This window comes from Centropristis striata, chromosome 15 (genome assembly GCF_030273125.1).
Source record: "Centropristis striata isolate RG_2023a ecotype Rhode Island chromosome 15, C.striata_1.0, whole genome shotgun sequence".
Lineage (NCBI taxonomy): Eukaryota > Metazoa > Chordata > Actinopteri > Perciformes > Serranidae > Centropristis > Centropristis striata.
Window position 1 is genome coordinate 14,430,374 of NC_081531.1, and position 144,179 is coordinate 14,574,552.

Consider the following 144,179-nt stretch of genomic DNA (forward strand, 5'->3'; position numbering starts at 1 on the left):
TTTAAGAACATAAAGAAAAAAAATAAATGTAAAAAAAAGTAAAGAAGTAAAAAAGACAGTTGTGGAAGAAGTGTTCAGATCCTTTACTTCAGTAAAAGTACTAATACCACACTGTGAAATGACTCCACTCCGCTCATTTTAACTACCTAATAAACGTTAAAGCGGTTTAATTTATAAAAATGGGTAATCATTTTAAATGTATCATGTTTTTCATTTTAAATCTTGACCTGAAAAGTAACTAAAGCTGTCAGCTAAATGTAGAGGAATATAAAGTACAATATATGTCTCAAAATATAGTGGAGTAGAAGTATAAAGTTACATAAAATGTACATAAAAGTACCTCAAAATTTTACTTTAAGTCCAGTACTTGAGTAAATGTAAATAGTTACTTTCCACCATTGCTACCTGCCTCTTCTAACTTATACATATCAGTTAAGAGTTAATTCGTTCTTATGACACAACCCCCTTTGTCCTCTTTAGTTAAAATAATATTTTTATTCTATGCAGGAAATGTAATACTGTATATCGCCTCTCAGGAATCTAACTGACAAAAAATAACAAAATATTCACGAACAAAAATTAAAGGTTAGGTCTTCTGATGAAAATGTTTGGTTAAAAGCTTGACTATTTAATTACATACATCAAACCAGTCTTCCATTACATGTAGAGTTTATGTGCCAGCCTCCCATTATATAGCAATTAAGATAAATGTATAATCCCCTAAAGCAAGTTTTGGTTATATTACTGGAGTTAATATATTTTATATTTTCTTGGTATTTCAGTTAACCAGTTAAGAAAACAGTTATAACTTCGACATCTTCTGCTAGTTTTTGCTCGGTAGTTATTACCTCGTGGGATGTAGTTTGCTGATGGTACCTAAAACATTTAATTGATCCAATTCTTTCCATTTTTCAGTCACTTTTTTAAAAAAAGTAAATGAGTTGTTCACTTTAAATGCTACTTTAGACATATTCCACATTGTTGGCTTGGATTTTCAAAGTGCCCCTTTTCATTTACCTTGCTAGTTTTTTGTTTGTTTTTAATTCATACAATATATGGCAAGTCATACAATAAACTGTAGCAGGCTCTCTTCAAGATAAGTGCACAATGTAAACAGAATAAAAACCTTAGCAAAGACTAAATTAATAAATAGAAATTAAAATGCAATAAATAAAATAGCAAAGTGGTCTTCTAATATCTTTAAGGCAGCTAACTCACCACATTGCACATTTTATTTGTCAAATTAATTAGGAACAATTTTTGTGTTTATCTGCATTTGCATGGTTAATGCAACCTGAGCAAAAAAATCCTTTTATTCCTGTTAATTTCCATAAATCCCTATTAAGTTTGAACCTTGAATATTACTGCCAGTTTGTTTCCCAAATCAGCATGAAGCAGACTCTGGGTTTAATATGAACACTTTTATTAAAGGGATCACAGGTAGAAAAGGTCATCAGCAGTGCCAGAGACATCATTTCTCCTTTATATCACCAAACTACCGCTGAGAGCCGCTCACAGCCTTGCTGAGGGAGATACAGTTTCTCAATCGGGCAAGAGACGTAAAACCAAGTACTCAAAAACCATAATTGTTTAAAATAATGTGCATAATATGAGACCATGATACTTTGCACACTGCAGAATGAAGCACACCATTGAATACCCAGCGCTGCTTTGCTGCTTCGTACTGCGACAGAGCCAACAGCACAAAAACACAAAAGCCAAGAGGGATGCAGAGTGGCTTAAAACTGCCAAACGATGACCACAAAAAGAGATTCAATGTGTTTTTTTAACAATATATTCATTCTACTGAATTAGCTGCGTGCAGTTCAGAATATCATAGTTAGCAATATAAACGCAGTGGGGAATCAGTTTGATGGAAGCTTCTGCTCATAGTGTTACGGTTAAGAGAATTAAACCCATCCACTGAAACATCTTCATTTTGATACTGTCTGGAACTGAATTGCAGCAGGAGATAACAGCCTGCATCACATCCCGGCATCAAACGTTAAAATACGCACTGAACTGCAAACATTAAAAACACAAGAGATTCAAATTTGAGTCAACTTTAAAGCCAAAAGTTTCTTCCATTTTTTTTTAACTTTACTGAAAAAAAGCTTCTTCTGCACTGCTTTGCATTAATGCAGATGAAGAAACCAAGGCAAATAACCTCTAATGTGGCTTATTTAGCGTCCACACAGTATTTTTCAGATCAAATAAGAGTCGACAATACAATAAAGGCTATCTACAATCAGCTGATCATAATACAGCATGTGGTGGAGACAGACAACGAGCAGGAACTGAGCCTTTAATTAATTTTGTATATCAGCCTCACACTCTGCATATGTGTGTATGTTTGTTTTGACAGAGCCGAGGCTTGAGGTTCAAACAGAAAGAAAAAAAAGTCTTTATTCATTCTGACGCATTCCATACAAAAATTAAATTTCCTGATTGGCTTGGCAAAGCGCTCTTTTGGCAACTGCACGCAAAGAATCCACCAACCATAAAAGGAGTAGAAGTGGAAACTTAAACTGTGCCCTGCTGTCAAAACCATTCATGGATCAAACTAAAAGCAAAGAGTTAAGATAGTGGGACAGCATGTCTATATAGGTCCATATCCTAGAATGTAACTGCTGTCTGATATTTCAAGTTTCTTATTCTTTTCTTTTTTTGTTGCCATTGTACTGACTTTCTGCATGACATATACAGTGTGAATGTGACTGTACAGAATACTGTGCAGCCTGAGGTCAGGAGGTGAAGCATCTGGAATGAGACGGGTGGAGAGGGAGACAGGAGGGAGGGAGGAAGCGGATGAGATGAGAGCAGACAGATAAACTGCAGCTACAGCATCAGGAGGTGAACGTGTGAGCTGGATGGACTGCGGGGTGAAAGGGGCTCAGAGACATAAAGGTGGAGGGTTATCCAGATGAAGAGGCAGTACAAAGGATGGAGTTGGGTAGGGGGGGTGTAGCGACGCCCCCCTGCGTGTCCTATCGGTCCATTTCGTCCAGCAGCGGTGTGGCGTCTCCGGCAATGGACATGGGCGTGCTCTCGATCATGGGGCTGGGCGACGGCCGCGGCGTCATCCTCTGGGCTTTCTTCCGCCCCTCTGCCTCTTTCTCCTTCAGCCACTGCTCCGCCATCTTGCCCCAGTCCACGGCGGAGGCGTTGCTGCTGCTCGGCCTGCACGGAGAGGGGGGACAGAGAGGGGGGAGGGGTTTCAGTCAGACACAATATGATGCTCAGCCTTAAAATGATGCAGAGAGTGGCTTTAGCACCATCCAGTGGCAGAAAAACAACTCACTGATTGAAGTCTATTTTGTAGTAAACAGATCAACACATATTGTGACTGAGAGATGAAAGAAAATCTAACAATGCAGATGACGGCAACTCAGGTACTTAAGAACATTTTTGTGCTACTTATACAAGAGTTCCTTTTTATACTACTTTGTACTTCTACTCCAGTACATTACTCCAATGGTAAGTTCGAGTTATATATTATATTTATTTCGGACAGGACAATATGCTTTTCTCCCCATACGATACTGTCAAGTTAGTTGGCTGACGAGTTAATGTGTAATGATTTTTAAAGTTCTGATATTCAACTTCATGATTTATTGTGATTATTATAATTCTTATGGTTTTTGTTTACTTTTCAAACATAAATAACAAATCTAGACCATGGGAAAAAGTTGCATCACACACTTCTAAAGACTGCTTGAGGCAAATTTGCAAAAGCAATGCACATCAAGACAGTCAGACTTTGTGACATATTTCAGCAGCATCAAACATTTACTGCATAGGAAAGTGGAAAATAAAATGAATTAAATCCATGAATACTTTCTGAAGTAAACCTTGTAAAATTTGTAGCTAGTGACATAATATCAACTAGACCCCCACATATCAATTACTAAAATTACAATTGCTTTTACAGTTATAACAGTAAGCTGATTAATTATATTAAGTGCATTTTTAGAACATAAAACAGCAAACTTAAACTACTCAGCCCATTCTGCCTATGTTATATATATATATATGTTAAACGGTAATTTTACATGTACATATGCTTTATATACATGTAACATAATTCTTTCCCCTCCGTATCCCCCGTGTTCTTACTTTGGCGGCTGCTGCGGCGGCTGCTGTGGTTGCTGCTGCTGTTGCTGTGGCGTCCTTCCTCTGGACGAGGTGGAGGACGATGGCGTGCTGGACGAGTGGCCGTGGTGACTGCTGTGATGGCCATGGTGGCTGTGGTGAGACATGTGGCTGCTGTGCGGGGGGCCGTGGGCATGAGAGTGTGACGACTGCGGGGTGGAGCCAGGGTACTGCGGCGTGCCCAGCGCCTGCTGGCTCGGGGTGGTGTAGGAGTAGCTGGGCGTCATCATGGGCGTCGCCATGGGCTGCTGAGGCGTGGCAAACACCTGCAGAGGAGGAAGGACTGGTTATCAATGTGGCTCAAACAAGCATGAATTATAGAACCGGATACAGAGCTGCTCCTTGTTATTGCAACAAAAAATCTCCCAGACCACAATTACAGAAGACACATATTGAAAACTGTTGGCAGGACACCTCAAACTGCAAACAAGGCTATTATAACTTTCTAATGTACATTTTTTATCCATGGAAGTTTTATATCTCTAAAGTATCCCTCAAGTCCACAAAAGTCTATTCTAGTATTGCTTATTCAGTGCGCTGCAGGCAGTTAACCCAGAGGCTAGAAAACTTTTTTGGTGTAAGTATAAGGCAAGAAATTCTCATTTGAATAAAAAGGCACCATCTCTGGATCCGGTATCCAGTTCTTAAAATGCAGCCAGGGACTCAACAAGTGCATTGACAAAAAATGTAATATATATACCACTAGTATAAGTTTGGTCTCATGAAACTGACCTCTAAATACCAGAGCGAAAAATAACTCACATTTATTTAAACATGCTATTTACTTCAAGTGTGACTTAATATTTTCTTAAGCTTAAATGTTCGGAAATTAATAGTTGAGCTTCTTTCTACTTGCACTCCCATATTGTCATTAAATATGTAGAATGATTTAACTTCATGAACTGAAGCAATTATGTCATGAATACGTATGATTAAATTCTATAACTGTACAGTGACAAACCTTTTTTGAAAAGTGCATTTCTCTTTAATCACATCAAGCTATTAAGTTTAATTGTTTTACGTATTTAATGACAATAAGAGCCCAAGAAAGAAAATTAAAAAATAAAAAAAAGCTTTCGGACGAAACACAAAGATCTCTTTTAAAATACAAAAAAACACTTATATTATGTTTCACCTGTATCATTAAGAAGAGTGACGAAGCACTATTATTAAAATGTCACAATAATATGAGGCTCATGAACCTGCAGGACACCAGATCAGTTGTTTGATGGTTTGTGAACTGCATCTTTATAAAACCTCCTGTTTAACATTATCACAAGATTTGATGTGTCCGTGTTTTCTATCTACAGTTTAAAAAGACTTTATAAAAGGAACGTTTGTCTGTTTGCCACTTTGTTCCCACAGCAATTAAACATTTAAATGTGCACTTACATGATAAGCAGACGAGCTGCCTCCTCCTCCTCCTGTGCTGCCTCCGTAGCCGTACTGGCTGGAGCCCCACTGTGCGGGGGTGGTGTTGGGGTTCTGGCCCTGGCCTGTGACTGCGGCGATGGCGCTGAACATCTGAGAGGTCATGTTGCGTGGGAGGGCGTTGACAGCTCGTGTCAAGTCTGGTGAGAAACGAATACATTAGGAAATAGGAAAAAGTATGAAAACTGCACTAATGCTGAAAGCTTAGACGTGTGTGTGTGTGTGTGTGTGTGTGTGTGTGTGTGGGTGTCAGAAAGTGGGACTCACCTGCGATGTTGATGTTGGCTGGAGTGGCGTTCAGGGATGCAGGCGTCCTGGTTCGACTGCTGTTGCTCGGGGTGATGCCTTTAATTATGGAGAAAGTGTTAAATAATACACAATGAATATCTTTACAAAGTTGGAATTTACACAATAAACATTATAGTGCTTCCGTACCTGGCACAGGCTCCTGGTAATGGTCCTTAAACCAACGGAATAATCCGTTCACGGTAGGAAATATCTGGGAACGGTAGCGGAAGCCATCCGGGGTGATGGTCACATACTCAACTCTGAACACAAAAAAAAGGATGAGAGGGGGTAAGTATGACATGACTCAGATTTGGAAATGTGATCCTCTGTAGTAGCTCTGCATCTTCGCATGTCACCATATGTCACTGTTATTCATAATAATATTTACAGCATTGTGTGGCATCGTTGTTTATTCAATATTTTCTATTCAAAAGGCTACACAGTGCGGCTGAACAAGAGCAAGAGATGATCTGGCTGAAATGAATACAAAAAGACGGACGCAAAATCAACCCTATTTATCAGGAAATAAATAAATCTGCATAAACAAACAAAATTATAAATAGGTAGAATATTGACAGTCTAAATCAGTGTTGAACTGCCATAATTATTGCCGTAAACACAGTTCGGCCGCTGCTTTTTTGTCACCACGATAGAAATGTTACAAACACACACACACACACACACACACACACACACAGGACATATCATTTCTGCTCACCGTGGTTTTCCGCGAGGCTGGTAGCCCAGGATGAATTTTCCCGGCAGATCTTTACAAGCCGAAATAAAGTATGGAATAAAAGTAGGTTTTTCTCTCTTTGTCTTGACCAGCAACTCCTCCATTTTCTATGAGAGAGAACAAGACAAATGGAGATATAAGAGGTAAAACTTGTGACCTGCAATCTGAACCTTAACATCCTGTGTCTGCCCCCAGTCCCATTTCTCTATAAAAGGAGGTGAAATGTTTAGGGCTTAAAGTGAATCAGTTTATACCTCCTTGCTCCCCCAGTTGCACTCCTGGAAGTACTTGTGTCCCAGCAGATCTCGGGCAAATGACGCCATGGGCTGAATGTAACGAGCTGTGATTTCATCAAGATCCTCAAACTCCTGCAGAGATTGTGAGAGATACTTTAAAAACATGCATCAACCACGACAACACTGATATTTCTGCAGGTGTCATTATGAAGCACAGCAGCAGCAAACAGCTTACCTCATTATTGATCCAGAGCGTGTGCCCCAGGCTGAACGCGTTCTCTTTGCCTTCCTCTCTCACGTCCACATGCTGGTAAATCCCATCAGCCACCTGATGACCACAAAACATCACACAGTCAGACTGGAATAGGCCATGTTAGTGTGTTACTGTTTTCTCTTGCATCACTCTGTCTCTATGTTACTTACCTTCCAGGTGACTGTGAGGTGGTTCTCTCCCTTGCTGCTGGGTCTGATGATCAGGTCTCCCTGGTCCAGGGTCTCCATCATTTTCTCTGCCTGGTTGAAACTGATGTTGTGGAAGTTGGGGTGGGCGATAACACGCTTTATATACGCTGGAGAGACAGAGGGTGAGCAGAGAAACAGCATAAGGTGATGATGTATTATAAGCAAACAATCACCAGAAGTCATGCAGTCATATTGCTGTTTCCACTGAAACAACCTCTATTAATCTATAGACTGTATAAAAGAAGTGGATGTAGCCACTGTAAGGTTATCTGCTGATCTGTGGGATTTTAAGCATCACATTTGGCATTTTTTACCATCACAATCTCGTTGTTTTTGGAGCCAAAAGTGACTTTCTTTGGAAAAGACGGTGGCTTGCTGCTGGCAAAGTTTGCTTCTACAATTCAAAGTATAGTACAGCTATTTAAATGTACACTGTCTAATGAATATGGTCGTCTTCGTAGCAACAACATCCTGAAGCAATAGCCTGTTTTATTGTCTATTTTACTCTAAATGGGACCATAATTTACAAAATAAACATAATTCTGTATTGCTGAAACTCATTATGAGAATGCGTACTGAGGTCAGAAATCAAGTATCAGAAGTATTGAACTTCTTTTTGCAACCAGTGGAGTCTCCCCGTGTTGGCCATTAGAAATAATGCAGGTTTAAAGGATTCTGTGATCGCTCTATGATCCTGTTATTATACTAACGTGTTCGCTGTTGCTTCTTCTTGAGCTCCTCCTCCAGTTTTTGGTCTTCAGACTCTGTGTCGAAGTCGTAGTAGCTGTCCTTGGGGAGCTTCCACTCGTTGGCCTTGTCCATCAAATCTGACGTGCGGCACGTGAGGTCGACGCTGAATTTCTCGATGTCGATTTTCATGATGCGGCAGTGAACTGTCATGCCCACCTGAAAAATGAGGGTATAGAGGAACAATCAGGTGCCACGATAGAAGGAAATGTGACAAAAAGGTCAGAATTAGGAAACAATTAATCAACTTCAAACTCCTAACAGTCACATCTTTACAAGTGACATACAGGACAAGAAGAAAAATGAAAGGCATCTGCAAATGACAACAAACAATGCCTCACCTTGACCCTCTCCTCAGGGTGTTTGACCACTTTGTCACTGAGGAACTTGGTGGGAATGAATCCCTGGACGCCGTTATCTAATCTGGACCGCACACCAATGGCCTGACCCGGACACGACCCGCTGTCAAAGTGATTCCACACCTGGAACAGGGACACAAAACAAACAAAAAGATGTTTAGGTGTCACAATCTCAGCTGTGTTCTACCAAAAGAAGAAGAGTCAGGAGTGTGGTACCTCGCTAAGTTCGGGGAAGTTGTCCTGCTGGCAGAAGGGACACTGCCACAGCCCTGTGGAGTCGTTACGGATGGCCTGGTCGTAGCTCTCGCCCTGAGGCCGCCGGTGAGCAATACCAGTTACGATACTAGTGATCAGCTTACCTGGAAGAAAAGGAGAAAAAAATTCTACTGTGACTGGTACTACACCACTATATATCTTAGGTCGAGTGCTGATGGTTAGATCTTTGGGGAACTTTTATTTAAGAGATAAGTAGTATTTCAGTGCTGTGTGTTTTACCGATATAAAAGGTCTCTGGAGTCTCCTTAGTGAGCAGGTTGAAGACCTCCTCAGTGTTGGGGACTCTGTAAGCGACTCTCAGGTCTTTGTACCTGCAGCTCAGCTCCGCACGGATATCATACAGAGTAATCCCCTTGTTGCCGTAACCCTGCAGGGACAAAACAGAGAAGAAAACAAGATTGATGATGTGAAGCATGGCTGAAGCTTGACTCTTTGTCTAAACTAAATATAAAAAGTATTCTGTGCTGTTCAGGAATGTAACTTTGGCAACAGAATGCAGACACTCAGACACACACTGACCTGTCTCTCAAGCTCCTCAGCAAAGGCATCCAGGTCCAGATCTTTCAGACGTTCTGGGTTTTCCAGGATCTCCTCCAGAGCTCCTGCTGGGTTGGCATCTTCTGCCGACTCATCGTATTCCAGAGCGTCCACAGCCATCTTTCGAGCCCACTCGTATGTCTCGGGGTGAACTCGAGAGCCATCGAGGACCTCGATGTAGGAGTCCGTACTGTGTGTGAGGTTTGAGAGAAGAAAAATCAATGCTGATTGAAAATAACAGTAGATCTGAGCATATAACTATTAAAGCCAGTAAATTGACAATGAATATTCTCAGTTAATTAATGGCAAAAAAGGAGTAAGTATTTCAATTTTAACAGCCACTAAATACTTAATATTGAAACTTAACACTTCATAGCATTAAATTATTTCAATTTGAAAACCCTTTATCTCAATTCATTTGCTATTAATTTGTCTCTTTAAAATCAAAATATGACATTTTCAGTGTTCACAAATGTCATATTTTAATTTTAAAGGGGTTAATTTATACTTAATAAATATGTCTCTTATTTGTTTACACATACTTGTTGTTTCAACATGTTAGCAGCCTAACAATGCATTCGTTCACTGCTTATTGTAGGGACACACTGCTGCAGAAATGGTGACTATTACAGGATTATATACGGTACTTCCCCAGATTTGTCTACAAAAAAGGTACTAACCTGTCCCCGAGCGATGCCGTGTCAATCTTGATGAAACCGGCACAGTTGATAAAAACTTTGGGTCCCATGTGACACATTGTGACCAGCTGGGTTCTATTTTCCAGACGTGTGTTGTTCTGCTTCAGAATCTGCACAAATGCAAGGACCATGAGGATTATGAGGTCAGCAGAAAAGGAGCTGTACTATTATTGTCGAGAGCAAGAATAAATGGCAGGAGCACAGAAACATACCTTGAGCAGGTGGGAGCCCTTCCTTGGTCCTAGGCCACAGACGTACTGGACCAGGCTCTGAGTGTGAGGATGGGCGATGGCCCTGTTCACATCCACTCCAACCTCATTCACACGGTTGATGAATTCACAGTAAAGAGCACAGAGCAAATCCTCCTTCACCACATGTTCCTGAGGGAAAAAAAGACATCAGTGGTTTCAAAAGATTGTAACTGCAGAATAAGGCTTCTTTTTATGTCTAAAGCATCTGATTTCATTGTCGTAATGACGTTTGGAGGAGCAACACCTCACATTATTATCCTTATATTCAGTGATTGGTTGACAGGTTACAAATCACTGGTTGGATACATTATGTGTCAGTGTGATCATACAGGAGAATAAAAGGTGTAAAAAACAAGGTAGGAACTGTTATCACCTCTTAACAAATGTCCATAAAGCAAATAATCAACCAACCAACAACCAACTAAAACAACTCAATTAGTCTGTTAGTGATGTCCCAGGAAATGAAATAAATCTGGCATTGATACCTTGATACTTTTTAAAGAAAACATACTTCAACATTATACAGCATAAAATATGTAGCTGGAGATAAAACAGCACAGTGTCTCACCTGTAGCGGGTGGAGTTTGAGGCAGAGAATATCGTCATCAGTGCTGCAAACCTGAGCATACTCCATCAGAGGATCCTGGATCTTCCTGGCTATGGACACGGCCTGACGCAGCAGAGGAGGGTAATCCCTGAAATCCACCTGCACAGAGAGAAAGCAGAGTGTCAGGAGAAAGGGAGCAGCAAAGGGAACATTGGGTCTGGATCCACGTGCCTGAGAATGATAAATACAAAGTGAGGTGTTCAGTATATACCTCAGACTTCTTGCTGTTCATGTACAGTGTGGCCAACTCATTGTCGACCAGTTCCACTCCCACTGCGGGCAGAGAGGACTCCTGCTCCAGCTCGCTCACAGTCCTCTTGATGTCCTCCATGATCATCTGAGCATCTCTGCACACACGACATGTTTTCATTTCAACCTCATCTCCGTTATAACATGTGAATGCTGTTCAAAATATCCACATGTAGCTTTACAACAGAAATAAAGCAGCTGTTTACCGGTTTTCCCCAGCGACAGCAACCACATGAGGTTTCTTGCCTGACAGAAACTTCTTGAGATTTTCAATGTCATTGGCCTGAAGAGAACAAATGAGTGATCATTTCAAAGATGCATTTCTTAACAAAAGCATCTGTTGACTGCACAGAAGCACATTATTGTTCTCTGTTTGTACCTTCTTCTCTCTCTCATCCTCCCTGAAGGCGTTCCTCCTCTTCATGAAGTGCGGCAGCCGCAGGAAGTCCACCACCTCCCCTTCACCGTTGATTAGAGCGCAGAAAACTGGTGTGTCTCTGTTGGAGCAAAGTTTGTGACTAAGAAACTGTCTTGTCACATTTGTGTCTTTTACGCAGCAAAAATTGCTTGATAGGTTAGATATTTTGATAGGATAGATATTTTCATAGGTTTTGGGGGATTAGGCAAAAATGACTTCATGCACATTCATATTTGCATATATTGATGTCATCATCTCACAATAATCTGCATAAAACTTAGTTGCTGTGCCATTGGAGTGAGGGACAGATGAGCTAAATCCATGTAAAATGAAGAAATAAACAAATAAAACAAAGCGAGGGAGACAACTTGGGCTGGGCTATAATACTATGTAATTATTTATCCTCTTGATCATAACAAGCAGTAGGGTTAGGCAATATGTTGATATATATCAACCAAACCATATAATGTATATTGTATTTATTTTTCTATATTATTTTTTTCTGCCATTATGAAAAACAGTGACCATACTGTGTTACAGCAATATTTACAATATTTGGACGACACTTTTCATTCTGATCGTTGAATCAGAGCAAAGCTGGAACGGACCATAGAGGCTCACATGAAGGATGAAGTCTATAGACTATTTCTTTATTGCATAACCAGAAAATATTGTGATGTATGTCATTATCAAGATATTAAATTACCTATTTCAGGATCAAAGATTTTGGTCGTATTGTCCAGCCAAGACAACTTCACTGTATTAAATTCAATAGAAAAATCCTCAATAAAACTTTTGAATAGAATCAGAGCAATGGCGCTTATAGTAGCCAACTGAAATGCACCACTTTCTCAGTGAGTAGCCTCCTCCTGCCTGCCCCACACCTACTGACAGCCTGCTCACAGCACAAGAACAGAGAGAGAGAGCAGGCACTGCTGGCAGAAGATAAAGAGCAGATGCTGGCCGTGCTCATCCACATTTTTTACGTCTAATGCCAGGTGCAAAAAACGCTAAGGTGCTACCCCTAAGCCGTATGATGGCAGGGAAAAACCCTGGTTACCATTCATAGTGCACTACTGTCTTTCTCCCATAGGCTTTGGCGCTATTACCGAATACCGGGGTATTTTCAATACCATCAAAAATGGAGATGCTGCTTTTTCAGTCTATTTTGACTGGTTTTGGTCATACTGTTTATGTGTAGCACAGCAGTCACCACCAGAGGACAGCCTATATACAGTTTACACACAGACGTGAAATTGTCATATAGCTGCTGATACATTGGAGGAGAAAAATAAAAATACTGTGGGGCTCATACCTGCTGGGTGCATAGGCGACACCGAGCACGCGAATGCCTTTACCCTGACTCTCATCCATCAGATCATCGTCCTCCTCCACTTGCTGGTCTGGTCTGTAAGGAGCTACCTTCAGCCAGTTATACAACCGACGACAGCACGACTACAAGAACAAATGGAGAACAGCAGAGGTGTTAAAACACTAATCAGAGACACAATGCATGCTGCAATAAATGTATTCAGATATCATGAGTAATTACCCTGACAATGCTCTCTTTGGCCTCTGAGATCAGTTTGCTCTTGAGCTCCTTCGCCATCTGAGGGTACAGGAACTGAGTGAGAGACCTCTCGATGGCTAAAGTTCGCTGCCTGTTCCACTCCTGCACCTGGTGACTGAACTCGTCCCTGTAGTAGAACTGTTTAATCTCATCAAAGTAAGTCTGGTCCCCAGCATACCTTAGGACAAGCAGAGGGAAGACAGAGACAGAGAGCAGAGCCTTAATATTAACACAATCATAATTCAAGCATCGCTTTCTCTACTGACAAACATGTGGATGAAAATATAAGCCGTAGCTTAAAAAGAAACTCAGGGGGACCTATCCTACTTATCAACTTCTTTACAACACCAAAGCTCTGTTGCTATACAGCTATATAAGACATTGCGTGCATAAAAATCTATTATAAAAACATTCATAAGACATTATAAAAGTATAAAAGTGTCATGCAGGTTGTCCTAATTGCAGTCAGAAGATACTATATCATATATCACACACTTAATAAAAACTACCTAAAACTAAACTCTACTCTCTATCCTACACTACATCATAAAATTTAATTCAGACATTTTAGTTGTGTCTCCAGGTTTTCATTTAATCCGTATACCACCTTTGTGTTTTCTTGCTATTAGCACTGATGTCATGTGCGTGCATGTCATGTTTTTGGGGATGCTTTGCTTAAACTCAGTCCTGTTACTTAAATTAACCACCTTACATTAAGAAAACCATATCAATTTTATTTTTTAAGCAAAACATTGCCCTAAACCTGACCTGATGCCTTTACCCTGGGTCTTCCAGTCATCATAAATTACCATATAACTAGATTGAGGAGGCTAATCGTGTGCAGATCAGTGTCACTGACAAGATGTTCTCCATTTTAGTTTTGATGATCAGTTTTGTCACTGTGCTTACCCTTTGACTCCGATAAGGTCTATGCAGATGTCAATGGAGAGCAGCCCCTCCTCCTCAGCTAGGCACATCTTCAGGAACTGATCCCCGTTCAGCTCTTTCACAGGCTTGTTCTTGAGATACTTGAAGGAATAAGCAAAGTGAGCCTCGTCTACCTCCTACAGGAAGAAAGCAAACAGAAAAACAGGTTTAGAATCTCAGAAATATTTCTGTTTTGCATCAGATGTTCAGAAGATTTTTCCAGGTCTCCATACCTTTTTGCCCTTCTTTGTAGGTTTAATGTTGATCTTGGCCCGCTCCTGAAAGGTCTGTCGCAGAACGTGTCTGACCAGAGGTTCACGAGCGATTTGCATGGCCACCATATACCTGGTTCCTTCCAGTACGGCCTCAGGAGTGCTGAACTGGCTGCACACATAATCTTTGGCCAGCTCCACAGGCTCTGCAGGGAACTGCTCTGTCTCGTGGCGCTGGTAACTGTCTCTCAGATTCTCTCCAAACTGCTCTGGAGTTAGACCAAACTTTTTGGCCAAGCCATCTGCAGTGAGGAAGACACGGGAAAAGAAGTTGAAGTGCTACCAATAAACACAAAATGGTAGTGATAATTGAACAGTGAGACAAAAGGAGACTAACCAAGTCCTACGCTCTGACAGATGCTGTACATATCTCTGCGAGACGCCAGCTTGAGGTCGGGTCCTTTCTGCTCCTCTTCTTCTTCTTCTACCTCCAATTCCTCTTCTTCACCTAAAGAGGAAGACCATCAAAATCAGCCACGTAGGCAACAACTCTTTAAACCGTTTCAATTAGAAGTGAACAATTCTGCAGTATCCTTCCATCGTCATCTAATGAAATCCATCTCACCATCCTCAGACACTTCTTTGATTTTTTTGAGCCTCTTCTTTGTGGCCTTGGCAGCATTCTGCATCTTGGGGATGTCTCGGCCGTAGTAGAGCAGAAAGTGGTTGTACACATCACCCAGCTCCTCAAGACTTTGCACATCTTTCAGCCTACAGAAAATAATCAAATAGGTTTCAACAGGCAGAAAAGGGAGTGTCGATCACCATCTGAACTTTATTACTTCATTTACCTGCAATAATTTGTTGCTTAGTGCAGCTACAACCAACCATAAGACATAACCGACGTACCTCTCCATGTCAGCGGTGTCCAGAGGGCGGATGCCGTCAGCCAGAGGTTTGTCAGGGTCGGCTGAGATCTGCTCAAACTGATAGGACTGCATCTTCCGAAACAGACGAGTCAGGTTCTGTTTCCGGGTCTTCAGTTGAGTCCACTGGTGGATGAAAAATGTACAAAGTCAAGAGACGAGAAATGGCCAACAAGTTCATGAAAGCAAGTGATTGCAAACGATTTTGAAACATGCCAACGAATATCAGATGTGATTATTATAGGTAACAACAGTTCCCAACAACGGCTTTCTGTTAGACTGTAATTTATCCTTTCTACAAAAAAGCATAACCAACCATACCTTTTCATCCCACTGCCACACCTTCCACAGGTCGTTGATGTTTAGCTCTGGCTCCACATATTCTTTTCTGTAGAAGGCTATGAATGGAACCTGGAAAAACAACAACAATAAATTGGTTCTTTTTGACAATGTCACATTTTGCATCCTTATATCTTTAAAGACAAAATTTGTTTTCAAGAGAAGATTAACCTCAAACAAAGGAAATTCATCACGAGTAAGGTAAGCTCACTGTACCTCAAACTGTTGGTTCCTCATGAAGTTGAGGGCCTCTTTGATCTTCGCAATTGTGCTGGGGCCTTTCCTGCTAAAGTTTGTGGTTGTCCCCCTGTCCAGATAATCTGTGCTCTCCTGTTCAGGGCACAGGAAGCAGCTACATTAGATCTAGATCTAAGGAAAATATAATGATTTATCCCGCAGGAGGGGAATCTAACCAGGTGTCATGACTCCAAGAGAGTTCCTTGAAATTTTTGTGCCTGCATTTGTGTGTTGAAAAGGCAAAGGCTGTACCTGCATGGAGATAGTAAGAGTGGAGAAGCCGTGTCTGAAGATCCACTCTGCTTCTTCTTCCAGTTCTTCATCCTCAGCAGGTTTCACAGGGATGGATCGTAACTACAGGACAGAGACCAGAGTCAGAAGACAGGCACACAACATCAGCCAAAGACAGAATAAATAAGATTTCAGAGCTTTAAATTGAGGTTACATGACAAATCCCTTTTCAAAACTGTAACATCACATCCCTGTAAATATTCTGCACATATTTAACTACTTTTGCCAAAAAAATCAAAATCACATCCTTATTTCCCTGTCCAGCAAAATATGAGTTGGGCTTATGTTAGCTGGTACCAACCAGTTTCAATTAACAATATTATGACAGATAGGACATAGCTCAGATTCAATAGCTACTAACTTGCAACTGCATTGACAATAGCTGTGTTTCCTTTAGGGGGAAGAGTGGCCGCTGGGAAAGTCTCAGGCCATGCCCTCTCAAATATCCGCTCACTCAGCACGTCTACATTACAAAAAAGTAATCGCTTAGCGTCAGTTTCGACAGTGATCCGTGATCACATACGCGACTGATTAAACATAGGAGACGTAACTGTGGCCGCCATCGTTAACTGTGCACAACGTCCGCTGATGATCATAAACAAACCAGCATAGCTAATTGTGCACGCGTCTCCATGGTCACGATCATAAACATTGTGATCGTTAAATTACCAGCATCACTAATTGTGCACAGAGTGCTTGTGCTGTTGTAAACTAACAGAGATCGCTAAGTGAACACCTCCTGCAACAGCAGCACATACACACTGTACTGCTACAGATCTAAGTGTTAGCCTATTAGCACTGTGCGACTGTCTACCTCGTTCCGCGACACCGGACTGCACTATGAAAGGGGAGAAAATCAAGAATTTTCGGGATCACTATGAACGCTCTAAGGCAAAGAGCCAGCACAGATCTTTTCAGCAATATAGCGGGGATTTGCGGGACCACACTATAAAAAGGGGCTTATGTTTATTGTCGCTTGTGCTTCTACTACTACTACTACACAGAGTGAGTTAAAGGTCTCTACCTCCTCCTCCTCCTCCTGAGCGAACAGGTGAAGGAGGTGTGTGTGTGGCTGATTGAGTTCTGATTAGTAGTTACTCCACTCAACTCTGCACCTGCCCAGTTTCCACAGTAGCTATTCATAAAACTGAGGAAACTGCCATTGCAATTCGATACGTTCCATAAACACACACCTGGAACCTCTCGGGCATGTCCGTGGAGCGGATCTCATTGTCTTGGTCGGTCATGTGACTGCTCTCAAGCTCGCTGGGCTCGTAGATCTCAAAGATGCTCTTCCTCCCTTGCCTCCTCTTTGTCTGCTTCTTGGGTCGGTCCCAACCCTCTTCATCCTGGTCCTCCTCCTCCTCCTCACCCTGGTCGTACGCGTCTGCGTCAAAGTCGGCAAAGTCAAAGTCTCCGCCAAAGATTTCCTGGGCCTCCTGGAGGGCTCTGTGGGAGGAAGAACAGAAAGGTAGAGAAGAAACAGTGATTATGTGCTTCACTTGAGTCATGTTTTAATGCAGCCTGCCCTATCATGCCAACTGTCTTGTTGTTTCCAAATATATAGTTTTAATTAAATGAAAAATAATGCTATTTAAGCCTGACTAGTTCATATAATTTAGCATGGGAATGGAAGCTAAAACAAGCTTCTTGTCCTAGAAATAATTAATCTTTTAAAGTAGAGATTAAATACAATACTCACGCGTCTGTGTATCCTGAGAACTTCTTGCCCCTCTTTTTGGTGATGGGTTGGCCATCATCATCCACAATAAAATCATCTATATCTGTGGGACAAAAGAACAAATTTAAAAACACTTTTCTACCACATCATTTAGAAACATAGTCAACTTTTTAGATTCTCAAAGAAAGATGTAAAAAATATTTTAATTATGGCCGACCTGACTCTAGATCCTCTTCTTCTTCGTCGTCATCAGCATGGTGGAGAGGCTCATCAACAGCCTCACCTTCCTCCAACTCGCCCTCTGCATCACCGTGAAAGATCTCGTCTGCAATCAGGTCCTTCTCATCGTCATCTTCTTCATCATCATCGAGCGTTTTTACACGGTCATATTTCTTCTTCTGTGACAGTAGACAGGTTTAAAAATGTGAGAGGGTAAAGGGAAAATTGGACACCGCTGCAACGTAGAAAGTAGTAATTAAAACTGTTTCTTACCCTTCTTTTCACTTTAACACCCAAGTTTTCCTCAATCAAGTCCAGATCATCGTCATCCAGGTAGTCATCATAATCTGCAAAGAGGAGAATTCTCAGTCAGAAAACAATATTTTGAGTAAAAGGCACTTTTGGTGCAAATATGCCAAATTGAAACGGAATAATTTTCCTCCCAATGAGTCAGAATCCAGAGCTGCATCCACTCTGCCTAGGTAAATGATAATGAGACAGCAAAAAATGTGAAGGGAGCTGATATACTACGTCGGCAGAGAAGAAACATCAAGCACCACCTGTTGATATTAACGTTACCAACATGTGGGTGCATCTGGCTCCACAGTATATGGAACTGAAAGCAAAAGAAAAAAGGGAGGCAACCTATTGTTTTATCTGCCCAAAAAACAGATGCCAGAAATATGTTCATTCTAATTATTCTGAAATTAACTTTATATCACTTTAAAATCTGCTGTTCAGCACAGCCCAGTACAAAAAAAGAAACACACATCGTTAAAAAAAGCATAAAATGTTGAGAATGTGAATGGAAACAGCAAAAAAGAAGCAGAGCTCCAGTACATCCTTTTTACCCATAACTTTCTTTCATGAATCACAACCTGCAACAACACTGTAACCATTTAAAAACTTACTGCGCTTTTTACGCCGATGCCTCACTTCTTCTTCTGAGTCGCTGGCTCCTCCACTTGCGCGTTGTTCTTCCTCCTCCTCAGGCTCCTCCTCGTCTCCATCGTCAATGAGTCCGCGTAAATTTCCTCGCTCATCCTGGTCCTCTGTGTTCTCTTCTTCTTCTTCATCTGTTGGGAAATTAAGAGGTAAGTGGTCCGCATGTCATGCAAACCACACCCGTGAAACAAAAACCAAGAACTGAAAATCTTAATTCTTACCATCCTCTTCCATAAACCTCTGGGTCTTTTTTGGTTTTAGGTCTTTCTCTTGAAACTCCTCCTCTGACTCCTCTGCCTCGCTCTCAATAAAGTCTGACATGACTGCTGTTCCTGAGAAGAGCAGCAAGAGGATGTTAGTAAACTTTCTCAACATCATCCAAGCATTTTTCTCCCAGGCTTGACATAAAAACAAAAGCCAAACACACAAAATAACTCATTCAACATGCTCTACAGCGTTAACATCCAATTTCCTTTAACATTCCTTAGAAAAATCATCTTCTTTCACACTGTCTGACAGCATTTCATGTATATTATTCATCGGCTCTTTAACATAATGTTATTACATTGAGTGAAGTATTAAAACAAAGACATGTACCTTCTTTATGGCTGCACTATTTTACCAATAGAAATATTCTAAATATAATAATTTTGCTTGACTTTGAAAAAAACTCATCAACTTAAATTACTACCGCTCGAGTGAGAAAATGAATCAAAGATCACGTCGAAGTTCCTTGTAGTTTTTTTTATTATCAGACCTCAAATTACACTGCCTAGGTACAGCGGGGAGAATCACTTTGTCAATCTTAAGGGCTGCTGAAAAAAGGTGTCCCTAACTCCAATAAAAGCCCTGAGTTCTCTCAGCTTTTTCTGTCTGTGTCAGGGCATTTAAACAATTCTGTAACGCTACTAGGTCTACCTTTAACCTTAAAAGGATACAACTTCTACTGTTTATATTCTGCCCCCAAACGCCTCTAATATCTGACAAATCCCAGATCCTACAGTACGTTATTTCCGGCTGTTACATGATCAGGAGGTCATACTGGGGCCTTGTAGTAAAGCAGAGGATTTATGATTAAAAGTAACAGAAAATATACCACAAAGTGTTGTGGATTTTAACAATGTTTGATTGCAAAGCCTTTTTTTAACAGACTGAATAGGTATGTTTTCAGCAGTTCCCTATACATAAACTTTATACTATTTACTGCACATGTGATTATTATTTTGTTCATGATATTTTAGCGGTAAACGCAGAATCACACATGGAGGTAACTCTAATGCTCTCTGTTACACCATATTGTGTTAATGACAAAGTTAAAGCAATTACTAATAAATAACCACACTGCATGTACATATTTCCATTTGACCTAGTGGTGGTTATCTTTCGACCTCTGTGTTAAAATAATCGTAATAACAAGAAAACAAGATTAAGCAGGCGAATTTAGAAAAAAGAAAAAGCTACACCCAGCAATGTCGCATTGCGCACATACACATAGAGCACGGACCGAGATGAGTCGATAATTTGCTTTAAATCTCACTAACATTTATCCAGATTATATCTTAAATGTATTTTGTAAGCGGTCAATCAACAAATATTAACATTATGTACAGAATCCTGGTCAATAACGTAACTTGCGAGCTAGCAACAAGCAAGCTATGCTAGTTAGCCAGCTAGCGAGTAACCTTTTAGCAAGTAGCTGGCAGTTTTATAATCCCAATAAAGAACTATATCGTACGCGAGAATACATAAACAGACACTATGACAAAACCCGAACCTTTTCCTGCGTTGTAGAAACAAACCAAGGCCTCTGAGCCAACTTCGCAGTCTAACGTTGGTTAATACTTTAGCATGTTAGCTTAGCATTCCCTGGAACGACAACAACAGCCAGCTAGCGGCTGTTAGCTACGCAGCAAGAGCGGAAACATCGCGGTAGACCACAGCTAAAATGGACTTACACGTCTCACTGCGGTGGGAAACTCCGTGATTATGTGCAGTGATAACGGGATTATTTTGTGTTTTGTGTGTTCGGGGAGCTTGCACTAATAGAAATGGCCGACAACGAACGGCGTGATGGCAATTCCGGGAGGCAGTGAGGAGACTTTACCGTCTTCAGCAGCGAGGTGACGCCCCCTGCTGGCGGTACCTCTGGACCCCAGCAAGCAGGTTCAGGGGGTCTCTTTTACATTTAACTATTTAACCCATTAGAACCCAGACCCAGTAATTCTTAAAGCAAGTTAATTTATACGTAGATGCAAAAAGGACATTGACGTGAACTGCTCATTCTGCTAACAGTGTGAAGGAGATCTTTGTGATTTGTTCTGGTCCTGTCCATTTGTCTGTTTTCTGGCAAGATGTCTGTACATTCATTTCCCAGAATATTTTATCTGGTGTCTCTCGTACATATATAAATGTACTACCAACAAGGCAAGGCTAAATTGAAATAATTTCATTGTTCTCCAATGCTGCACTGTAAAAAATAATCGGTTTAATTTCCGGAAAAAAATACTGGCAGCTGTGGTTGCCAGAACTTCACCGTAAAAATTACAGTGAGTGTATATCATAGGTGTATATCAGCAAAAACTGTAATTTAGACTGAATAATCCTGTTATTTTTAGGGTAATTGTGTCATTCATTCACATATCATGGTATTTCTCCATAAATTTTGCATGAAAATGTTATATTTTTACAGCAAAACTGTGTGTTTCTTCCAGTTTATGACAGAAAAAAGTAAAAGTTTTGTGCTATTCTTTGATTTATGGTTAAATGTCATACAGGACATCCTCTTAATGGATTAGAATTGTTAAATTGGTTTAAACTTAGCCACACCAGGGTGTTGAGTATACATCGCTTAGGGACTTAATGAGTTAAGGTGAAGCATAAAGCTGAATATGTGAGATTCTAGAAGATTTAAAGTGTTTGTTACACGGGTGTCACCATGGGTTCTTATGGGGTTTTTTTTATCAATTAAAATATTATACTTACAACAAGTTTCCAAGTGCCCACAAGTGTCATGACTAATTGGGAAAAAATGTATCTCCACATATACATATTGTAAAAATGTCTTGTCCTCTCCTCTCTATGTGTAAACAGATTTTCAGTGAATACTTGTACATCAACCTTTCAACTGTGCAATAATATTCAACTGTGCAATATGTCATGCACATATATATCTAATAGAGTAATCTGTCCAAAAATGACAGAAAAACATCAAATTATGGGATGTCCATAAAACAAAACAAAGCATCGTATAGACAAAAAAGTAAAAAAAGATCATTTTGCTTAAATGCAGCAAAATGCTACAGATGGACCTTTTACAGTGTGTTGAAAAAAGTTAAAAATCTGTGCAAAAATGACAGAAAAACACATTTCAGGATGTCCAAAATTGTCCTACTATAGTATGTTGAAAAAAAAGTTTTTAAAAAAGGAGATGATATTTTAAACTGCCCCAAAATCCTAAAATGGTTGAAGTCTGTTGATAGATACTATAGAATAGCATGTCCAAAAAATGATAACAAATTAAAACACCAAATTATAGGATGTCCAAAATTGAAAAAAAAAAAAGTCATACTATGGTATGTTGGGGGAAAAAAGTTTTTTAAAAAAAAAAGTGATAAATCTTATATATTATTTTTTGCGTGTGTAAATAGAATAGGAATCATTCCACACTTTCTGTTCTTTGAAATACTTCAAATCTCCAGAAGAGGATTTTGAGTCATCCTCTACATGTGGTTTTGTAAAAAATTGCCTGAATAAAATGTTACACAACAAGGACATATATTGTATTTGTTTTTAATTACTTTAAAAAAGGTAAAATTTTACATTTAACAAAAACTTGTCTTTAAATACTCATATTCATGTTCGTTCCGGTTTATCTTAATTCACATAATCATAAAGAAAGTCTTCCATTGGAGGGAGCATCTCAGTGCTGATGTGGCTTCAGACTCTGCACAGCTTCAGAGGGAAGTTCTCTGTGATCAGGTGATCATCATGAAGCACGATGACGACGTTGACTTCAAACTCTGAAAAACAGTGACAAACACAGGAGTTTGAGACAACTTTCATATCTGTCGAATACGATAATAACAAACATGCAAGTCATAGTCTTGTACATGTCATAAAATGTACAATTTTAAAAAGTAACAGTATAGTATACCATTAGGTCATCGTTTAGTATGTCCAAAAATTAATTAAATAAAAAAAGTGACGTTTGTCCAAAAGTGCCTGAAACTCTTTAGAATAGAACGTTGATCATAATAACAGTGTACAAAACTTCAATATAAGCGTCATATATATATATATATATATACAGTTGAAACCAGAAGTTTACATACACTATATAAAAAGACACATATGCTTTTTTTCTCACTGTCTGACATGAAATCAGACAATCACTTTTCCTGTTTTAGGTCCGTTAGGATTACCAAAATTATTTCTATTTGCTAAATTCCAGAATAATGAGAGAAGGATTTTTTTAGACAATTTTTTATTACTTTCTTCATAGTCAGAAGTTTACATACACTAACATTATTATGCCTTGAAACAATTTGGGAAAGCCCAGATGATGCTGTCATGTCTTTGGAAGCTTCTGATAGGTTTATTGACAACATTAGAGTTAATTCGAGACACACCTGTGGATGTATTTTATGGCACACCTGAAACACACTGCTTCTTTGTGTAACATCATGGGAAAGTCAAAAGAAATCAACCAAGATATCAGGAAGATAATTGTGGACTTGCACAAGTCTGGTTCATCCTTGGGTGCAATTTCCAGATGCCTGAAGGTGCCACATTCATCTGTTCAAATAATTATACCCAAGTATAAACACCATGGGAATGTCCAGCCATCATACCGCTCAGGAAGGAGACGGACTCTGTGTCCCAGAGATGAACGTGCTTTGGTCCAAAATGTGCATATCAACCCAAGAATAAAAGCAAAAGACCTTGTGAAGATGCTGGCTGAAGCTGGTAAGAGTGTGTCATTATCCAGAGTGAAACGAGTCCTGAGACATGGGCTGAAAGGCCACTCTGCCAGGAAGAAGACATTACTCCAAAAGAAACATAAAAATGACAGATTACAGTTTGCAAATGCACACAGGGACAAAGACCTTAATTTTTGGTCTAACAAAACTGTAATCTGTCGTTTTTATGTTTCTTTTGGAGTAATGGCTTCTTCCTGGCAGAGTGACCTTTCAGCCCATGTTGGTACAGTACTTGTTTCACTCTGGATAATGACACACTCTTACCAGCTTCAGCCAGCATCTTCACAAGGTCTTTTGCTTTTGTTCTTGGGTTGATATGCACATTTTGGACCAAAGCACATTCATCTCTGGGACACAGAGTCCGTCTCCTTCCTGAGCGGTATGATGGCTGGACATTCCCATGGTGTTTATACTTGGGTATAATTATTTGAACAGATGAATGTGGCACCTTCAGGCATCTGGAAATTGCACCCAAGGATGAACCAGACTTGTGCAAGTCCACAATTCTCTTCCTGATATCTTGGTTGATTTCTTTTGACTTTCCCATGACTTGACACAAAGAAGCAGTGTGTTTCAGGTGTGCCATAAAATACATCCACAGGTGTGTCTCGAATTAACTCTAATGTTGTCAATAAACCTATCAGAAGCTTCCAAAGACATGACAGCATCATCTGGGCTTTCCCAAATTGTTTCAAGGCACAATGATGTTAGTGTATGTAAACTTCTGACTTTGAAGAAAGTAATAAAAAAATTGTCTAAAAAAATCCTTCTCTCATTATTTTGGCATTTAGCAAATAGAAATAATTTTGGTAATCCTAACGGACCTAAAACAGGAAAAGTGATTGTCTGATTTCATGTCAGACAGTGAGAAAAAAAGCATATGTGTCTTTTTATATAGTGTATGTAAACTTCTGGTTTCAACTGTATATATATATATATATATATATATATATATATATATATATATATATATATGTTGAAAAAAAAGTCAAAGCAATTCACTCTTAAAATATTCTAAAATGCTTAAAATAGCTTCAAAAAAAGAGCCATACCATAGGTTGGAGAAAATAACTTTTAAAAAAGGTCATAGTCTCAAAGAAATGTTAATAAGATAGAAGAGTCTGATGATGTGTGGGGGGAGATTATGTGACTGCTTTCCAAAATTTCTATTTAACAGATATCTTGCATCAGGTCTACAAATCACCATATATCCATAGTAAGTATAATGCAGGATCTGTCTCAAATATAAATCTCATGTAGGTACCAGGTTCCATTGTTTGTGGGTTTGCAAAAAAATCCAAATGCTTTGGAAGGCAGGATACACAGGTGGCAGTACAGCAATAGGTCAGCAGGTGTCAGCAGACACACTTCTCTGTCTGCTCGGGAAGGTCCCTGTTTCTTATAAAAATAATGAAGATGTGATTCAGTCACTTTTAATGCTAGCTAGGAAAGCCATAATGGTGAAGTGGGTCGGTGATGACCCTCCTTCTGTTTCCATGTGGTCATCTCTGATGTCAGAGGTGGTGACTCTGGAAAAACTTGGACATTACATCAATAAAAGGACTCATATTTTTTGGTATAAATGGAGGAGACCACTGGAACTTTTGGGAGTGGACTACAATTAGGACTTCAATATAGATAGATAATATGATGGACAATTACCACATGCCTGTATTGAGGACAATGGACATGGGGTTGACTCATTTATGGTACTTTTTGTTTGATGGGGGCTGCTGTACAGGAATGCTGCCCTGTTTGCTTCATTATTGATGTCGCTTTTTTTTTTAAACTTTATGAACCAGTCTTGTAGCGCTACTATCTGTTTATTGTTTGTTTATTGTGTTTTGTTTGTAACCCTTGTCTTTAAAATTTCTAATACAAAGACTTAAAAATAAAATGTAAAAAACTCACCATATTATAGGATGTCCAAAAAAAAAACAAAGGTATAGTATAGTATGTTGAAAAAGTAAAAAAAGATAACATAGAATGTCCAAAACTTTAAAAAAAAAAAAAAAAAAAAAAAGAACATCATATGCCAGGGTTGAAAAAAAGTCAAAACAGTTCACTTTTTTTAAAATTTTGAAATGCTTGAAATAGCCCCTTATAGTGTGTTGTAATTGTATTATAGTAAAATCTGTCTAAAAATGACAGAAAAACACCAAATTAAAAGTTGTCCAAAAATTAAAAAAGTCATATTATAGCATGTTGAAAACAAGTAAAAAAAAGTGATACAATTTAAAATGCCCAGAAACCTAAAATTGTCCTATTATGGTAAGTCGTCAGATATTATAGCATAATCTGTCCAAAAATGAAAGAAAAACACCAAATTATGGGATGTCCAAAACAAACCAAACATATTATAGTATACTGATACATATAATTGTATACTATGTCAAAAAATATATTATAGTATGCCCAAAAAATGCCATAGTATAGTATGTAAAGAAAATAGAGAAAAAATGTCAGTGTCAAAGTCAAATATTTCTTTAAAAATGTCCAAAACATTTTATTACAGTATGTCATACATTTCATTCAAAAGGCATAGTATGATGTAATACATTTCACTGAAAAAAGTAATTTTTGTATGCCATAAATGTAATAAAAAGTAATTGTATAGTATGTCATAAATGTCATTATAAAAATGTCACAATGTGGTTTGTCATAAATTCACTGACCGACTTTGAAGTTGGTGGTCTCCAGTGTGGGGGAGGTGAACAGCCGGGGGAACACCATGTAGATGGGGATAGGGAGCCCGTGGCAGACATCGCCTTCAGCTATCTGGATATTCTGAATCTCTGTGGCATCTCTGGCGTAACCTTCAGCACAACCTGAACACAAAGGATATTTAGAAAAACCACCACCTCTACTGTTTAAACATAAAAGGTTAATGTATGAACTCACCACAGGTCTCAACTCGCACAAGCTGCAGCTCAATACTCTTTATGGGGACATCTGAGTTCTCCACCACCACCTCTCCAGTCAGCGGCTGGCTGATCACACAGTTGGTGGCATCTAAATGGCCTCGGACTAGAAACTTGGGCAGTACACTCCTCTGAAGGCAGAAAGTTCAAACTCTCTGTACAGATTTATGGTTGTTTTTTTAAAAATAAAAGTAATAAAATAAAATATAGCTTCTTACCTCGCGGGTGTTCTGCAGGGTGTCTGGCGTGATGGTGAAGTTGACTGGCGTGGGGACAACTTTAGCTTTCTGAGGCTGATAATCAAACAGAGCAACATATGAAACAGAGTTCAACATCATACCTGAGGTTTTTTTTTCCTTTGTGTTTTTCTGTTCCACGTCTTCCACTCCAACCCTCCTTGAAATTTAGGGGGGGATTACAGATCAACAGTTCATTTCAGCTCATTTTTGAGTTCTCCCTACTTCTAGCCATGATTATAGTGGCTTGATAAATGTACAACCCTTTTATATTACAGAGAGAAATTAGACTACAATGAATAAAATGTGTCAACACCCTAAAAAGCTTTTTTTTTGGCTCAGAGGGCAAACAGGAGGACACATATGATACATGACAAGAGATATACTAATGCAATAAGCAATCTTCACAGCTTTAAACTGTTTTATTTACATCACCAGAGAAGTTTATCAGAATTAAAATGTGTTTCACTCACCTGACAGTGCACAATGAACTCACAGTTCCTGCTCAGGTCTTTGGCCAGCAGAGAGCGCTTCATGTCACAGCGGAGGGTGTACTGAGGAAAAGACCAGAGGATGATTTACTGACTGGTAAACTGAATTTCAAACACATTGCAGCTTCTTTGTGATTTTTTTGTTTGTTTTACATGGAAGTTCATTCCTGTCTGGGTAACAAAATAATCCAAGATCTCATGTGGCGTCAGATTCAAACTCTGTGTCCCTCGCTCACCTGGATGTTAACGAAGACTCCGTGGTAGGTCTCATACAGCACCTTGTTGCCTTTCGTGTTCAGAGGGAACTCAAAGGGGATCTCAGTCTTGCCTCCTGGAATCTTTCCGGCCTTGGCTACCTCGATGTTACTGCTGATCAGCTGGATGGGCTGAAAAACGTAGGAGTGAGGAAGGTCTGATTAACATCAGCAACAGTTCATTGTCTGTAGGCATTAAAAACATTAACATCGTGTTGTCAAGTTTAGTGGGAGATTTAGAGCCTTTATCCTGATACTGCTGGCGTGCTTTAACGTTTGACTAAACAGTATTTGCTTCAATTACAGCTGACATAATTAGTCAACAAATCGAAAATTTGTTGATGGTTTAAATTATTAATCAAGCAAAAACATGGACATTCTCAGTAGTAAGAATTTAGTACATTTTCTTTGTCTAATATTTGTCTCTGGGTTTTGGTCAGACTAAGGAAGACATCTGAAGAATTAAAAAACAAGTCCTACATTTTTTTAGAGACAAAATTAATCAGGAATGAAATCGGCAGAATAATTGATAATATAAACATTTTAAAATGTTAGTTTCAGCCCGAGTTTCAGCCCGAGTTTCACCAGCGTTGAAAGAAGTATTCAGATCTGTTAAAGTAGAACCACTAATGCTTCACTACAAATTCTTAATTGAAAATGTTACTGAAGTAAAAACTATGCAAGTATAATCAGGAAAATGTACTTAAGGATGAGTAAAAAATAATCAATGCATAGATTTTTTGCTTTGCTATTTTGTGTTATATCCTTTTTTTTCTGTAAGGATGAGTGACAGATTGAGCTAATCATTATAGAAAGAAGGCTTCCATTTTAAACAGCAGACCTTCTGACAGACTTCAGTTCACCTTGACTGAGTTGTAGAAAGCCTCGAAGACACCGACACTCTTGGAGCTCAGCTGCAGGTTCACCAGCCCCTCCATGTTCAGAGAGATGCCGTGGTGCTGCAACGCCTCCTTACACACCAGCAAGATGACACCAGCCACAGTTTCCTGCACACAATGCAGCACTGTTAGGAAGAAGTCCATGACCACAACCGTCCCCTTTTTTATTATTAAAACTTTGTGCCTAACTAAGGACATATTTGGCCTTTAAAATTGTCAGTCATCATCTTGTGTTAATGCATATGGCATACACAAGTGCAACCTCATTAAAAAAAACATCAAAACCATATTTTTTTGATCCCACAGCTATTAAAGCATACAATGATGCAGATACTAAAACCCTCAATTAAAGCCCACACTAATTTGATTAATCCAGCATTAACAACCCTGGTAATCCCAATATTAAGGAGTACTCAATATATAATTGTGTGTGGTGGAATGTAACAAAGTACATTCACTCAAGTACTGTATTTAAGTACAATTCGGATGCACAAATATTATACTTGTTACTTCACTACATTCAGCTGGCAGATTAAGTTACTTGTCAGGTTTAACCTGAAAAACATGATCAATTTAGAATGATTATGCATTTTTACAAATTAAACCATATACCATTGTATTAAGTAACGAAAATAAGCCCTACCCTGGTAAATGTTACTAACACAAATGCATCAAATATAATAACCCCATCATTTTGAATATCTATAACAATCTGAGTGTGTGCATAACAAGTACTTCAGAATTTTACTTGAGTAAATGTACTTAGTTACACTCGACATCTGGCATTTGATAAATCCATCCGTGAGTTCCTAAATCAAATTAGTCGCTCTCTTCGCGGCAAAGAATCTGACGGGTGACAGATTTTGTCGTAACACCCAGACAATCAGCTGCTGGTCACGTGCAGAGAGGAAGACGCCTCCTAGCTAACTACCCAACAAACAAGCTAGCACAGCATCTTAATAAAATACACGTAACATTTACGTTAAAGAACCTAAACAGTATCGTTAATATTAAATAAACATCATGCAGACGCTGCTTGTTAGCTAGCCAAGCTAACTGTGGTTAACGTTACTTACCCCTTCATGGTAAACTTTGTTTGCTCTTTTCAGTCTTATATCCAAAGTGACGCTCATCTCTGACCATCACACATCAGACAGACATTTAAAATAGCTGGTTCCGGATTGTCTTTGTTAATGCAAACAAGCAAACAAAGTGTTTTATTTATATTAGCTTTTACTCTTCCCGTTTGTATCCTGACGAGTAGCAACTATGCCACTTCCGGGCCACATCCTTCAGATTAAAAGCAGCATTTAAACCGAAAAGGCTTCGTCGGCGGAATCTTTCAAAGTAAAGTTCCACAATAAAAATATTTTCACATTTCCTAGAAAGGTTCCACGGGAAATACATACTAAATACAAATACCCCCAATGAAACCTGTTAAGAGTAGGTTATTTTAATGTAATTGTTCAAGGCTGTGAGCACTACAAGTAAACATCCCAAAACATTCTGCACGATTAGATAGATGTAAGCAAGAAAATATATTTTTCTTTCTCCTCTCTTTTTTTTTGTAATAAATATGAACCAACCCTTCATGTAATCAAAATTAATTATTAAATAGCCTCCTACTGTTTAAGAAAACAACTTTAACTGTGAAGGCTCAGGGGTGGCCTTGGGTGTTCTGAAAAAAGAATATATATGTATTTATTTATTTATTTAAGATGCTCTGACATCAGGGCTGCAACCTTTACATGTTTCTAGCTAAGCAGTTCTTAATTAGGTTCCTGTTGATAGAAATGTTACGTCTCTGGCTCTGGCATTCAAAGATCAGTGTGTGTTTTGGATTTAAAGTTTGTTTTTACCAGATACAGTCGCCACACGACGTGCGTTGCCAAAACAACAGTTTAAAACAACCTGATACTGTGGAGCTGGTGGCTGAACCTGTTTTGTCCTTCAAACAGCTCCATTCACTTATCCTTCTGTCTATTCTCTATTACACTTTTACCTATACTGGGTCAGTGGAATCTATCAAAACATGAACTAAGCATTGTTGGAAGACGTATTTAAATCCTTTAAAAAAAGTAGAAATACTTCAGTGTAAGAATACTCTGTTGCAAAAGTCCTGCTGAAATCTTTATTTACAAAACAAAAAGCCTTTAAAGTCTACATCATACACCTCTTATGTACCACTATGTACAATCTATTATTATTCTACCATTACCATCTGCTTATCCTAATAACATAACAAACAAAGCTTACATATTTAGCCAGGAATCATGGTGTGTCTAAAATGTGAAAAATATCAGTTGTACAAAATGTTGCTTTTATTCTCATAATGACACAATGTTCAACTAACCTATATAAAAACACCTACAGCACATTAGGATACCCAAAATTCAGTTTTGGCTTTTGGTTTTGGTGTGCCATCCAAAGATTTTCAGTGGCTCCATCTCGCCACCTGTAAGAAAATTTTCTGGGGGCACCATTGAATAGTATTTGTTTGAATAAGGGGTCATTGATTTTAGAATACACTGACTGGCACACAGACTTACATATACTGGTCCAGGCCAAACTAACATATCACCATTACATCAATACATTAGTCCTCTATTATTTCTTATAGTCCTCCTCCAGTTTGAGCTTCTCTGTGTTGTTACTGAGGAAGGCTGCATCGTTGCTCACTTGCACCTTGTCGAAAAAGTTGAAATCTGCCACATAGCGGCCGCCGTTGGTGCTAAACAGCACAGGCTTGAACTCGTAGCCCCAGAGGATCTCCTGCGGGACGTAGGAAGTGCGGCTCTGGCACGTGGCAGCCGTCGACTCCATGGTGGCGTTGAGGGTCACCAGCAGCTCAAAGTCTCGAGTCTGCAGGTTTGCGGCGTTGAGTCCTGTTAGCGGGCTGTGCTCGTCCAGAACATGGTAGAAGGTGAGCGGGAGAATGAGGAAGGGGCACTCTCCACTGGAGTCCATGTAGAAGTTCACAGAGCTCTGGTGGATTTGTGTCTTCTCGCCTTCTTCCGTCACGTTGGAGTGGAGGAGCTTTCCCGTCAGCTGACACTGGATCAGAAGGCTCTTCCTCATGTTGGCCACCCTCACCATAAGACACAGCTTGCCCTGGCGCCGGCAGATCACCGCCGACTTGCTGAACTTGATGGTCTCTGCTCGTTTTTTTGGGCGAGCCAGTTTGGCCAGAAAGGCACCGGTGACAAAGATCTCAGCCAGGCCGGTGATGACGAGCTGAGCCACCAGAGTGAAGATAGCCAGAGGGCACTCGTCTGAGATGTAACGATAACCGTAACCGATGGTCGTCTGCGACTCCAGAGAGAACAGGAAGGCTCCAGTGAGGGTCTCAACGTTGGCCACGCAGACTGTATGGTTTTTATCCCGATCGGGCTCAAAGTCTCCGTTGCCCATGCTGATAAAGTAAAAAATTACCCCAAAGATGAACCACGTCATGACGAAGGTGGAGGCAAACAGAGTGAGTTTGTAGCGCCACTTCATATCCACCACAGTGGTCCAGATGTCATGCAGGTACAGCTTCACCATGCCCTCCACGTTGTCAATACGCACGTTATTGTGGCCGTCCTTGGACACAATCCTTCGCTGGACCTCGGCCTTCCTGGTCGCCATGTTGCTCTGGGTTGATCAAAACTGCTTGTGACTTCTGAGGTCTCAGAATACCATCACCAATGGAAGGACTGACAAAAGACCAAAAAAATGCATTAATATCGAGCACATCTACTCAAGTAGTTAAAACTAGGCCAGCCCACAGAAATGGCTTTCCCCTTTTTGCCCCCTTATGGTCGGCTCTGATCTGAATACTTTACCGAATGTTTACAGATTGTGAAGACTGTTACCTCTAATCATGTTATATTGTTATAAGTGTAAGCAGTATTTTAAAGTTGACAGCTGTTTCATTAACTGTTGTGGGTGAGTTTTGTTTACGAGTGTGTAAGTATTGATAGACTTTTTTTAGAAAAATAAATACTATTCTCATTGTCTTCTCCCTTTAAACTCCTTTTAGTAGTGCTCACTGATGTGTAAAATACTGTATTCTGTTATGTTAAGCGACTTTGAGTACCTTTTAAAAGCACTATAAAAATCAAATGTATTATTTTTATTATTATTTGGACACGGTTTCATGTCAAATGTAACAACCCAAATCTACTTTTTCAACAGCCTTCAATTAAAAGTAAAGTAAAATATCTTCGATGCACTTCAAAACTCACAAAATAAAAATAATCAGCAATTCAAAACTATATTTAAGTAGTGTACATTAGTTCAAACTATGCTAAAACTTTGTAATGTTCCTTTAAAGTTGCTCAATATTTGTCCTCTAAACTAAAGTGGACAAAAATACAGCAGAGGATCCAACACAATAGCACCAAATAATAATGAAATAAAAATTTCACATGTAATTAATAAAAATATTAATAAAATGTACGGCTAAACTCACAGTGTCTAAATCATTTACTTCTGTTACAGTTGCTGCTGTGTCCCAACGCAATGACAAAAAGTTGAAAGTTAACCTTGTAGTAAAGCATTGCAGAAGCCCAAGAACACTCGCTGTCACTTCAAATAATCATTGATTCCTTGACAAATCTGTGTATTATACTCACATCCCGCTGCACTGTTAAATAGTTTCAGGTGTTTGCCTTCCCCTGTCTCAGGTGTGTCACAGACAATCTGTAAGACGAAGCTGCTACAGAACATCTAGTTCAGTGTCTTCTTTCTTTCTATTGTCCTGAGCTGTTAGCGCTGAACTTTGGCACAGTCGTATTCAGGGTCCAACAAGAATGAGAGACAAAAGCTGTAAACTGTGATCTGCATGTGGGCTGGCTTTTATCTCTCCGCCTCCCCCCGTACCTGTCCACAGATGAGAACAGCAACCCTCAACACTTGAAAGTTTGTTTTGATCCTTTAATGGTTGTTGTTGCTTCCCACAACCCAGATGTATTGTTTACAGAAAGTTCTCTGAAGGACATTTGGACTTCTTGGGACACTCTTGGTGTCAGTACAAGTATGAATTAATGATTGAGTAAATAAACAAATAATTGCATAAATTTAAATTTCTGACACCGGATGAAAACAAGAAAAAGAATAATAGAAAAACATATGCATACTCCCAGCCAAAATATTTGCAGATAGTGTGTTTGAAGCTTTGGAAATGTATTTGTGTAACAGTAACATTTATGGTGTGAGAGTCTAGGAATTTTGTGTTTTTTTGTAAATAATATGCACTCATTTAACATCCTAAGTCTTTTAGAATCTGGGTTGTAATAAAGTATGTATACCAGCATCTAACACAATAACTTACAACAGTAAGAAACGTATTTGTGTAAGTCTAAAAGGCTTAAATACCTCAATTATGTTATGATAATAACATTATAGCAATATTAGCCTTCTGTACGAGAGCTTGAATTACATGTAGTGTGTGAGGGGGCATAGCTAGCAATGTTAGCTTACTGGAGTTCTGGCTAGCTAGCCTAACCAAACTATTTTAAAGACAATCAGAAACAGGATACACATACCAGCCTTTAATATGAGAAATATAATGAGGGAGTTTCATTAGATATTGTGAAAAAAGAGTGGGAATTTTGAAGGAAGACGCTAGCTATCTAGCTTAAGCAACACAATAACGTAACACTTAGCAGTAAAAGTAAGAGAAAAATATGAAATTCACATAATGCGTAAACAGGGATTCAGACCTGCATCAAAACAGCAGCATTGGTGCTGAATTATTAGTTGCTGAAAGGAACTGAAGTGAAGTGAGGATAGTGTCAACATATATACAGTCTATGGATAAAACTTAAAAACTGGAATATGTCATCTGAAGCATATGCATGAAAGCAGTTGAAGTCTCGTTTGAAGTGCTTAAAGCAGTGTGCAGTGTTTTTTATGTATGACTTTGAAGGGCGTCAGATGCAAGAGCTGAAAGCAGTTTAACTGTGATTTACAATGTAAATTGTCAGTTTCTAACTTTTAAAATATATACAGTTCATGTTGCATGTTTCTTTAAAACTTAGCCACCAGTTGTTAAACTTTATGACCTTGAATGACACGTCTTAGCTTTGTTATTAACCTGATTGTTATTGCCCACATTCCTGAAGACGCTGTATGTGTGTTGCTAAGGTATGAGATCACTAATTGATTTCCTTGTTCCAACTTTGATCTCTCCGTAGCCAGCAGTAAAACTGACAGTGTAATTTCATTGTATGAATCATGTACCAATAAAACACGTACGACATGTTCCCAGGTCCCGACTTACAAATCATATTGTACAGACTTTTTGTTTGGAACCGATCCATACAAAAAATAAAATGAAAAAAATCACACTATATATCACAATTGATACATGTGTATATATATATATATATATATATATATATTTAAATCCTAATTTTATAGGGTTTTTTTGTGGCAAATTTCTTTTGTAAATTGTTCAGTCCTAGTTGTGTCTTATAGTTTTTGGGTTTCATTAATTTGCATCATTATTTTTCTTTATTCAATCAATTTTTATTATATAATTGGTGATTATTATGAATTATTTTTATTTTACTACTTTTAACACCCTAATTCTTGTCAGTCATTTGTAAAGCTCTTTAAAGTGCAATGGATTTGTTCAAAAAGTACAATATGTGCAATTTTACCGACTCATTGATTTCTTGGTTTGACTTTAGTTGACTTTTTTCACCACAAATGGACAATGTAAAACAAGTCGAAGGAGTCCAACCCCAGCTAGTGGACAAAATGTGTAATGCAATATATAATATACTGAAATCTACAAGATTTTCTCTTGTAGGTGGCCATTGAATTAAATAAAATAATAACATCTGACAAAAAATGACAAACACTTGTTTTATTTACAGAATAACATGAACATGTTCCCCTCCAGTCCCCAGTGTATGAGGTGTCTGTCTAAGTTGTAATCAGTGTAATCGTAATAAGACACATGATGCAGAATACAGCAAACAACTTACTTTATGTCCCCCTTTTTTGTATTTATGAGCAGGGCATGAACATTAAACTAAAGGTTTATAATACAATAAAATGTAGTTGTAAAGTTAATGTACAATATTTGTCAGTAATTATAACTTAGAAAGACATATCCTTTTGTACTATATAGTAATATGTTATCTGCAGCCTACACTTATGGGTGCCCACAGCTGACAGAAAGTAGAAGTCGCTGAAAAATACATTAATAAGGATTAATATCTACATACAACTTCTTTACAGTAGTTAAAATGTTAATAAATGGTAAATAGGGGGACTTAAAGTGAAATGGTCCAGAATACACATGATTACACATGATTGATACTAATCGCCTCTTTACAGTCCTACTCCTACAGGAGCTTTCCACATTCAGCTGGTTAAATGCATCTTTTCCTCTCCATTTCAGTCCTCAGTCCAGACTAAAACGACAATTTCCTCCCCCCAATTTGAGATTTTCCCAAAATGACCGCAAGAATGTTTAAACCTTTAAAAACTGGTTTGAGGTTTTCTGTTAAACTTAGCTTTTCCAATAACCATGACGTAGTCGTAAGCGCTGTAAGCACCTCCATGTGCATTTCACCCAACATTTAAATTAATAGTTTGGATCTTTAAGTGCACCTAATGAATCAGTTAGCAACAAAATCCAACCAGATCTATGACCTGATGTAGTCTTTAGAGGTCTGGGGGCCACCAACTGACAAACAGAAGTATTCACAGCCTAAATCAGGAGGTGAAAATAAATAAGAAGTCCTTCATACAGTAAAGGTTTATTGTGGTGGAGGGTTAGCAGTCGTGGCTTTCAGGATGCCTCGCAGAACCTTGTAGTTGTTGAGTGGTTGGTTCTCTTTGGGGGGGTAACATGGTCCGCGATCTGTTGAGTAGGAATAAGGGAACCGCAGAACCCAAAGACCATCAGGCGGCAACACTAAATCGGTCTGCTCTGGGTGGAAGACTGGGCAGGGAGGAGGACCGGGCTGTACCTGAAAAACACAGGAGGAGAAAAAAACCCACATACATTAATTCAAACAAACTCTACATACATATTCTGTGTATGTCAACTTACACTATAACTGCAGTTATAAAAAGCATCTCTATTCTATCCTTTTTAAGCAGACTTTTGTTCTACGTTTACATAGGAGATGATAATATTTTTAAAGGTGCAATCGAAAAATATGTGTTTCATATCTATGCGTTCACATATTACTGACTTTTGACTCCAAGAACATTTATCTTAAGTACCTTTCAAAAGCTTTCACACAAGATAACAGTTATAGTTGACACCATTAAAAGTATGGTAAGATGATGATAAGAAGATAATATAATCTTTGGAAAGTGTCAGTTGCATTGAATCTAAAAAAATATGTGTTTTATATGTGTGTTCAGAGTTATGACTTACATACGATGCATCTTAGGTACCTTCAGTGCCTCTAATAGCTATGCTTCACAGGCTTTGCTGTGGCTCCAACAGCTGACCAAACTGATAAGCGAGCCAAGCCAGTAGGTCAAACTACAATAATTAACTTCCTTTTGTTTTTAGAACACTTGCATGCACTGAATGTCCCTTTTCCTCTCGCTCAGTATCTTTCACAACAGCTGTATTTTGCAAGCTAATAAATATTAACATTTAACTCCAGGGTGTCCTCTGCTTCATCTAGCTGACATGAATTTTGTATTTAGTGTGACATACCTATAAGTGTCTGGGAGTGATTGGGAAAGGTCATTTACACTATATACTTGCAAATGTACTTTTAATATGGAGAAGTCATAGAAGTGAAGTGGACTCACTTGTGGGTTGAGGGTAACCTCCAGCGAGGCATCTGGCACCACAATGAAAAGGCGAGTCAGCTGAGCATAGTGAGGCTTTAGGCCACGGCCCTGTGATGGGGATGGGATGTACAGCGGCATGTCCGTGTTAAGCACCCTGGTGGCTGGATCTTTGGCACCCCCTGGTCCCAGCACCTTCACTATCTTATCCGGACCACAGCTGATGAAGCGTCTACCCCTGCTGTCTTCATATTCGAACCCCACGAAGATCCGAGCCATGTCGTCCCTTCTGCGACTCCGACCAAGCCCTCCGGTGCTCCCCCGCTTTCCAACAAGGGTCTTGTTGGGGGCTGGCCAAGAGGAGGTGCCCCCATCCAAAGGCTCTGTCAATCCCGTGTCCTCCTCCGACCGAGAGCGGATGACCAAATCCCACGGCAGGAGGAAGGAGGAGCCGGGGAGGAAGCCTGGCTGTTCCAGACCGGTGTGGCAGTTGTACGACTTGGCTGGGCCCAGTTTGACCAGCGACCAGCTGGAGAACTTTGGTAGCAGGCCCTTGGGGCAGCCAGAGTGCATCATACCTGGTAGGTACTCCACCGTGGAGGGCTGCCGGTCAACAAGGCTTGGCCTCTTTTGCTGGACTTGGGTTTCGGTTCCATCTCCATCCCCGTAGGGCCCCAGGCTGTCTGTGGACTGGCCCAGACTGAGAGCCAGGCTGAGGCTGGTGTCTCCAGGTGTGTGGCTCTGAGCAGTGCTTGGCTCCTTCAGCCTCTCCGCCTCACCAGATCCTGAGGCCTCATTTGGGAGTCGCTGAGCTTGGTTGGAGGCTGGAGCTGGGTCAGGAGTGCTGGGCTGGAACACGGGAAACTCAATCCTCTCCAGTTTCCCGCAGCATTTCTCTTCCAGCATCTATTCAGAAAGAACATTATTAAACCATTTCATTTAAAACGCAGAGCACAGCACTGATTTTTTACACAGAGCAGAGAAGACAGGACAAGAGAGATGGAAAGCAGAGATTGTAAAAATGCAAAAAAGTGCAATATGTACAGCATGTGGAGCCCCCATTTTCCAATATTGGTCAAACTTATATATATATATCCTTTATTCAACCTTTATTAAAAGCCCTCCTTGAGATTAAAAAAAGCCATTTTAGCCATGATTGTAGTGTTTTCATAGAGGTACAGGACCTAGCTATCAATAAAAAGCAAGGCCTGAACAAAGAGACTGCACAGGGTTCACAGGGTTAAAGAATTTTTGCAGCAATTGGAGTATCAAGTATGAATTTAATATACTTCGCCTCTCTATAAACAAAGACAGACAGTCCAGGAAGTGCATTGTAAAAACACCATAGCAATAAGACCTGTGCTGTGTGAATCCTGACCTGGTAGAAGTCATAATTGGCAGCCTGGATGTCGAAGGGATCCTCTCGCGGAGCCTGTTTCCTCCCACAGTTACAGGAGCTGGTGGAGCGCCCCCTGCTGTTGTGGTTCAGGATGGGTGGGTTGCGATCCATGTCTGGCTTCTCTCCTACAGAAAATGAATGTGAGAAGTAATTTGTTTGTGTTATTGATTTTTTTTCTTCTTTTTGACCACTTGAGGATTTATTAAAAATTGTCAAAAATCCTACATAAGTACACCTAATAAGAGGAGGAACACCACAGAAAAATCCATGCTGTGATTTAGTTTTCAAAATTTCTTTTATGGTTTCTTTATTTTCTGCGATTGTATGGCATGCACTTCTGTTCTATAAGCAGAGAAACCCCCCATTTTGTCAAAATACCAATACAAGAAGAGGCACACATCCTCTGAATGCTCTCGGTAAAGTTTCATGAGGCTGTGATTATCCTGGAGGTCAAAGCAGGTCATTTTATACAGTGAGAGCTACTCTGTGGACTATCATCATCACACACAAATAAAACTGGGCTCATTGACTCCACAAGAGCCTCACCTTTCCAGTGATATCCATTTTAAGCAATTTCAAGACCCCAGTATGCAGAAATATTCAAATGATAAATACTTTGTACTGCATGAGAAAAACTGCACTGTTTCTCACCCAAACTGCCTGGGATTATCATAAATGTCTATATGTCTAAATGTCCTATAGAGCCCCTTTAAAAAATCAGATATCTTGAGGTAAGAGGCCAAGGGACCCCTTTGAAAATGGCCATGTAGTTTTCTCTTGCTAAAATTTACTTAACTTTGGAGCATTATTTTCGCCCTTCCTGACAATATAACTAGGTCTTTTAGTTTCATATGACACCAATATCTTCATTGTGGTGTTAAAACCCACTACAGCCTCTGAAAACAAAAAGTCAGCTGGGCACACTGACTTTTTAGGAGTTACTGCAGACGTGCAGATAGTTATTGGAATATACACTCATTAGCCGCGATGCAGTGCAGCAGAGGTTATAAAATAGTACAAGGTGTTCACCTGTCTGAGGCAGCAGGTGGAACTTGTGAACACAGTGTTGGTCAGTCAGGCTTCGCTCCTCACACAGCTGGTGGCCGTTGCTCCAGAACTTGTAGCAGTCCTCGTGAAGCTGCAGTGCATATCGCTGGAAGGCCACGCCTCTGGCATGCTGGCTGTACACCCGCAGAGCCTGGGCCAGCTGGTTCTTATGCACTGTAGTGGTGTAGTTATGGGGAAGGTTGGACTGGTAAGCGCTGTGAGCCAGTGGAAGAGCTTTCTGGCACCTGTTCTCAGAGAACTTTGTGTCAGCCTCGAGAAAACCCTCCAAAACCTTCAGCTGGCCTTGCACTTTTGTGGCTAGTTCTGCTATTTCATCATCTGTGTTGCTAATCAGGACCTGGTGCAGTCTGGAGGCGACCTGGACCCATTTGGAGTAGGTCGGCAGCTCAAAGTGTGAAGGCTGTGGGTTGCGGCCAACACTGTCGTCAAAGCCTTTCTTGGTCAGAACGAGCTCCACGTGCTGCCAGAGGAATTCCTTCAAGCTGCAGTCCACAAGCTGACCACCCATTGACATGCTGCCCGTGTCTACACTGAAGCCAGACTGCCGAGCCGAACGACGAATCTGCTGATAACGCCTTGGCCCTGACACCACCACGGTGGATTCTGGTTCACACAGGATGCAGTTGGACCGCAGCTGACCAAGCACGGCACCCACGGGGTCCTCGTCTGCTGAGGGTAACACGTACACAAACGCCTGGTTGGCTGGCACGGTGAACAAGCAGTTGCTGCTTTGGTTGGTCAGGACTCTGCTTTTACGAAAAATGCGGTATATTTGGTCCTCCAGGGCGTGCTGCAGCCTCCGCCTGGGAGAGTGCTTTTTGGGCTTGTCGGGGTTTCCTCCGGATTCTGAGCCGTTTGCAGAAACCTTAGGAACAACAACAAAATTAAGTTTTTGTGAAAATATATTAAAGGAATAGTTTGATATTTGAGAGTTATGCTTGTTCACTTTGTTCTGGAGTGTTGGGTGAGAGGACTGTCTAATGTCATCTTCGATCTTCTTTGATTTGCTTTTGCTATTTTAAACCAGATTGTGCCATTTTACCCAGTGGGGGCAAATAAGGGCTGGGAGTTGTATCTGGCACTGTTCAAAACATAAAGATGCATCAAAATCAGTGTTATTGGTAATCATTTTAAACATTTTTGGGGGTGATAAAAAATAATTAAACAGTGGCTTAAATGTAACCAATCTGGAATTTGAAGGTTTAAAGTATTTAAAATGAATATTTGGTTGTTATAGAACTGATGTTGGTTTAAAAGATTTAACTCAGTGAAAGTAAAAAAAAATGTTAATATGAAATATTTTGTAGCAGCTTTGGGAAGGGAACACTTGTTTTTAATGTAACAATGCACAAAAAATAAAAAAGCATCAAAATCAGAGTTGTTGCAGATTGGAATTTCCCAGACTTTAAAAAAATAAATTTTCCCAAGATTAATTATACATTAAAATAATAACATGTGTGGGATTTTTTTAATTAATAAAAAAACAACAATGGCATTATGTAAATAAACTGGGATTTAAAAGGGTTAAAATAATGAAAATAAATTAATATTTGGTAATTATGATCAGGACTGATGTTGGTAAAGAAATGTAACGAATTGAACAGAGAAAAGAAAATTAATATATAATTGTATTGGAGTTTTGACAGACACATCTTGTCCTGTAGGAACTGCAGAGTAACTTTTCAAAAGTGAGGTAAAGGGGTATAAAAATTACTTCATAAACAAAAACCGACCTTCAGGGGGCCGTTCATCTGGAAGACGAAGAGCAGCCGTGGAGGGCAGGGTCGACAGTTCACCTTCCACTCTTTGGACACCGGACAGTCTTTGATGGCAGCCCGGATCAGAGGGAGCACCTTCTGCCGCAGGGCGTCCAGGGCTCTGAAGAGCCGGTCGTAGGTCACATCAAAGGTCTGGTTGGGGTGGACGAGCAGCAGGACGTGGCACACGGAGAACATGTAGAGCAGGTGGAGGCAGTGCTGTCTGTCCAGTCCTTTCCAGAAGTCGTGGGCATCCGAGTGCCCGGTCCCGGCGCTCAGAGACTCGCAGGCCCGCAGCAGCTGCCGGCTGTCGCAGACGGAGGACAGCAGCAGGTAGAGCACCCGGCTCTCCTGGTGGTAGAAAGCCTGGATGTTGCTGTCCGCGGTGCCGCCGTCCTCCGGCCCGCCGAACAGCGAGAAGATGTGTTTGTCCGCTAAACTGTTGATGATAGACTCCTTCGGCGGCCCGGGCTGCATGTTGCTTTTACCGAAAATACCGACAACACACAAACCGTCGTCCCGGTAAGCAGCATCCTCCTTGAGGTCTGCCTGAAGCAGAGCCCCCATACTCACAGGGAAAGCCATGTTTGCTTCCTTCATGTTGAAAATCGGGGGAATGAAAATAATGACGCACACATTTCCGGTTTCGCAAACTAAAATGTCCGAACGGATACAAAGTTTGCCGACTTGCCAAGTTTTTGCCATTTCACCTAAAACTGAATTCTCTACTTAAACCACTCCGTTCATCAAAAAACAAATAAGTAATACGCTTTATAAAATTGTGGAGTTTTGTTTACTATCCCTTTATTAAATTAAAAAAACTTTTATTTTGTTTAGTATTTTGTAAATAAATGCAGAAAAACTCCAACTAAACACTAAACACTAAACCTTACAAGATTAAGTTAAAGTATTTAAGAATCATAGAGAAAATGTTGTATTATAGTATTTAAAGTACAAGCGCTCAGTGCAAGAAACTGCCCTGACAGTATTATATTATGTTAATATGTCATTTTTATTGTTTGTTATCATCATGCATAATAAATATAATTTTACTGTTGGTCTATACTTTTAAGTCTTTTTTTATAATTATATACATTTTTAATTACTGTAAACTTGTCTACCATTATATATTTTCTTTAATTATGTCGTACATTACCAACCTATTTTAACTTCTGTTCTATTTTATGTCTTGATGCTCATTTATTTAACCTTTTATACATATTTATTGAGCAATGTGGAGTTAGCCTGAGATCTAAACTTGTCATTGCCAATGACTTCTTCACAGTCTAATTGTTGTGCATATGACAGCAAATGATTTGAATAACTTGAATAAGAAATAATGAAAAAGGCCAGAATTTCCAAGAGTCAAAATTAACATATTCAGGTGTCCTGTTTTGTGCAACCAATGATGTAAGACACAAATATATTCAGTGATATAAAACATGAAAAACCGCAATGATTCTCATTTTAGAAGCTGGAATTAAATACATTTTGGCATTTTTTTACTTGTTAATGAATTAAATGATTAATTGTTGATGAAAATTGTTGTAAGATAATATTTTTGTCAATATGAATGCATTAATTGTTTCAGCATTAGAAAAAAATTGCAGAAACATCAAGGTCAAACATCAAATTGAAGTAACAGTGACATAAACACATTTTGCAATTATACTTTAAATTTGTAATGACTGAAATAGACGTGTGTATCTTACAGGGAAGGAGAGACACTGACATGACAAATGGTGAAAATAATAAAAAACAATACAGCAGACCACTTCATTCATGCAGTCATATGATGAGATGTTGCACGCCATCATATTCTTCATCAGTTATTCAAGACTTTGAATGCTAAAGCTTAAAGCCTTTGAGACAGGTCACTTGCTCACTATATATATATATATATATATATATATATATATATATATATATATAAATATATTAAAATAAAAAATATATTAAGATAAAAAAATATATTTGTATTGATATATTGTCTTTCTTGTCACCTGCTTATATACAGAACATGGAGGTAAAAACTGATACATAGACAATAGGAAATATAATTTTAAAAATGACAAAAATAAAGAAGACAAAACCATAAAAATGAAATACATTTTATAATGCCAGGGGTTATGTTAATTGCATAATATTATAATAATTTAATAACTTAAAGGTCTCTATAGCCCTTTCGTTTTCAATATTACATAAAATGTTATGTTGTGCAGGAGTGTTGGTTTGGCTCTTGGCATTTTTTCCAAAGATTAAAAAAAATAGCTGTGATATACAACATGCAACCAAACAATCCTCCTCCGTTTCTAGGAAAAGGTCTCAGACATTAGTTTCACACAATAAGGTAGTGTTTGTATAGTGATTTAAATATAACAGAACATGTACAATTAAGATGCATTTAAAGGCTTGAACAATTAAGTCACAACGTAAATAATTAAAGGTAAATCATTTTGTAAATAAAAAAAGGCTGGGAACATCATACCAAAAGCTCTTGTTATTTGATTTCATCTATTTAAAAAGGTCGGACGTCAGACTACGGGTGTGAGCGCTGCGTGAGCGTTCGCGACCTGTACGTAAACCACCGCGTTCTCTCTGACGTCAACGCCGTCTGATCATCCGAAATCCCTGATAACGCGGTGCGCGCTCCCGCTAGGCTCTGAATGGGGGGCTCAGTCCAGCTTCTGACAGCGAGTCCAGTAGTGTAACCGGAGACTCCGCCGACGGTCCACTCCCACCCCAGTCAGGTCCGCTGCTTTCAGTCTTACCGGTAGTTCAGCGACACTCCGGTAGTAGGCTACACATTCATTCAGGTAGTCCGCTCGTGCTCTGACAGTCCAACTAACGTTAGTTCGGTACCGACTCTCTTCTCAGCCCGGGAAGTTAGTGTACTGACGGGCGGAGCTGTCTCTGTCTGTCCAGGAATGAGAGATGATGGCCAGCTCTACAGCAGAGGAGAAAACCTTCCGACGGTTCCTGGAGCTCTTTCTTCGGGAGATGAGAATGCCTCTGCAGGAGAGCGACCCGCCGCCGATGCGCCCCTTGTCGGACCTGGTGACAGAGGACGAAGTGGAGGGGGAATGCCTCGACTTGTGTCTCCAGCACCTCTACAAATAGTTAAGTGTCCACTTTTATGTCTTTTTAATTGTTGTTTGTTGTGTGTCTGTATGGGGAAATTAAGTTAGCTGCTTAAAAGGTCGTGTTTTGAAGGGGAGTTGTGAACGGGGAGCTGTGTTGACCCCGGCTGGGTCCACATCAGATAATCCTTGCAGGATGCCATCTACCTGCTTCATGTCCCGCTTTGTGTGTCGAGCATCAAGTTTATACAAGTGTCTTTACTGAAACATTAAGAGGAAATGCACACAAAGCAGAAGTTAAAAGCTTGCGCACGACAAGGGGCGGTATGGTATTGTTCTGTATTATATATCTTTAAATGTACGCCAGTGGTGACGGTGCTGGAGGTCCACAAAAGGTGAACCCCTGGTTTTGCGTAACAGCACGACGTCATGATGGTGTAGGAGGGGGAGGAAGCCATCGCCATCACTGCTGAGCGCATCTTCATGCAGGCTAAAAATAACCTCACCGGTTACGTTATTAGCCTCAATCGTTCAGACTCTTAAAATCCGAGACTGAATTGTCACTGCTTCTCTGGAATTAATCCCACTTCATGACATTTTGCATCCGCATGTTGCTTTTAAAAAAAGGTGGCTGCCAAGCAAAGATGCATTTTAACAACCAAATTCATACTGATGATTTAAAAGAAGATGCTCTACATAGAGTATGCATGATTTTAATTCGTCAGAATCTTTAAAATAACTTTCCAAAGTCTGGAGCGACAAGAGCTCTGCCCTGAGCTCTGCTGCCTGGCCTGGTTTTGAATCCAAAATAGGTGCAGAAACTGTGCTGGGGAGAACAGTGTGGAAGGACTCATCTAGGGCAATAAGTGGCAAGGGGGACGGCTGCTCGCATGCATGTCTGAAAATCACTTTTCCTGTCCAGTTTGCCACACAGATATATATGCACTATATGTACGTGTCTCAGAAGGTCAGGGCACACTCCAGCAGTGATGGAGAGCATATGTTGTTGGCAGGATGGATCACATTGCAGACAGTAGTGCTGTCAGGTGTTTTCACCAAGATGGAGACTACAGATGTGTTGTTGCAGCCATATCAGTATTAATTCGCAACACACGGTCTTTGTCACAATTACCACGTTTGATTGGCTCCCTGGTGAATATAAGGTCATTGAGCATTCAACATCTTGCACAGCGAACCCTCCCCCTTCAGTTCTATGCTGACAACACATACACACACACATAACTATTCACTGAAGATGATTAATTGATTTTTAGGTTTTGTATAGAAAATGCTTTGTATATTCATTGTAAACATATATTTTCAATTGAAACGTGCAATATGACCACAAAGCTTGAGATGTCAGAGAGGACTACTCTGTATGTCTGAATGGGTGTTGATGCTTTTAGGTTTTAGAAAGTCCTCTTTACAAATAGATGTTATTTTGTTTCGGACATGGAAAACAAAATGCTGTACAGTGGTTCAACCAGACTGACAACTGACAGGCAGAAAAGAAACAAAGATCACTTTGAGCAACAGCTGAATAAGAGTAGATGAAATCTGCAGTCATTAAAGAAACTGGAAGCTTAGCATCAAAATGTGTGCAGATTTAAATAGAAACATGTAAGACTGGACGATATGGCCTAAATAGAATTTTTTTTTTTTTTTAATTATTTTATTCCCCCTAAAGACCAACAAAAAAATAATTAATCAAATAAGCTTTGTTTTTATTTTTTCAATTAAATAATAAACAAATGCTAAGAAACAAAGACAGGGGTGTACAAATGTCCGACATAGATTTCAGTAATTCTCCAAGTTATTACAGGAAAATGCTATGGAGTCAGGGTTTCCCTTAATAATCCATCATTGTCAAGATTTGTTGTTTCCTGCACCCCAAAATCAAAGCTTAAGAGGTGAAAGAACCATCACTACATTTCAAGAAACTGCTAAAGCGGGGGGAAAAAGGACAAAAGTGGACACAAATGTGACAACCATGGGCTAAAACGCTAACAAATTGTCTGGCTAAAACTATTAGATTTAGGCATATTTTAAGATTATTTTAGCACTCTTTCTACCTGAAAAGACAAGTTGGCTGGCTCTTTAACTTGTTAGTAGTGCATTTCACCACAGCAGCTTTTGAGCATGTTTCAGTTGTTTTAGCTTTTGGATGAAATGATCAAGGAGGCGCCTTCTTTCAATACAAGGTCAATGGAGATGGTTCGTTTTCCTCTCTGGTGGGCGTGGTCTTCAGAGTATGACTGTGGCGCTCTGTCTCTATAGAAAGAGAAGGCTAGTCAATATATATATATATATATATATATATATATATATATATGTATATTGCAATGATGAAAAGGTGTAGTTCTTGTGATTTTGTTTTTCTCAAAAAATGCCTGTGAAACCTGCTGCCAGCATAATGAATACTCTTAATTCGTTCAATACATTTAGCTGATGGTGCTTTTGTACTGCTGTCTTATTCTCATGCATGACCGTACTTGTAATGAATTATATTTTACTTTGTGGCATTTCTACTTTTACTTAATTAAAGGATCTTGAGTATATCTGTCACCAGTGAAAAAATACAAAAATAGTTTTGTTCTTTTAAACAACTCTCTGGGCTCCCTGACAACTACAGGGCTTTTGATGTGGAACAAAGCGGAAACAAGGCAGAGACATGTAATGATTTAGTGGACAGTTAGAGTGTTGTGTGAAGCCCAGTGTCAGTGTTACTTCTCACCAGGTTGCCACAGTCATTTAAAATGTAGTCTGTCCAATCTGGCTTTGTGAAAGAGTCGTCAGCCAAACTTACCAAAATAACTGTAGCTTACTGCCTAAGTAAAATGTCCCTTTTGTCTCTCATTCCTTGCCAAGGTAGCATCCTATATACAGTGCATTTGGCTTGTTGAAGTCTATGAATCACTCTTTGGCCCCTTTCCATGGAGCAGTTTATCTCAAGGGATCCTACCAGGAGCTCACCGCTCCAGCTGCTCACAAGGTCAAGGCGAGCACTAACTTTTGCTGCTTTATGTACACAGCTTGTCCTCATACCTAAACGAAAGAATATGTTGTTTGACAGTGATTCCTGACTACATGACCGCTTTATTTAACATTGTGAAACAGTCGCCTGGCGTCACCAGACTAATTAGTAAATGCGTATTAGTCTGGAACCTCTAAGTAAATTTTTGATTTCCAAGGGGAGTCATCAACAGACGGAAACCAAAATGTCTCTGTATGCAGTTGATGGACCTTCAAGCAATCAGAGCAACGAAAGACGTTGCACTCGAGGTGTTTACCGAAGTGTTTACCGAATCGGCATATTAAAAATTAACAGTGAGACATTGCAATGGACGATGATATCGTTGTTGTTAATTTACTTTCTTTTATACTTTTTATCCAATCCACAACCTGTTCTTAACAACTCAATGCATGTTATGGCTGACCTCAAATCAATATTTATTACAAATGAATTGAACATTTTATCTCGATTACTATTAATGAACAATTACTGTAAACTATTAAAGCTGGGTATTTTTTCTAATCAAGGAGTGCATATCTTTGTGCTTATAAAGTCATTAAAGAAACACACAGATTAACTATTTTGTGGTTATTTATTGAATATTTTGAACTGAGATCATCAAAGCAGAGTTTGAAATGAAAATGTCACATTTTACTTTTAAAGTTGAAATCAACTTTTCTAGAACAGAAGAAAATTAATAACTTGCATTTCTTGCAAACAGTTTTCTACAGTGTTTACATCTGACTTCTTTTTGTTTGGTGTCTTCTGCCCTGAAGCCAAAATGCGTCCAAACAACGGTTCTGAATGTGAGTTTTGATTAATTGCCCAGCCCTAATGCAAGTCATTGTATTAAACGCTAATGAGTTAAATGGTTCTTATTGGGAGAGGGATTTGCCATATCAATAAAACAATAAAGATTTTTCTGGTTCCCAGGCTAACTTGGTTAGATTTTGGCAACAAAACTACTTGTTTTTGCTGAGGAAAAGGTCATGGTTTGGGTTTAAATATGTGAAAGTGACAGTTGACCCCAAAATCAAAAATTCATGTGGTGCTCTTTACCAATCTAGAGTTGCCAATTGTTGGACATATCGGCCATAGAGATATCTTCCTTCTCTCCAATATAGAAAAACCACAACGCACCTCCGAGCTAGCTATGGTTACAGCTGAGGAGGACGGCAATAATGTTTATGTCACGAGTAGATTTATGCTTCCTTCTGCTTGGTAAAGCTGTAAGCAGATGTACTTGTAGAAAGAAAATCTTTCGTACATGAAACTGCATACAACAAGTTCTGTCAATTATCTTGAGTAACCTTGTCATTATTTTTGGAAAGAGACATTTTTGTGTTTTTCACAATTGTATTATAAATCCGCACTACAGGTAAGAAACAAATATATGTATTTTTTATTTTACCCCTTCATTGTTTGGAAACTGTTGCATTTTTAAACCCGTGGTTAACATTTTGAAACATAACTATTTGTTAAGGTTTAGGAAAAGATCATTTAAGTTATTATTTTTTTTGCATTCATTTTAATTTTTTTGCATTCATTTAAATATTTTAAATGTTTTATTTATTTTTGCATATATTTTCAGTTATTCAAAATGTATTTTTAAATGTTTATTTCCACAAACATATTTATTCCTATGTTATTTTCTTCATACATTTCTTGTTGCCTTTCTTCTTCATTATGCAAATAAGGGGGCTGTCATGAAGAAGAAACTGCAGGATCTGATTCCATCACTTCGGCAGCTGATCTCACAGATTTGAGTGCTGTCGTGGTTTAATGAATAGAAATGAGCTAGAGTTTTTTTTTTGTTTTTTTTTGGCTGGAGAGAAACTCAAACAGACTTGTTACAGAGAACACAGATCATGTATCAGAGCTGATACACGATATCTAATGTGTCACTTATGCTCCCATTAACATGGCTGCCTGCTGACAGATAAAGCTGGTGTTCTCTGGGCTCACAGCCTTCAGTGAAAGTGTACATGTTGACAAATCTGATCTGTGACCGTGTGCACAACTGACAAGTCTTTACATCATATATATCAGTTGTCATGGTAACAGCACAGGCGTCCTTGCACAGCGTAATAATGGTGTTTTTGTAATCAGCCTGAATACTGCAGGCGGTAGCAGGTTAGCCAGGTTTCAGTAGGAGTTCTTCTTTATATGACGGGATGCCAGAGCTTTGGGCAACACCAGAGCCAAAGACTTTATGCTGCTTATATCTGGTCAATAAAGTTGGGGAACATGGCAATAAATACGGTGAGAATAATATTCCAAATAATCAAACATTAGAGATTTTTCTATCAATCATCTCTTTAATGTCGTCTTGTTAAATGTGCTGCAACCTTGCAGATCGATTACTTTTTTTTACTTTTTTTTTTTTAAAGGACCAACAAGTCAGATTAGAAAAAAATGCTATACATATTGAACTATTTACATTTTTACAACCTCTCGTCCTCTCCTCTCTGCTCTGTGTAAACAGCCTGCAGTTCAGTCCAAGTTTCACTGAAATTTTGTGACAGGACTGTTGGCCTCAGCCGAGTTTTTAAATTTTTAAATTAAATTTTAAATATAACATGAAGATTAAAGTGTTTTTGATGAAGTGTCACTATTTCAAGCTTATATGTGTTCACTTTCACTGACAGAAGCATTTCACACGTGATCTGTTGAAAATCTGACAATGCTTGTTTTACAATTTCTGTCCATAATAAAATGCCTAATTTTGATGTGTGAGGGTATTTTTTTCAAGGAAAAGAGACACAATAGAGAGATGGCAAGTAATGATGGGAAAGTGACACAACAAATTACATGAAACAACATCCAACTGGACACACAACTTCGACAATGTTTACAATGGCAATGAGTTATAAGAGTGAACCAATAAAGTAAAAATTCAGCCGGAATTCCAAAACATGTTTTTTTTTTTTACTGCTCTACATTTATCTGACACCTTAAGTTACTTCACAAGCTAAGATTGGCAGCTTTTCCTTTTAATAATGTATATAATTGTAATGTTTTGGTGATAATTTTGAAGTTTGAGCTGTTGGTTTGATATAACAAACATTGTGATGGTGTCACTGTGGGCTCCGGGTAATTTTGACACCATTTCTCACTTTTTTCACTACTTTTACAAAGCAAACAATCAGTCAATGGATGGAATATATTGCATAATGAAAATAATCATTAATTGATTAAAATGGGCTCCCATCTCAACCAACTACAATAGTAAAATCCAGCTTTTACATTAATGCATGAGTAATAATAATAATTGTCATTATACCTATGTTTACGCATTCGTTTACTCATAGGCATTTCAATGGAGGACACTTTCACTTAGATAAAGGATTTGAATACTTTCTCCACTGCCGTTGGTTGGTACCTAGAAAGTATTGAGGTTAGTCCAAATAAGATATTGCAGTAAATACAATGATGTTGGTTGTCCGATATACATTGAAAATTAGTTGAGAATGTCGGATAAAGAGGATATTTTTGCTTTTGTTTGAGTGAAAACTGCAGACGTGTGGGCCATCAGAGGTTCACGGATGACAACTTTTGCTGCGTCTTGAAGCAGACTGACGTGCGTGTGTGTGTGTGTTTGCGTGGTCCAGCATCTTGCATGGCTGTCTACTGTAGCTTTGCTGTGAGTGTAATGATAGTTTGAGGCAGCAGCAGCTCTGGTGATTCATCCCAACGTGTCATTAGTTTGTCTCTGGGTTGAACAGCTAATAATAGACTTCTGCAAGAAGAGAGATCCCCTCTGTGTGTGTGAGTATGTGTGTTAATAGGGGGCGGGTGAAGCACTTGGTGTGCTAGAACGAGTTTGGGGGTGTGGACTGTGTGTGTGTGTGTGTGTGTGTGTGTGTTAAAATGACTCTAGTCAGGTTTTAATCCATTTTCCTCCAGGCAGCTGGGAGTCACATCTGAACAGACGAGGATGCAGTCGCCTCCCTCTCAACACAGTGTGATCTTGAGTGTGTGTGAAGGGTTTACTCCCAAGTATGATTTAAATTATGCTGCTGTGTGAATAAAACAGAAGACGTACATATATCTAAACAAATCCGGGCTGCGGGCAGATGTAGAAAAGAAGCCGCTATTACTGCTGTGGCACTTTATAGAAACCTGTCATTCTTTTCAGAAAGACATCAATATTTTACAGGCCAGTCACCTGGTGGTATTTTTTTATTCCCTCCGTTTAGCATGGTTTAATACAGAGAACAGTAAATTATGGATCAACAGTGGCGTGGAATTCCTTCACAGGATTTTTAAAAAACTGTTTTAAGTTAAGTTGTTGTTGATAAGTTGGGACATGGGCATGTTTACATCCCTGGTTTGAAAGTTCTTGCTTGAAATACAACTTCAGTTGCTCAACAGTCCAGGGTCTCTGTTGCCGTATTTTACGCACACGTTTTCAGTGGGGAACAGGTCCGGACGGCAGACAGGCCAGTCTTGGCACGACTTTGCATTGTCTTGCTGACAAAAGCAGGGATGTCCTTGAAAACGACATTGTCTGGATGGCAGCATATGTTGCTCTAAAACATGTGCATGTTGCCTTGGGCACTAACACATCCCGATACTAGATTTTGAACTTGTGCTGGTAACAATGTGGATGGTCCTTTTCCTATTAAGTCCAGATGACATAAAGTCCATGATTTCCAGTAAACTATTTGAAATGTGGACTTGTCAGACAACAGAATCTTTCCCTGATACTTTCCTACTTTGTGTCAGTTCATCATAGATGGGCTCAGGGTCCAGAAAATTTGGCAGTGTTCCTGGATGTTGGTTGATATTTGGCTTTTTTTTTTGCATGGTGGAGTCTTAGCTTGCATTTGTAGATGCAGCAACATTGTAGATACCAGAGCAAGAGCCCACGTAGTAAAGTCCTGTATACAGTCATGTTGTTTTTTTAATGGGGTTGTCACCATTCAACTTGATTATGACTATTATTTTAAGGTCATGGTTCAATAAAAATGTTAAATGTAAACTTTATTTTCCAGCACTGGCAGCTATGAAATCTATCACCTCTTGATTGTGTGGAAATGGAAATGACAGTGGTTAGAATGGCTTGGCTCTCAGCCGTACCAGAATTAGCTACTAGCTAAATTTCATCTGTAGTCCCCGGGCAGGAACAAATAACATAAATCTAACACAAACAAATAAGCCTTTCAAACAGCAACAACAAAGTTTCACACTCTTAAAACACAGTACATCACAGGATAACAATATTTATAATGTTATAATTTCAATTGCAATAGTCAAAATGTTTTTGTTTGTTGTTTTGAATTTTTTTGTTGGTAAATTCAGAAGAATTATATTCTGTTTCATTTAGGTTTTACACAGCATCCCAACTTTTCTGAAAACCTTACTATCGGCCCAATTGCATCATTCTGTCTTTTAATCGAGGTGAAATGAAACACAAAATAAATTTGATGCACAATCTTGTTCATGCAGAGTAAAGTCCTCCGTAGTCTGATGTCACTGTTTGTACTGACGGCTGATGAATTGATGATGACTTGAGGTGGAGTGAGAGTGGGAGTTAAATGACCCTCCACACACACACACACACACACACACACACACACACATATATGCATGCACACGCGGGCATACACAGACACACAAGCGCACACACACACAGAGCTGATAGATAGTAATTGAGGGGAGAACCTTTCTAGACCTCATTAAACAGAAATGTCTCCCGCAGCTGTAAAGAACTAGGGGGTAGATCCGGCTTCCTCCAGCACACATGACGCACTCAAGTATGTACACTAGCACACACACACACACACACACACACACACACACACACACACACACACACAATTACAAGAGTAGGTGGTGTAAGAAGAGCTGCTGGTGACAGATTTATTAAAGGATAAACCACAGACTGTAAAACTGCAACATGTTGTCTTGTCCCCCATTTTTTTCTTTGCCTTTACTTTGAATTAGGGATAAAAATCAATATTGTTGTCAACATCGTTGATATTTAAATGACTCATTGATGATTTTGCCCTTAAAAGAACATACAAATGCAGCTTTTGCTGCAAAACCGGCACAAACAGGACAAAATGAAACTGTGTAATTCTCAAAGCACCTGCAACAGGTGAAATGCACACCTAACTGTGCTCCTAAGCAAATAGCGTCCAGCAGTAATATTTGCACAAATTTAAATGAGGAAAGGTATAAAGTGTGATTTACTTCTGCAAATGATCTAAATACTTCTTCCACCACTATTTCTGTTATGTTCAATATGTTGTTTGCCTCTGCGGCATTCAATATAATAGTAATAATAATAATATAAGCAGGAATAATGTTATAATATAAAACCCATGCCTCCCATAATAACCACCCTGTTACACTATGTTTTTATTCTGAAGATCAACATTCAGTGATCGTTGGACCATTATTAGTCATGTCCTCCAGTTCAAGGTCGAGTGCATGCTTTGTTTGGAACAAGCAAACCCCTCCAGAGCTTTATTAATGAGGACTTCCCTTAGGCCGTCCTGCTGAAGTAGGATGCTGCACAGGAGAGAGGAAATACTGCCAATACAGGAGCAGCGTTAATGTCCACCTGCCCACACACTCTTATCACTCCAATTTGTACAGAATAAAGCAATTTTAATTGCTGAGCAATGGATGCTTTTTGTGCAGTAAAATAGAATTAAATCTGATGACAAAAGACTGTACAGCTGATAAATTTAAGCTTATTAATGATGAAATACATCAAATTAATTTAAAAAAACTAAACAGGTATTGGAGATTTATTTCTTAATATTGTGTGTGACATGTAGTGATTTTAATCCTCTCACACAAATGTGATTTTTGTCACAGCCCCAAATACCTTTTATCATAGCTTACTTGTTCTAGTGCGTTTCCATATTTTCTGTTTAATATATAATGTTACATTATGTACATATTCATACTACTCATATTGAACATGGTCAAATTCTTAGGAGGCTTTCACACATGAGCTGTGGGTCCTGCTCGAAACACATTCTGGTGCATACCAAAGAACCAAAGTCTCAGGGGTCGGAGTTTAGTTTGCTGCATGTGACAATGTAGTGATGAATGAAGCGAACCGGAACAAACCACATTATGGGTTGAATTTGGGTGGAAATTTCAGAATCAACACCAGACAAGGTAGTAGCAGGTTTGGAAACTGTTTTGTGGACCGGTGTGTTCTCATGATGACGTAAAGGCTCTGAAATATGGTCAAACGATTGGATAACACAGTTGCTTGTGGCTACACACGAAAACAACAAGTCTATAAATTATTTAGCGACTGAATGACACTAATGGATTTAATAGCACAGCAGATCAATGCCACATAAAAGTGAAAAAAACTCTGTCAACAATGCATTAAAATCTGCATATATATTATTATATATTATTATTATATATTATTATATTATATATATATAGCGCTTTTTGTTGTTGCTTTACGACCACTCAAAGCGATTTACACTACAGACTGCGCTCATTCACCCTTTCACACACACATTCATACCGGTGGCAGAGGAGACCCTAAACGGTCCCACCTGCCACCATTAGGAATTCATTCACACACCGATGAACGCAGCATTGGGAGCAATTTGGGGTTCAGTATCTTGCTCAAGGATACTTCGACATGTAGGCTGCGACGGTCAGGGATCGAACCACCAACCCTTCGGTTGGGGGGTAACCCACTCTACCAACTGAGCCACAGCCGCCAAAGGACATTTGTTTACAATGCTTGGTGTGCTTGATAAAGCACAAGGTGAAAACCGAACCAAACCAAATGTTGCATCGCACAGAGTTCACCAGACTTAATGTGTGAAACAAGAAAAGTGCCCTCAAAAGAATGCAGATATCAGCCAAGCGTTGAGATTGTCCTTTCCCTTTGATCCTCGGTTAAACTCTGAAAAGCATGAGGTTCCGAATTGCACACGTTCTGCAAAAGCAAAAATGTGGCCTGCAACAGGTGGGAGGAATCAGTTAAGAGGAGTGACAGGTCAGTAGTCAATGATGATACTAAACTATGAATAAAACAGGTTTATCAAAAAATTATGAATTACTGCAAACATGAGAGGTCCTTCAGCCTGCAGTCCTAAATGTGCAAAACAAATCTAAGGGCCATTGGTCCGTTAGTATGAGAGATTAGCTGCCGATATACTGGCAGACAGAAGAACAGACATACGCACACACCCACACACTAGTCCTGGAAATACTTTTGGAGAAAACATATTGTAAAGAAATTAATAATTTTGATCAAAAACTTTAGCTTTCCAACTGTCTTGAATGCTACCTTTCTCAGATTCTTTTTCTGTTTTCGCCGTATTTCTATATTTGGTCACCAGCTGCAGGCTAACTTCAGTGTTGCATTGCATATAGCGCCACATGGAGCTGGTGACTTTTCATGATCACTACTTCCACTTTTTCAGGAAAGGGTCGTAAAGAGATGGTGTGTCTCAGTTTAAATGGAGCAACAGCAATGGGCAGCAAAATAAAGTGTTTTTTTAACAATAAAGCATGAAAACATATCCTAGTAGAAATCCAAAATGCTAATATGAACCTAAAAATGAGCATGCAAAGGCCTGTGGAAGGGCATAGCACCAGCCAAGGAAGAACCCATTACAATTTTAAGACAAATATGTTTTCATATTGTGAGATGGGGCACCTTGGCGGAAGTCTTTGCTCTCCAAGTGCCCTTCTAGTTATTTTTAGGCTGCGTCTTGGCTGGAAGCTTTTGTTTTGAGGGGCATCTGTGTTTGCATACGCCCAACTTAGTTTCCTGTGAATAATACACATTTGGTTTCATGCGTAGTCGGTGACTGTCGGGGACTGTGTTGTCTCTTAAGAACCATCTCTTGTCATTTGGAGCAGGCTAACATGCCTCAGTTACAGAGGAACTGTGTTTTTATCACTCACATCCCGCTGGAATATTAATTGTGTCCCATGTGTGCACCACATTGTCATAATTTGTGATTCTGCTGTGATAACAAATGGTAGGAGGACACTGTAGCAAAGACTTAAGTTATTCACAAATGATCTTGTCCCTCAACATGATCGCTAATGTGAAGACTGCTCAAGGTGTCGGGGACGACGACGACTGCCCATAGCTTCTTTGCAATCATGAGAGTTCAGGAAGTGGAAAATCCATATACTGCACAAATTAGAAATAGAGAAAAGGGATGGAGGGTTGGATGAACCTGCACACCGCAAGCATCATCACACAATGGTGATACATATTGGATTTGATCTAGAGTATGGCGATATGTGCAATTAACATGGCATGCGATGTAACCCCTGAGCGACCATTTTTCCATTTCATACATGCACTTTCCTCTTCTGCTACCCTCAGGTCAAAATGTCACTCTATGGAATTATTTATTTCCAAAAGAATGTACTTGAAAACAAGGTTTTGTATCAGTAAATGTAATTTTGTATGTTTTTAGTTTCCAAAACTACATTAACAGATTTAAAACCTTGTTTTCAAGTACATCATTTTTGAATGAAATAATATGACATAGTAATGATTAATTATCTGCCAATCAACTACTTGAAAGGATAGAATTTCCATCAACAATTTTGACAAACATTTTGTCTTAATCATTGAAGCCATTTATAATTTACTAATCTTTCATCTTAATACAGTGAAATGTGAATATTTGCAGTTTTTCTCAGTTTTATATCATTGTAAAGTAAACATTTGTTTTTTTGGGCTGACAAAACAAACCAGCTCTGAGAACCTGTGATTTTCTCTATTTCAGACTAAATTCTAAAAAGATTAATTTTAAAAGTAATTGGCAGCTTAATCGATAATAATTTTTAGTTGTACTTAAAAGAAAACATTTTTTCCAAAAAGACATTGGTATGTTGTACATATTGTCATATAAAATGCTATTAAAGTAGAAATAACAAGAAAGAGATGTTAACTCTTAACTACACAGCCATCATTTTTTTTATAAAATGGTGGGCTGATATAATTTGACCTCATTATTGTTCGTTACACAGCTTTATAGAGAAAATAAAGCCTAAAATGTATTTAATTGCAGTTATTCAATCATTCTTTACTGCGATGGAATCCGATGGTTTTTAAGGCACGACCTGCCCTTCTCTCAAACTGTTCAGCAGCTTTCAGATACATTTTTCAAGGTCAAACAGGTAGGGATTCTAGACTATTATGTGAGCTGAACTGCTTTGCATTCAGTTCCACAAACATGACTCATCATTTGAATTATGGGCACCTTGTATGAACAAAGACGGCCAGAGACTTTGGAGCAGCAACAGCAGTGTGGAAAAGCTTCTGTGAAAGTGTCGATCTATAAAGCTGTAAGAGGAAAAGGAGGACACTGCACACTTTTGAAGGTCATTGCACTTCCAAAAATGGGGCCTCTCCAGAGCTGAAATTAATTAAGGCGCCAGTTTTAGAGACATCAATGTGAGCCACTGAAGGAAAGACTGGTGATCCTCCATTCTTCACAGCCCAGTGTTTTACGGAGTGATAAAGCATGAACCAACAACAGGCCTGCTGTTGCTGCTGCAACCTGCAACTGTTTCACAATTGCAGAGCCAGATGTTGTAAACATTCAGAGCTCAGCCAAGCCCTGGGGGCATGCAGATTATTTTCCATTTATGGCAGCTATATGCACAATGTGTCAGGCCATTTAGATTTAAAAAAAAGCCTGACAAATCTGTACATCATTTTGGAAAAACACGCCAGTTGCCAAGGAAGAAAATGATCCTGTCTTCATCTTTCTGAGACCAGAACACTACAGATGTTGAAGATGAGGCATTGTCACTCCTGCCACCTAAAAAGAGCAACAAGATCTCCAACCTTAATGACAGAATAGGTCGTCTGTTGATGCCATCCATTAGACCCATACAAGCAACCACTGATCGAGGTTTAGGGCAAAAAAACTCCTGGTAAGGTGTTGTAAAAGACGGTTTTATAATGTACGGAAATGCTATAAGTAGATACAGGATGGTGACCTGACAACCAGAAGCGACATAGTTACGTAAAAATATGATGCACAAAATGTCAGGCACGGAAGTTCAGTGATGTTTAAACCACATCATTTACTTTTTTTTTTTTTTACATCTTCGTTACTCTGAATTGAATATAAGGACAACAGAAGAACATTTTCTCCATTGTATTATTTTTTAAGATTTTTAAAAATATTTGTACTGATGGTCCAGAGTTAGCCATTAGCACATTAAACATTTTATTATGGGATGCAGTGTCCCTTTTTTAAGCAATATGATTTGTAAAGTAAATAAATGTCTCATTCAAGCAGCATAATGGCTTGTAGTATATAAGAAGAGGGCTCTAGCGAGTTTGCATGTTCTCTCTGTATTTGCATGGTTTGCCTCCGGGTGCTCGGCTTTCCTCCCACAGCTCTGGTGAACAGAAGACTCAAATAATAAAAATACTCATGACTGAGAGTGCTTCTCTCCCCTCTCCCCAGTGCATGCTGGGACATTTATAGGAAGGTATGGCACTCAGAGAGAACAGGAAAATATAGATTATGTTTTTGTAAAACATACTGAAATTCAACTTTTTTTTCTTCCTCTTTTTCAATGATTTATGGCATTAGAACTGTGTTTTACTGCACAAAACACATTTTTGAGTTCTCCCTATTTATAGCCATGATTGTGATTTTTTTTATAGAGGTGCAGGACTTAAATTCCAGTGAAAAACGAGGCCACTGTGAAAAAAAATGTGACAGGAACGAAAACATCCTGAAACTGCTTGGGGTTCAGAGAGTTAACTGGTTTCCCTTGATCAATGCTTCACCAAGTTACATGAAAATCGTGCCTGTAGTTTCATCTAATAGACCAAAAACATAACCTTATTGTTATGAATACAACTGTCTTGAAGGATACTCGTGGTTTTTGTTGACATAAAACAAAGTGTCCTTTATACCGACACTGCAGTGGACAAAAGGTCACAGTTGTACTAGTTGGAGGATGTAAATCAAATACTGTAGGCTCAACAATCACCAGTGGTGGTGGAGCACTAACTGAGGCTGGCTTCTCTGGTAATCCTAGCGAGACACTCTGATTAAGGGATTACTCCTGCAACTAATTTCAAAGGCTTGGATCGTCCAGACCAGAGCTAAGAGAGGAGAGCAAGTTTTTTATTTAATGGCTGACCAAGGACGGGGAGTTAAAACACCCAAAACATATTGTAGATAAGCACCTTCACCATGCCTCCAGCACTGACATGTGTTTTTTTCATTACTGGGCTGGTGTTTTTCTAAGACAAGATGCCTCAAAGTCACAGAAAACCCCCTTTTTTTTTAAAGGAGGTTGACAGAGCCTCAAGCAGCCTCAATTTTCAGATGTGCTCTAGAAAGCCATACAGTTACTTCCCAGAAGCCTCAAAGGATGTATATCTCCAGAGGGATCAACTCTCCTGGCTTCATATTGCTCTGATTAAACAGTGAAAAGCCAGTGGACAGACAGATGGTAGCGTGAAAAAGTAGGACTTTCAAAAAATTCCATGCAAATGCCCATCTCAGTGCCGGAGTGTATGTTGTTGACTTTCATTTGAAGCTTCATCTGCTCGCAGTATGAAGAGAGGTAGCTTTCACAAGAGTGTTGTCTGATGTTGTTTTATGTACATTGAATGTGACGAGAGCCATATCCTCTGTCTTTGAAACTAGTTCAGCTCAAAAAGGAGGTCACTTCATTCTGAGACGGTACATGTGGGACTTCAGCGGATGGTCTGATTTGTCTGCTGTAAAGTGACAAAATCGTCTAACATTTGCTTGCTGCAGATAAAGTCCATTTTGAGCTCTGCTGCTTTTCTCTGAATCATTGCTAAATAGATATCTCAGTATTTTCCATTGTGCCACTGCCACCGCAATATACATTGGGACATTTTCCTTTTTTCTCCCCTACTGTGTCATTTAATGTTTTGATGCATATGATCACGACAGTGTGATCATTCTAGTAAACTTATCTGAAATAAAGGAAACAACTGGTATGCCATTTTAGAGGGCTTTTATTTTGAAATTCAAAAGTCAGATTGGTCTTTGGAAATGTTTCATCAAAAGATAAAAAATGTGTTAGAAAGACACACACACACAAGGATTACTATTAGTAATATCCGACACAGGTCAAGTGTAAAGGGTCAATAGTGCAAGTGCAATAATCTGTTTAAACACAAGGTAAGCTGATCATTTCTTGTACTGTGGCTGAGTACTGAGTGTGGGTACTATCAGACATATTGGTATCGAAAACCTTTTTTCAGAACATATATGGCAGATAACTATGCTTTTGGTGATTTGTAAATGGTTGTAGCCATTTATTTAATTTAATTTATTCTTTATTTAACATACAGATGTCGTGTTTGTTTAGCTATTTATTTGATTTTTATTCATTCTTTATTTTATCAGTTTTAATTTCTAGAATTGGTTGACAGTGTACTACACTTTATGTATAACAAAGTATATTAATGTTAAATATTATTTTTAATACAGTTATTTGTTTCCATTGCCTGCCAAGTCATATCGATGCAAAATTGGCATAAAAAAGGTCTACATTTCATTACAGCTCAAAATTTCACCACATCAGCTGCTTGATAAAAAAAATACTCTCCAAAATCAGTATGAGTCTTAAAAACCTTATTTTGGTTCAGAGTTGTGATGAGGATGAAAGCAAAAATACTAAAAAGGTTACATAAGAAATGAGCTGCTTATATTTTTTTTCTATGACTTTAATTACAGAGTAAGGATTTTAATTCAAGTTTGTCAAGCATTACGGGGTGGAGGTTACATTTATTAAGGGGACGTTTCACAACAGCTGTCTTCTGCCAGTGTGCAGGGAGAGGTTCGCAATCAACCGGCATTTTTATCCTCTAAGTAATTTAATACTGTTAAAACAGATGGTTGGGACGAGAACAAGTTGGCATGTTGAGGCTTGAAGTGACATTTCTTTCTGCACAGAAACATTTCCCTTTTGACAGTCTTGAAGGAAACCTTTTGACTGTGCTATATGTCAAAGAATATCATGGTACAGTAGGATAAATGATACATAAGTCAATCAAAAAAGATGTTCTTCAATCTTGGCTGCAGCAGAGAGGAAGAACAGGCTGAGGGGCAGAACAGCACAACAAGGCTGCAAATATTCTACTTTTTATGTCAAGTAATCCAAAGAAGAACAAAAATAAATTTATCCTACCATTAAATATTAACCGTGATGAAATAATGGTATTTTTTTTCTTTTAAAGTCTGTGCCCCTGCTGAAAAAAATGTCCCCAAGAAAAACAATATTTACTCCTGTTCAATAACATTTAAGGAAATAATAGTTTTTACTAAAACAGGGCTCACCTTGAAATACTTTTATTCTATGTACATGCACCAGAAAACATAATATTTACCTCTACCAAATTGTTTTTACTATTTCGTGTACTTCTCTATATTTGCACCACAGCTGTGGCTGGAGCTGACCATAGTTAGAATAAAATAAGAAAAGTACACGTTTTAAAAAGACACTAAAATTGTAGATGTAGTGTGTTGTAGTGAGTTTTGTCCTGTGCAGTGATATATATTGATATAAAATTTGAGACAAAAGACACATGGTGAAAGTGTCAAAGTTCTAAGACAAAAAGTCTGTGGTGGCGACCTGTCAAGCCTTGCCCTAGAGCATACATATATGTTTTTTTATTATAAATGGGACCATAATTTTGAAAATGAACATCATGCTGTATTGAAGAACGAAAACTTATAATGAGAATGTTTACTGAGGTGAATAGATCAAGTAAGAAGTACAGTCATATTTCTATGGATTTGTATACTAACTGCCTTATTTGTGCAACTGATGGTGTCACCCCCTGCTGGCCATTAGAAAGAATGCGCGTTGCCTCTTGGTGTTTACATGGTATTGATGATGGGCTGTGCTGCTTTGTCGTTTCTGTCCGTGTCCTCTTTCACAAATGAGTTTTCAGTGCTTGAGAAAGTGGATATGGAATGGTGTGAAAAGTGTCGCTCGATGCATGAGAGTCGGGGGCCCTGCCACAACATATTTTATGTACCAAGTTTCATGCAACAGTACACAGAGAATTACATGTGCAGCTCAAGTTCTGCGTACGTATTTTGAGTCCTGCAGAATGTTAAACTAATCAGGCACATGGCGTAAATAAGAAAAAAATAAACGTGCATGGAGCAAGAGAAACTGGATTTTTATAGTATTCACAGACACAGTCAGTTTAGTCATGACACCACCTGCATAACTACATAACACTACTGTCTCGTTCCTCACAGAGACAACACGATTGTCTACGTGAAATTGGTTCAATTAAAAAGGAGCTTCCAGAGAGAGCTCAGGTTGGGGCATGATGTTGTTCTCACCAATCCACTGATCCAGCTGGTAGATTACATAATAGTGCCTTAAGGCTTTGTGCAGAGCAGCACTGGGCCTGCTCAAAAACCTCAGAGGGAATTACATGCAACTTCCCCATTCTATCTGTGGAGGCTGAGCAGAGGCTGGAGGCTTATCTGGAAACTGACTACACCACAACAGACACACAAGCATTTCAAAAACATGACACATGCAAAGCTTTACGCCTCATTTTTTTCACAGTGTGTCACCTTTAAGTCTACAGTTGCTGTCATGTCTTGCTGAAATGGTAGACCCACTGCCTACACAACACTCACAGAGATGTACTGCGGGTTGTGTGGAGGCCTTTTTTCTAATTTTATTACAGATTAGACACGCCTCTCTGCAGCCAACATTGTGCACTTCATTGTAAGTGGAACATGGCATCGCAAGTGCATGCAGCAGCACTCTGTGACGTCTGCAGTCACAGTCGCTCCATCATTCCCTCGCTGCTTGAAGTGCACAGCATTACATCAGCAGAGCTCTGAAAAACATCCAGAGGTGTACTTAGGTTAGAACTGCTGAGAGGGCAAAACACACTTTTTGTTGACATCTGCTGGTGTTCAGCTGCCGGCTAGCTGCTGGATTTTACTGTTTACTGAAGATGAGCTTGTCTTGTAATATCAGTGAGATACAGCAGTGGATGAAGTATTCAGAACATTTACATAAAGATGTACTATACACAATTTTCCTAAAATAAAATAATGCCTCTTAATCATCACTGATGACCCACTACAAGTGTGTGATAGTGTTTGTATCTGCATATTTTGTCTTTCTTTCATTTTGCTGTGTTTGGGATGTTTCTGGGGGTCACCCTTTGGGAAAGAAGCTACAAAAGCAAAAAAAAGTTTGAAAGTTCGACAACGACCATTCCTCCATACTATGCATTTAAGCCAAACACTGTAAAAATACTCCAAAGCAAATACGCTATGTCAAACTATTCCTTTAAGAATGAGTCATGCGTCATTTAATTCAGCACTGTTTTGGTCACATTTAAAGTTGTATTTTGAAACAAAAAAGGGAGTCCATAAAGTGAGTTTACCAACTAAACCATGCTTATTTCATTTGATTCAGTTCCATAAAAACAAATCAAATCAAATTGCAGGTTGCATTTTTTTTCATGCAGTTTAGTCAATGTTCTACTATCCTACAACAGTATACCTTGAAACCGGTATTCTGAGATGCAGTGGAGTAGACATATAAAGTGGCTTAAAAAATGCTGAAAGTAAAATTCAACTACCTCAGATTTGTACTTAAGTATAGTACTTGAGTAAACGTACCATAAATCACAATAAATTTAATTCATGCATGTCGCCCAGTGCTCCAGTGTTTATAATACAAATTACAAATAACATTTTGTTATTATCAGCAACTACAGCTCTTCTGGGTCTCAGGAAGAATTGTTATATATATATAAATGAATAAAAATGCCCTGTGATGATTTTTCTAATTGTCGACAAATCCAATGAAAAGAACAAAACCAACAATGTATTGATGTTACTAACAAGTATCGTCTGTGTAGCCAAAGCCTGATTCCTCTGTGCCACAGAGCTCCACTGTTGTCCAAAAACACATCAATGAGCCACACTGTTGCACTGGGCGACATGTTCCTTCATTACCAAGAACACACACACACTGTAGTTTACTTTGACTCAATCCCACACACACACCGTCCTGCTGCTACTGATGAATTCATAAAACACTTGTGTATGCACAAAGGCAGATATATGCACAGACACTTGTTTTTGGTTAGATTTGTAAAGTTGTAAATCTCTGGTTGTGTGTGCAGAAGCCGCACTCGCTGCTACGTTCAACGCACATCTGATAAGGTGTTGGGGGAAGTCACAGACAGATATATCAGTTGACAGTTATTATCGAAGGCATATCTGTATCCGTGTTAATGCTGTCCAATATGTGCCGTTATGAAAAGTTTTTTTTACATAATATATAATACAGAAAATGTTGCTTGGCATGATTTAGAAATGGTGTTAGCTATTCATTTTTTAAAAATATATCTTAAGTCAGCAATTTACTGAAACTGAACAGTAATTATGTTTATTTAGCTATTTATTTTATTCCTATTTATTCTTTATTTTCTCAGTTATCATTTATAAAATTGGCTGACAATGTAATACATTGTTTGTATAATGTAAAAAAAATGTTAAATATTATTCAATACATTTTTTTGCTTGAGAAAATGGCTCTCTGTGTATCTTTGCAGTGTGGTGAAAAATCAGAGCACAATCCACCTAAAAAAAGGCCTATTTTCATTCCAGCTGAAAAAAATATATCAGCTATCACTATATCAGCCACCATATCAGTTGTCGATTAATTTTTCCCGTCTAAAATAAGTATCGGAATCGGTCTCAAAAATCACATATCGGTCGGGCTCTAGATGGCAGAGCGAAATAAACAGTTCACAAAATCAACTACAAATATCGTACTATCCAAAGAATCAATATCATATCGTTATGAACCTGGTGATTAACACTCCTGTTGGCCCCACATGAATTTGTCAATAAGTGCAGGTTGAATTTGGGGCACAAGCTCCTGAGTTCTTCATCCCATTCCTGCTCAGTGAAAACCATGCATCTCCTAACGTGTTGATTTTGAATTTTGTGATAAACTGAAGGATGAAGTGTTCCTTTATGTGTTGACAAAATTCTCCTATTTCTTAAACTAAGTAAACTCTTTAGAAACCTCCCTGGATCAGCTGGAAAATTCATCATCACAGAGCCAAAAACAGGGCTGTTTTTCTGACTTTTTAGAGACACAGTACATGGCTCTCACAGGGCAGCCACACCATAAACATATGATCTTATAGAATATGACACATTACAGTAAAATATTAATCAGACAGTTTAGAAGATACGTCATTAAACTGCTCTCCAGATGCCAGAAAGCTCAGCAACAGACTAAAGCGCCATTTGGTGTTTGTGTGCATGTGTCTGCGTGTGTGAACTGAGGAGACAAATTAATACATCAAAGTCATTTGAAAGCCATCTTAAGGGAGAAGCAGTCAAATGCTATGATTTAAGGGTTACTGGTGCTCGCTGTGTTATGTAATCCTGTTATTCCCTCTTGAGAATACTGTGCTCACATAACAGCAGTTGTTAGAACCGCACTAAATACTGTTTTTCAAATGTTTGTTTTTTTAATTCTAAAGCATAATTTTGCATCATATTGTTGCCATACTTATTTTAGGCAAAGACATGAGAATAAATTTCAAATAACAGACAAAGGGGGATAAAAACTAATAATTATAATAATCATTTAAATAAATCCATTGTATTTTTTTCTTTCTATTTTACAGAAAGACAGAAAGAGCACAATAAATAAAGAAAGACAATAGAAAATAATATATAGGAAAAAACGAATAATGATATATTAACATTAACAGATTTTCCTAATGTGGGTTGTGGGGGGCTGGAGCCAATCCCAGCCCGCATTGGGTAAAAGAAGGGGTACACTGTGGACATTTGCCAGACTGTGTTTCTGAAAAAGTGCCGTAACAAGCTCTGCCTTCATTTAGTCTTAGAACATTCATACTACTTCTGTAACGGTGTAATATTGGCGTCCATTCACATTGCAATCTGGCATTGTGAAACGAAGTTGGAGGAGACGGTAGTGGCGTGTAACAGAGCAGCAGGAGTATGTGTTCAATAAGCAATGGCAGTGGTGAGTGCGTTCAAAACAATGTTGGTGGAAGAACTGCACATCGTGCTGTTTCTCGCTGTAGAGATTCTACATACTCAAGAAAAGTTGTTGCATTTTTCTTAACAGGATTTCGATTACTGTCGGACTGAAGTGAGGCGTGTTTCTGATGATATGGTCCACTTCCATTCTTATTACCAGAGTGCTGGTCACACAAATAACATATGTCACTTATTTTCCATCATGTAGATCCCACCTCGAACAGTCTCGCCAATCTAACGCCTCCGTCACTAACTCCGAAGGCAGTACAGATCTGTGATGTTTCTCCTTCCTTCTGAATATCCCAGCGGCATAATCGGGGGACCTAGTGATCCCAGAGGCATAAATATCGCATATGAAAAGGCAGTCTGAAAGGGGCTATAGAGACAGACGGCCATTCATACTCTCATTCACTCCTATGGGCAATTTAGAGTCACCAATTAACGTTTTAAAGTACGATTAAAGTCTTTGGACTGTGGGAGGAAACCAGAGGATCCGGAGAGAACCCGCGCTCACACACTAATAATTAAAATTAAATACAAATTAATTCATTATTTAAAACACATTCATAATAATACTATATTAAAATAATATTATTAACAATAAGTAAAATAATATTGATAATAATAATAGAAACACACCAAATTCTAATGTTCCTTTTCCTACATTCTGTAAAATTGGATTAATATGTTAGTCTGGATCTAACTGGAGCATTTTCCCTCTGAAGGCTGCTCCAGCTTTAATATGATGAATGTCTGGTACAAAATGCATCAACAGAGCCGTGTGCGTTCCAGTGGATCTACACTCTCACCTCCACTTGGCACAGAAAAGGCTCAATATTTAGAATAATGAAGAAGTGGGAGCTCGTTCTGTGGGTTTGGCGAGAGGACGACTGACACCATTGACTGTCAGTCACTCGCTTCTGTGTTGCTATGGAAACAACCTTGTTGCTCCACTCTGGGGCTAATTCTGTAGAAAAAGAACGAGCTTGTAGAAAGCAAGGAGGAGGAAAAAAAACAAAAACAACAAAACATGGCTGCATGCATGAGTCATCTGCTAACACATTCAGTCAGAGCTCTCCAGTTTTATCACTGCGAGCAGCCTGTCGGAGCTCTTTCTGCATGATTATTGTAGCTCAACACTAGAGAACAAAGGCAACAGGAGACTGGTGGAGAACACCTCTGACTCCAGATGTTACCAAAAGTCAAAGCTGCACTCAGGACATGCAGTAGTGTTCAATATAATAGCAGTCCAATGTGACTAACCGGATTAATCCAGGTTTTTAGTATATTTTTTATTGCTACATGGCAAACAAGGTACCAGTGCAGTAGATTCTCAGAAAACCAACAAGACCCAGCATTCGTGATATGCAGCTCTTAAGGCTGTGCAATTGGGAAATTAGTTGAAAGGGGTGTGTTAAAAAAAATAGCAGTGTGGCATTCAATCAGTGAGGTCATCAATTTAGTGAAAAAACAGGTGTGAATCAGGTGGCCTCTATTTAAGGAAGAAGCCAACATGCATTTCTCTTTGAAAGCCTGAGGAAAATGAGTCGTTGTTGAGACATTGTTCAGAAGAACACGGTACTAAAAAGTTGATTGGAGAGGGGAAAACTTATAAAGAGGTGCAAACAATTATAGGCTGTTCAGCTAAAATGATCTCCAATGCTTTAAAATGGAGAGCAAAACCAGAGACACGTGGCAGAAAACGGAAGACAACCATCAAAATGGATGGAAGAATAACCAGAATGGCAAAGGCTCAGCCAATGATCAGCTCCAGGATGATCAAAGACGGTCTGGAGTTACATGTAAGTGCTGTGACAGTTAGAGGACGTCTGTGTGATCTAATCTATTTACAAGAATTCCCCGCAAAGTCCCTCTGTTAAAAAAAGGCATGTGCAGAAGAGGTTACAATTTGCCAAAGAACACATCAACTGGCCTAAAGAGAAATGGAGGAACATTTTGTGGACTGGTGAGAGTAAAATTGTTGTTTTTGGGTCCAAGGGCCGCAGAAAGTTAGTGAGACGAGCCCCAAACTCTGAATTCAAGCCACAGTACACAGTGAAGACAGTGGAGCATGGTGGTGCTAGCATCATGATATGGTCATGTTTCTCCTACTATGGTGTTGGGCCTATTTATCGCATACCAGGGATCATGGATCAGTTTACATATGTCAAAATACTTGAAGAGTACCACCACGCACACACACAAAAAAAGTCACTTTTGAGTGCTTTGGGACAGTGAAAGCTACTCGTTAAGAAGAGTAGGAACGACCCTCCAATAACAACAGAAAAAGCCGCTAGATTTGTCGCTCGTTGCTTTTTTGAAAAAGAGTCACTAGAGTGGTCTGAAGAGTTGCTAAATTTAGCAACAAAGTCGCTAAGTTTGCAACACTGTTTGTCGCGTCGGTCTGTTGTCACATTCAAACTCCGTTGGTTAGCCATTACAAAAGTACCTGTATGGGAACAGAGGCCGTGGGGAACTAAGTAGTGGCCGTAGCCAAAATACTCAGCTTTCCAAAAAGTATTCAGCGGAAACACGCCTATTATTTTGATTGAGAGACCCTTAGTGGCAAAAATGACATATTTTTTATGTTTAACACTTTGGGCCCTATTTAGGTGGTCAATATTGCATGGTTTAAAGTGCATGTAGGGAGCGAATCCAATACCACTTTTGTTTGTTAAATAGCAGATGGGCATAATGTGAAAGAGGCAAATGGGTTGTATTTATCCTCACAACCCATTGCTGTATGCCATCTACTTTGTTTTTGGTACCCCTGAAAACATGACAAATAAAGCAAGTGGTTTTCTGTCTCCACCGTTTCCCAATTCTCTGTCCCATTAACAACTCCCATTTGACTGCATATGAGCGACTGCACTGGAGGAGCGTGTCCCTGTGTGTGTGATAGGAATGTGCAGATCGGCTCAGACATTATCTGAATCAGCGATTATGCATAAACCATCCACCTGAATGAATTATTGTCTCTCATTTAGAGACCTGCCACACCCACATTTCACTCCCCTCTACCAGCCCCTGTATGCTGTGTTGCTTTTTAAATTCTGTACTGTATTGATGTATGGATGGTTTAATTAGAGAGGCTGCTGTAATGTAAATGTTTCTATACTTGCAGTAATGTCACTGCAGCAAAACTGTAGTTATAAACTTGACAAAACTTGTGCCAGTTGTAATATAGATTCCTAATGTCAAACTACAGAAGTTGTCACACCTTTATCCTGCTACGACATACATAAATACATACTGCATATACTTTATTTAATTGATTCTCTGAAATTTTCAGTTTTTGTTGTACTGGGTTATTTGAGATGTGTATGTTGGTCTTCAGCATATGTTATATACCACCATTGCTATTTAACATATTCAAATGAATTTAAATTTATGAAAAGACAAAACAAATACACTGTAAAATAGAGATCTGAGAGAAAACCAACACCCTTAAATCACAATATAAATGTTTTTTTAAGGCCAGTTAAACCAGTTCTGGTGGTTCATGTAGTCAGTTGTGTTGTTGCAGTGTGATGGTGTGAACTGAGAGTAAGCTCTCCTTTTAATCCTCCTCCACTCCACATGACCTCACTGTGATGCACAAGCCATAGGGAGCTGCCATTGGTGCGCTGTGTGTTCTCCTGTGTGACCTGCAGCCAATCAGAGCCTCTCAGCTCAGCATCCACCCCCACAGGGCAGCCAGTGGTGGAACAAGTGAGGAGAGAAAGAGAGGGGAAAATGTTTCTATGAATGGAAACATGGAGGAGAGGACACTTGTGACGAACAAACCCAAATACTGACAGTCAGGCCCTCCCTGCCCCCGCATCTCCTGATACCATCTTCTTCTTTTATCTATTGGACACTGTCACATGTTCATACATCTGTTTTTTGTTTTTATAGCATGTAGTATAATGTGGCAAACAGAGACAATGACTAGTATCATCATGCAAACAACCACTTCAGTAAAATCTCAACGATAATTATTATTAAATGTCAGAGGGATGATCAATGATTCATAGCAGGCACATGTTGGAACAGCCTTCCCTATTCCCGTCACAATTTAGTACAAAATTAAAGAATCATTAATAGGGAGATGATGACTCAAGTGTAAAAAAAAAAAGTGATGAAATGCATCACTCAAATAATTTAAAATTAAGTTTATATATAATAGGGTTAGGCTGATCAGGCTTCATCGCAGTGGCTGACAGCCATCGATGAAGGAGGATCTAAAGTAGAAGAGAATGAATTAAAACTAAGAAAAACATTAAAGAATGCACATATTTTTATTGTCTATGTAATGCCCATATTTGTGGTGAAATAATCAAGAAGATGATGATTCTTAATGGTGGATTTAACCCCTCTAGTGGATTTGTGTCCATATGATTTGATCAGTTTGGATGACTTACGCTGACAATATCATTGTCTGTCGTGATGTTTCACTGAGGACTTCGTCATGTGCCCAACCCTTATAAATAAGCCTTTGATTGGCATTTTACAGAACGCTGCAGACTTGAAAATAACGGATGAGATTGGCTACAACCAGAAAACAATCTTCTCCATATCAGCTAAAACCATCTGTATGTCTGTGTTAAGTGCACATGTTATCACTCTCTATATAAATGTGTAAAGTGCCGATTAAAGCCATGATTGAATCTTTAAGAAGGACAACAAATATAGCTGCCACATTTTCAAGGAGGTTACTATGGTTACTGCATTATGGGGGCGTGCTTTAACTGCTCTGCTCCTGATGTTTCTAGCCCTTGACCCAGTTTGAGAACAAAATCGAGAACCCAACAAAAAGTATGTTTCTGAAGTGAGGAGAGGAATTACAGGACACATGCTACACATATCTCCGGTCCAGATAACCTTATTTCTGATGCAGTTTTAACCTCTGAAACTCAAGCAGTGTCACATTTTACTCAGGGTGGCCTCGTTTTTCATGGCAATATATACAAGTACTGCACCTCTGTGGAAACTTCTAAATCATGGCTAGAAGCAATATCTTGTACAATATAACAGTTTAATAATAAGTTTAACAATATAACAACCAAAATGATTTTACACAAAGGAGGAGCATAGGATTTAAAGTTTTTTACAGGATCTGGCTGCTGTAAATGGTTTATTTCTGGCAAAATTTTAAATGAGACATATAGTATGAAGGGAATTTTATTGAATTATTACAATTTTTAGCCTAGATTTGGTTATTTTCCTGATGGAAGTGTATGTCACACCTGATTTGTTCGAGGACCATTAGAAGTTTCAAATTTTGGTGATTATTTTTATTTTTGTAGTAATAAATGCTTCCTTTTTGGTGAGAAAGCATGCCTATCAAACCTGCCTGCAGGTTTTATGATATATAGATGCATGATATTATCGGCACGATATCTGTATCAGCCAATACTGGCTTCAAAAATAAATATCGAACATGATATTATAACTTATAATAGGCTGCTGCTTCCTTGAATAAACGCCCGACTTCGAAACCAATGTGAGAATTATCCAAGTCTGTTTTAAGTAGGATGTTTCTTTTTGTACTGTTTTGTTTAAAAGCAATTGTAATAAATATGTTTTAAGTATGTATCTCATTTTGCACAAAGAATGAATATAACATTATTTTAAGCTTTGTATTTTATGCCTGCATTTGCTGGCGTGCAATCATAAGAGTATGCACAATAATACTGTATGTTAATCCCACTACAGGAGAGATTATCTCTGCAATTAGGTGTGGGTGGACAATGATGTAAAATATTGGATATTGGCAAAAAATCCAATATCGTGCCTCCCTTTTTCAGAGGGTTAGTAAGGATGACACTTATAACAGGAATATCCCCAATATATTGCTAGAGCTATGACTAAGGCCGTTTCCACCTTTAAAAGTCTTTAATCTAGTTAAACCATAATTAATGACCAAATAAGGTCAACAACAGGTACAAAATGGGGGTAACTGCCCCAACTGACTGAAATTAGAATACATATTCTTTTTTTTAAATGTTCAATAAGGGCCTTTCTTGTAGTTCAAGAAGTGATATTTTAAGCATAAAACACTGTATTTATACATACACAAACTAGTCTTTTAATATCCTCTTAATCTGATGTTATCATTTACAGTTGGTCTGTCTTAAATGAGGACACATCAAAACTTTTCTTCTTCTTGTTGGTAATTAAATAGCAAACACACTGAATTTGGTGGGCTCTTTTAACCTTTTTTGCTCACAAATTACTGAAATACTCTTGAATGATATGGATAAAATATGCTATGTATTGCCTGAAGATATTCTGATACAGTGTTGAGATGGAAATGAGTAATTGCCTTTTTAATACATTTAACTATTTCTGTGTATAAGATGGTCGTCAGCGCAGTTATTTGTAGTTTCTGTTGTTGCCATGGAGAGAGGAATATTCCCTGTTGTGTCTCAACTTTACATTTGAACTTTTTCCAACACTACAGCAAACTGAGAGCAGAGCAGAAAGACAGGGGAGGCAGATTGTAACTACAGATATGAAAAGGGAAATTGTTAGTGGTTGATAATAGGAAATGCAAATCCAGACTATTTCAATGGCATTCATGGAAATATAATGTGCTTCACAGAAAAGCAGAGACCTTTAACATTGAGTTTACAAAATCCAATAAAAAAAACAACTTAAAACAAGGTAATCAAATGTTTTATTGAACTTATTTTCAACTGTTCAATTTTTGAAGTTGATCTAAATGCAGCTGCATGTGAATGCTGTTGTGCTAAATTATAAAATTGGGCATTTCAAACTTCTGCCCTACATGGGTTCAGATTAGACTTTGATTCTAAAGAGAATGAAACATTTTTCCTGTGCTTTCAAAATGTATTCTTGGGGGAGTAAATGGTGTAGAATTTGGGTGCCTTTCGAGAAACAGAAATGTTTTGTTTCAACAGGAAGTTTACCGATTGTTTTCTGTGCTCTTTTACTTCCTCTTTTTTATTCTGGACTTTTCTCTGGGAAAGCACAGAGAGCTTTTATGCAAGAGACACACTATGAAGGCTTTGTTTCATCTACCCACACCAGTTTCACCAATTTGCATGCTTAACAGATAACTTGAAGGCTCTGACAGGCCCACATATGACAAGGCATGTCAGAGAGATGCTATGAAACAAAACCATGCACAATTATTGTAACCAAATACTGAAATTAGAGATCTGAGGATTTAGCTAAAATACTCGTACATAGTCATAAATATCACAAGCGTCTCTTTAGCGAGAGCTCAATTTATTAAAGAGGTTTTCATTGATGTAATTTCATATAAAGGCCACAAAGGCCCTTTAACACTTATTTCACAACATTTAATTGTGTAATATGTTCCTGTGTTGCACTCAGCCAACCCCAGTTCATTTATTCGTTTTAAATGCACCACAATGATTATTTCAAGTGCGTAATAATCCCACCATCGTGCATGCACGTCGTACATCTCTTAGGTTTCAGCTGCAGCTCTGTAATAAATAAACACATATGAACCAGCCAGAGCTACATTTATGGTTGTTTAAATTAAACCTTTTTTTTAATTACTGTTTATTTGTATTTATTTTTTCATTAGGGTAAATGGGACCATTACATGTAGAATGAACTTGCATAGTTAAACTAAAATTAAACTTTTTAGTTTATGGAAATGCAAGCGCAACCAACATTTCATTTACATCCAATAAAGTTATTTTCTTGTGGTCAGTAGAGGTCGCTGTGAAACTGTAGCCAATACACTTAAGCAGAAGAAGACCGCTACTAAGAGAGGCTACCGTACTGTCAATCGTAAACTTTAATTGATGAGTTTATGTGAAAAGAGTTCATTCTAGCCTTTTGTATATATTGTCATTACAAATTTGGACTTTTTTAATATTACTTGTGTGATAAGTATTCTTTTTAATTTATCATTAATCCTTTTTTATTATTTTATTCCTAACGATTCTGTTTGGATTTTTAGTTATTATTTATTTATTTAATTATATATAATTAATGTATTTCAGTACAGCTTCACAAAACAGCTTGCAGCTTTCTGAGTGACTCATTATCTCCCCACTGATTTCCCAATTAACCAATCAAGATCATGCAGAAAAGGTCAGAAACTCAGATATTCTCTCCTGATTTCAACCTTGATTACGACCTGCTAACCTGACCCGACCTCGGTTTCATGAAAGGCTTTTAATCAAAACTTCACATCAGTCCTGCCACTTTTTGTACTTTCTGCACTAGTATCAAGAATAAAGTATCTGAGGTATAACTGGCTGCAGATGATCATATTTGTGCTGGACAGACATGAATAATTCATTTTCATTAGCTCTGGAGCAAGACTTGGCCCTCACGCCTCCTCATGCCGTTAATGTCACTTCAGGTGTATTTTCAACTTAATTTGAATGTGAAGGGACGGCATCCAGAAGTTGGGTTTCCATGGTTACCTGCATCTGGGGGTGACCCAGTTGTCTTGGTGACTCATGTGCTGCAAGCCTTCAGTCCTTCAAACGACCCCCTCTTCCTCTTCTTCCTCCCCAACACTCCCGTTAACCTCAACAGGAGTCACACCTCCCTCCTCCAGCACAGATGCACACACACACACACACACACACACACACACACACACTCACAGCTCTGGCCAGATGTAGTGATGTACTGCTGCTCTCACACGGAGCTGTTATATCATTTAAAAAATTCTTCAAGGCACAAATTACTGGCAGCAGCTCACTCCAGCTGACAGGATATCTGTGGGTCTGACAGGAAGTCCTAAATGTACTCAGTTAAATTGTTTAAAACGGAGTGTGCAGTGATGAGAGGGTCATCTCTCAGCAAAAATATACCAACCAAACTGCGACTAGAATTTTATGTTTTTTATAGCATGTGCTAGTAAATCCCCACACGAGTTTGTCCGTACTCTTAAAAAGGCGGTTGCTAACAAGAGGTTAAATGAGACCTACAGTGGTTGCTGGGGAGATTAAACGTCACCACGGACAGGAACTCTCTCACTAGTCCGCCTTACAATTCTTAATTGAGCATTGTGTATTGAAAAAGTAAAAAGAAAATTCAAAATTAGATTTTATGTTATCTTTGGTGTTCAAAATGTTGATTCAGTAAGTCAAAATGATACCAACTTGCATGGTAAACATTACAAGTGTCAGCATAAGCAGAAAAGTATTCAATAATAGCAAAATAGCATCCAAAGAGTTAAAAGTGCCCCACACCAATATCTGGGCACGGATTTGCAGTGGCGCTCATGGCATCTATTACGTGCTTAAAAACTACCAATTGTTTTTTAAAAATGGTGCACATTTTGATTTTGCGACTGCAGCTGAAGGTGGACATGAGGGCTGTCACTTTCCCCCAAAATCCAGATTGAATTAATGAAAAGTAAAGACAATTTGTTCAAACCAATTCCATCTTTTATGTAATCAGAATCCTCTATTATACAACCTTTTGTTTTCAGCTTTGTGACAATACATTTTTCGGATAATCCCATAGACTGTAGAGAAGAAGTGACGAAACCAATTTAAAGTCTCAAGTTTGGCCTTTTGACCTTTTGACCAGCTTGGTTTCAGTTGTGATCAGGATATGTGCTGTATTTGAAGTTTCACTGCTAAAGGAAAATCAAAACTACTGTATGGACTGAAAACTGTGATCACAAATATGTATTTAACATTTCTGTGTTGCAGTCTTATTACTTAACACCAGGCATAACACCATGTAATGTCTCAGTCTGTTATAGATCTAAGAATAGCAAAAACCAATAAAATAAAGATTGTTGATCTCCCCAGAGGATTATTGTAATATGATTTTTCTCCCTGACCCATTCATAACTGTGTCGTCTCTCCCCACCACAGTAACTGTCCATGCTCCCTGGCTGCAGCCCTGGCCAGAGCCACAGCAGACAGCCTCCTGCAGACTGACCTCACCATCCACCACCTCAACAAGACTGTGGAAGATGGAGCTGACCCATTACCACGTGAGTCCTCTGGGAGCCCATGAGACTCTCTCTCTCTCTCTCTCTTGCACACACGTATAGAGCCACAGACAAATTAGGTCTCCCACACACATGCTCAGCAGGCCTCTAACCACCAGGGCTTTGTCCCAGTTCTCCCCCGCAAACCTGCATTAAGTGGTGTTTGACCACTAGAGGGCAGAACTCCAAAACACCACAGACCAACAGATTCTCATTAAACTATAATAAATAATATTCTCATGATGTTAAGTAGTGCTGAAGTTTAGTCTAACATACATAAACTGAATCCTTTTACTCAAGTAAGACTAGAAATGCCACGGTCAATAAAAAATATTTAATTAAAAGTGAAAGTCCTGTATTCAAAATGATACATTAGTATTATCGACAAAATGTACTTAAAGTATAAGAAGTAAAAGTTGAATGTTTCCTTTCACAGTTATAGAATGTTATATATTATTCTGTTAATGTTGTAGTTCATCAATGTAAAGCCGATTTTAGACTACTGGGTTGATTAGGAGTATTGTACTGAATTATAGAGACTTCAGTTCTCTGACGGTAATGTAAAGCTAGGAAAATATTACATTACAACTGACATTGCTATTTAGTTTAGTTGCTGCCTCTGTCCACAGCAGTACATTGCTTGGGGCGTGTCAACCTCCATCTACTGTAGTTATTTCACTGACTATTGATAAGTACCTCATACAACCGCAATGTAAAAATCCAAACTATCTCTTTAAGTCAAGACAACCAAAACATTTTGGCTAAAAAAACAACAACCACAAAAATGCTTTCCCAAAAATTCAGTATCTGTCTCTCAGTGACAGAATGTACTGTCTAACTGAAAAAATATTGAAAATATAGCGTACACTTTTTTAAGGTCCAGGTTGTACCTCGCCTCTCGCCTAATGACCCAAGTGCAGATAAGCAGTTAAGGATAATGAATTCCATATAGCTGCTGTCCAAGTCCACAGAAGTACATTGCCTAGCTTCCTTGCCTGTGCTCTTGCCTGCTTCTCCAAAGTGGGCTCATGCCGACCTCCTTCTGCTGTAGTGAATACACTGACTAGAACTCAAACTATTGTGCATCTCACTGTGTCTGCTTTCTCAAAGTAAGAACTTCTTGTGTTGTGTAACAGCCGATTGCAGCCTGTTTGATGTTGCTTCACCGCAATCTGCTGTTCACTTTTTTCCCCTGGGCAAGCCTTGATGCCAGACAGTGCTGAAACATCTTCATATTGGATAAAGAGTCAGTTCACACAGTGATGTTGAGTATCGGGCGATGTGCGTGTACTTTTAGAAGGTGAAGGGAGGAACTGGGACACGGTGTAGGCTGGTCCGTCTCTAACTCACTGATACCATATTTGGGAGAGCAGCGTGAGACAGAGGACAACGGCAATGACAGGATAGACTATTCCACCTGCAGCTAACATTAGTAGGTCAAAGCCCATGTACACACACAGCCTGTGTCTTTGTTATTACAGAGAGCTGAAGCCCTGATTACTCTGTTCTACTAACTTCTCAATGACAGTTTATGAAAAGTAAAACATGTCCCTGGGGGGCTTCAGCGGTGGGGACTTTTGAAAATTTGATTCTTGACACAGCAGAAAAGGGAAAACCATTAATTTAAAATGTCTCTTTAACAGCGTCATCTGACATCTGAAAATTTCATGATTTTCCTAAACCAAAATAATTGTTGTTCACGACATTAACCAGATAAACATTCAAATATTCCTTAAACTTATTGCATCACAGACGGGGCACATATTTTTGAGTGAACATCCATTTTTAGTCAAAAACTTAAATAATACAATCATTGGAGCACAACAGATATTATGCTGATGATCAGCTGATACTACCTATATACCTACCAAAGGCATATCAGTATCTGTGTATAAATGGTGTCTGATATGCGTCTATATGAAAACTTTTTTCTACAGAACTGCAGAAAATGATGCTTTGGAGATTTATAAATTTCCTTTATTTAATTTAATTATTTCTTCATTTAAATAGCCAGCAGATGACTGATACTGAACAAACAGTACTAATGTTTATTTAGCTATTTATTTTAGTTGTATCGGCAGTTTACAATGACAAAAACAATGACACCGAACATATATTACTTTTTTTTTAATTAATTAATTAATTAATTTATTTATTTATTTGTATTTATTTCTTATTTTCTTTTTTTCATGTAGGTTTAATAATGTGTTATAATATTGAAGCAGCCTTCTGTGCTATATCGTCATATCAGTGCTAAATCAGTGCACACTCCCATAAAAAAGATCTCTTTGGCTATATCGGTTGTTGGTGAATTGTTTCCAAATAAATGGTCACTGTGTGTGTGTGTGTGTGTGTGTGTGTGTGTGTGTGTGTGTGTGTGTGTGTTTTAGAGATGGAGTCTGTGAAGCTGGCCTGGCTGGTGTTTAACAGACTCTTTGAGATGTGCTGCCTCTGGCTGAAGGAGCTGCCTTTCCGCCGCCGTCCACAGCCATACTACGAAACCTCCATCCACGCCATCAAGAACATGAGGCGCAAGATGGAGGACAAGCACGTCATTATCCCCGACTTCAACACACTCTTCAACATTCAGGTAACTACAACTTCTCCACATCACGCTTATTGATTTTATAGCATCGGCTTCCTTTTTGTACTTCTTCCTTCAGCGCTACTTTTATACCGTTTCTTCCATTTTATTGTTTGTTTATTTCAACACTTTCTGTGTGGGGCTACAACTATGTTTCATTATGCAGTCCTGTGTTACGTAATGACCATTTTAAATCACTGAATTCTTGCTTTTTTGCTTATTATGATGTAATTTTGGAATTACATCATAGGAATATCAAATGCTTCATATCCCTAAAATCTGTACAACCTAAGCTAAAAGCCTACGTAGGTCAATAAACCATAATATTAACCATTTCTCCCAATCTCTCTCTGACATTCCTATCAACCACAGCTGTTTAGCACCGGATGCAGTGTAACGTAATGATGTTATAAAAAAAAAGGCACTGTTGTCATTGAGCATTTTATTGTAGTGTTTCTGAGGATATTTGTTAATCTGTCTCTCAGGATCAAGAGGAACAGGCTTACTTTGCTGTGTTTGATGGTCACGGCGGTGTGGACGCTGCAATTTACGCTGCCAACCACCTCCACGTCAACTTGGTCCAGCAGGAATCATTCAACCAGGACCCGATCGAGGCTCTCTGCAGAGCCTTCAAAGTCACTGATGAGCGCTTTGTGAAGAAGGCCTCTCGAGAGGTAAACTCACCTGCAAACAACAGAACACATTTAGAAGTATTTACACTGCATGAGCCAGAGTACTGAGCAGTTAAAACCTGGCGATTATGGAAAGTAATCATCTGTTTTGTTAACTGGAATGCATTTATTTATTGATAAATACTACTACTACTACTACTACTACTACTTCTATGGTTGCTGCTTTAGAAACTTGGCTTTGTGGTAGCTGGGTTATTTAAAAAGCCTCTGCATGAAGGACAGAGATGAGAGCCGTTCTGTCCTTTTCAAAGGATTTCAACTAAAGGGACAGTTTGAATATTCTGAAGTGCGGCTGTATGAGGCACTTATCCTTAGTCACAGTATTACCTACAGTAGATGGCGGTCGGTGCAGGCGGTAGTACAGACACAAAAGCTTATTAATGCACTGCTGTGGATGCGGCAGCAGCTAAATGTACTTTAGCCACTTTAGGCAGTTGACTCATATGGATCATTAAACAGCTAAAGGGAAAATTAAAACAGTAATACATCTTAATCAAATCAAATCACTCATTCACCATTGAACTAAAAAAACAGCTACTATTAACAAATATCCCAAACTTACTTAAATAAAGCATGTAGTGCACAGTCAGCTGTAGGCAGAATCACATGGGGACCAACAAGCTACAGCCAACAAAGGGAGAGACTGAGCAGGGTCTGATCCAGGCAAATTATCAGCTCATGTGTGGCCCGATTGAGGTTGAGGTTAAGTCCCAAGTTTCTGGGTTTTTCCCCAAAAGACAGACTTTGAAATGTGTGCTGTAGAAGATAATCATTATTCATGTTGACTGCAGTTTTTTTTAAAATATATACTAATTTCTTACAGCCTATCAGATTGGCAACACGGGCACTGGGCTATCAGATAAAACATAGCATCACATTTTTTTCATTGACAATGTCTGTGGTGGGGGTTTTTTACAAGTAAAAGTCTTGCATTCTAAATGTAATTATGTATGTTCTTATAATAGTATTTGCATCAAAATAAACTTAAAGTACCTAAAGTAAAAGTAGTCATTATGCAGAACACCCCATTTCAGAATAAAATACATCATATTATAATTATTGATGCGTTAATGTGCAGCGCATTTTAATTAACATAATACTTGTGGTTTGTTTATTCTCTAATCTATCATTATGTATTAGTTATTTGTTCATCCTCCTGCATTTTTATGAAGCAATCTTACAAAAGCTTGTGTTTTTATTTTCCTCCTAAACTCTTTTAGCTAAAGTTCTCCAAGACAAATCGTATGCTTCTTTTTGATCCGATCATCCTGATTCAGTTTGAAGCAGTCATGCTGCAGCTGCTGAATGCTGTAATGTTTCTATGTCTGCAGCACCTGCGTTGCGGCACAACAGGCGTGGTGACGTTCCTGAGGGGCCGGACGTTGTATGTGGCCTGGCTGGGAGACTCCCAGGTCATTCTGGTCAGGAAAGGACAGGTGGTGGAGCTGATGAAACCACACAAACCAGACAGAGAGGTAACGAATCTGTCACTCTGACTGTGTGTATGCTTGGCTAGAACAGCTGGAAGTGGATCTGTAGATTCCATACTATCATTCATTTACTTACCATACAGTTTGTGATCTCCTGACACAAAAGCTTGATTGGGCCCAGTTAGGTGTCTGAGAAACTTTTAAATTTACAAAATGTACTCCATTCATTTGCACAGAAATTTGTATTGCATTTTAAAGTATAACTGGGATTTTAAATTAGAAAAGAGCGCATCTGTGGTCGGTAGCGTAGTGGGTTACGCAGGCGCCCCATGTGTGCATGTCATTCCCCTCTCTCTGTTTCCTGTCTCTCTTCAACTATCCTGTCCATTAAAGGCATGAAAAAGCCCAAAAAAATACATTTAAAAAAAAAAGAAAAGAGCACATCTAAATGTTCCATGTGCTGGTCTTCAACCACTAAATCCAACTGCGCTTTATGTGTGTCTGCAGGATGAGAAGCAGAGGATCGAGGCTCTGGGTGGCTGTGTGATCTGGTTTGGCACATGGAGGGTGAACGGCAGTCTGTCTGTATCCAGAGCAATAGGTAAACTATTGGTACTCTGTATACCACATGTAGTACATACTATGATATTTCTTTTTCATGCATGTTTTGGAGTTGTTCTGACTTTTACTTTATCTGCTGAAACAAGAAATGTCTCGGTCCTGTATACCGGTGTGAGCTTACAGAATAACCCGTTACCTTTGTTGACAGGCGACTCGGAGCACAAGCCCTACATCTGTGGTGATGCAGACCATGACGTCTTCCCACTGGACGGTTCAGAAGACTACCTGATTCTGGCCTGTGATGGTTTCTGGGACACAGTAGGTCCAGATGAGGCGGTGCGGGTGGTCAGTGACCACCTTGAGGAGAACACCGGAGACACCACCATGGTAGCCCACAAGCTGGTGGCTTCGGCCCGTGATGCCGGCTCTAGTGATAACATCACTGTCATAGTGGTCTTCTTGCGGGACCCGCGCTGCCCAGCACCCACCGGCACAGAGGACGAGGAGGAGGGTGTGGTGGAAGGAGAGGCGGGGGAGGAGGAGGAGGTAGCGGAGGTGGAGGAGGAGGAACAGGAAGAGGAAGAGGAGGAGGAGGAGGAAGACGAGGCAGCCAGGGTAGAGCGCGAGGGTGGTGAGGGAGGAAGCACTGCGGACATCGGGGGGAAGGGTCGCGGAGGCTGGCCCCTGCAACAGTGCTCGGCCCCTGCTGACCTCGCCTACGAAGACCGAACAGACTCGTTCACGGACAGAACTAGCCTCAGCCTGCTGGGGCCGTCGCTGGAGGGCCGCATCTCCCTGGCCGGGGAGTCCTGCTCCGGCTTTAGCTATCGAGCAGAACGCCTACCGAGGCGCAGGTCCCGTATCCCCTTTCAGGAGTCCAGCATCTCTAGTTTCACGGACCCACTGTGGCCCCAGACAGCCATGCTGTTAGGCCAGGCAGTGAGGCAAAGCCGCAGGCTCGCTTATGGTAGTCGCCGGTGGAGCCGCAGAAGGCCCGGTGCATCCAAGGAGCTGCTAGGCCTGTTACCATTCGGCCACTCGCTGCCGCACACGCAGCGCCACTCCAACCAGCCCGGAGTGGCAGTGCCTCACCTGCCCCACCATGCCACCATCTGAGGAGGTGACCTAAACCAAACCATCTCCTTCATTTAATCAGTTCTGCCCCCACTGCACCCCCCACTCACACACCTACCCACCTCTGCCTTCAACAACACGTGTTTCTTTGATAGTAGGTAGTTGTGGCTCCTGCAGACGTTACGTGATTATTGAAACTCTGTCGGAGGAGTGGTGCTCTCTATCCTAAGCTGAAATGTGTCCAAATGTATGCCGACTCACTAAACACAAGCCCTGCTCCTTAATGCTGTAGGTAAAGCGCAAAACTTCATCCTATCGATTACAGCCATTGATCAGTCATCATGAAGCCAGAGAGCTGGAAATGCAGGTCAATAAGATGTGTTCAGACTGAACGTGAAATGAATCTAAGTGGCTACACTGATGGAAACAAAGTCTGGGAAAGAATGGTACAGAAATACAGGAAGTTTACTGTTGTCAGTGCAAAGAACTGGAAGTCTCGTACAGTTCAGTGCACTGGAGTGTAAGTCTGTTTTGGACTTTGACAGCCGTTCAGTCTGAACACACATGTAAGTTTAATTTATATGCTTGGTCGCTCAATGCCCTCAACAGCGTCTGTATAGGGAAACTATTTGAACGAGAAGAAAAGCAAAATACGACAAAATCAGTTGCTCTGGGGTACATGCAGAAAACAATGATCTACCAATTATTTAACTAGCACAACAAGAAAGAAAACACACTGCTTGGACAAAACTATAATGAAATCTGAATATTACACCTAAATTTGATAGCTGAACATGTCATTACAAAACCTTGTGGTTTTATAACAGCCTCCACACTGAGTTTGGATGAAACCAGAGCTGACAGATACTGGACTTATGAGAAGATTACCGATAATTATACTTGACATTTAAAAAAAAATCAATAATGATATGATTCTCAGATTTGTTGTGAAAAAACCTTATTGTAAAGAAAAAAATCTTAATATGGGTCCCTTAAAATAAAAAGTTAACATTTTACAGTGTAAAAATTAAAAAAAAAATTCTGTACTGTAATTTCTTGCTGTGGACAATATATATGTGCTACTACTCAGATATGTTTATTAGCTGAAAATATTGTCCATGCAATTAAATTGGTCATGTTCCAATTAAAAAATAAATAAATTAATGAACCTTCTCAGAACAGAAAACTCTTGCATATGATCTTTTTTTTCTTGAGACAACTGTCGAGAATGTCGAGCTGCTGAATATTCATTAAACTCTAATGGCGTAGCTGTAAACCACAGCAATCCTTTGGCGGCAGACGAATAAAGTTCATACAGGAGGCCGTAATAATTGCTGCTCCTGGTTTTCTAGGACTGAAGGGCACATGCTGTTCTTTCCCCCTCCCCATACAGTCTATGACCCAGCCATTATCCGACCACAATTTGTCTACAGATAAAAGCACTTAACACCAGATTATAAAAGATTAGCAATCACTTACCTGAATAAATGCTTTGTGTAGTCCAGTATTCCAGATGGGGATATACTCCCGATATAATGTTTGCTTTTTGGAGAGTGGAGGTGTATTTAAAAATATATAATTTTTGTTAAGGTTGTTGCAAAATATTTACTTCTACACAAAACCCACTGAACAGAAGGCTTTTGAAGTGAAAAACCATTTAATGTTGAGCCATGAAAACTGCAGAACATGTGATTTACATATGTGCTCCTGAAGCCCACTCATTATTCTCATTCAGTAATTATTGAATTCATGTGTTAATATTAAACACTAAGTCTGGCTCTGTGCCCCTTTTAATATGATCTTTGACATATTTGGGTGAATGCGTTAATTCACTTTCTTGCCAAAATGTAGAGACTGACACCACTCTCATGCTGCACTTTAGATGTGTTCGCAGTGTTCAAACTCTTTATGTCAATCATGAGACATTAAAAGCCAATTTTCTGTCGACATTCATTGGTTTCATACATCACACCAAATATGATAGTTCCTCTTTAATGCTAATTCTTGATCATAATTAACTGTAATAATCAAATAACCTAATACGTATGTATATGGTAAAATAACAATGATTACCATACCCAGTAAACCTGATGAGACTGATCTGTGGAAAGGCTTAAATATTACAAATACATTAGCATTACCGTATCTAAGCATACTACCATGAGTTTAAATAGCTCTACTACATGCTATGAAAACTATTAAATCCGTCTCTTTCAAAGTACTAACAAATGTTTTGGTTGCCTCTTAATGCTGAGTAGTAAGTCACTGTTCCCTAAACCCTGCCCCACTCAAAACTCATAGTCATTTTTGAAACAATGACTCCTCTTCGGCTTCTCATTTCTGGCTAAAAACTGATGTTAGCACATTTTTATCGCAACTAGCTTATCAGCATTAGCTGGCTTACTACTGTTAGCCCCGGGAGTTGATTTAAAACTCTTGAGTCCAGTTCATTTTGAGAAGAAATAACCCAGTAATTGGGTGTTGAATTGTCAGCTACATATTGTATGTGAAATAATGCTAATAGACTGTGGTTAAAGCTACATGTGGCCGGGAAAAGGTTAGCATCTGCAGCAGCTAATAATCCATCTAAAAGTAAACAAGCAGCAGCGTTTTTGGACTGTTATTGTAGTTATCCCCAACATAACAGACACTAAGGTATGATCAGGGAATACAAGATTTGAGAATCATTTTGCTCATTTTTGATCACTGTTAGCATTTTTGGATGATTAGCTTGCGGAAAAACTTGCTCTTTGGGCTTGAGTACTAACACAACTTGTCTGGCAAATGTAACGCTATCTCAGGATAAGATTGGTCTGGGTTTGCTTGAGTGTAAACCTCCACATATCAATGCAGAGCTACTAACGTTATGCTGAGCTATAGTAGCATCCAGTACCAGTGGGTAAATACTTTCCTGTAGTACTAAGTCTAGTTAGCTAGTGATATTCTGCTTGGCTCGAAGTAAGTTAGTGTTAATAAGCTAGATAGCTGGACATGCTAATGTCTGCAGCTTATGTTACATTCCGTTATCTTTTATTTCAGGGGGTTGGGAAAGGCTTGTTTTTAAAAAAAATTGGTGCGATGCCTGAAATAAGGTCCGTGCTTAACACAAATTAAAGAAGCTTTCATGTTTTGTTCTACAACATCAGTAAATACAACTTGCAAATTTTAAAGTGTGTCTACAGAAGTTGTCCAGGATGTGAAGTATGGAGAAATCCATAGTTTGACAGACCTGCCATGCCTGGTTACGGTTGCAATGTAAGCTACGATTGGACAAGCGCTGTTTGGGAATGGGGTTTACAGAAGAGTAACTTTGGACACATTCATTATTTCCGAACATTCACTTACATTGTCATTCCCCAATTCCTTGGTTGACGCAGTGAATTTCCAACAACCAGGTTCTGTAAATCGTGCCTCCACCTTCCTCGCGCCATCATACGCAGTGTAATATTGAAAAACATGATTCACCAGACAAACAGGTATGTGCTTGAGGGCCATCACCTCCCCCAATCAGTCTCACTGGTCCTGTAAGCCATCCTGTGGACTGACTAGTGAAAGCATCAGTGGAGCAGAATGTACCTCGTGTGTCCCAGAATGTCCTCAAAGACTCAGTGAAGTGCATCCACATGAGGTGGTGTTTTTTGGATCTATCTTCCCAAAAGCATGTTAGCTATGAGGAATGTACTGTCAAGACACACAACAAACTAAAGCCACTGGATCCCTTGTGTGGAAGAAGGTCATAAAACGATGGAAATCAGTCATTTGAAATCTTCACTTAGGCACGGATGTGTTTGTATATTATGAGTACTAATTGTAAGTGGAGTGAGTGCTGGAGGAGTGTACATATAATAATTCTGTCTTGTAAATCAGTGGTTTTACTCCATGCTCCACAAGGCCCGACAGATGGGTCAGATGTTGGATTTGGAGGTGGAGGTGGAGTTGAGGATGTGATGTGACTGAAGAGAGGGGCATCGGTCTCTAAACATTGCCGCTGCCTTTAAGAGCTGCTTGAAAGGTACTGAATCAGTCTGGCTTTGACTGGAAGAGTTGTAGTGTACTATCATGGCCTAGCTGCTGTTCCCTGCTTTTCTACCCTGACATGATAAAAATATGTGGAAAAAACATTCATAAAGATGTGAATTATCGGTTTTAAAATACTCCATCTCCAATCTGCAGCTTTGATCTAAACATTTTTATCAGCCTTAAAAAAAACAAAAAACATCTTGCCAATCAAATTGTAGTTTGTAGGTTTTCATTCCAGCTGCGCAGGTGTTAGATGATTGGCATGGTGTCGATTAGAGATGAGGAACACATGAGTGAACTGAGCTGCTGTGGTGTTAAAGTAGAGTTTCACTTAGAGCCACTGTGTTGTAACAGATTAGATCTCTTACACAAATCACACGGAGCAATAAAATCTGAAGAAGCAGAGCTGCCACAGTGAAAGAATTTGTCTCAGGATCTTGTTATAATGACAAAGTTTAATCTCTGTAAACAGATATCTGCATTTGAATGTAGAATCTGAAGGCAATAGGATCAGGAGCGTCCTGGTTTCCGTTCATAGTCTGTTTGAAGTCCATGTAGCATTGACCGATCACGTTTCAGGGGGCTTTGGTTGTAGGCAGATAAACAATCCAGTTCGATGTGGAACACATAGGCCGAAAGGCAGTCTCAAGACCCATTGGCTATTGGTCTGATGACGATTTGTGTCTCAACTCCAACTTTGTTTCATGTTGCTAAACGGGCCATTAACAATGACCAAGAAGTCTTGGACCCAAAATCTGCTGGCTACACCAGAGTATAAAACCCCCATTAGACCGATTGCTGAAGGGTTCAGAGATTGAAGGAGAATGGTTGACACCAACACCCTGCTGCTGGAGGGCTACACAGTTTTGCTGGGCCATGTTGGAGGGAAAGTAGGCATGGGAAGAACCAGAACTGAGCGGCACAGGCTGTCAGATCCTGCTGTAGTATGGTCCAAATGGATGAAGTTATTACAATTCATCCTGAGAGGAGCAGGAATTTGTGTGCCAAATTCCACCCAATTTCACTCAAAACTACAAATGTTAGCCTCATGGTGGCGCTAGAGTTAAACTCATGCAATCACTAGATACATTAGGATTCATCCTCTGGGGAACATGCGTATCTGTTCCAAATTGCATGACAATCTATCCAATAGATGTCAAGATATTTCAGTTGGGACCAAAGTGAAGGACTGACTGACACCCCCATCACTTAAAATATCTTTGGGGACTTCAAACTTCTCTCATTATTACAAGATTTGATTTCCTCTTACAGAGAGATGCTTTGTCATTATAACAAGATGCTTGGTCTTTTGTCACAGAAGTGTTATTTGTAAATGGCGGCAGTTCATTGAACCATGTCACACACCAGGTAGTTTTCTCTCCCCTGTGATTCACTGATGTAGTTTCACAGCAGGTCTTTAGTGTTGATGTGAATAGCTCTCTGTCTGCGATCTGGAGGGAAAAGACGCACCACGACAGTGACGAGGATCCATGGGTTGCATTCATATAAACCTTCAGTTATACAGTGTTACTCATTATATTGCAAACTGCCAGAAGTTGTCACTGTATGAGCAATAAAAATATCACTCCTTGTGGTAAATCCTCTGCCTAAGCTCACACTTCCTCCCTCACTAACGCTCTGCTTGCACTAAAGGTTCCTCTGACGTTCTCCTCCCCTGATGATGAATAAAGCAAGCTCTCCCATAATCACTGTCTTAACTATAGAGGGCCCCTCCATGAATCTGCACTGTGTGTCTGTGTACACACACGCACACACAAAAAAGCTTTTTCTTTTTTCTCTGTAAGCAATAATGACGTTGCATTAAAAGGCTCTCTGAGGGTTTGTCTTCTGCTGAGGGAGGCAGCAAAAAATATAGTTGTCAGCCCGAACATGAAAGGTCACAGAAATGCTGAAACTCCTGAAGTCCATTTCTCATTCATTTTCCCCCCATAGAGAGTAAGATTATGAGTCATAATCTGCTCGCTCTTGTAAGGTCCACTAAACACACCTCCTGTAGGAAGGGCTGCCGGCTCGAGGTCAAACTAAATGATCTTCATGTTCGTGGAAAATGAATGTGAAGCTTTCTTCTTCATGATAAAGGAGTCAGGATGATTAGAGACTGGCTGGACTTCTTGGACCTGTTCAAATATTTGCTAAAGATGCTAATGAAGGCAGGGGACACATAAGATCACTGAGGGATGTGATTGGTCCTTCTTCTTCTTGTCCTCCAAGCTTGAAGACAAACCCCACGATTGGCTCTTCTTCAACATGCAGGTTAGGTTAAAAACAAACAAAAAAAAAGTAAAACACGCGTTGAGTACCTGTATTCTGTGTTCCTGTAGTATATAAAATATGTGTACTGTAACTGGTGACTAATTATCATGTATATAAAGATTAGAACAAGTCCTTGAGTTGTGATTGTCTCATCTTTGTCGGTTTGGTCTCCGCTGCTCATTTGGCTCCATTTAATTACTGAAGATCTTTGCTGTGCCTGGTGGTGGAATGTAACTAAGTACATTTACTCAAGTACGGTACTTAAAGCAACTATAAAGACATTTTAACGTAGTTCCTGAAAGGCATCGTGGACACCTGCTGGAAGCCCACACAGTTTTACTGGGCCAGCTGGAGGGAAGGAGGCCACAGGAGAACCAGGACCAGGACTGAACGGGGCACTGTCACACCCTTCGGCAGTAAAACAAGGTTTTCTAAAGTGATCTGGTGCTCACCACAGGGAGCCAATGCAGCTACAAGGAACTTTTATTTTGTGCCGACTTTAAGTATAAATTAGTGCCCCACGTTTAACTGACAGCTTTAGTTGCTTCACTAATTAACATTTTTGCTCACAAAAAAATGAACAACACTTAATCACTGACAGAAAAATAATTTACAATTATTATAATAATTATATCATCTTTGAGTAATTTTCTCATGTAAAAACATTTCACCATTCTAGCTTCCCAAATATGAAGATGTGCTGCTTTTTCTTTCAATAATTGTAATATATTAGTAACAATGTGGAGTATTCGACTTCTGGTTGGACAAAACCAACATTGTGAAGGGTGTCACTTCATGTTCTGGGTCACTGTGACATTTCTCAGTAAAACTAAACTATCAATTAATGTAGAAAATAATCAGATTAATCCATTAATAAAATAATAATTAGTAATAAGTTCAATATGAGCTCCAACTCAACCTACTACTTCAGTAAAATTCTACTTTTACATGAATGCATGAGTTATAATAATCTCATATCATATGGGATAGTATAACAGTAACAGCTGGGATGGTTTTATTGGTATAATTATATACTATAAGTATTTCTGAATGAAGATGGCTGATATTTAAAGGAATGGTTCAAATCTCTTATTTGCTTTCTGCCACATGTGTGATGAAGATCAATGCCAGTGGTGCGTTGTACACTTAGTACATTTACTTAAATTCTCTACTTGAGTATTTCCATTTATGCAACTTGACAGATATATTATATTCACCACATTTTTAAAAAATTCACACCAAATTTGAAAGTGATCGTGTTAAATCTGCGTTTGTACATACATACACTGAAATTGCAGAGTAAATTCAAAACAGCTGACTTCCTGTTTGCCTTAAGGCAATGAAATTCATTATCATGTTTTTTCATCTTTTTATCTATGTTATTTACTTTATTTGTACCCAGAGGTAGATTTTATTTGCAGTATAGAGTCCTCATACACGCACACAAAAGAGGCACATATCACACATCATTCAACTTAAGACAGTAGGAGTTAAGAAATAGCAAGTTAAATAAATAAAAAAAATAATAAATTAAAAATTATTAAAAGTTCTTAGAGGTCCAGACTATACTTAGAAATTGATGTGAACTAAAATACGAATAGCAAAAAAAAAAGAAGACAGAAAAATAAACAAAATAAAACAGCAAAATAAAATAAAACATGTTTAGGCTGCAAAAACGTAGATAAAGGTTAAAATGTATACATAGAAATAGTAAATACATACATAAAAGCAACAATAAATAAACACCTGTGCAAAGCATAGCAGGGACAAAACTGTTTTTGTGTCTTTTTGTTCTACACTTAGGGATTGTAAACCTACGCCCAGAGGGGAGGAGCTGAAACTCTGTGTGCAATGGATGGGAACTGTCATTTAAAATTGAACCAGTAATGCGCTGTAATTGTTTTGTGAACAAGGTCTCCAAGTTGAGCTGTGGCTCACCATTCAGTCTGCTAGACCACTTTACTATTTGGTTGACTGAGTTTTTATTTGTCAATGAGAGGTTGCCGTCGGGGTGTGTGCGTTGCAGGGGCCAGTCTATACCACCCCTATGAATTTCATTGCCTTGTGTTATAGTGTGGCCACGGTACCAAATATGAAATTAGACTGCCACCACAGTGCCACCTAGGGGCCGATCAATAAAACCTTAAAGGGTTATCCTCAGGAGGGCATTGACAATGATTGTACCAAGTTTTGTATAACAATGCACAAACTATCCCTTTAATCCTTATACAGTGTCTGAAGGAGGACTCTTAACTGATATGTATAAGTTAGAAGAGGCAGGTAGCAATGGTGGAAAGTAACTATGTACATTTACTCAAGTACTGGACTTAAAGTACAATTTTGAGGTACTTTTATGTACATTTTATGTAACTTTATACTTCTACTCCACTACATTTTGAGGCAAATATTGTACTTTTTACTCCTCTACATTTAGCTGACAGCTTGAATTACATTTCAGGTCAAGATTTAAAATGAAAAACATGATACATTTAAAATGATTACCCATTTAATAAATTAAACCACTTAAAAGTTTATTAGGTAGTTAAAATGAGTGTCATTTCACAGTGTGGTATTAGTACTTTTACTGAAGAAAAGGATCTGAATACTTCTTCCACCACTGTCATTTTTACTTCTTTAAAAAAAAATGTTTGTATTTTTTTTCCATTTATTTATTTATTATTATTATTTTTAAATTATTATTTTTATTATTTTTTAAATTTAATTTAAAAAAAATTATTTTATTTTCTGCGCTTCTGCGCATGCGCGGCCAAACAGCGCTTCTGCGCATGCGCGGCTTAAATACGCTTCTGCGCATGTGCGGCCCAAATACGCTTCTGCGCATGCGCGGCCCAAATACGCTTCTGCGCATGCGCGGCTCAAATACGCTTCTGCGCATGCGCAAAAAGCCCGCGCATGCGCAGAAGAACTGAAAGGCCGCGCATGCGCAGAAGCGTATTTGGGCAGCGCATGCGCAGAAGCGCAGAAAATAAAAAAAAAATAAAAACATTTAATTAAATTTAAAATAAATAAATAAATAAATGACAGTGGTGGAAGAAGTATTCAGATCCTTTTCTTCAGTGAAAGTACTAATACCACACTGTGAAATGACACTCATTTTAACTACCTAATAAACTTTTAAGTGGTTTAATTTATTAAATGGTAATCATTTTAAATGTATCATGTTTTTCATTTTAAATCTTGACCTGAAATGTAATTCAAGCTGTCAGCTAAATGTAGAGGAGTAAAAAGTACAATATTTGCCTCAAAATGTAGTGGAGTAGAAGTATAAAGTTACATAAAATGTACATAAAAGTACCTCAAAATTGTACTTTAAGTCCAGTACTTGAGTAAATGTACAGTTACTTTCCACCATTGCTACCTGCCTCTTCTAACTTATACATATCAGTTAAGAGTCCTCCTTCAGACACGGCCCCTAGGTGGCACTGTGGTGGCAGTCTAATTTCATATTTGGTACCGTGGCCACACTATAACACGTAAGGCAATGAAATTCATAGGGGTGGTATAGACTGGCCCCTGTAACGCACACACCCCGACGGCAGCATGCCCCGACACGCGTGTACTGCGAGGGCCCGTTCAGTACTGCTTGTTTTATTTGTTTTTAAGTCTTTAAATGGCCTCGCCCCGCCCTACCTCTGTGAGCTCCTCCACCCCTACGCCCCTGCACGTTGCCTCCGGTCGGCCGATCAGCTGCTCCTTAGGGAACCGAGGTCCAGGCGTAAGCTCAGAGGGGACCGGGCTTTCTCTGTCGCTGCTCCCAACCTTTGGAACAATTTACCTTTGCACATCAGGCAGGCCTCCTCACTGTCCGCTTTTAAAAGGAATCTTAAAACCCATTTTTATTCACTGGCTTTTAACTCAACATGAGGCTTTGCTCTGTTTTATTTTTTGTTTTTATTTGTTCTTTGTGGTTTTTTAATATTAAGATTATTTTTAAAATTGAGATTCATTTTAAAACCCACTTTTATTTACTGTTTTTTTGTTTTACCCAGCATGAGACTCACTTTGTTTTAGTTGTTTTTGCTTGTTCTTGGTTTTTATTGTTGGTCTGTCCTGCCATGTACAGCACTTTGTATCAGCTAACGCTGTCTTAAAGGGCTATATAAATAAAGTTGATTTGATTTGATTTGAACCCATTAATCCAGCTCCAGGCTCCTGGGTTATGAAAATCACACAGTAGGAGGGTCAAACCTGAACAAATAGTTTTTATGGAGCAATGAAATGAGTGAAATGCCAGGAGCCACACAGTGTGATGCTGTAACAGGGCTGTCTGCTGTTACATAAACGGCTTTACACACAAAAAAAGGAAAAAAAAGTGAGCAGTCCTCCACATTCTTTCTATAAAAAGACTCATCATTTCACCCCTCTCATAATCTGGCTTTATTCTCTCCGTTCCAGCAGTTTGGGATCACACAGAGATAACATCAGAGAGAAGGAAACAAGGTGATGGTTCTTGCTGTGGAGACAGGAAGCAGGAACGGTCTGCCTCAGTCTCACTGTGGAGGGCGTGGTTGAAGGTTACACCTGTTCACATATACCTAATTAGCCAATGCATCTAGGCATGTAGACCATGTTGTCATGAACAAAGCCATGTTGTTGCTTATCAGTTTGTGGAATTATCCTATTGTCCTAAGATGACAACTCACAGTAGTGACTTTTCAATCATAAGATATACATAAAGCATAAATAATGTTGAAAGACTTGTAACTTAGAAATGAGACCATAAATGCATTATGATAATGTTTACTGAGGTAAAAAAAAAAATCAGGTAAAAAGTCAGATCATTTTCTCATAGATTTCAATACAATTATATTTATTTTTCACCAGTACAGTTGTCCCGACAGGAGAATTGGTACAAATAGAAAAAAACACCTCATATATCATGTTTTTTTTACGGGTGGAGTCGAGGAAATGTCAAACTGCTGTTGGGCTGTTTCGGCTAGACATCTAAAACTTTGCTAAATAATGTACTTTTTCTTTTTTTTGCAAATTAGCGCTTCATTTGCTTGACAGTTTTTAAACATGCAAGCAAACAAAGAACATTATATATCATATTTGTTATTATTTATCTAAAACTGCAAAGAAACTAAAGATGTTAGATGTCGTTCAGTAAAAAGAACAATATTTGCCTGGAAAATTTAGTGGAGTATAAAGTAGCATAAAATATAAATATTCAAGTAAAGTACAAGTACTTCGAAATTGTATTTATATACAATACTTGAGTTAATATACTTAGTTACCTTCCACCACTGTGAGGAAGGAAACACAAGCAAACAGACGATCAGACAGGTTGGAAGACGAAAACAAAGGTAAACAGACATATTACCCAAACTGTCATATACATTTATCTTCTTACAGATGCTTTTGTAACCAATAGTGACAATGGCCAAAACCAAAATAAGAATTATCCTTCACTCTAAAAGGCAAACTTAGCCAAAAAAAAAAAAACCCCAAACAAACTGTATTTATTGTACAAAACAATAAAATAAAAAATAAATCTACATTGTAATTCAGGTGTTACGAGGAGGACAGAGAACATGACAATGTGGTTATTTCCAGGATCATAAAACATTTTATTTATTTATTACACAATTAAGGAAATGTACACATTAAATAATGCGCAGTGCATTCTGGGTAACATTCAAGATAGAAAGCAACTTTTGACACAAGAAGCACAAATAAGAGAAAAGGTTAATAAACGGTGAGAGCTTCCATCATGTGCACAGACATGTAAAGTAACAGTAACAGAGGAAAAAAAATCACATGATTAAGACGACTGGACAGGCGAAAATGTTAACTGCAAGTTTGACTCGACACGTCTTGGTGCAAAAAAAGACGTCCGTCCTCCTTCATTCCTGCCGATAAAGCCATGCACTTTCAGCCACGTGTGCAGCAAGCTCCACATCTGAATACACCGCAACATATTTACATCGTAAACTAATGACTGCAGACAATAATGTAACTTCTTTAAGATTAAGTGACCTTCAGAATAAAACAATGACGAGGGAAGGGTCCACTTCAGTGGTTTTATAAACTTCCCAATATGTTGCACTAAAACAAAACACTTTCCTCCCAGTATTGTGCACCGTTTTGCAGCAGCCTTTGACACTGTTTGTTGGAAGTACTGAGGTGAAAAACAATAAATCGGTGAAGAAAAGCCAGTGAAGCTGTGAGCCATCAGTGCAGCACAAAGCACACGTTACATAATTACACAGATTGTTAAATCTTTGCTGTCAAGTTCTTCAATACACCAGTTTCAACTTGAAGTCTGTTCACCCAAAATTACAGAAAAACATTTCCTTTCTTATTTCTAGCAGTCGGCAACTCTGCAGAGTTTTTGTTTTATTTGTCCAGGTTTGGAGATTTCTGTCTTTATAGTTTCTGCCTCCTCACAAACACAACAACACAAAAAGGGGTTTCATTTGTGGTGCTCAAAAAAAGGAGAGCATTATAATAATAAATCAGAGTCATCTCTTTCCAGAGCCTGAATTGTTTGTATGCACATTATTTGATGTTAAATTGTGCATACAAGCGTTTTAAGATTTTTTTGTGGCAGTCATCGTTCTGCACAAAGCTGACATGGGTGGTATTGATCTTTTCATCTAACTCTGACAAAAAATAAACATTTCTCATTAATGTCAAATCTAAATGAATAATAATGGCTGCATTTTTCCGTGTACAAACTGTTGAACATGTTGCATTCTGGTCAGTGACGGCCGAGCAGATGTTGGAGCTAAAACATCTGCTTGGATGTTGTTCCGAGTCAGATCTGCTTCGGCGTGCTTTAAAAGTTTCAGCCCACAGACATCAGAGCAGCAGCAGTTTCATAATCCGTGTGATTCAGTGATTATTTAACCTTTTCAAATGTCACACAGAGACAGACATGGTGGTTTGCTGCTGCCACTGCTGCTATTAAGAAAGAACACATTTACATAAATTACCAGAAAGGAGCTCTTAACGAGGTTCACCTCAGGAAAGAAGAAGCAGTGTCACAAAAACTGAATGTTGAAAAGGCTTTTTGGCACCGACGCTGGAAGGTGCAGGGACATGGGTGAAGGATGTCAAGTAGGTGTGGAGACTAAAGCCCAGACAGACTGAACTAAACATCAACAGCAAGCCATTATAAAACACTAAGCTCTTATTGACAGGCTACAGATTATACAGTCTCTCCTTGGACTCTTAAAAATGTGTTGTAGACTTGATTCACAAAAGCATTTATACACTGAGAAGGTGTGCAGATTTGTGCTGTTTAATTAAAGTCACTAAAGGCCCTGTAGCTCAGGTAAAATGTACTAGTTCGTAGATGGTTTTGTAGAAGAAAAGTAAACCAGCAGAGAGTCAGTTATTGCACAAACGGCATGTTTTCCTCTGATGATTTACTGAACTGGCCATGAAGAAACTGACAGTTGTACATCCCTAATTATAAATATTATGCAAGGTGAAGAAATAAGGCTTAGGTTCAATTTTAAAAGAAGTGAAAAGACCCAGGATGTTAAGGGATAGTTTGGATTTTGAAGTGTGGTTCTACTAAAGCTTTAATGTAAAAAAATAAACTTCTGCCTGAATATACCTGTACTGACCCTCTGTCTCAGTTTAAGCACCTGTCTCTGTATACTCCCTTCAAAAAAAAAAAACCTGTCTGCTCTAATTGGCTTGACAGAAAATATGGCGCACCAATGGTGGTGGAGATACCGAGGCTGTATATTCTAATGTGACAGAGCAAGAGAAGCCAAATATGAATGGCTTGTTGGATTGTTGAATCAAGTTTTCTGAAATCAAAAAAGCACTGAAAAAGTGGTTCTGTACGTGTTGATTGTCATCTACTGTATATGACACACTGGCCATGGAAACGTACCTCATATAACCACACTTCAAAACAACAGAACCGTCCCTTTAATGCCTTCGATGTTATGTGACCGCCTGAACCAATAACCACCTGAATTACTGGCCATTGTTATTATTATTTCTGTCGATTCTGAAAACAGTCAGGACACCAAGTGAAAAGTTTCGGTTTCTGGAAAAGCAGGTGAGTCGTTGCTTCGTCTTCATGCATTTAACAAGCAGTTTCTACTCTACAGATGTGTGTAACATAAAGCATGTTGTGTGTCGTCTCCAGGGCCGGTTATTGCATCGCTGTTTGTGTGGCCGCTGAGAGTAAAAGTACTGGGTTTCAGAGGGAATCACCTGTCAGCAGGCAGACTCATGTCATCAGACAGAAGCTGCTCTCCTGGAAGAAGGAAGAGGAATAACTCATGAACACAAGTGTGTGTGTCTGTGTGCGAGAATCTAAATCTATATATTGTGAGTTGGTTGACACAATAAAAGTGTTTGAAGACAGAAAAAAGTAGGCGCTCATAATAACAGAGCACCTTATTACCCAACTCTGCTCTTCTTTTTTAGTTTTTTTTGCCACATCAGCTCATTTAGCTCATAAGTAAGTAGAAATACCGCCTCTGAATCCGTGTACCATTCGTTCTTTCCATTTTCAATTGGCAATCAAATTCAAATAATGAAAAATTGACTGTTTATTTTGTTATTTGTTTTTTATTATAACACAAAAAGTGAACAAAATGCTTGTTTTTTCATATTTCAATATTAGGCTCGGTAAATAAAGGCTTCAATAAACGGGCACCAGGAATTAATTTGATATGAAAAAACAAGCATTTTGTTCACTTTTTGTGTTATAATATTGTGTTATAAATGTGTTATAAAATTGTATTATTATTTGATTATTGATTGCCAATTGAAAATGGAAAGAACGAATGATACACGGATTCCTCTGCCAACCAGCCAAGTTGCAGTTTATATCCATGTAAGAGTCATGGAAAAAATTATTAGACCACCCTTTTTCTTCAATTTCTTGTTCATTTTAATGTCTGATACAACTAAAGATACAAATATAATGAACAAAAAAAGCTCATTAGAGTTTAATTTAAGAGCAGATATCTAGCAATTTTCCATGGTTTTCTTGATAATAACCAAAATCATTTTCAAGAAAAACATGGGAAATGGCTAGATATCAGCTCTTACATTAAACTCTAATGAGCTTTTTTTGTTGTTATCATATTTGTCCAAACAAAGTTGTACCAGGCATTCAAATGAACAAGAAATTGAAGAAAACAATGTTCTAATATTTTTTTTCCATGACTTTATGTAGATTGTGTTTTTTGTTGTTTGTTTCATGGAAATTTGCTAAACATTCTTTGTAATTCCTGTAATCTTTAATTGCTGCAAAGACTGAATTTCCCCACTGCAGGACAAATAAAGTATCTTATGTCTATGCAGACCATACAACATATGTAGTGATGACTTTGAAAACATTTAATTTAATGTGTAAAAGTATATTTTTTTGCAAAATGTTGATGCTTCACATAAATCTTTAACCTGGTAGCACTGAAGATCTTTTAAATAACCACAGTTTCAAGAGAAGTGTCACCAGTTCAGTATCAGACTCCTTCTGTTCCAGAGTTATGGCACTGAATAACGACCAGAAAAGTGTTTTTGCAATATTAAGATGTCACAGTGAAGTTCACCTTTGACCTTTTTGGATATAAAATGTCATCACTTCTTTATTTTTTTTATCCTATCAGACATTTGTTTCAAATTGTCATGATAAGTGTATAAATTTTTGAGTTATGGCCAAAAATGTGTTTCATGAGGTCACAGTGACATAAACCTTTGACCTCCAAAATCTAATCAGTTCATCCTCGAGTTTCAATAAATGTTTGTGTCAAACTAGAAGAAATTCTTTCAAGGTGTTCCTGACATATTGGCTTCATGAGAACGGGACGGAGGGAGGGATGGACAGCGTAAAATCCTTATGTGTCTGACAAGGTCTGCCGCTGGCAGAAAGGCATAAAAAGATGGAATATCGCAAAAGGCTGAGGTGGAAAGTTGGTGCGTTAACATGCAACAAAAACAGACTTGAGTGAACAAATCATGATGTACATGAAGCATGGGACTTAAATGTCTACTTTTGCTTTACGTCAAATGACTACATGAAACAAACATAATTAAATATTTCTATCACATTTTCCACAGTTCTTTTTGTTGTTTGACTGGAGCTATTTTAATGAAGCCGTCTCTTTGCACCCTTTCTTTCTTTATTTGTATCCAACTGGATTATTAGCAACTCGTACTGTTAACCCTGATAAACCATCTCCTGATATTTGCAGATATTGCCAATTTTTGGTTGAAAGATTTTGATGGAAACCTGACAGTGTTGTGTTCTTGTTTTCTTCAGCCTGCAACTTTACCGTTTCATTTCACTCTCACCGCTCTCATTTTTGGGAGACAGCTTTAACGTGGGATTTTAGTCTTTGATTTTGACACAGCCTCACATCACACTCAAAGATTTCACCACATTTGTCTGACGAGTGTCATCTCTTGTCTATGAGCAGCCCAAAACTTACAGTGTAAAGGAGATTTAACCGTTGATGTTTTGACCTCCTCTGTGAGTGTGAGTGTGAGTGTGAGTGTGAGTGTGTGTGTGTGTGTGTGTGTGTGTGTGTGTTTGTTACCTGTGCAGGGAGGAGTCTGGTTGTCATAGCGGGAGTTGTTGCTCTGTAGAGCTTCGTCCTCAGTGTCGCTGTCACTGCTCGTTGCTGCCACCAGGACAGACGGCGACTGATCTGCAGACAGGATTAGACCAGAAAACATTGAACATTTAGCAAATAATTTAAAGATATAATAGAAATAAAATACAGATTTAGAACCAAAATTTCTTTCACAAATGAGAGTTTGACACACTGTTATTGTTCTCCAACTTCCTCGCAGAATTTTGTCTGGTTGTTTTAATATTCCCTCTTTCCCAAAAGAACAATTTACTTTGAATCTTTTGATGGCTGTTATTAACATTTCTTGTTGAAACACAAAGAAGTAAAGTTGAGACGTGATCAAAAATTTTAACTTCCGAACAGAGAACAAGTAATTTAAAGTAAAAATTTGACATTTTGGGAAATACAAATGTTTGCTTCCTTGCATAGAGTTGCATGACTATATACATTACAATGCTTATGTCACATTAAGATTATTGTGATATGTACAGTACTTCGATAGCATATATTGCAATATTATGCAATTTATTAGCTTTTTTTAACTGCTTATTATCTCCATGAAAAAAGTTTTGTCAACATCTCTTTTATGTAATAACACACAGTTAAAAGTGTAAAAAAAATACATTCAATTCATGAAGTTGGCTAACAGACCTTCATTAGACTGTGGCTGTGCAGAAAGTCCTTCCAGCAGGGAATGATGGGAGTTTCCTGAGCTTTCAGATTCACACTCCAACATGGCCGCCCTGCAGGTAGAGAGACGTGGAAGAGTCTTTGTGAGAGGAAAGACAGGGACAAGAAGAGCTTTTCTGTGTATAATGAGGCACTGAGACACACCCTAGGGTCCTACTGCCACAGTTCTTGCTGGCAGTCATGTAGCTTGGTCCCCCAAAGGAGAAGATGTCATCCCTGGACCCGGAGGCCCCGTACAGCTGCTGCTGCTCCACCGCGTACTGCTGCTGCTTGGAGCTGGAGGACTGCTGCTCTGACAAGGAGCTGCCGAGAGACACCAGGGGGCTCTGGGTGCCGTCAGCCTTCAGCACTCCTGGAGGAGAGACGGGAGCAGAGTTACAAGACGGGAAAAAGTCTTGTTTTGTTTTTCAGTGTGATCCAGGCAAACACAACTAAGTGGGTGTTGAGACCGAAAACATGCCTGTTAAAAACATCGGGCTGTGTGGGTGGAGGCGTGTTGGCTCATGAGCCAGTGAGACGATAAAATACCATTAAATCCAGTTGGAATAATACTGCAGACTACTGACCCTCTGCACATCCCAGCCCGTCTTTAAGGTGCAGGCTGAGCTCTGTGGCCACGTCTGCTCCTCTCAGCTCCTTCTCCATCTCCTCTGGACTCCTCCTCTTCACCAACAAGGAGCTGCTGCTGTCCAGGACAGGAGACAGAGACTTTCTGGCTGCACGCAGAACAACGACAGAGATATATTAGTGAAGTCAACTTCCGATCATCTTAGAGCTTTAAGCAAGGTCAGGCATGTTTTCTGTCAGAGATTTCAGGACCATAATACATGATTTTATGTCTTCTCATCTCAGTTATTTCAATGCACTATATTTCAGAGTCAGTCAGACAACTCTTATGGCTTCAGCTGGTTAAAAATGTGGCTGCATGCAATCATGTTTTTAAATACAATTTCCATCTGCTCTACAAAGGGTTAACTCCCTCATGTTCCCACTGGATGAGAAAGTATCTATTGATGTTTGTTCACTTTGTTCCTGCCTCCTTTTTTACATGCAGCGAAATGATCGCTAGAGTGCATTTGAGATGAGTCAGAAACAGTGCAGATCGCTTCGTCAGAATAACAAGACAATGCAGGCTGTCGTGTTGCAGGTGTTTTGCCTTCTGGGAAGTTTTGTTTGCACAATAAGCCACACAATTGCTGATCAGAACTGTTTTCAGTTAGTTCTGGTTTCCACCTTAGATAAAGAGTAATGCAACACTGACTTGAATAGGAGCCACGAGCACATTTAGAGAGGTCCCCAAAAAAACACAGAAGAGGACAGAAGTGTATATAATGCCTACATGTGTTTCAGAAGAAAAAAATAATGAATATTAAAAGCATCACAGAATGATGGGAACCTTACTGCATTAAATTACATTATATTTTTACGTTTTTAATTGTCACCTGGCTGAATTTAGTGTTTTCCTTTACACAAAGACTTTTTTTCCACTATAAATTAGTGTAAAGAGACCACACTTTTTTGTGTCAAATAATGTCCCATCAGCCAAAACAACATGACTTGTCAAATGTGTTATTATCTCAGAGCTGTGGATTACCATGTTAGGTATTGACTGCCCTGTGAGCGTCATCATCTGTAGTGAAGTTGAGATGCAGTCACTGGGGTTCTTGTCTCAATGACTCAGGCTCATATGAATGCCAGAGAGAGGGGAGATAAGTTCATAAATCAAAGTATAACGAGATGAATTGCTTAAAACTTGTCCCCAAAGCCCCCTTAGACTAATTTTCTCACAGTGAGAAGTGAATCTGCAGCAGAAAATTATTTATTGCTTCGATAATAATGATGATATTCAGGCTTTGAGCTAAGCAAGGTTTGTTGGAGCTTGATTTTAGTGGCACACACAATTGTGCTGCAGACAAGCAAAAGTTATTTCTATTTTGCTGATTTGATTGAGACCGTTTTCATTTTTATTAAAACTCCACTTAAAGAACTTGCATACTTAAGACAACATAGAGTACACATTTGATTATTTAAACATATACAAAAGCTTGAGCAACTGCCCCCATTTAATATTTGCTAACACAAAATGACTGTTTCTGTAACTGTTCTGAGTACTGAAGTTACCTGCAAATAAGTATTGTTTGCTAGTATTTTTGGAGATGCATGTTTTCCAATTTGGTTAGCTATGAATCCCACAACCCGCTGAAACGCATGTTTTCAGACCCACCACTATTTTTACCACCAGCACATCAGCACATACCTTCTTGAAACTTGCACTTGGCTTTGGCGTAGCTTGTTATTTATTTATTTATTTATTTATTTGGGGGGGGGGGGGGGACTTGAAACAATAAACTTGAAACAATAATTTATTTCTTCACTTCTTCAAAAACAAAGACTATAAAGAACTGTGGAGACTACCTGATGTTTTGGTGGCTAGATAATGTGAAGATCTTCAGCTTGTGTTTGTATGAAATAAGACTGAAGCACTGTAGCTGTACAGCGCCTTAACTTTATCAACAGTGTAGCAGTCCTCACCAGGGCGGCTGGGCCTGGACCGAGCTGCAGCTGCTCTCCCCAGCAGGTCCAGCTCACCGGGTTGACGACAAGCTGACAACTCTGAATCAGCGTGGTGAGAGGATACCTCCTCCACATTGAAGTCCCCCGATGGGCCAGGCCTGGTCTCTCCATTCCCCCGAGCCTCCAGTACTTGACTCTTGACATCAGACATCTTGCTACGGACCTCAGCCATCTGAGCCTTGAGGCGGATCAGAACCCCCGAGTCTGGAGCCGACCGCCGCACCACTTGAGGCCGCCGGTCTCTGTCTTTTCTGGAGTGAGGATGAGCTGGAAGAAGAAGAAACAGGAACAAGAAATGAGAACAGCTGAAGAGAACTGTTTGTAAAATGTCTTAGTCCTGACACTTGACTAATTCTAGCAATTAAAAATAAGAATATTTAAATAAAAATAAACTAAATAGCTTAATAAACATCAGTACTGTGGCTTTTTCGTTTTGGGAATGGTGATTTAATTTCTATGTTGTGCCTTATCTAAAAAAAAAGTTTATTATTTATATCAAGATCTCCATTATGATTATTTTGTGCTTTGTTGCTTCATGTTGCTTGCTTGGCTACATGTACGGTTTTCCTTATAAAAAACAAACAAATAAAATGGCAAAAAGTAGACTTCACTAATGTCAGAGACGGCCTCGATCACAGGAGAAAAATTTATTTGTTTTCTTTCAAGAATGAGGGGTAGCGTGAAAGGAACAATGTTTATTTGTCTCTTTAAGAGATAAACCTGGTGTCAACAATAGCTGCTGTAGAACTGCGATCCTCCAAAGGGATTATTTTATTTTGGAGGGACCTTGTGTGTGAGTTTGAGTATTGATTCTCAGTTTAGCCAGAATGATTTGTTGTTATTTGTGAGCCGAGTGTGTTTACAGACCTTGGCTGTGCAGCAGAGATACCGGAGGCCGAGGCTGGAGTCCCCACAGAGACTCCACGCTGCTGCGCTCCTTCAGATCCAGCAGCTGGATCAGGATGACAGGGTCGATTTCCAGGAGGCTATTGCTGCCTGGACCGACTGCACCGCCGGTCGCAGCTCCGCTACTGCTGGAGCTGCGACCGGAAGCAGCACTGCGATGTAAGGAACGCAGATTGGAGCTAGATCCTCCTGCAGAAGAAGAGTTCACATGGTTCATATCTGGTTGTACTTTTCTTCAGGATTATGGCTTGTAATAATCCAAAAGAAATATTGTCTTTCTTACTAAAGACAGAACTGATGTGGCTGATTAAAGGCTGGGAATATATATTGTCAGAATGATATAAAAATGTCCAGCATATATATATTTTTTTATTATTTCTATCCAGTAGTCATGACCTCAATAAATAAATAAATACATAATGAACATAATAAAACCTCTGTTATGATTTCTCAACATTTGAGCACTGATGCTTTTTAATGGCTTTTATTAATGATTTGATATGCTTTTATCAGTACCGGTACTCAAAAATGAGTGTTTGATTTAGCACCTACATAGCCTGTTTATTATGAATATGTACCCAAATGTTTGAGTTCTGACATGAATGCACCAAAATGCCCTATCTTGCAATAGTAATGACAGTGAAAACTAATGTGTGTATCTGCCCCTCCAAAATGCAATGGGTCCTTCCTCGGCTTGTGCTTTATCCTTCAACCAGGTTTCTTGAAAATCAGGCCAGTAGTTTTTCCATAATCCTACCGACAAACAGACAAACAGTCGGAGCCAAAAAACATGACCTCCTTTGCGTAGATAAAAATCACGACGCTGTGGGGCCTAAAGAATGATTCTGACATCAAACGGAGTGAACACACACACACGCAGCCCCCACACATGTACACATACAGGACACCAAGTGTTTCTATATCGGCACACTGCAAAGGGGCTACAGTGCACAAACAGTGACTCATCCTCTTCATGCTTTCAACACCAACACAGTCAAACACACTGAAGGAGCTGCTCTGAGGCCCACTATCGTATCACTGTGTTCTGCTTGTACAGCTGCCAAACAACACAAATAGATTTGATTCCGTAAATTCTCAAATAGTGGCTCCTGGGGTTTTTTATTCGCCTCAACTGAAGACAGAGCAAGGCCTTTATTTCAGGCAGGACATTAAATATTTGATGGGTGCAGCTTCACAACCTTTAAAGGATTTGTTGCTTTTATTTTGTGTGGATGTCTGAAAAAAAAGTCACCTTGGGCTCCGGGAAAAGTAATGGATATTTTTGTCTTTTTCACATCTTCTGATTTTAACCAGCTGATCAAATGATCATTAATAAGTGATGAAAATAATCTTTACTTGTAGCTACTGTTAAAATACCTGCAGCATTTCAGGGGCATAATCCCATTAATTCCCTGAAAAATTGTATTTTCAAACATTTTGAAAATATATTGGTACATGAATTATACCTGTGGCTCCAGCCAAGTCATCAGGAAGTTCTCCTTCTTCTGTTTCCAGGTTTCCAATGAAGTCGACATCATTCTCTCCTGACCTGCGCGGATATACACAAACAAACAGTGATGTATTCACTGGATATTTATAACTTTTATTACAGAGAGGAAGGAAATTCCCCTCCCTGTGTTACCACCCCTCTTACCACAGCTCATCAAGGAAACTCGGGCATATGAGTTCTGATAACTGCTGTACATTGCTTGTAAAAATCATTATTGATTTGAGCTTCTAGGAATTTTACTCACATGGTTTCCTCATCTATGTCGTTTTCCTCTGTGTTGCTGGTGGCTGTGGAGCTCCCGGAGGTGCTGCTGCCATCAAGTGGGTTCACCTCCTCCTCCGTCAGACAATCCACCTCCAAGTCACCGTCTGACAGCTCCTGGACAACACATTGAAGTTCATGGTTTGGCGGTAGATATCCAAATTTCTTTAAGAGGACCGTTTAACAGACACATAGAAACGCCCTGAGCCAATCCACAGGATGTCACAGGTCCAATCAAGACATTTAATAAAACCTATAAGTGTCAGCTGTTTGAAAGCGTTGCACTTTGGTTTCGCACCTATTCAAACATCCAATTGCACTAAATTAAATCACTGGGATCATTTCAATCTAAACAGAAGCCAGCAGTTTCATTGCTGGGCTACAGAAGACCATGCATTGAAGAAAAACAATGGAGATGTTGCATCATAATTATATACCTTATAATTAATAGATGAGACATTCTTCTCGGAAATTACAAGAAAACAATTGCAATGCTCTTCTGCACTGAGCGGATTGAACCGCTTTCAGTAAACAAACAAAACAAAGAATGAATTTTCATCAACAGGACTACTGTGAACATTTTTTTTTTGCATAACAACTGCACTTTCAGTATTTTTTTGTGGTGCATTTTGCTGAAGATAAAGACAGGTTGGAAACATCATGTTCCAACCTTTCAAATCACATCCAAACTGACACATCTCCGCCTACAGGTTTTCTCCAAAATACTGAGGGGAAACCCATTCCTGCTTTCACACCTGTAGTTTGCTTCATTTTGACCGAATAAAGGGGGAAAGGATATATTGTTGCACTTTAGTTCTGGTCACAATAAGTCTTTGTATTCTTAGAGCAAAACAATAAATATTGGATAAGACTGTATCTGCAGTATCAAATGGACTTGACAGTGACATTCCTACGTTTTGAAAAATCAACAATATACTCGGTGAAACCACTTTACTGCCTCTGCAACAAAGACAACAATGCATGTTTCCACCTTTTGATAGTTTGAGCTGATTGAACTGACAGAAGCAATAGGCCGTATATTCCATCCTTACATTAGAGTCATCGTGCTGCGTCCTCTCTTCTTCTTCTCCTTTTTTAGCATTGGACAAAGTGGTCTGGATGTCGTCGTCACTCTTCACCGAGCGGGGGTCTCGCTCAGAGGCTGTGGTGCCAGCAGCGAGCCTCAGGTCAGGTGGGGAGGAACTGCGTGATGTCTGACGGCGAAACAGCTCGATGGCCAACCTCTGAAATCAGAAATAATAATAATAATATCAATACACAGACAATGTTTAGGTGCACAGCATTAATTTGTAATGATTGTTGTTCTCACTTGAATATTATAAAATATGTAAAAGCACACAGTACCTCTTTGAGGTTGTTGATCTGCTGGATGTAGCCGCTCTGAGCCGACTCCAGCTGGCTGATGTACCAGTACTGATCTCTGCACTTCTGAAAGAAGGTGGGTGAGCGAACCTGGTAGCTGAAGAGCACATACAGGAAAACCTGCTGTTACCCTGAGACAAGAGAACTGCTTTGCTGCTTGTTTCTATAATAGAGTGCTGCAGGTGAGCAAGGTCTACAAATAATGGTGAGCATGCATGTGTGTATGTGTGTATGTGTGTGTGTGTGTGTGTGTGTGTGTGTGTGTGTGTGTGTGTGTGTGTGCATGAGCCCACCGGAGGACCAGTGTGTCCGTCTGCATGTTCAGGTAGCCCTCGCTGGCCAGGAGGTCCAATCTGAAGAAGCGGTTGTAGCCCCAGCATTCACCGACCTCAAAGTCAGAGGCAAACTCCCGAATGATGTTCTTAGTTGGGTCACTGGAGGCTTGATGGACCATCTCCACACGGTACTCATACCTACACCAAGACATTACATTACTATACAGGGAAATACACAAGGAGAGTGAAAAGAAGTGGGGATCCAGGCCACCTTTTGTAAACAACAAACTGTGAACTGGCCGGATTACAAACAATAATGAGAGGTCACGTCGATGGGAAATCATGCAGAGTGGTGAACTTACATGTCAGCAAAATCAAGGATCTGGTTGTTGATTTTAGAAAAAAAATGACACAAGACAAACAGCCCTGTCTACATCAGTAAAGCTGAGGAGCAGGTGAACAGTTTTAGGTTGCCCGGAATCAACACAGAGAACCTGACATTGTCATCTTACATCTCCATCATATTTCTAAAGGAAACTAAGAAGGCAAAAAATTTCTGTGTCAAGTTCTTGTTAACTTCATCATTGGAGAAATGGAAAGCATCCTGACTGGAAACATTAAAATCTGGCATGGTTTGTGCACGGCTCAGAACAGGATGACTCTGAAGCAGGTGATTAAAGCCCTTAGAACATCACTGGTACCCCATCTACCAAGCATGAGTGATAACAGTGAGACGATGTGCCTGCGCAGAGCCCAAAGGATATTAAAAAACAACATCCACCCCAGCCACAGCCTGTTCTCCCTGCTGCCATCTGGCAGACTACAGAACAGCTTTTTCTCCTCAGGCTGTAAGACTCCTCAACTTGTACATGAAAAAATGGTTTTCTTTATTTTTTTGTTGTTTCTTTTCTTGTGTAGCATAAAGGGTATAGGGTATATGTAGTTATTTTAGTGTTTTTATTATGCAATCAAAGAAAAAAGGTTTGGGAAACTTTTTTTGCAAATCAAAAACTTGCTTTTGAATCCAAAGGTTTTTCTTTCTGTTGAGTTAAATCTTGTGGGTGGGACCTATGCTGAAAGGAGTGAAACACATCTCAACCCGAGTTTGTGATATGCAATAATAGTAATAATAATCAAATTGATTTTACTTCCAGAAAATAAACATTTTGTTGATTGCAATGTGGAAACTTTTGCACTCAAACGTGTTCTTTTTGAGTTCATAATAAAGACACAAAAGTAAGCCCATAAAAGGGACGACAACTTGCATGACATTGTGAAACTCTCTCACTTTTTCCTAATCTTTTAATTCCTGTCCATAAATGCCACTAAACTTCCCTACTGAATGTCATTTTAGACTCATACAGAGATGCTGATAAGGATGGCAATATCCTATGTGTTTATTATTGTCAACAAATCAAATTTTTTTAAAAAGACCAAAAAACAATGTGCTATCCTCTCTATCAAAACGTTGACTTCTATACTTTAAAAAAAATAATTTGATGCTCTAGGGAGAATTGCCAGCAGCTAGAGGGTGTAGCTCTAATTCGTCTTTTTGTTGAAAAATGGAACAAAATCTAAATGCAGTTAAGGCATCTTATATAAGACAATTAAAGGTCACCTATAAAGATGCTTCAAAAGGATTGAAAGGAGATTTATTAAGAAATGATTCATACTTTGATGTTTCAGGGAGTCCAGCAGACAGTTCCAAGAACACAGAGAGGTAGTTTCCACGGACCACACCGTTACCGTCCTGAAGAAACACATCACACAAGTTACTAACACAAAGACACATGCAGGGTTTGGAAAGCTTTTAAGATCCTGTTTTCCAGAACAACAATCTGTAACTGATCCTCATGTGAAGAACAAACAAAGAAAAACACTAAAATCCGATAGTCTAATAACTGCTGCTGCTTGTTACGCTCACCACTTCACTAAACTAAACAAGCGAGAAACAGCGAAGAAATACGCAGAAAGAATTCCTTAAGGGAGGATAAGATGACAATTTGCAAAATGTTGAGCAAAATTAGTTGTGTTTAGATTTCCATAAGCACCCAAATGGATCAAGACACTCTGATAATACTGCAAATAATTTTTCTGAAAGTTTTTGGAATGTTTTATAACCTTTTCGGCTGTCTTTTGAAAGGACACTGAAGTCTGTCTCGACTGATATGCTTTCATTTTCAGGCACTCTACACTCCTTAAAGTCATGTCATAAAAATACCTTTTCGGGGACCAAAGGAGGCTAGAAAGGTGAGTATTACATACCATTTATACTGTTTTAGGGTTAACAAGTCTTTTATCAGAAAAGTCGTTTTCATTGCTTGATCACAACCCTGGTGCCTGACAAATTGTTTTGTTGCCTGAACCTTTTTAACTGACACATGGTAAAAACTGTTAAAAATGAGATTATCAAAGCTGGACAGAAAAAAATAATTGGCACAAAAGGAAGAAAGAGAATAATGTCGATGATAAAGCTCTTTCTGAACAGTATAGATGGGCTTCAATGGAAAACATCAGTAGAAAGTAAACTCACTGGGTAGACTTTGAGTCTCCAGCAGAGCCCAGATATCTGCAGAGGAGGGCTGTAGACCGGGTCAGCCCGCTGCCTCAGGGTGCTACAAACAAACAAAAACACAAACACATCAAGTCTTGTGGACAACAAAGTGTATATACTACAAACTCCTTTGATGCATTATCTTTGGGGCACAGCTGGGTGCCCTCGAGGTTTAGGACTCAATTTTGAAGCGGACAAAGCTCTTGAAATTCATTCAGTGGCAGGTGGAACTGCTTCTCCTCATCCTGTGTCAACCACCACACAACCTTCTCCTCTTTCAGTTACACAGAGAAACAACTTACAAAAGTTTGTGTTGTAATATGGTAAACTAAAGGCATCAAATACTTATGTAATACTAATGAAATGTTTCACTATTTTTCAAATATCAGCTTTAGACTACTTAAAATAAATAAAATGATTCTTCTATAGATCTTAACTAATTAGAAAATGCATTTCCTGCAGAAAATGCAGTGAGAATGCTGGCAGGTGAAACCATTTTTTAAAAATGCATTTACACTGCAGAACAGTCAGAAGTTGCACTGATGATCATCAGTCTCACAAGGTGTGTGGACAGATATGGTAGTAGTAGTAACAGATGTAGTAGCAGAGGCTATATTATTAGTAAAAGCTGTATTACTAGAAGTGGTAGTAGTAGTAGATGCTACTAAGAGGTAATTGTTTTTAATTTTGACATGTGAATGATATTTGTGGCCAAAGGATGTAGAAGTAGAGGGGGAAAATACATAAGGAATAACAATAACAATAGTGTGGATGACGTGTCAGCAGCATTAATTATAACTTATTAGAACTGAGCCACTGAAGACAAGTGTGTGTGGAAATGCTCAAAACCAGCTGGTTCATACAAATATTGTCCCAAAAAAGTCAGTTGTAGAGATTTAGTGGTCTGTATCTTTGACTGCAACAGGAACCGTTTTTTTACTAAGACACATACAGCTGACAAAACTGTTAAAAGCACACAGGCCATATTTTTTATTTTTCGTCTGCATTTTTTTTGCAATAAGAGGAAAATAAAACCAAAGGATTTACCTGAAGTTGACCAGAACAAAAGTGCTGGAGTCGTAGGCAGGAACCAGCTCACTGAAAGCACACAGAGGAGTTTGATTATATACACTAAATAAAGAAGTAGTTTACCCAACCGACTGGTTACTCTCTGCTGCTACCATTTTTATATTACATTCATCACAACTGATAATTTATCATTCTAAATATATGAATGTAAATCAGGATGTAAAATTAAACTACTTGATGAAAGGTTATAAACTACTCAAGTGATGTTATACAAGTAGTATTATTGTTGTTATTTTTAAGTGTTCCATTACAATCATTATTTTACTTTATTCTTTGTTTTTTTCCCTCTTTGAAATGTGTTTCTCCCATGTTTTTTAACATTTTTGTTTGTTTGTATAAAAAGCAAACATGCCAAAACCATGTTGTGTTATTATTTAAAAATGATGCTTCACAATAAAAAACATTTGAAAGAACAGGTTATAAACACCCTTGCATTTGCAGTATTACGAAGGTGTCTGTGGGCGACGTTCCCGGGAATAATTACAAGCTATTTGGATCTCTGAAGTGAGATCCACAACACACCTGTGATTACCTGCAGTTTGTTACACAGAACAATCTGAGAAGCTGTCATTGAAAACAGTTTGAAAAAGGATGGATTGATGGATTAATGGACGGATGGATGGAGAGCATTTATCTATATATATAAGATCCTTAAATGGTCGAGAGATATGAGTGAAAAGAACAGAATGGAGATCTTCGAGATTTCGCTTTCCTGCAGGTGAGCAGATTACCTGGTGAAGTCCGGAGGGACCGGCGTGGTGACGAAGGACTGCATGGGTTTCCGATGGACTTGCTGAAACATCAGCAGGATCTCTGGACTCTTGGAAATCAGTTCACTTTTACTGCAGGAGTGAAGCTGTTCAACACACACAAACACCAAAAATCTGCATGTTAATGATCAAACATTAATGATGTTTTTGGCCTGAATAAGGGAAGCATTGTTTTATAAATACATGAGTTTTTGTCAGGGGAAGTTGTGTGGACCTCTTCCACTGAAGTAAATTCAATTAGCAAACAAGTTTTGGGACAACATTTAAAATAAATTAAAAAATGAATCAATACATTAAATAAGAAAAAATGAATAATTTTAAAATAATACCAAATAATTAAAATAAATAAGGGAAAATAAAATGGGAAAGCGAATAAGTAATAGGTAATAAAACAAAAAAGTAAATTAAAACAAATCATAACATTTGATCAATTAATTAGTCCCTACATTGATTTATTTTTTAAAATTATATTATTTACTAATATTTATTTTTTTCCGCTTACATCTTTCATAAATTGAGCACCAGACATATAATTTATCCTTTCTTAATTAATCCACCTCTATTGTGTAAGAAACAGAAAATGTGACATGCCTGCTGGTCCAATTTGTAATACGACATGAAAAGAACTCCATTTAAACTCCACTAATATAGATTTGCAAAATACTGGAAATAAAGTGCTGAAAGGGGAGAATTCTCACCAACTATGCGGCGTACACAACTCTGTTATAATTTTTTCAACGTGAAACCTTAGCTAATATGTCATCCTATGAGCTGCCATCTTGTAGTTCCTCTGCTCGCCAAAATGACAGTAATTTTGTATTAAAAATAGTTACAATACATTGGTTTTTATAATTAAAATATAGAATTTGATCTTGGTTTGATGGTATGGCCACCATTACTATTTATTGGAGCACACTACAGCTTCACAAATTTACCAAAATGTTTAATAAAACACAGCACACGTCACTGACAAAACCAGTCCATCTGTATCAATGGAGGCTTTGAGCTGCTGCAGACTACCAACCTGATGCTCCACCTCCTGCAGGAGAGACTCCAGCAGCTCCGTCTCCTGGGTCAAGGACGTCTTCTGGCCTGGTGGGGAGGAGAGCATTTCTATTTTCAGTGCACTTGCGCTGAATGTCAGCCCTGATGGAGGCTGGTGAGTGTGTGAGTGGTCGGCTGTGCGGCTTGTGGGCGCTGAGTGCATGCAGCCACTCAGTCCAGATAAATATTTCATCTGTATATTGCCCTGTAGCTATAAAAAGGTGCCTCTCACAGCTCTCAGCAGGGAGTCTGCATATTTTGTCAGGTTGAGGTCTCAACCTTTAGGCACCAAGGTTCCAGTTGGTGCCAGTTATGGTGTCTTGCATCAACAAGAGCTCTTTTCAGACACAGAATATGTAAAATTGCTGTAATTGATTTCGTCATTCAGACACAGCTGACTTTTACATTAACGTCCCTTGTGGCTTTTACTTGGGCCAGGATCGGTAAACAATAAAAAAATATAAAAATCTTTTAAAAGTAAAATATGTAACATTTCTTCGTTAAACTGAATTGAAACTAATAGAGCCATGTTATATATTTTATTTACATTATCTGAGATGCTTCCAACAATTTTTTAAAACTAGAGAAAGCTGTAATTAGAATCAAGGACACACTCTGTTTTCGTTACCTGTCGATACTGTCACAGAGTGGTGGCTACCTGCCAGAAGCTGTCATACATGAAGTTTTTATCCAAATTTTTATGATATACTTTTTAGATCCTGCTTGTTTTCAAAGGACGCTGTTCCACATATCTGGGAAGGGGCAGGAAAAGTTACATATTAGACCTTTAAGTTGGGACTCTATGTTAAAAAAATTCTGCTGGATATGCAGTTGGCATTGATGTAGCCTGATAATATAAGGAACCTTTTTAAAAACCTTAAACAGGTCTTTAGGAGAGTTTCCTGGTTTTTCAAACCAATTTTATTTATTATGTTGAGAGGAGATTGTACCGAACATGAGAAATGTATTACAGTGACATCATCACGCCAACAAGATGCGCATTAAAAATATCTCCCTGTCAATGTCCTTCTGCAGCCTAAACATGATTCAAACAATATTCAATTTAAAGATGCACCAGCCTGCACAAGTGTCCTATAAACCCAGAAACCCCACACAGCTGCATTGTGACAGGGATCATTGTCCAGCAGTCTTACCCATGAGGGTTATGAGTTTGTTCTTGAGCTGGTTGTCCAGACGAGCGATCATCATCTCCACAGCGTTTCGGATCTCTCTGACCCTCTCATCCTTCGCTCCCCTGACAGCCTCCACATTCCTCTCCTGACCCCATCACAGAGAGAGACACAGACATTTCAACAATTCAGCCAAAACACACATCAACTGAAACATCAACATGTTGGTGCCATCTAGTGGACATCAGCAGTGGTCTACCTGCACTTTGAGAAATCTCACTTGAAAAATGTTTTTAATATAACTAATTTGATCTTTTTAAAACAAGTGCATGAGAAGTCCTACGTCTAAATTGTGCTGTAGCTTCAACATTTAACCCTGTCCTGTTTATGCCTCATTGCTTTCAATTGAGACCTTTTCTGCATTTACTGTTTCAGAAAATGTGTTCTTGCTGGAAACTATAAAAACAGGAATTATTAATGAATTTTCAAATTTCCAATAATCCTTGAACAAATCATGCATGAAAAATACTTGAAAAATTATAAAATCTAAGCTTAAAATGGTGAGATTTCTTAAAAATGCACTTTATTCTACATTATTCTACATAAACGTTCACAAAAAAAACACCAAATCTTGTGACACATTTTTTTAAGTTGCGCTCCTCAGCGCAACTGCTAAGTCATGAATGACTCGGCTGAGGAAAACAGTTGTGTGACAAAAATTCTGTGAAACTTTGACTGAACTACAGGCTGTTGTGTATGCAACTAGTGGAATGCAGTGTAAATGTGAATAGTCTCTATTTTTTTTCCAACATTGGTACACTTGTTAGACAAATGTTGTATGTATAGATTAAAGTTGTTTCAATGTTTGTAAAAAAATAAAATAATAATAACAAATAAAAAGTAATTATATATATATATATTAACCCTGTGCTGTTTATGCCTCCTTGCTTTCAGTTCCTCTTCAGTACCTTCTTGCACTGAGCAAATTAAACTGAAATAAGCCCAAGATTTTAAGAGATACTGTGCCTCATGCAAGAACAGCTCATATGAGCAGATTTGTTTTTTAGTTGCAAGTACGAGTGATTTTAGACAACTTGTCACATTCAGAGATTTTCACACAAATTTTCTCACACATTTTCTCACAGGTACAAACTAATTTCATGAGTGGTCCAGACTACAAAAAAAAACTTGTCTCACTTAAGAATTATGATTTCTTAATCTTAAAGCAACTACAAAGAGTTTTTATCTTGTTTTGAAAGAGTCTCGACGTAATATTGATACATAAGCAAACAAGACCATCAGCAAGAAAACTGACTATTTCTGTAGTTATTCTTAATGTCTGTCTTGTTTAAAAAGCAATAAGCAGTTCTCACCACTTCCTGCACCAGACTGATGAGCTCCATGAGGCGGCGGCGGAGCTTGGCGACCTCCTCCTTCACCTTGGTCACGTGCTGCTCATAGATCTCCACCAGAGGCTTAAAGGTGTGTCCGCCGTGCTGCACAATACAAAACACCAATTTGTCTCTGATTTCAGTTCCCCACTTGGGTCTAATGTAAATTGAATATTTTAGGGTTCTGGACTGTTGGTCTGTTGGCAGCCCAGCTGTTACTCCCTGGAAAACTGTTAATTGTCTGTGATTATTGAGGGTGTTTGTAAATTTGCAAACTCTTAATCTAAAAATAAAAAGATATTCAAAGTTACCATGCCTCCCCACAGAGCACACTGGTGACAGATGCATTTCTTACAGGTCCAACAGAAAACACTCAGTTTCTCGTGGTGGTTCTCACATCTGCAGAGCAATAATTAAATCACAGGTTAAATCTAATGCCAAAGAAGAGTAACATATATATATATATATATATATATATATATATAGATAGATAGATAGATATAGATATATAGGTTACATATATATAACTATACAGATTACAATTTCACAACCACATCGAAGTTCTGAATTTTTCAGTTTTGCCAAACGTAGCACAAATGGATACATCTTTTGTTTTTGCACCATCAGCTATTGTTTTTTTTATTATAACTCTGAAAGTCATTGTGTTGTTTTTCATGATTCATGGTAACAATGCAGAAAATACACATCTTGGGCCGTGTTGTAAATGATACATGGATTTGTGTTAAACAACAATTTGTAAAGCAAAAATTATATTTTTTGAATCTTGAATCCTAGAATCTTGAGTTGTGTCTCTTGGACTTTGCTCTGAAGATTTCAGCTTGAATGCAGTCTGAAATCAAAATGTACACATTCAGACTGTTGAATCATGATTAGAAGCAGAGCACTCTCTTAAGTAATTTAAGTAAGTAAGACAAAAGCGTCTGCTAAATGACATGTAATGTAATGTAATGTAAAGTAAGTAATTTAATTGGTGATAAGTGCTGATAAGTGCTGATTTTTTTTTCGAATTGGACCAAATGTCTGCATATAATATTTAATTTAAAAACATGCAAATAGCACAGAAGGAACATAATGCTATTTGCTTGGCAGTGCAGTTAAGGGTGCATTTTACGCTTTGCATGTGATTTAACAATTACAATTGACATTAACATTATTGAATGTTCTGTGTTTTTGCCACAAAGATAAGCCACTAAACACAGATACCATGTTTATACAGTGAAATTAATTATTCAGAGGATCAGATGATGGCCAGTGTGTTTTTTCACCTCAATGCTGGTGAACTTTAAAGGAATTGTTGTTCTACTATTAAATATCATTAATATGATAACATATATCTAATAATGAACTAAAAATTGAGATTTCACTCATGGCGAAAATTCAGGGTAGTGTGAAATATAACCAGGAAGTAAGTCATTCTGAAATCATGGGAAATCCTGCAACAATAATGAAAACACAGGTGGAAAGGAGACAAGGAGTGGAGGAGTAGCAGGAGGTGCTCACTTGTCCTTGTCATTGTCCTCGTGCTTGGTGAGGCTGCAGAGCTGCAGGGTGTCCAGCTGCTGGGTGACCTCTTCTGCCCAGCGACAGTTAACCAGCTCCCTCAGCTGGAGCGGAGCCCTGTGTGTTGATGTACACACACACATCTTAATACCAACCACATGCCACACAGTTTACAACAAAAATTGTTATGTTGTTTTCTATATACTCCTGCAAGTTAAATTATTCTACACAACTAAATGTGATGTCCACTGGTTACTTTTCAAAAAACAACTATACTTGTGGAATTTTCCCTTCAAACATTGACAGACAGGAGGACTATGTGTGTTAACAGGCTCTTACCGGCAGTGTGGACACTGGGCTCTCTGCTCTGTCAGCCACCGCTGTCAAACAAAAGATTACAGTTTATTGATAACTGTGTCTAATTACAAACATTTAAAACCTGCTGCCATTGTGATATATATATATATAATTCCACTCGTGCTCAGCTGCCTTTTTGCATTAATTTTTTCCAACTTCAGTTTTATCTTTCCTAAATTCTATGTTGGGCATTCTCTTTATGTGGAAAAATTACGTAAGTTAAAGAACAAAATTGTAAATAATAGTGATACTAGGCTTATTCTAAATTAAATAGTGCATTGAGCGATCACTAAATAAAATGCAAATTGCAAGCAGGCCATAGAGATCCATCGTGCTGCAGGTGGGTGACGAAGGACACGAGCATCGCTTCTTTGAGAGAGAGGACAGAGGCAGCATGCCCATAAATGTCGCTAAAATGTAAAAACATAGGTTTTGTTTTGCTCAATTTACTTAGGCACTGTGAAAAAAATGCCTGGAATAGGAGGGAAAGGCTTAATCTTTGTAAATTACCTGCACATTTTGGCAAATTTCACGACATTCATTAATTTTATTATTAATTTCTGCATTTCCATTGGTGTTTTCTGTAGAAATCATAGAGGCCTAGAACATGTGCAGCAGAAGTCTGATATATCTTATTCACCTATGCCGTTGAACTCTATTGTTGTCTAAAAATCGTCAGGGAGAACAATTTTTTTATCCGAGCCTGGGGGCAACAGACTTACTCGTATGCAGCTAAAGCAGCAGAGTTTGGAGCAGTGTGGGCAGAGACGAGCATCCCTCAGTTTCTCCATGCAGATGAAGCAGCGAAACACCTCAGCGATGCTCTGCATGGGGACAAGAGAGGGACAACTTAGCTCAGTTACTAACCACAGAAATCACCACAGGGTTGAATCAACAGCACTTAGTCACAGTATCAACAAAAACTGAACATCAAACAATTCACAAAGGTTAGCAGGTTCACTGCAAAGCTGTTTTACTGAATTTTGTCGGACTGGTCAATTTTACTTAATAAATGGAGAGTAGAACAGATTTACTAGAGAATTCTTATGCAGATAATACAGTTTTGTATGCAACTCAAGCCATGTCTAGATTAAAGCCTCCCTTTCTGTTCTTTATTTCTTTACTCTCAAGAACCTGTAATTCTTTCTTACATCTTTCTGCCATCCATACAAATAATGGTAGTGAAACAGGAGTTGTTGAATTGTATAAACACATGGGAAATTTGGGTAAATAGCAGTCTTTCTTTTAAACCTAGTGGGGCACAAAAACTTGCTTTTTAGTTTGGACTTAATATGATGTTTTCTATTGTAGAGCTAGCCTAAGAAACACAAATAGTTAAGTCGCCCTTAATCACTAATGGCAGTACAAGCAGCAGATTTGCTGTCAGAAGACTCCACATCATCAAATTTGAATGTATTATAATCCTGTTGTCGAAAACAACCTTCTCTGTCCCTGCCTCTGGGTGGCTGACGTGACGCTCAATTTTTGTGTTCCCAGTGACAAATATTACTAAAATTTGATAATATTTCATTAAAATTAATGTTTTAATATGCAGTTCATTCTTCTACTAATCCATCTGCAAACAATGAGTATCGTTCTTCAACTATGCAAATATTCTGTTTTGAACATGACATTTGTCCACCGGTGCAACTGTCCTAGGTAGCATTACTTATCTTAAAACAACTGTAATTTAATGAAAAATTAATCTAAATACATTAAAATACTTGAATGCATGTCTTACGAGTGTTTACTTAATGAATCTAGAGGATATAAGTGTTAAGGTCCCTATGTAGAGTTATTATGACACATTACATTTTGTCCGCAAAACTGGTGTCCTCCTGGAGCAACGCCATTATGTAGATATAAAACAGGCATTAATGTGACCACCCCATTACTGAGAGGGGTCCTTCCAGAATCAGGAAGGACAGAAGACATCTCTGGAGCAGGTGGACTGCACACAAGATCAGTTCTGTCTCAAATATTTTCATAATATTACTATTTCCGTGCAGTGTTGGAACTGGTCGTCTAAAGGTAGTCCTTTGGTACAACGCAGTTTAAGTATTGATCTGAATATTTTTATCAATTTACATTGATTGATCATTGAAAATAATGTAAATTGATAAAAAATATTCATAACTAATATGCCTTGGGCTTATCCATCTTATCTGTCCAACATTCTCTGAATTAAATAACTTTATTTTGTTGCACCGGTGGACACATTTTAGGACTACCACACCAAAAGTGAATAATATGCTAAATATATGAAGAATTAGAAATGGACACATTCAGTTTTGAATTATTCACATATAAGGGAATATAATTGTATGTCATTTGACATACATTTTTGAATTATTCTTTTTTTTCACTTTGAATTTGAGTTCACATCAACCACCCCTCTATAGCTGGCTTCATCCTACAGCTGTTAGCTTGGCCTGATAGATGTGTTTCACATACCTCAACACTTTGTTCATCCATTTCAGCCAGTTTGAAGTTCTTGATCTCAGGGAAGAATCAAAGAAGTTGCAACCGGGGCTCTGAAAAGAAAAAAAAAGTGCTTTTGATTGTGCTTTCAGGGTTTTTTTTTTTACATAACTGATATTTCAGTCTTAGTCACTGGAGTAGAGTGAAATAGAAATGTAGCAATGTACTGCTACATATGGTACTGTAAGTTTTATGTCACTGGTGACCTTTTTAAAAGGAAAAATCATAGTGCTCTAATTTCTTGTATGTTTTTGTTAGCACCTTCTAGGACGCCACATTTGTTTCCACATTACTTTCATGAGACTTTCAACTTGTTAAAAACAGTAAAAGAAGATGAACTACACCACTCAAATTTCAAGTCTCCAAAGGTTGCCTAGAAGGTACAGAGAGACCAAAGAAAAATGCACTAACTCAGTATTTAGATTTAAATTGTGGGGACTAAGGCTGTACTGCATGTATATGTATATATATATATATATATATATATATTTGGTTACTTCATAAAGACTTCCAGAAAACATGCAATATCATGGTATATATCCTTATTGAGATCTGACATGACCTATATCGAGAAACAATATTTTAACCATATTGCCCAGCCCTAGTGCGAACATCGACTAGTTTAAATAATTTAATTGATCTTTTTGAGGGACTAAAACTATTCCAAATGTATATATAAATTGAAATATACGATTTTTATCCATGTTGAAAGACATTGAAGAAAAAAAGAAAACCATGCATACAGCAGCTTTTGAACGGTAGTGTACTTAAAGGCATGTGTATGTTAAGTACAGATAATGCAGTATGAACGCTATAAATTAGAGTTTGGTTTGCCAAAGGGTGCCACCGCCGCTAGCTTGTGCCAAAGTGCCATCCAACATGAAAGGCCCAGCATCAGCAGCCACACTGACAGCTAAAAGCATCTCCGGGGGAAAAGTCATGAAAATAACCATCTTTATACATGTTAACGTAACTTAGCGGGCTCAACGTGGATGACCAGAAAACAGAAAATATCTAATTGTGATGCTAGTTAGCTGGCTGGCATTAGCAGGGTGGCTCATTATATGTTAATGTTACCTTCACAGAGACTTCGTCTGTCACACCTGATAAACAAAACTACATTATCTATGCTAGCACACAGCAGGCGTCGTCTCCGCTGGTTCGGCTGCCATAAAAACACAAAATATGTCCAGCTGCGGCTTGTTAAAGGCAGAATTTACGCCGAAAAACGGTTTGTTTTTTGCCCTAAATTGAAGATGTAGCGGTCGCGCTTGCTCTGAGGCTGTCTGTCCCCTAGCAATAACCAATCAAATGGCTCCTTTTCTTCTTCGCTGCATATTACTTGTTTCGCGTTTACCCGAGAGCTTCATTAATCATCATCGCCTCTAGTGGACAGACTGAATTTCGATTGTCTATTTCGTCCTATACAGTCTGTGATTTCGTCACACTGTTAAAATAAGTCATTTTTTGTCAAAATTGTTGTTGTTGTTTTTTTGCCTAAATCGTCTCCTCATGACACCGTCCACCTATGGTAAAATCTTCTACATCCTCAGTTGATCAGATCATGTGATTTTACCCCTTTAAGATCTTCAGCAACAAGATAATTCAAAGTGCTTCACATAAAACAACAAAAGCTGTGAGACAAAGTGCAAAACACACACACACACACACACACACACACACACACAAACACACCACACAGTGCAGTCCAGGAATCAAGCATATTGTAATATGATGTAACTTATAAAAATACAATATTGTATCTTACATAATCATCATAATAACCTATTAAACAGCATAAACTATGATGATAATAATAATAATAATAATAATAATAAAAACCTAGTCCCTACTTCTAACGGGGAAATTAGTCATGATTAATGTTAAATTAATGTTAAATGCTAAATGTTAAAGTAAATGCTATGAATGAATATCTAGATTTAGATCTAGACAGGTTTTTTAAAACTCGTTTTGAAGTCTGTAGATGTGTACTATACTTGTATTTGCCGTTGTTGAGCTACTAGAAAATCCTGTTGACGTTGAATGTTTTATTGATGTGATTATGTAGTTTCTGTCCCAGTTAATCGTCTGGACTTAACACTGCTGAAGTGTAGTTGATCTATGTTAATAGTAATGTTAAAGGACCATACTATACTTATTATTTACAAATTTACACTGTATTTTGGGCATGTCATTGTGTTTGTACTGACACCAGTTGTTTTCCATGAATTTTAAAACAAGATGATAATTGATCAGCAAATTCTTGAACCATGATTGAGTTTTTCAATCTTTTACAGTGGACATTATAACAAAACTCTTATTATTAATATCACAGTATAATGTAACACTGATGAAGAACGTCTCAGATGTACCCCTCTCCATTACTCTGCCATGTTTATGCACAATCACGTGTTTACTGCAGATAACATATCTGTCTCATTGGTTTATGCCAGGTATGAGTGCTATAAACAACTACTGTATACATTTAACCTTCCTCATACTTATTTTAATTTGTAGGTGCTTTCAGTTACATTTAATGCAGATCCCTGATTATACAGGTGCAGCGATAGCAGCCATATCACAATTATTGTTTGCTCATTCTGCAGAGCATGAATGACAAGCACCAAGTTGCTCTGACATTTATTAGGAGGGCTCAGGTATATTATCACAGACAGTGTGATTTATGGGATAATTGGGCTGGTGTGTTTTGGAAAAAAACAGTCTGTGGAGGAGATAACCAAGATAGATGATATTTCTCCTCTCACCACATCCGCCTCTCTCCTTTTGGGCTGGAATGGTGGACCAGCTTGGTGCTCTTGTAAGAAAAGTCATGTCACCTTGAAATAATGTTTGAATGTATCATGTATTGTGCTCACCAAATCCAGCACAATGTATTTATACACCTGTATAAGATTAATGCATTTATTTTATGATCATTCTTGTTCAAATTACTAATCTGTTGACTGCGTAGATTGATGGACTTTATTTAGCAACATTTAGATGCACACACTAATATATAAAGCTGACTTGAAGCTGAGACAGGGAGTTTGTTTGAGAAAAGGAGTTTATTTGAGACAGGGAGGGGAGGTCTGTGTTTGGGAGAGGAGCAGGAGTTGGTGGTGAATGCAGAGGGTATGAAGGAGGAGAAGCATCTCTGGTGCATGTGGATCGATCAGCTCCTGGTGGGGAAATCTGGGAAGATAGGGCCTGAAGAAAACACAAAAAGTGTAATATTAAATATCCATGCATCACCAAATCTGTTTTAAAAAATCCCATTAACCTTTATTGTAAAGAACATTCAGAGCAGAATTATTCAGAACTCATATATCATACTGCTCTCAGATCAGACTCATCAGCACTACCTTGAGTTTAGCCTAGTGGGAAGAAGAAGAGCTCTTTCTGGTCAATGCATCACAGTCAGTTGGTCTCTTTTTTCCACTCAACATCTGGAAAGACCTGTGAGAAGCTGGGGGTGGAGGTCATAGGGCAGCAGTTTGCCAGATCTTGCAGGTGGAGGAGCCGGCTGCAGGTCTCTGGCTGCAGGTGGAAAGGCTGGCTGCAGGATCTGGCAGACTGCTGCTTCATGATCTTCACCTGCAGTCTCTGCCAGATCCTGCAGCCAGCACCTCCACCTGCAGGTCTCTGGCTGCAGGTGGATGGTGGAGGCTGCATTTCCTGAAACTCAAAAACTGGAGAACTCTTTAGAGTGACACTTAAAACTACAAATATTAAAGTTAGAACTACAAAAATTAAACTTAACACTAAACTTAACACTATCTAAACTTAAACTTACCACCACTAAACTAAACCTTTACACTACTAATCTTAAACCTAACAATAAACTTAACACTATCTAAACTTAAACTTACCACCACTAAACTAAACCTTTACACTACTAATCTTAAACCTAACAATAAACTTAACACTATCTAAACTTAAACTTAACACCACTAAACTAAACCTTTACACTACTAATCTTAAACCTAACAATAAACTTAACATTACTAAACTTAAACTTAACAATACTAAACTTAACATTAACACTACTAAACTAAACCTTAACAATACTAAACTAAACCTGAACACTACAGGTAACATATGTACAGAGCTATTCAAATTATAATGAATCATTTTAGTGCTTAGCTCATTTAGGGCTGTGGCTCTTCAGATGTGTCCACATCATACTGGGGAGGATAGACACCAACCCCGTATGATGTGTCCACATGCACCCGGCCGTCTGCGTCGACTGTTTCCGTGAAGGTCGGACGATTCAGCCTCTCCCACAGCTTCTGCTTAATGCGACGACCCAGGTCTAAAGTATACGGACGTAGCCGGCCACTCTTGAACCTGTGATGAGCAGAAGAAACAGAAATTAAATCAAAATTACAAAAAACAATGTGACTCATGTGACATGAGAAGCAAAATGTGAAAAAAACTGTGTGATAGTTTTTAAATGATTGGAAAATGTGATAAATGTGTGATTTGAGCCTATACCTCAGCATGTCATCTACAACTTCATGGTAGAGCTGCTGGTACTCTTCCACGGGGAGGCCGCATATCATCAGGGGCTCGTCTGGGAGAGGTGGAGCAGTGGGCTGGGGGCTGGAGGTCACAGGAGAGACCAAAGGTAGGTCAGCAGGTGAAATTGTAGCGCTAGGCTTCAGGGCCAGATTAGATGAAGCTGGAGTATCAGCAGAAAGTGTGGAAGGCTGAGCAACAGAGGTGCGCCTCCTTTTTTTGGGTGGGTTTGCAGGAGCTGCAGAGTGCTGTGAGTCAAAGACAGAAACCTTCACATATTCTGTTCATTTTGTAAGATTTTACAGTCAAAATATAAATTCAAGGACAATACAAATCCTTCTTAAGAATTGGACTGTGAATAACTTTAACTAAATAAGAGACTCTGATGTGTCACCTGGTTGTCACTGCAGCAGGAGCATTCTCTGCTGGCTGCTGGTCTCTTGACAGCCTGTGTCAGTCGTGCCGAAACCCTCCTAACTTTGCTGGATGTTTGGCTCAGAACATTACTCTGCAATAATACACACTCATGTTTGAATCACATGTTCAGTAAGCAACATGAGGCATTGAAAAAAAGTTAATTTACATATTTTCAACAAACAATTGAAGGTTTCCTTTAAAAAAAGACATTTCTCTTCACAAGCATTGATGGCCAGTTTCTACTCCTGAAGTTTATGGAGGCCAGATTCGTTTTCAGGGGCCTCCAGGAGTTTTGATACATTAGATAGTCCACATTTTGGTTATAATAGCTATGTACTTTTACTTGACTTATATTTTGAATTCAGGATTTTAACTGTATAATGTAGCATTTCTACTATGTTATATCTTCTTTTACTTCAGTAAAATGTCCTTTTACTTCCTAGTACTTTCTCCTCCACTGTACTGCATATATTATATTACACATATTGCTAAACTCTATGAAATTACAAATAATGTTAAGTTTAAGTACTTCTAGTCCTGTTAACTTATGGCTACATTTTTATTGACAATATCAGTATATAAGGGCTGGCAGTAAGGTGATTAATAATTTTGATTATTATTATTATTTTAATTATATGCCTATATAAATATATATTATATTATTTTATATTTAATTAATAAATAAATGCGCAGATTCGTGCATAATTACGGTAAAACGACCGTCTCCTACATTATTTATTAATTTCCACGTTAATATATTTCCTGTATGAGACCCCGGGGTGGAGGAGGGATTAAACAGAGCTGATTGACTGAACATCAATGACCTTTGAGGATCTGTAAGTCTCAACTGTAAAATACATAGAAAGCAATGCAGATTGCAGAGTTCAAATCTCAAATTTTCCATGATGGAAGTCAGTTTTCTCGCTGTAACTTTTCACTCTGGGTCTTTAACTCTTGATAGGATGTGAGGAGTTCAGAGTTGAAGTGATAATTTCAGAGAAATCGTCGAGTGAAAGTTAGAAAATAAATTTTTTTAACCATCTGAGAAATTGTTTTTGTTTAAATTCTGATCTGTTATGCTGGAGACAAACGTAGCAACCATGGAATGGTTGGTCGTTGCTACTGGTGTTTTGATTTAATTTGTGTGCAATGAATCTAAACTTTAATTTATTTTTGTTTATCTGAAGTTATCGAATATAATCATTTGCCATTATAATATTATGCCTAATTTGTCATTTTTTCTAATCAAACCAATCAATTATTATAATCAATCAATTAAAAAATACATATATAACTAAAGAAATGAATTTTTGCAGCTTAGTCCCGTGGTAATCTATAAATTGAGATAGAGTTACTAGTATGTTAATGCACACTAAGTTCATATCAGTCACTATATATAACTTAATTTGACATATGTATATATATATACATATATATATATATATATATATATATATAGTGGGGTCGTATAAAAAATATTTTTTGGGGGTTATTTTTTGTCTGTGGTTGTTTTGTAGTGTGCATGGCTCAGAACATCACACTGCAATAATACACACTCATGTTGGAATCACATACACTAAGCAACATGAGCCATTAAATAAAGTACATTTTATTTCCTCATTTTTAACAAGAAAAACCCATGGTTTCCCTAAAAATTATATTTTTTTCACAAGCATTAATGACCAATATCTACTCCTGAAGTTTATCAATCAAATCAATCAAAATTACTTTATTCATCCCAGAGGGGAAATTCAGTTTAATTTTCAGGGGCCTCCAGGACTAAAATAAGCTGCTGGGCCCCTTTAACCTGTGTTCCTCACAGACTGTGTGTAGTGTGGAAAGTTTGTCTGTGTTAAGGAACTGTTCTGCATAATGAATACTTTTGATACATTAAGTAGGCCACATTTTGGTTATATTAGTTTATACTTCACTTTACTTATATTTTGAATTCAGGTTTTACTTAGGTTACTGTATAAATGAGCACTTCTACTCTGTGGTATTTTATCTAAGTGTCTGAGTACTTCCTCCACCACTATACTGCACATGTTGCTAGAAACTCTATGAAAATGCAAATAATGATAAGTTCAAGTACTTCTAGTATTAATTGGCAATATCAGTGTATGCAGGCTGACAGTAAGGTGATTAATATTTTTTATTCATATTTTTTTTAATTAAATGCAATGAAAGTATATAATACAATATTTATATGGAATAAATGAATAAATAAAATAAAATAAAATAAAATAAATAAAATAATTACGGTAAAACGACCGTCTCCTACATTATTTATTAATTTCCACGTTAATATATTTCCTGTATGAGACCCCGGGGTGGAGGAGGGATTAAACAGAGCTGATTGACTGAACATCAATGACCTTTGAGGATCTGAAAGTCTCAACTGTAAAATACATAGAAAGCAATGCAGATTTTTTTTAGAGTTCAAATCTCACATTTTCCATGATGGAAGTCAGTTTCCTCGCTGTAACTTTTCACTCTGGGTCTTTAACTCTTGATAGGATGTGAGGAGTTCAGAGTTGAAGTGATAATTTCAGAGAAATCGTCGAGTGAAAGTTAGAAAATTAATTTTTTTGACCGTTTGAGAAATTGTTTTTGTTTAAATTCTGATCTCATATACTCGACTTACCTAGAGACCATTCCATGGTTGCTACGTTTCAAAACTGGTGTTTTGTTTTAATTTGTGTGTAATGAATCTAAACTTTAATTTATTTTTGTGTATCTGAAGTTATTGAATATAATCATTTGCCATTATAATATTATGCCTAATTTGTCATTTTTCTAATCAAACAACCCTCCTTCATATTAATTGAATGAGCATGATGTGCAAGCGGCTGGTTTAGCGTGCTTTTTTTGTAATTATTACTCATCATCACTGTATTAAATAACATGATATACATAAAACATAATCAAATCAATCAATTAAAAAATACATATATAACTAAAGAAATGCATGTTTGCAGCTTAGTCCCATGTTAATCTATAAATTGAGATAGAGTTACTAGTATGTTAATGCATACTAAGTTCATATCAGTCACTATATATAACTTAATTTGACATATGTATATATATATATATATATATATATATATATATATATATAGTGGGGTCGTATAAAAAATATTTTTGGGGGGTTATTTTTTGTCTGTGGTTGTTTTGTAGTGTGCATGGCTCAGAACATCACACTGCAATAATACACACTCATGTTGGAATCACATACACTAAGCAACATGAGCCATTAAATAAAGTACATTTTATTTCCTCATTTTTAACAAGAAAAACCCATGGTTTCTATAAAAATTATATTTTTTTCACAAGCATTAATGACCAATATCTACTCCTGAAGTTTATCAATCAAATCAATCAAAATTACTTTATTCATCCCAGAGGGGAAATTCAGTTTAATTTTCAGGGGCCTCCAGGACTAAAATAAGCTGCTGGGCCCCTTTAACCTGTGTTCCTCACAGACTGTGTGTAGTGCGGAAAGTTTGTCTGTGTTAAGGAACTGTTCTGCATAATGAATACTTTTGATACATTAAGTAGGCCACATTTTGGTTATATTAGTTTATACTTCACTTTACTTATATTTTGAATTCAGGAGTTTTACTTAGGTTACTGTATAAATGAGCCCTTCTACTCTGTGGTATTTTATCTAAGTGTCTGAGTACTTCCTCCACCACTATACTGCACATGTTGCTAGAAACTCTATGAAAATGCAAATAATGATAAGTTCAAGTACTTCTTGTACTGTTAGCTTATGGCTACATTTTAATTGGCAATATCAGTGTATGCAGGCTGACAGTAGGGCGATTCATATTTTTTTTAAATGAAATGCAATTAAAGTATATAATATATTATTTTATATAGAATTAATGAATAAATGCCCAGTTTTGTGCATAATTACGGTAAAACGACCGTCTCCTGCATTGTTTATTAATTTCCGCGTTAATATATTTCCTGTATGAGACCCCGGGGTGGAGGAGGGATTAAACAGAGCTGATTGACTGAACATCAATGACCTTTGAGGATCTGAAAGTCTCAACTGTAAAATACATAGAAAGCAATGCAGATTTTTTTTAGAGTTCAAATCTCACATTTTCCATGATGGAAGTCAGTTTCCTCGCTGTAACTTTTCACTCTGGGTCTTTAACTCTTGATAGGATGTGAGGAGTTCAGAGTTGAAGTGATAATTTCAGAGAAATCGTCGAGTGAAAGTTAGAAAATTAATTTTTTTGACCGTCTGAGAAATTGTTTTTGTTTAAATTCTGATCTCATATACTCGACTTACCTAGAGACCAACGTAGCAACCATGGAATCTCAACGGCTGTTTTATAGAACTGTTTTTACAGACAGTTTACACCACTGTATACCGATGTTTTGTTATTATTAGGGCAACGGGGCAATCGCACCGAGCACTATTGTTATACTGTGGATTTTTTCTTCTTCCTCTTCCGGACACAATTTCGTCCCGCTACTAGTCTTTTTAAATATATTATATATCAAAATGTTTGATCGGCATCGGTATGTTATGACTTCTCTCTACAGAATACAAATTTTTCGCAACTTACATCGCGAAAAACTGCTCAAAGTTTTGCATTGAAGTGAATGGGACGGACGGAAAAATTGAGCGAAAAAGAACAATAATTAGAGATTTTTAAACGTCTACTTCTCCGGCATAATTTCACCTAGAGCTTCCATTTAAACTTTATACAGTAGACACAAGTCTTGTGTATCGGTGTATTAATTCACGTTTCGATAGGTCATATAGTTTTTATTATCAATCCCTGTTCAATGACCATGATCATTTTTGGAGAAATTCTGAGATTATAATGGGTGTGTATTGCACGGGATGTTCGTGTCAGAGCGTGTGATGTCATCGCTCAGAGTGTAGAGGGAGAGAAAAAACTGTCAAAAAATAAATTTGAAAACTGCGCTCCAGGCCGCAAATTCCACTCTACAGAAATAATTTATACATAGAAACGTAGGAAAATGTGTCTTCTCCCTCACAATCCTCTGGTAAAGCTGTCAGAGTTATAGTTTGGGCGTACGACGCACAGATGCACCACCAACACGCACCAACAGCCTCATTGGCTCCCATATTAAAAACGCAGGAAGATTTCTGTTGAAAAGCATATTTAACAGTTTTTCAGATCGCTCATACAAAGCTATTTCTTCATTTTTCTTCACAAAAAACATATGTAGCTGTCCAGGAAGAACTCAGGAAGCTCAAAGTGAAGTCGGATCAATGATAGGTATTAAGGTTTTGCCAAAAATGCTTTCTGTTCGAGGCCAGAAATTCCAGTCTGTCCACCTCTGGCTGCCCTCACTGTGGTGGAAGATTCAACAGCACTAGTTAATTCTGTTGATTGCTCTGCTCTGATTGCCTTTGATCCTTTGATGTGATTACAGTTACAGATACACGCACATACGCACGTACGCACACACGCGCAGACACACACACACACACAGGTAACTTTGTGATTTTAGTTACACACACATACATGCGCACGTAAGCGCGCACACTCCTCCACATGTCAAATTAAGTTATATATAGTGACTGATATGAACTTAGTAACTCTATCTCACACACACACACACACACACACACACACACACACACAGGTACCTTTATGTGATTTTCGTTACACATTTAGAGGTTAAAGGGCATAGGTTGGTGTGTAAATAAATACTTGAAAATGAATGCTTGTTGTAGGTGTGCTCCTTGTATATTATATAGTATTATAACATTACTAGTATTAATTGTTTGAAATCTCTGAAGAATCTCATCATAGTGTACACACACCGGCAGTAGCCCCCGCGGCCCTTTCAGAATTTCCCCAGAGGAAATTTTCTAGTATTTTTATTATTATTATCCTGAGATCAAGTCCATATAAACATGTATCTGTCTCAGTCCTCAGCTGTCTTGTTTAGGCCTACATTTCGTTTTAGCTGTTTTATTATTAAAATGCATAGTTATTATTGATGTTTTGTTGAATTTCTCTTTATTTGAATGTGTATCTGAATGCTTATTTAATTAAATCATTTGTTTTTATGATATTAATATTTTATGTCATTATGTATATATTTTTTCTATTGAAACCAGTCCGAACCCTCCATTGTATAAATTGCATGAGCATGACGTGCAAGCGGCTGGTTTACAGTGCTGAAATATTTTTTTATTACTTTTGGACATGTATTGGATAACATGACATGCATACAGTGGACACACACACACACACACACAGAGAGAGAGAGAGAGAGAGAGAGAGAGAGAGAGAGAGAGAGAGAGAGAGAGAGAGAGAGAGAGAGAGACTCTGTAATTCGCTGTAACCCCATTGTTGTTTTATGCAAACAGTCTGAAGCTGGATAGGACGCACTGAGGCAAATATGCAAATGAGCCTATCAGGCAGCGCAGGGTTGTACTGCAGAAGGTGAATATTTCTCCACTTAGGAAAATGCTGATGAGCAGCAGTGGATTCTAAAAACTTTTTATCCGAATACTTATTTCACTTTGAATAATCAGGGAGGACAGACAGCAGCTGGAGACACAAACTTATTGTCTCTCTGAGGTGAGTCACTCCTCCTTTTACAGCCTAATCAATGGCTTTTATAATATCATCATTATTGAATTCCTTTTTTAGTAAAAGTTATGTACTTATGATTCTTACAACTAGGAGTGTGTACAGTTTGTGTGGAGGTGAAGAGGGGAGGGGAGGCATTAGAATAAAGTGAAGATCATTTTCCTGGGTGGCCCCAGTCAGTGCTTCATTGTCCTGGTAAAGTTACAATCCTGTAGGAAAATCAGCCATATTTATCATTACAGATATTAAGATGAGCACAGACACGGTGGAGCAGTCGGAGGCTTCAGCCGAGCAGGCAGGTAAGGATATGTCACCTTTTCCTCATGGCTGCTGCATGTAGACACAGTTAAATGATTTTAAAAACACGCAAGAAGAAGAAGAAGAAGAAGAAGAAGTTCAATAGATGTGACTGGTGTTGTGATGCTGCACGTCCACAGAAATAGTTTGTTTGAATTTGAAAGTTTTTATTTGTTCCTTAATTATCTTCAACATGCAGAGTGTATTATAGAAAGCTTGTTGCTTTTGCTTTTTGTTAAGTGCTGTTTTAATCAAAAATAACATACTTTGGTCTGGATTGTCTGAGAGGATATTTGTTGGACTCAAATCTTTATGGAATCCAATTACTGCCATTAAATGAAAAATAAGATGAAAAAGTGATGAAAAAGCAGATCCTATCAGTCATTATAATGACAAAAACTAAAAAAACAACTAACTAAACTAATATTAACTCACAATCTCAAACAATGAAAAGGTATCTCTCTTTTTAAAATTATTTAAGATTAGTAAGTCTTGTCAACTTTTCTTATTATTTTACAATACAAAGCCATATTAAGTCTCAAAATAATAAGAAACTTTCTCAAAACACAAATTCCTTATTTTGAGAAAGCTTCTCCTTATGGTCCTATATAAAGTCACTTAGTTTCTCTTTCTCAAAATTATGAGAAATGTTCTCAAAAGAATTAAATAATATATTTTTTAAATCATATATTGGGACTCTCAAAAGACAGAAAGTCATTAGAGATAATTAGACATTATTTTTGGATACCCTAACAGATGTCATTATTTTAACAATATTTCTTATTATTTTGATATACTAAGTCATACTAAGTCTGAAAATAACTTATTTTTCTCAAAATAATGAGAAAGTATTTTATTTCAGAACTTTTCTTATTATTTTTTGGCTACTTTGTCATTATTTTGTATACTTATTGGTAAAAAATAATAAAAATAATAATAAGTCTTACTACGTCATAATGACTTACTTATGTTGAAATAATTACTTTGTGTCATTTGAGGAGTTTTTCTTTATATTTATTTCACATTGGCTAAAATGGGCTTCCATACAAGTTTGCCATACTATGTCTTAACAACATGTTGAATCTTATTTCTTATAGTCCAGATATAACTTTTTGATTCTAGAGTTTTATCACTCTTAAAGGAATTTAGTGCTGTTAATTACATTAGGGTTTAAAACAACAACAACAACAACATCAACATCAGTACAAAAAGCACTATGGAGCTGTGCTGTGTGGAAGTGTGTGTGGGAGAGTGTGTGTGTGCACATTGTGGCAGTTAGTTGCTATACTGGGATGCACCTGAGGCTGTTTGCAGAGAAATGCATGCAGGCTGGCCTGGGGGGCGAGGACAACAACCACCCACAAAACAAAACCAGGAACCAGCAACAGAAAAAGTGGAACTTATTTATTCAGACAATGGCTGAGCGAGAGAAGTGAACAGCCCTGTCATGGAAGTGCTCCACATATGTGTTGTTGTCAGATTTGCGCTTTCATTCAGAAGACATTTTAATGCAGCTCCTATCATTAGTCATTAGGACTGAATTTCTGCAGCAACAGTAATAAAATGAATAGAGAATTGTGATCCATTCCTGTTACATAGCTACATTACAGTCCATGAAGTAAATGAATATGAATAAAAATACACTTGAATCTGAAATAAACTGTAAAAAAAATAATAATCTAGGCTTAAAAATGTAATAATAATAAAGTTACGTTCAGCATATTTAGATGTTCAGTTTTAGATAAAAAGTGCACTAACTGAGCTGATATTCTATGACTCTTTCACTAGGGACTGAAAAGGGACAAAACAAAGCTAAAGAAATCATTATGTGTGTTAAATCTGCTGGATATTTGAAGTAACTATTGTCCAATAATGCAACAAATCAGGGATGTCTTAAAAAAACAAACAAACACTAACTCATGTTGGGCGATTATCTCTATAGTTTAAAAGATAACTCTGGTGATTTACTATATTTTTCTTTTTGACATCAAATTACAGAAAAAGATTGTGTGTATCAAGGCCTGATACATATCTCTCTGCTGAGCTCCATTGTTGTCAAAAAACAATTTTTAAAAAAGACTGTGAGTCACACTGTTGCACTGCCTGTGTGATATCTTCCTTCATTAACATGAACACACACGGTAGTTTGTTAATTTTAACTCAGTCCCACTTACAATGTCCTGCTGAGCACCAATATGGACAAACACACTGCTAAAAATAGTCGCCAACAAATGTTTTGTGTTTTTTTACTTCATAAAAAGTGACCAGTTTTGGGAAATACTGCAAATTGCTAAGAATGAAACTATATATTTGTATATATTGTATTGTATTGTATGTATTATTTATATGTTTTTAAAGATGTATATCTTTACAATAACTAATGAGCTCAAGGCTAAGACGCATATGTGGTAGGTGACAAACAACTGACAAGTGCATTGTTGGTTTTGGTCTTTTAATGGGATTTGATCACAATAATAAAATTACCAAATAACATTTATAATCCTTGAAATGCACAGCATGCCATTTTCTGCTGCCAGTTGTCTCTCAAGACGGTGTCGTAAAGTAAAGTGGCATTATGGCAACTGTTGTCTTCACCACCATTTGCTGCTTTACATTCAGCTTCTCCAGGTTAGGTAAAATATAAGTCTATCACTCTTTGTATATAAATAATAATAAATATATATGTGTATATATACACATATATATAACAAAAGTGTATCCGTTTGAACATACGCACTGTTTTTGTACTGTTTTCAGTTGAATATATTTGTCACAAAGGATTCGCAAATTATTGCATTGTTTAATTTACATTTTGGACAACATCCAAACTTTTTTTGATTTAGGGTTCTATCTATCTATCTGATACAGCTTCTGTGTTATAAAGCAGAAATGCCCTATTCAGCCCTCAAAGATTAACAGAAGTCAAAGAGATGATTGTGCCAAATAGATGATATCACTCCACTCACTCCTAGAGCAGCTTTTTTATAATTTACTTGCAGTGCACTCACCTTTTCAAATTACATGTGTCAGAGTTGTAGATGAAACAACTGGTTAAAGTGTAGAATTTTTTGTCCATATTTTAGTGCGTGTGTGTAGCTAGAGCTCAAACACAGGCTTCCTGCTCTTGGTGCTGATTTGCATGTCTTGGTCATTTCCATACTGGAAGTTTTGGCAGTGAAGCTGGTTCTGCTGGGGGGCAGTGGCATAGTGTGTGTGTGTGTGTGGGGTGGGGGTTATAGGTGTATTTGCATTGTGTGTCAGCAGCAGCCTCTCTCTCTCTCTCACACACAGACACAGTCCCAAAGGGCCCATTTGACATTCAAATGATGCGAGCTTATCCAGTACACCTTTGAACTCTTCTTCTCTGTCTGTGAGCCCTTTCTCCGTCCTCTCACTCAACACTGACTGCTGCGCACTGCAGGAGGAACACTGTACTTCTTGAAAAGACGTGTGAGAAGTGTTTTCGTGCACACACACACGCACGTGCGCGCGCGCGCACACACACACACACACACACACACACAGACACACAGACACACACACACACACACACACACACACACAAACAGACACACACATACACAGACAGTGCACAGCCGGGGCTGTTAATTAGGTACATAATTGCGTTTATATGGAACACCTTCAACTGCTGCAATTGCAAACAATTTTTGTTTCAAATTAATACATTTGTTCTGCTTGCCACAACCTTTTAATCACAAATTAATTTTAATGCAAGAAAAGAAATGTAGTTGCAGTGTTTTGTCAATTTTGCTCTGAAATATTCTGCTTTATTGCTTTATAATGAGACAAAAGTTAGCCCATAATGGAGACATTTAAAAAAAAAATTGGGGCAGTTCTGAGTGAGAGCACTGTAGCTGGCAGCTGTGAAACGGGCATTGGAATGCTATGGGGACAAAAAACAAAAATTAAAAAAATTGAATTTTATAATAAGTCGACTTTATAATAAGTCATCATTCAGTGAATATGTTGCACCTATTACTGGCTTATTGAATGATTGCTCTTGTGTCCTGCCATGCTTTCTTGTGTACTGATGGGTCAGCACACTGGGCCACATTCATCAATATTTTTTTTTATTAAAGAAAAGTCCATATCAGATTCATGATGGTGTTCTTAAACTGCAGACTTGTTCGTAATGATGCTCTTATTAAATTGATCCTAAAATTTAATATGAGTGCTCTAATGCCTAACTTTGTAATGTGTTACCCCCAAACTGATTCTGTCAAACAATTTGAGCATGTCCGTGGCAAAAACAAGAGCTTTTTGCACACATAGATTGATGCACAGTTGCTTCAAAGGATTTTATTACAGTATTGTGGCTGCTGGCTACAGTCTCTTAATACTGGACCAATCTATCCATTAATTTATTATTTTTTAGTTTCAAGATTAAACTCTAACATGTTTTTATGTCTTTACATCTTTCTTTTAGTAAAGTTTTAACATGAGAAAAAACCCCAATTGTTTTTACCGTAACATGTTCCTTTGGGAGTGGTGTGTTTTGTAGATCCAAACAAATCAAATTCACTTTTAAAAAAGCAAAGCAAAAAGGATCAACTGTAACAGTGAAATAATGTCTCATATTTACAGGCTATACCAAATGTGATCGTTAAATTGCATTTAGATCCACAGAGCGACACTTTAACTCTCTTGTTCTCTCTTCTGACATTTAGAGCATAACGGAATCGACTTCACTCGACAAGTAAGTAACAAAGATTATAATAACTTACTGCACTAAAATTCATATGAATGATGATTTCATGAATGAGGAGTTGCATTGGAGGATTTGCATTGTTGTTTTTTTATTTGTTGTTTGTTTTTTTACATACAAGTAGTAACCTCTTCCTGTTAGACACATTAGATAGAGACTTGCTTGTATCCAGCACAATGGTTGAAACAGTGCCCACATTCATGATGTATTTAGAAGGCAAACATGGATCAAATTCACTTCATTTGAATATTTTCATAATATTATGTTACTTGTTTTTAAGCCTTTTTCCTTCTTAAAAAACTGAAACTGCCAGTAAATATCTTAGATCTTAGACCCAGACCTCTCGTTATCATAGAAGAGGTCTAAAGGATAAGTCTGGTGTTATTCTATATTTCTGTTTTTGTCAACACTGCTTATGAAAAGACCAATCTGGTTTTATTCAGTCTGTGAATCAATACTTTCCGACTTGAAAATTCATCATAATGAAGACCAATATTACCAGTGCACCCAGAAGGCCCTCCATAGTGCACGTGTGCCATTGGGAGCTGGTATGTTCTCTACTCCAGTACAGCACTAGGCATGATGGGAAATGTGGGCTGCCACTACGATATTTTAGCACTACGTCTCATTTTGATCGATTAAAATCAACGCTTTTAGACTTGCAAAAAGGCACGGCCACTATCTTGGTTACCACCAGGCCATGCTGGGTAAATACTCATTAAAATAATACCATTATTTTCCAAGTAAAGAGTGATACATTAAACCACTTGATACATGTCGATGTCACAAAGTCTGCAAGAATACAGTTTAGATTAAATTCATTTCAGAAGCCTGTAATAAGTATGAGACTATATCATATGTACATTTAACACAGTTACAGTTACATTTATTCACAAAAAGAAACAAAAATATGATATGATTATTTTATAACTAGGCTCTTTCGGACAGTTGATTAAAAATATTCACTTTTTTCCTTAGAAAGAATAAATGTGAAGTGGGAATTTCAAAATAAAGGCCCATCTTAGCCCTGAATTAATTTTTGTAATCGTCATGCACTTTTTTCCTTAGAAGGAATTAATGTGAAGTGGGAATTTCAAAATAAAGGCCCATCTTAGCCCTGAATTAATTTTCGTAATCGTCATGCATGCACGGCTATTTCAGTACGGAGTAAACAAATGCACACTTTCAAAAAAAGTAATTTAAGCAAAAATGAAAAAATCCACCATATAGCCTTCTGATTCTTAAATAACCCTAAAATGTGCATGCACCTAACAGCTGCAGCTGTGGATGTGATGCATATGACTGTGCATGTACGTTGTTTTGCACTTTAAATTGAACATTTTCATATTGTCGATTCTGTAGTAGACTACACCATGTCCTTTTTAGGCATCGATATGGGATATTTTCTCTTTCTATTCTGACCACCTTGCATCAGGTAAATTAGTCGTTAGGAACATCCCGCATTCATTGTTGGTTTTTGTGTTTAATGGGATCTGTTAATAATGAGAAGAATAAAGATTATAAAAAGACTTTCTGTACCCTTACTAATGAGAATCAGTTGGAACATAAATAGCTGAGAGCCATGAGAATGGTACTGAACCTTTACCGAGGACACAAGACTCAACTGACTTTTAGGTGGTTAACATCCTCAGGATAAACTTGCTGCTCTCCTCACAGATGTCAATAAAGACTGCCATCTCTTTAGAAACATCTCAAATAGTTTGCGGCTATTTGGATTCTTCTCCAAACAGTCTTCTTGGCAAGAGGAGGACTTTTCTTTCAGTGGCTGTTTTCAGGAAGTGACATAGCCTTTAGATGTGAGGGTGGGGGTAGGTAGTGTGTGTGTGTGTGTGTGTGTGTGTGTGTGTGTGTGCGTGCGTGTGTGCATGTTATTTGCATACTGGCTTGCCCAAGGGGAGGGAGCGAGTCTATCACTCTTTGTATCATGTTTAGTGACCAAACTGGTCCTGGAGTGAGGGAGTGAGTGTGTGTGTGTGTGTGTGTGTGTGTGTGTGAGCACTGTCTCTACACACACGGACATGTAAACATGCACCCATTTGCCCCCGATGTTATATACAGACAATGGGCCTCATTCACCAATATCTTCTTAAGAATCTTCTTAGATTCTTTCTTAAGTCCTACTTAAGAAGATTTCTAAGAAGACCCTACGTCAGATTCATCAACGTGTTCTTTTTTTTTTTTTAAGATTTTTTTTGGCATTTTTACATGCTTTATTGAAAGTGAGAGACAGATAGAAAGGGGGTGACAGAGGGGAGGACATGCGGTAAAGAGAGCTCAGGCCGGATTCGAACCCGGCTCCACCGCAGCGAGGACTGTAGCCTCTATACATGGGGCGCCTGTGTAAACCACTACGCTACGGACCACCCCATCAACGTGTTCTTAAGCCACTAAATTGTTCGCAGCCGTGTTCTTAAATTGATGAATGCCATCTCCTCGTAAATTCTAATTAACATAGGATTAGTATAGGTAACCGCCCATTAATGCCCATAAAAGGGCCCATAAAAAGGACCGCAGGGCCGTGTGTAGACGCCACACAGAGGAAACAGCAACAGAATGCCTAAAGCAAAGCGTAAATGCGTTGGAGCACAAGTAAAAAGAAAAAAAAACTTTAGCAGTTCAGAACTAGAAGTTCTGCTGCAGGAGAACACTTGGAGGAAGAAAATTATATTTAGTAGCCATAGTGCAAGTTGCACCAACACAAACAAAAAGGAGGCCTGGGAGGCAGTTACAGTGCAGTGGATGCATTTAAATGAACAAGAAATTGAGGAAAACGATGTTCTAATCATTTTTTCCATGACTGTATAAACACTGCTCAAAAAAATAGAGGGAACACTTAAACAACACAATGTACAGTAACTCCAAGTCAATCACACTTCTGTGAAATCAAACTGGCCTTGAATGTGCGGTATCACTAATTGATGGCATGATTTCCAATTTACTTGATTCATGTTAAAGCGTTGGCACATTTAATTTAATTAAAATGAAAAATGAAAAAAAAATGAAATGAATAAATAAATACATAAATATGACGGAAATTTCACTGTAATGTATTTTATTGAACTTATCAAAAGAAGACAACACAACCATGCCAACATGTCAGCACTGAAATGTGCTTAAGAGTACTCCTGAGTGTTCGTAGGGTTTGTTCTTACCTAAGAAAAATCCTGGATAAGAAAAAATTCATGAATGCCACAATCTTCGTAAGTCCTACTTAAGAACAAATTTGTTCTTAAGAACGGTTCGTGAATGAGGCCCAATGTTTTCCATCATAAGTCATCATAATCTAAGCCCTTCATAAGAAACCTGAGTTAATGCTGTTTTGCTTGTTCTTTCGATGTTTTAGATCAAGACAGAGGAGATCAACGACTCGCCTCATTCAGCCGCCACACTTAAGACATGTCACCTGACACAGAGTTCTCTGATGCCTGGAGGTCAGCTGTCTGGGGTCTGTTGCTGTTTGTTTTTCTTCAGTGTTTTTATGTTTCATTTCAACAAACACAAACACAGACAGCGCCAATAACCCCAACAATACACAAAAACTAAACCTCAGACAAAAACCTAATATATATCATTTATGTCATGGAAGTATAAATGGAAACAAAGCCTTGATGTACCAACTGGCAACCTCTGTGCCTGAAAAGTGAAGCCGTTAAGGGTGTTTCCACTACAGCCAAATACACAGAATGAGGCGGGTCTCACTCGCTGAAACGCCCCTAATTTGAATATGAGCCGTCCTGAGCGGTCTTTTGACGGGACCTTTTTGGCCCTGTCAAAGAGCAGGGCTGTTTTTCTCCCCTGACCCTTCACCCTTGCTGATTGGATAGAATGCTAAGCAGGATGTGATGTAGTACTCGACGCCACAACAACACTTGCCATTTATAAAAGCCGGCAAAGCAGTGTTGCCAACTTAGCGACTTTATGTTGCTATATTTAGTGACTTTTCAGACCGCCCTAGCTTTTTTTCTCTCCAAAAAGCAACTGGCGACAAATCTAGCTACTTTTTCTGGTGTTATTGGAGACTTTTGAGAGGGCGTGGCCTGAGACTTTCCTAGTGGCCACTCTTCCCCCTAAAGGAAACACGGCTAATGTGTAAGTGCTTCAACCCATTGACACCTAAAATGCCTGTAAAACCTCTGGGGGATTTTAAAATAAGCCCCTAAAACCTGTTTTTTTTCCTGGAAATTCAACAGAAGTGTCAACGCTTCCTACTAAATAATAGATTTTTCAGCCTCTGTAGCAGATAGAAATTAAATTCAAAAAGTATTTGAGAGCTTATACAAATACTACAAAACGACGTATCCGCTTTCCAGGCTTCAATGGGTTAAACCAGCATTCTTTTGACTGAACAGCAGGGGGCGACTCTGCTGGTTGCAAGTGAAAAGAGAGTCAAAGAGAAATTACCCGACTTCTCATTTGATTTATTACCTCAGATAACATTTTCCTAATAAGTCTATGCTCTCAATCATTAGATTCAAGTCTTCTTCAATACAGCATGATGTTCATTTTTGTAAATTATGGTCCCATTTAGATTAAAATAGATCATCTATAGAGTAAGCTTTAGGGTGTGGGTACCGTATGATTGACAGGTCACAACCACAGTGCAGTGTGTGTTTTCGTCTTAGAACCTATATAGTGTGTTTTTTAAATAATCAGAGTTAACTGGAACACTTTCATCACTTGAAAATTTCTTGTCCTGTGTTCAGTTGGACTAAAGAAACTCTTAAGAGTTGCCTGTTCATTTTGGACGCCCCTTGCTAACCAAACTAGATAGACAGTGCTAGCATTAGCTGATAAACTTCAGCTCCCATTACATTGTAGACATGGTTGCAAAAAGTTGATTTAAGAAGGAGTAGAATCACCATAGCATTTAAATTTATTACATTGATTTTTTTCACAAAGACTAGATGCACATTGTATGTAGCATAACACATTACGTCCACCTGTTCACAAGAGGCTTTTAAAAAAGTCAAACTAGAAAGAAAATACATCAACAAAGTAACGTCCACAAACACATACACAAAATCCAAAATCCAAGTGTGTGTAGTATGTATTTACAGGTGAGTCAAAACTCGTGTTGTTGTGTTTCTTGCCTTTGCCGCAGGAGCTCACGTCTCTCCACTCCATGCAGCAGCTGGTCCTGATGCCACCGTCTCACCTGTCGTCTTCCTCCTCCTTCCTGCTCTCCCAGAGCCCCAGCAGCCATCAAGGTGGAGTGCTCAGTTATTTCCAGATATAAGGCAAACATTATAGGCAATTCCTAATTCAGAGGCTTATTTTAAAGGACTCTTATTTTGGGCAACATATTCTCATATGATATCTTAAGAAGACACAACGCTTTGCTGTGTTAAAAAATAACCAGTCTATTTAATGCTGTGACGATCACTGTTTTAAACACATCCCCTAATAGCATTCTATCCGTATTTATACCTGCTATGTTGCCTTACTTCCTGCTTTACTATCTCCATAACTGCTAAGGTCACTAAAGGTTGTCCCCTGACAACAAAGAATTAGCACCTCTTGGCCCACAATTTATGTTTAAACTAATGCTGTGTTAGCCACTGGCAGTTACAAGCTAATAGTTGCTAACTACACTTAACACTCTGTCCCTTGCAGCTCTTCTGCAGCAGAACCTGCTGCCCCTCGGCTGCCAGGGTCAAACTGGTCTCCTTCAGCATCAACCTGGACTGGCTCTGACTCCACAGGTAACTCCAGACCACTTCTGTCTGCACACAAGTTTAATACACTAAGAATGTCACACTGGCTATTGTTTTGTATAGTTGTATTACCCTTGTTTTGGTTTTATATCCTGTAACTTTACAGGGCTTTTTTCACTCTTATTGCTCTCATCAACATAATTTTCAGCTAAGGTGTTTTCAGTTAAAAAGCAGCAGTAAAAACTGCGAGACTAGCAGGTGAACAGAGTGGAGCTGAGCAGCTAAAGTGACAGATATTCCTCTCAGGAGTTGGTATAGTCCAAATATTGGACTTTAAGTCCTAAGGTGATAGAAACACAAAGACTCTTCATGAATAATCATGTTGGTCTATAACTGCTGTCTGGTATGGAAATAAGGTGGTTGCTGTTCAGCTTGTTTCTGCTGCCAAAAATATTTGCCATGCTACGGGACATTAAACCAAATTTTTTAACCTAGAAACTGAAATGTGATATTATGTGATATCTCTCTCATGTCTGCAGGCTATGAGTCGCTCTGGTCTGGGAGGTTCGTCTCTAGAGAACCACATGGACATGTCCCACCTGCAGATGCCCAAACACATGTCAGTACCACCACAGGAGGAACCCAGTGACCTGGAAGAACTGGAGCAGTTTGCAAAAGCATTCAAACAAAGACGCATCAAACTGGGCTTCACTCAGGTAATTCAAAGGAAGAAAACTCTCTGTGGTTTTCTTTAACACTTTTCAATTCAATTGTTTTTCAATCTGTGGAACACTGCATTCCACAGACCATTGCATTTTTGTGTGTTTGCCCTTGTTTTCCTGATTGGTTTCTAAACTTTATCATTGATTGTTACTTAGATTCACAGGATATTTACTTTAAAGCTCTATTAAAACATTCATAACGACCAGTCAAACTATTCAAAAGGTGAATTGGAAAACTATAACCCGAACCACCTGTTGTTATTGCTGTTCTTTGCAATGAGGAATTATTAGCGACACTTCACCTTCAGTCTTCAATCTGTATCGTACTGTTGCCTTGTACAACTAGTAGCAATGTCATCACTACGTCTAACCCAACAAAGATCTATTTAGGGTTCTTATTTTGCTCCAAAGCCTGAAATGTTCTGATATGCAACGATATCTGATCAAATGTGAGCATGAAAGTTACTGTGACCTTTGCATGGGAGCTCATATGATTGTGTTTTCACAGGGAGACGTGGGCCTTGCGATGGGAAAACTGTACGGGAATGATTTCAGCCAGACCACAATCTCTCGCTTTGAGGCTCTCAACCTCAGCTTTAAAAACATGTGCAAGCTCAAACCTCTGCTGGAAAAGTGGCTGAGTGACGCAGGTACAACACAGTGATTACCTTTTACTGTCTTTCATATAGTGGGCTACCACTGATTATTCTGATTTGATAGAAAATAAGCAACAAGCAAAGCAAATGTAAAAATCTATAAAATGATAACTTTAAGAGCAATTTTAAGCAGAGAAACTTACCTGATAGTATTGTTGTTCAAAGTTGATGATGATTAGCCATAATGATTTTTTTTACATTAGAGACCTCACCCGCCGACGCGATGAGCAACCCCACCTCCCTACCGGCACTGATAGAGGGCTACGGACGCAAACGAAAAAAGAGAACAAGCATTGAAACGAACATCAGGCTGACACTGGAGAAACGCTTCCTTGATGTGAGTTCAACACAGAATCAGTATTTATGAGTCTTTATAGTTAGTACTTTCTAACTTATAGAATTAGATTTTCAACATTATAAAGTCTGTTAACAGACAGACATTGCTTGACACAAATAACTCTCAAGCAACATACGTTTTATTTTAATATTATAACTTTTTATCATTAAAATTGTGTCATCAGAGCATTTATGAAAAGTTCAAAGGTATGAAAATGTTGCTACAGTCAGGAATAGTGAGAAATTGGCCCTTCTAACAAATCTGAAGAATAGACCCCTATATCTTTCATAGTTCATTAGAGGAGCCACTTAATTAAAGTCTGCTTTTTCAATCTAAGATACTAAAGTATGTATGTTATCCAGTAGACGCAGTTGATTTTCCATAGGTCAATATAAAGCTAAGACATGTCTTTGGTGTAGAGAGGGAAGCCAATGATGCCTT

At 38.4% G+C, this 144,179-nt stretch overlaps 7 protein-coding genes across 8 annotated transcripts in view; 2 read left to right on the plus strand and 5 right to left on the minus strand.

The window, feature by feature from the left end:
* Positions 1-2,839: 2,839 nt before the first annotated feature.
* On the minus strand, positions 2,840-20,895 carry supt6h (SPT6 homolog, histone chaperone and transcription elongation factor). The gene is made up of 37 exons (XM_059351740.1): positions 20,750-20,895; positions 19,016-19,126; positions 18,761-18,925; positions 18,123-18,196; positions 17,848-18,028; positions 17,652-17,733; positions 17,143-17,398; positions 15,911-16,012; positions 15,638-15,751; positions 15,404-15,493; positions 15,066-15,208; positions 14,782-14,927; positions 14,554-14,664; positions 14,178-14,458; positions 13,927-14,081; positions 13,000-13,195; positions 12,763-12,902; positions 11,409-11,526; positions 11,236-11,312; positions 10,992-11,127; positions 10,742-10,879; positions 10,135-10,302; positions 9,905-10,032; positions 9,207-9,414; positions 8,907-9,054; positions 8,628-8,770; positions 8,394-8,534; positions 8,016-8,211; positions 7,267-7,412; positions 7,079-7,171; positions 6,862-6,975; positions 6,590-6,714; positions 6,019-6,131; positions 5,851-5,928; positions 5,545-5,723; positions 4,117-4,418; positions 2,840-3,180 (listed from the first exon to the last, which is right to left on the minus strand). Exons 2-37 carry the CDS (start codon positions 19,113-19,115, stop codon positions 2,988-2,990), a joined length of 5,280 nt encoding a protein of 1,759 aa, XP_059207723.1. The 5' UTR covers positions 19,116-19,126; positions 20,750-20,895; the 3' UTR covers positions 2,840-2,987.
* A 1,672-nt stretch (positions 20,896-22,567) lies between these two features.
* vps26c (VPS26 endosomal protein sorting factor C) lies at positions 22,568-29,880 on the minus strand. The gene is made up of 8 exons (XM_059351735.1): positions 29,651-29,880; positions 28,539-28,682; positions 27,658-27,807; positions 27,404-27,484; positions 26,913-26,987; positions 26,675-26,825; positions 26,449-26,601; positions 22,568-22,813 (listed from the first exon to the last, which is right to left on the minus strand). Exons 1-8 carry the CDS (start codon positions 29,705-29,707, stop codon positions 22,731-22,733), a joined length of 894 nt encoding a protein of 297 aa, XP_059207718.1. The 5' UTR covers positions 29,708-29,880; the 3' UTR covers positions 22,568-22,730.
* Positions 29,881-31,181: 1,301 nt separating this feature from the next.
* On the minus strand, positions 31,182-32,201 carry kcnj15 (potassium inwardly rectifying channel subfamily J member 15). The gene has a single exon (XM_059352195.1). The coding sequence runs from the start codon at positions 32,199-32,201 to the stop codon at positions 31,182-31,184; it is 1,020 nt and encodes a 339-aa protein (XP_059208178.1).
* A 3,202-nt stretch (positions 32,202-35,403) lies between these two features.
* smg8 (SMG8 nonsense mediated mRNA decay factor) lies at positions 35,404-42,167 on the minus strand. The gene is made up of 5 exons (XM_059352443.1): positions 41,529-42,167; positions 39,757-40,660; positions 38,707-38,852; positions 37,350-38,234; positions 35,404-36,544 (listed from the first exon to the last, which is right to left on the minus strand). The coding sequence occupies exons 1-5, from the start codon at positions 42,150-42,152 to the stop codon at positions 36,332-36,334; spliced, it is 2,772 nt and encodes a 923-aa protein (XP_059208426.1). The 5' UTR covers positions 42,153-42,167; the 3' UTR covers positions 35,404-36,331.
* A 1,420-nt stretch (positions 42,168-43,587) lies between these two features.
* On the plus strand, positions 43,588-89,414 carry ppm1e (protein phosphatase, Mg2+/Mn2+ dependent, 1E). The gene is made up of 8 exons (XM_059351143.1): positions 43,588-44,368; positions 44,478-44,671; positions 76,531-76,652; positions 79,040-79,239; positions 79,719-79,907; positions 81,257-81,400; positions 81,863-81,956; positions 82,125-89,414. Exons 2-8 carry the CDS (start codon positions 44,487-44,489, stop codon positions 83,030-83,032), a joined length of 1,842 nt encoding a protein of 613 aa, XP_059207126.1. The 5' UTR covers positions 43,588-44,368; positions 44,478-44,486; the 3' UTR covers positions 83,033-89,414.
* Positions 89,415-94,853: 5,439 nt separating this feature from the next.
* On the minus strand, positions 94,854-121,100 carry trim37 (tripartite motif containing 37). The gene is made up of 25 exons (XM_059351548.1): positions 120,872-121,100; positions 119,768-119,847; positions 118,036-118,137; positions 117,296-117,336; positions 116,957-117,073; positions 115,747-115,834; positions 115,418-115,540; positions 114,069-114,192; positions 112,895-112,962; positions 111,832-111,956; positions 111,059-111,109; positions 109,991-110,072; positions 109,131-109,207; positions 107,476-107,655; positions 107,165-107,279; positions 106,852-107,043; positions 105,783-105,916; positions 105,495-105,577; positions 103,990-104,217; positions 103,081-103,389; positions 101,115-101,264; positions 100,693-100,900; positions 100,510-100,601; positions 99,823-99,933; positions 94,854-97,529 (listed from the first exon to the last, which is right to left on the minus strand). The coding sequence occupies exons 2-25, from the start codon at positions 119,786-119,788 to the stop codon at positions 97,483-97,485; spliced, it is 2,868 nt and encodes a 955-aa protein (XP_059207531.1). The 5' UTR covers positions 119,789-119,847; positions 120,872-121,100; the 3' UTR covers positions 94,854-97,482.
* Positions 121,101-131,575: 10,475 nt separating this feature from the next.
* pou2f3 (POU class 2 homeobox 3) overlaps positions 131,576-144,179 on the plus strand; it is a 16,613-nt gene continuing 4,009 nt past the window's right edge. The window contains exons 1-8 of one of the 2 annotated variants that reach the window (XM_059351815.1): positions 131,576-131,624; positions 136,305-136,339; positions 139,713-139,814; positions 141,471-141,576; positions 141,983-142,071; positions 142,563-142,739; positions 143,254-143,395; positions 143,605-143,738. In XM_059351815.1, the coding sequence (XP_059207798.1) occupies positions 131,576-131,624; positions 136,305-136,339; positions 139,713-139,814; positions 141,471-141,576; positions 141,983-142,071; positions 142,563-142,739; positions 143,254-143,395; positions 143,605-143,738 (834 nt within the window). Of the gene's footprint in view, positions 131,625-136,304; positions 136,340-139,712; positions 139,815-141,470; positions 141,589-141,982; positions 142,072-142,562; positions 142,740-143,253; positions 143,396-143,604; positions 143,739-144,179 lie in introns of both variants that reach the window. The other variant, XM_059351817.1, reaches the window with a different exon arrangement.

Bases quoted from the DNA above. Each gene is read 5' to 3' on its own strand.
- supt6h (XM_059351740.1), bottom strand. From the start codon at position 19,115: ATGTCAGACTTTATTGAGAGCGAGGCAGAGGAGTCAGAGGAGGAGTTT. The intron at 18,029-18,122 runs GTAAGAAACAGT...CTACTGTCACAG, and splicing joins GTGTTAAAGTGAAAAGAAGG to AAGAAGAAATATGACCGTGT. The intron at 9,055-9,206 runs GTCAGTGTGTGT...TTGTCCCTGCAG, and splicing joins CTGAGGAGCTTGAGAGACAG to GGTTACGGCAACAAGGGGAT.
- vps26c (XM_059351735.1), bottom strand. From the start codon at position 29,707: ATGAGCGTCACTTTGGATATAAGACTGAAAAGAGCAAACAAAGTTTAC. The intron at 28,683-29,650 runs GTAAGTAACGTT...CATTGTGTGCAG, and splicing joins ACAAAGTTTACCATGAAGGG to GAAACTGTGGCTGGTGTCAT. The intron at 27,485-27,657 runs GTGAGCGAGGGA...TCTTTTCCTCAG, and splicing joins GAGTCTTCGTTAACATCCAG to TACACCCTCCGCTGTGACAT.
- kcnj15 (XM_059352195.1), bottom strand. From the start codon at position 32,201: ATGGCGACCAGGAAGGCCGAGGTCCAGCGAAGGATTGTGTCCAAGGAC.
- smg8 (XM_059352443.1), bottom strand. From the start codon at position 42,152: ATGAAGGAAGCAAACATGGCTTTCCCTGTGAGTATGGGGGCTCTGCTT. The intron at 38,853-39,756 runs GTGAACACCTTG...CATTTTCTGTAG, and splicing joins CCACCTGCTGCCTCAGACAG to GAGAGAAGCCAGACATGGAT. The intron at 36,545-37,349 runs GTGAGTCCACTT...TGTGTTTTTCAG, and splicing joins AGGTTACCCTCAACCCACAA to GTACAGCCCGGTCCTCCTCC.
- ppm1e (XM_059351143.1), top strand. From the start codon at position 44,487: ATGATGGCCAGCTCTACAGCAGAGGAGAAAACCTTCCGACGGTTCCTG. The intron at 76,653-79,039 runs GTGAGTCCTCTG...TGTGTGTTTTAG, and splicing joins TGGAGCTGACCCATTACCAC to AGATGGAGTCTGTGAAGCTG. The intron at 79,908-81,256 runs GTAAACTCACCT...CTATGTCTGCAG, and splicing joins TGAAGAAGGCCTCTCGAGAG to CACCTGCGTTGCGGCACAAC.
- trim37 (XM_059351548.1), bottom strand. From the start codon at position 119,788: ATGGATGAACAAAGTGTTGAG. The intron at 111,957-112,894 runs GTTGGTAGTCTG...TGTGTTGAACAG, and splicing joins TGCAGGAGGTGGAGCATCAG to CTTCACTCCTGCAGTAAAAG. The intron at 97,530-99,822 runs GTAACAAACACA...TCCTTCTTCCAG, and splicing joins CCAGACTCCTCCCTGCACAG to GAGAGCAGCTTCTGTCTGAT.